The following is a 134,329-nucleotide window of genomic DNA, read 5'->3' as shown; positions in this document are numbered from 1 at the left end:
TGAAATTGAGACAAATTCTTTCTATTTTCTCGTCGTATTTCTTCTTTAAAGTTCTTTCATTGGAAAAAAAAGAAAAAAGAAAAAAGAAAAAGGTGATATCTTTTATTAAGAATTAATTATGTGGAGAGCCGCCTCTTACATTTCAAACGGATATGACACAAAACCGACATTGCACATTTACTCATGCTTTTGTTTTCTTACTATAGACATGACAAAATAAAGGCTTTCATTACTAATGGAGACGCACACAGACGTGGAATGAACAATTTTAACTCGCCGATATATATTATCAGGTTAAATTTCACCCAATTCTGAGCTGTTAGTATATAATTTAGACATACTTCACGTTACGTGGTGAGTACTACTTGATAATATATATTTTTCTCAAAAATACGTGATATATAGTATAATGAAAAGAGTGATTACCCCCGGATTGCACGCAATTGCATTTAATTTTACGGCATCAATTGAATTATTTTTGAAACATAAAAGTTCTTTTTTCGAGTATGTATCTTGATATTCAAGTTTAACGGCACCTGACTAATCCACTTCCAGCTACTTTAGTCAATTAAGGGTAATAAAACTCTCTCGATCAAAGATTTTGTCCATTCAGAAGGTTCGAATCTAAAATCGTATTAAAAAAATAATGTCAAACCGCTTGAATTAATTCTTGTTAGTAATAAATCATTTATAAGTTATTTCTATTGGTAAGATCCAGCTCAAACTCATATGCAATATGATTTCTTTGCATCATTAGCAGCAGGATATCTACATTGAGCAGCGAAACGACTTCCTTAAACCGCCATATGCAGATTTGGGGGCGGCCGAAGTATCGAATGGGCAGCTGCAAAATCCGAAAGATGGCGATATCATCTTATCACCAACTCGATGAAAACAGCTGGAACCCACCTCCGGGGCAATGAGAAAAAGTACTTGAAATCAATGCCGTCAAAAACTCGATTTTAACCCCTAAAAACTTACGATTTTATATTTTTAGTTTTCGTGGCTAGTCAACTTATCATGGAAACTTAAATTTAGTAGATGCGTAGAAATGCGAGTTTGTTCAGTAAAATTAGTAGAAACTCGATTCTACTGAATCGAGTATTGGACTAATTTATTATTATTTTCATCATCATTTTAGGGGATTGATTGACTTTTTAGCTCCGACGGCTTAGAAAAATGGAGAACTAATTTATAACTTTTTGTACATTCACTTTTTGTTCAAACTCGATGTTCAGGAATTATATCAAAAATAAAATATTTGATTTGTTTTGTAGGATATTAGTAGGAATATAAAATAATACTCATCTTTACCTCAAATAAGGTTATAATTCATGAAAATATGTATCGAATTATTTTTGAAACACTATATTCATTAACCATAAAAACTTTTCTAAGATTCGATTTTACATTTTGATGTTGTGGACCCTCCGTCGTTTCTACTTAGAAACTCGATTTTGACTGCCTTTCATGAAATCTTACCGTGCATGATTTTTTTTCTTTTTTCCTGCCTTTTCTGTTTAAAAGTATAATAAGGCATTTTTAAAATATGACTCACAATAATTCTCGTTTAATTAGACAATACTTTGATTATGATCACAATGTATTTTCGATGAGTTTTAAATCACTGCTGCACTATAGATAATGTCCGCCTATTGTGAGTGATAGTTTGTTGTTGGATCACATTCCTAAAATTTTTCTCTCGATTACAAGGAAGACCTAGCTATGGGGTTAATAAAGGGAACTGAAAAGCTATATAAAATACATGAATACTTCTGCTGGCAAAAATCTTATATGAAACTTCTTAAAGTTTAATGACGGATGTAACGCTGCACTATACTTTTTTTTTTTTTCCATCCACCATATCCCCTTTTTTTCTCGTGATTTATTTATTTGTTTAGATATTTTCGGTTTGACCAAGTGGAATAAACTTGTCGAAATAATAAATATGCAAAGTTGCGGTGGGGATGGGACATGGAGGCTTTCGCTTCAGTTGTCAATGTGTTCAAAGCCAGCTAATTAGTTAATGATGGAGAAATGGGCCTAAAAACCTCACCCCACATGTGAGATTACTATGGGCATACTATGGGCCTTATGCCCACAGTATATCCCTTTCACTCTCTCTATTTTGGCAAGTGGCAAACTCATTGCAGTATGTAATTTGACATATCAGTATCAGATCAGCTATGGAACCTATCAAAGTCTGCAAATCCCAGTTCCCAATCTCAATGCCTTCGTCTGGTCAATCAATATCAAGGAAGCGATGGGAATGAGAAATGTTTGAATCATTTTATCCGGTCATATAGTCTGGAAAAACGCCAATAAAATTGTGATTTCACTTGGTGAGTACATTCGCCTCATGGATCGTAGAATTTTTCGGTGGTCTGATGACCTTGAGCGAGAGGCACTTGTACCGCATGATTCGGCTATGATGATGATGCAATGATCCGTGCACCTGTGCTGACTTGAATTATTCCAGCTAATTACCGGAAGATAATAGTAATGCAAGGTTTGGAGAGCCCGTCTCATAAAGCCAAGTTTAGTCTTAGCGAGTCGAGTCAGATCAAATATCTAAATTAGTGTCGTGCATATATCAGCTGCAAAGAAATGAAGTTTAATAACCAACATTCGATAGTAGTAAAACGAAAAGGCCTCAAAACCGCCATGGAGTGACAAGATCATGTCATCCATATGTTCAAAGAATCTATATGCTTTTCTTTTTTGATTGGTGGGGCAATATTTATGCTGATTGGCTGACTCATTGTTCCCTTCGACTATCGGTGAGATCTTCATATTTTACATTCTTCGGCTAATAAGAGTATCGGACTCTTCATGACACGTTTTTGTCTAATTTAATTTCTGCGACCTCTATATCATTAGCAGAATGCGTGCACCACAATACTACACTATCTTTCGATACTTTGGAACATGTTTTAATCTACGGTCTGTGGCCAACTCTATCCAATAACACTGGGTCCAGCTAAGAAATTTTCAACCTTTTAGAGAAATAACAACGTTATTGGTTCCCTTAATTATAATTCCATAATTTCGGTTAGGCATATTCATCGAGAGCGTAATTTTTGTAAGTACGTAAGGGATAATGCGACAGATTTTACACCTTCCTCTTGGCTCACAGTTTTTATTGCCAATCTTGGCTGGTATTGGGCATATACTCCTTATGGGCGACTTGATTGGGACTTTCATACCCACCCTTGTATTCCTTAATTATTATTATTTTTGGTGAAATACGGGCCAAAGCCCTGATTATATCAAATAAAACTAAGCATTATAAAAACGAGGTAAGTATTACGAGATTACCGCCGGGTTTCTTTTTACGTAGAGAAGGGATGGTTTGTCGCCTTCGAAAGTCTCTTTATGGTCTTCGACATGCTTCACACAACTGGTATTCTAAATTTGCCGATGCTTTGCGAGGATACGGATATCGTCAATCTGGTGCTGATCACTCCTTATTCATCTATTCGAGAGGGGATGTCTTTCTGGGAGTTCTTGTTTATGTGGATGATCTTATAGTGGTCGGCAACAATCCTGCTCACTGTACTTCTTTTAAGAAGTACCTTCGTCAATGCTCTCGAATTAAGGATCTTGGTCCACTTAAGTATTTTTTGGGAATTGAAGTGACTCGTGCTAATTCAGGCCTCTTTCTAAGTAAGAGGAAATATGCACTCGATATTATCACTGAATGCGGTATGTTGGGGTCTCGGCCCTCTTATGTACCTATGGAACAAAACCATGGGCTCTCTGTTGATTCAAGTTCATGTCTTGAGGATGCAAGCAGATACAAACATCTAATTGGTCGGTTGATTTATCTGACCATCACCAGACCTGATTTGAGTTACTCAATACATGTATTAGCCCAGTTCATGCAGGATCCACATCAACCTCACTGGGGTGCAGCCATGAGAATTGTGCATTATCTAAAGCAATCTCCAAGATAAGGGATTTTTGTATAACCCAACTCTCTGGATCCGTTAGCCTATTGTGATTCGGATTGGGCAGGCTGCCCTATGACTAAAAGATCGGTTACGGGATATTTCATTATGTTTGGAGGATCATCGGTTTCCTGGAAGACCAAGAAACAAACCACAGTGTCTCGTTCATCTACAGAGGCTGAGTATAGAGCTATGGCTGCTACTGTGAGTGAGATACTTTGACTACAGAGTTTGTTGAGTTCTCTTGGGGTTAAGATTGACCGTTCTACACCTCTATTATATGACGATCAGGTTGCTTTACATATTGTAGCTAACCCTGTGTTTCACGAGAGGACCAAACATATAGAGATGGACTTCCATTTTATTCGTGAACACATCCAGTCTTGAATCATTGCCACTGCACATGTCTCAACTAAACTGCAACTCGCGGGTATATTCACGAAAGCGTTGGGTTGAGATTCATTTGCCTCTCTCCTTGGCAAGTTGGGCATTTGACAATCTGATACTCCAACTTGAGGGGGAGTCTTACGAGATATGTTTGAGATACACTAAATCTTCTATGACAATATCTCGGGATACATCTTGTAATATATTTTTATTGTAATCTCTGTAGATTAGGCATTTTTTGATATTTACTTAGAATTAGCTTATTATGGTTTCCTCTTCAGCAATGTATATATGTAACCTCTGGTCATCGAATAAACTCAAGCATTCAAGACAATTCTTGTCTTTATCAGTAAGAAAGTCCCAGACACATTTCAAAAATATGAAGACTTGACCCAAACGAGCATATATTTAACCTATGAACTCTTAAAGGAAATGACAAAGGATAAAGACAGCCAATCCGCGCATACATTCCCTTCGCGAAACGAATGCCAAATGGCCATCATACAATCTCATTGGGAAAGCTGCCTAACTTCTCAAAGAATGGCATTATACCAACCACCTCCTTGTTGCCTCGACGCTAGAAATATCACCACAACTTTGGAAGCAATTTTCCTAATTATTTTCACTATTTTGTATTTCCAGGCTGCAGCCTCCTTGTCTACCCAAAAGAAAAAGAAAAAGAAAAAGAAAAAATCTCGTAGGTATAAGAAATATATTCTGGGCTTAGATGGTGGGCAAACCAAACCAGGCTCGATGGTGGCCCACCATGCCCACGAACGACTTAAACTGGGCCTCGCAAGTCGCATGAGCTCACATATGAGGTCCGTACCTCATATGTGGCGAGTATTTATTTTTCACCCAGCGCGTGGTCTTTTTTTCTATTTTTTTACTTTTGTCTCTTTCCCACTACTTTTACTATTAAGTATTCTTTATTGTCAAATTTTTTTCGCTACGTCCTTTCACAAAATTCTAAGCAAACAAAAGATGCAGTCACGTTAGGATTGCTTGGTACTTAGTGCAACTTTGTTTTTTTTACCCGGGGGGGGAGGGGGAGAGAGAGACCTGGGTTCAATCCCTACATATTAGACTCATTTTTTCCTCTTTCTTTCTCTAATTTTTAAAATATTGAAATCACAAATACGACATGAAATACACGATGGTTGGAATGCTAAGACCACAAAACCCCATTATTTTCCTCAACGGTGTTCAAATCCCGCTATTTCCACTCTTTTTATTTTTTTTATTTTCTTTTGACGTCAAACCTATCTCTCTTTTTTTATTTGTTATATGACATAAAACGATATTTTGGAGAAGTGAAAGTGATGCCATATAAAACTTTTGGTTTTATATATTAGTATAGATTATATACTTAATTTGAGAAAATAAAATATAATATTTCTATCAAGTGATAGAGCAGAATGCGCATGAGTGTCCATTATGCTATTAATGGTTGAAAGATAAATATTTGTTTTTCATATGGGGAGTGTTATATATCATTCATGCTAAATAATGAGTATTAAACAGTTAGGTTAATAGTTTAGCACATAAGTCTTTCATAATCTATGAGAGGGAAAAAAAGTACGATGTTTTCAACAGTATTATAGAAATTAATTTGTAATTCCTAACCTATTTATTAAAATTATATATTTTTGAGATAACAAAAATAAAGCATGGCCCTCGCAACGAAGTGGGGGGCCTTTGATCACTAGCTATACAAAGATATGATTTGAGGTCCATCCATTAGAGGTGGCAAGTGGGTGGGATTTTCCAACCCGCACCGCTTTTTTTTTTTACTTTTTAATTAAAAATTATAATATCTAATATGTATTTTATAAAATTTTCCATTATATATTTTTTATGTGTTTTTTTAATGATGAAAGGTATCCAATTTTTGACTGATTATTTTTCACAACTTTCATGAACACCCTCCAAGTTCATATAATAATTATAATCCTACCACGTACTTCTTTCATTTTTTAATAACGAATAGTGTTTGAGCGTTGGCCGATTATTTATATTTTTATTTTTTTAATAACGAAAAATATTCGAATTTCAACTGACTGTTTTTTGCGACTCTCGTGAACACAATACAAATTCACAGAACAATTGTAATATGAAATTCACTTTTTATTTTTTTCACTTCAAGCTTACCTCTCTCTTTTTTTATTTTTTATATGACATAAGGCGGTATTTTGGAGAACTAAAAGTGAGACTATATGAAACTTTTGATTTTATATATTATTATAGATTATATACTTAATTTGAGAAAATAAAATATAATATTTATATCAAGTGATAGAGCAGAATGCGCATGAGTGTCCATTATGCCATTAATGGTTGAAAGATAAATATTTGTTTTTCATATGGGGAGTGTTATATATCATTCATGCTAAATAATGAGTATTAAACATTTAGGTTAATAGTTTAGCACATATATCTTTCATAATCTATGAGAGGGAAGAAAAAGTATGATGTTCTCAACAGTATTATAGAAATTAATTTTTAATTCCTAACCTATTTATTAAAATTTTATATTTTTGAGATAACAAAAATAAAGCATGGCCCTCGCAACGAAGTGGGAGGAATTTGATCACTAGCTATACAAAGATATGATTTGAGGTCCATCTATCAGAGGTGGCAAGTGGGTGGGATTTTCCAACCCGCACCACTTTTTTTTTTTTACCTTTTAATTAAAAATTATAATATCTAATATGTATTTTATAAAATTTTCCATTATATATTGTTATGTGTTTCTTTTAATGATGAAAGGTATCCAATTTTTGACTTATTATTTTTCACAACTTTCATGAACACCCTCCAAGTTCACATAATAATTATAATCCTACCACGTGCTTCTTTAATTTTTTAATATCAAATAGTGTTTGAGCGTCGGCCAATTATTTATATTTTCATTTTTTTAATAACGAAAAGTATTCGAATTTCAAAGGACTGTTTCTCGCAACTCTCGTGAACACAATACAAATTCACAGAACAATTATAATATGAAATTCACTTTTTATTTTTTTCACTTCAAGCTTACCTCTCTCTTTTTTATTTGTTATATGACATAAGACGGTATTTTGGAGAACTGAAAGTGAGACTATATGAAACTTTTGATTTTATATATTAATATAGATTATATATTTAATTTGAGAAAACAAAATAGAATACAAACATCAAGTGGTAGAGCAGAATGCGCATAAGTATCCATTATGTCATTAATGGTTGAAAGATAAATATTTCTTTTTCATATATAAAAAGTTATATATCATTCATGCTAAATAATGATTATTAAACATTTACGTTAATAGTTTAGCACTTTCATAATCTATGAGAGGGGAAAAAAAGTATGATGTTCTCACTAATATTATAAAAATTAATTTGTAATTAATTCCTAATCTATTTATTAAATTTTATATTTTAGAGATAACAAAAATAAAGCATGGACCCCACAAACGAAGTGCGGGGCCTTTGATCACTAGCTCTACAAAGATATGATTTGAGATCCATCCATTAGAGGTGGCAAGTGGGTGGGATTTCCAACCCGCACCAATTTTTTTTGTTTACTTTATAATTAAAAATTATAATGTCTAATATTTATTTTATAAAATTTTCTATTTTATATTTTTTATGTGTTTTTTTTCTAATGATGAAAGGTATCTAATTTTTTACTGATTTTTTTTCTACCACTCGCATGAACACCCTACAAGTTCACGAGATAATTATATTCCTGCCATATTTTCATTTTTTTAATAACGAAAGGTATTCGTACTTCAACAGACTATTTTTACATGATTCTCATGAACACAATACAAATTCACAAAACAATTGAAATTCAACTACGCACTGCCTTTTCTTTTAATAGTGAAGGGTCTGCATTTCGGTGGACTATTCTCCACTACTCTCATGAACACATTATAAATTCAGAAGACATATTATAATTCAGCCCCATATAAGTGCAAGGTGCCCGATAAGGAGTATTAATTTGACATAATTTATGAGTATCTAAACATTTTTTAATCATTATTTTTGCTAATTTTCTTATATTTATAATTGATTCTTGAAGTATTTTCTCTCATTTGCATAGGTATAGAGAAGAATACACATGTGCCATGCATGGTCATATAAAAAATTGTTAAAGATGAATATATCATAATAGTAATTTATAACAAAAAATAATGATTGATTGAACGTCATAAATAAAATTGCAATCATATATAATATATCAGTAGAATAAGGAAAATTAAGTTACATATTTATAGAAAGAAAAATTGCTCAATAAGGGGTCATTTCAAGTATTTTTTTTCCGTTTTTACTGAAATATGTGCTCCAGACTAATGTGAGTGTTAAGAAAGAGGGATTCTCATTTATTTGGAAATTAAGAAATTAAATTGATTTTATATGTGGTTTCTTGAGAGTAAGTTTTTTTTAAATATAATGGAGTTTTTTTGGTAAATTTTATATATAGTAATAGATGTAAGAAAGGAATTTTGAGTAGCATATACTTTTGGGGAATTTATCTAAAATAGCCCATGGTTTCCCCGTTTTGTCAAATCTATCCCATAGTTTACTTTTTGCATTAAATCTATCATGACGTTATCTTTTACGTCGACATCTAACGGCTGTGCTGACGTGGCACCCATGTGGCAAGTGTGGCCCACTATCTCTCCACATGCTACGTCAGCACAGCCATTAGATGTTGACGGAAAAGATAACACTGGAATAAATTTGATACAAAAAGTAAACTATGGTATAGATTTGACAAAAAAAGTATATGATAGATTTGACAAAACGGGTAAACCATGGACCATTTTAGGTAAAAATCCCTATACTTTTTGGTGCGTGCCTTCATGATATAATAAGTCCTGATATATCATAATGGTTTTCTTCTATTAAAAATATCATATAAATTTTTTTCATAATAGCCTAACAAATATCAACTAATAAAATGACTTAATAAAATAGAATGTAACTTTATAATTATTAAAATAAAATTCAGACAAAGTATAAAGAGGTATTAGCTTCTAAATCGTGTAACATATATTATTTAATATACCATATAAGAAATCTAAGATTTTCTTTAACAAAGCAGACTATTACTATATGTTGAGATTATGTGTTATATTAAGTATTATCTAAATTACAATAATACAATTATTGATTGAATAAGCTTTTGCCTCGTGGCAATGCGCAGGCACATGCCCTTAGTTGATATTGATTACAAGTCCCCATGGGACCCCTGCTGGCGAGTGAGGCTATTTTTCCCACTCGCCCAATTCTTTTTTTTTAATCATTTTTTTAAAAAAATTCTTATTTAAATATAAAAATTTAGGTGGTTTAAGTACTCTCTTCTTATTTGTCTCACACGCAATGCATCTGGTGAGCAACGTGAGTTTTCCCACATGCGGGAATCCTCTCCACTTTTATTTATTTATTTTATAATTCCAAATTCTTAAAACTTTTTTTCGATATTTACCACCTGGTTTTCCAATATGTACCACCTGATATCCCGAATTCCATGGGTCCCAATTAACCAAAGTTTGAGCTGAGTCAGTCTACTAATGAATAAAACTCCATAGTCGTGGATTTTCTCTATTTGCAATAATCAAACTCAATCATCCCATACAAATTCGATCATTCCATACTAAGTGCATGGCCGGATGGGGATTCGCCCAACTCTTTTAGTATTTCAATTTTTATCCTTTTTTTTTATGTGCATCACCTAATATCTCGAATTACAATGGATCCTGAGTGATCTAGGTTCGAGCCCAGATGCCTCGTTAAGGAGTAAAAATCCCCAAATGATTTTTTCCAAAAACAATTAAACCCAATACTTTACTTTTGACAAAGAATACACTTATAAAGTGAATGTGTTAAGCATGTATTGCCACATATAAGCTTCTTTAAAAAAAAAACTCAGGCTTGATTTTCAATTATCCTTAAAAAGTTTTCTCTCTTATCTTCAATTATATTAGTCGTTAATTTCTTTTCCTATTTTATGCATGTCATCCGAAACAATCAAAGGAACTATACATGTTATATATAGGATCCTAGAATATAATCATTGAATTTATATTCTAATAAAATTTTCCACATATTTGTAATGACACATATATAACCACTGGATATAGTTTCAGTATTATTTTAAATCCTAACATATAATTCTTTTTAGATATTTATAATTCATGTATCATTATAATGTTATTGTAATAAAAACATGTACTTCTTATATTGGAATATATTTTGATGATTTTAATTAGCATATAAGTTTATTAGACTATGAAATATGATGTGATTACAATCAATAAAAGTTGGTGAAAAATTTTACACTACATGCCGAAAATATAGCATATATATAAATTAAGAAATTAATAATTTCACTTATTCTATACAATAATAGTTAATTAAGACAATATACTTATATGCCATTTCAAGCTCTAATTGATGATGGGAATTTGCACTTAACATTATCGAAGAAATGGAACTTTGTAACCATCTGTAGGAATCACGGCCTATGATTTTTATAATATATTTGGAATATATTACCCAATGAACAAACTCGAGTTTTTATACAATATATTTTCATTTTTCTAAAACTAAAACTAAAGTAAGTTATTTTTGTAACAAAAATAATGAAATTTAAAATTGGTTATAAACTATTTTGAAAGATCTTGTTTAAATTTCTAACATATTACGATTATGACTATATTTAGTAAGAGAGTAAAATTAAGACCTCTTTTGAAATTAACTTTTAATAAAAATTAAAACTAGTAATTTCTTGATTTGTATTTTTCTATCAGATGATTAAATATAATTTTTTGAGTCCGTGGAATCGCACGGGATCAATTGCCTAACATATAATATAATAAATGACGAAGATAGATTAGATTCCACTTTTCCATAGGCATCCTATATAAGCTTATTATTATGAAATGGATAAGTGTCAAATAAGAAAAATAAAATTCATCATATATAATATTGTTTTCGGCTGAATTATATAATATGTTATCCATAATACTATGCCTTCATAATTTTTCTTGCACTCTCATTTACTCCTCGCATCGAAATCGTGACTCCGTTCTAAATATTAGTATTTTGTGGGCTCAAGTGATATACCAACCTCTCATTTTGGCATCACCATCGATGCTATTTCAAGTATATATGCTCGATGACATGAATGCTAGACGTGTATTTTAATCGGCCCCCTAATTATTATTATTATTATTATTACTATTATTATGATTATCACCATCATTATTAATGTGAGATTTCAAAGAGCCATCACTAAGGCGACAATGACAACGGCTTGTGGTCCCATGCTAAAATTCCTATAGGTAATGTTGTTGACAACTCATACATATACGGCCATATATATGCGTGTGTGTGTGTTTTCCATTATATTATGGTTGCTAAATATGATATATATTTATAAATGATATAGAATATATTGCTGATTTCTATCGCTATCATAGCTCACCTAATTAAACCAAATTATTAATACTAATAATTGCATCTTCACTTTCACTGCTGCTTTTCTTATACTCACACTTGTCTCCTTTGTTATCCTGATAAAGAAGAAAGTCATCATGTGGGGACAAACTCGGATGAAATTTGGGGTCTTCGATGTAACAGAATTTTTTTAAAAAATTTTATTATAAGAACATGAGTCTAATAAAATAATATAAGAAGGAAAATAAAATAGTATGAAATATCTTATAGGCAATAATCAAAATTTTAATCTCTCTATCTTGAATGAAAGCATGAATCACTATATCACATATTATTTCTAGGACAAAAAGCTACTTCAGAGTAACTAATAATTATTTTAAACCAAAAAAAAAAAAGAATTATAAGAAGCTGCTTTTTTTCTTATTCAAGGGTTGGAAAAAAGGGGGATACATAGAAATACGAATGAGTAATACTAATTATACAAGGAAACCTGAACATCTGACGTTGAATTGGTTATGAAAGTCATGGGTCATTCTTACAAGTTATAACGCCGGTCTTTCGGAATTGTCTTGGGTAACCGATATGATTTAAGAAATCATTTTCTTCGCATGTCACTTCGGATACATGTGGACTCTGAGATATACCCCATTCCTTTATTTTTGAGTGCTTGGCAGCCCTCGACAATATCCTTCAGCCCTAAAGGTGGATGGCATTCCACCTAATTTTGTTACAATTTATAATTTATTGGCTCGAACTTATATTCTAACGCATTAATCAGTGGACATCGCAAATTCCATACAAGTAAAAAACATTATAAAATGAAAACCAATAATTTCCCTCTTTTTTATCCATAAAAATAAAACCATCTGTCTCATCTTTATGAACAGAATCACGAATTTGCTTTTACTTTGCTATTTCGACCTCTAATGGCCTGCAAAGCAAAGCGGGATATAAGGGTAAAGTGGTCACTAGGAAAATTTGTGAACCAGGTGGCGCTCAGTTATTGGATGATCTCTGATCTGTACCCTGATACATGTGCAGAGAACCAAAGCTACGCTCGGCCAGTGGTCGGCAGGAGTGCGTGGGAGAGGATGCAAGATCCCTATCACGTGACTCGGATGTGGGGCCCAATCCAACCAGTTTGGTAACCTTTGGTTGAATCTCTCTCTCTAGTTACGATCTTATCCAATGGCGTGCTAATACAAATTCATCCAAGTAGGACCCACCTGTCCCTCGGACTCACCATCTTGACCAAGTCAACGCATTCCCACTTTTATGGCTTGATTGTTGATGATGATGATTGAGCTCAAAATGTCAATATACCTCTCGTGAATAATAAATTGATGACTTTGCAATAAATGAGTAGATGAGATCATATACATTGACCAATAGGGTCGTGGACTTTACCTCGAATACTGGCACATGTAACAGTTCTTCTTTACCTTCTCCCAGTTATCTCCTCGCAGCTTTCGCAACAGTGTAACTCTTTTTATCTTTTACTGCAATAATGAAAAATATGCCACTAACGATATGGTAATTACATGGATCATAATTTGAGAATTGCATGTTTAAATTTTTCTTATTTATGAGAAATCGCTTATTTCCAACCAAACTAATTATAGCTGACATTGTTTACGTATATGTTTAGATATTTTGTCAATATGTTATCATATATAAGAAACTAATTTATTTCCTGTTTAGTTGTCATATCAGACTTCACATCATTTACAATTTTTTAAAATTAAATAATAGCCCCCAATTTTTTTATTTTTAAAAACAATGCCCCATCCTTTTACTGTTCGTTGTCTTCCGTCATCCCCAGCTTCCTCTTCTCTTCTCATCTTTAGCCCTTATCGTCTTCACTTATTCCCTCTCATCATCAAGACCACTCTCCCTTCCGCCAAGGACGTTACCTCCATCGTCGACTTCATCATCTCTCAACTCGATTACCTAAACCGTAAAGTGGAGGACAACATCTCGATCCTCCTCAAATCCCTCAATTGCCCGGCTTCCTCACCATCCTCCACTGGCTCGTGTAGATCGAGATATACGACGAGGATTTAGCTTCGAATCAGTCGTGGAGAAGCAGAGGGGGAGGGCTCGACTCGGGCTTGTTTCTCTCTCACGAGAGGGCTCGATTCGTCGTGGTCATGGGAGAAAGATGGATGGATTGAGGAAGGAAGGAGACGGGGAAGGGAAGATGGGTGGATCGAGCTGGGCGGACAGACATAGGGAAGACGAACAGCAGGAGCGAGAGGGAGTTGATTGTGGAGAGAGAGAGAGAGAGGGATGAGACATTTTTTAAAAAATAAAAAATTATGGATCGTTTTGAAATTTTCAAAAAGTTTGTAATCATACTCGACTGTGTTTTACCAAACGCCACGTAGGATTCCTTCCGGTTTAATTGGTCTTGCCATGATTTTATCTCATTTGTCCACACTCAAGAGAGAGAGAGATGCACCTTCAACCTTATCCTCCCCGTGGACCCCTTTAAGTTTAATTATTGTTTAAGCAATTTAATTTCCTACTCTTATTCAAGTTCCTGTTATTAACGTTTAAGAATATGGTTTTAAAAATGCCAGCAAACTGTGTTTGAGAATCTAAGCTTGAAGTGAGAGTTTGACTATATAGAACAAGATTCGTAATTGTCACTGAGAAAAAAAATAGTATTATAGTAACTTGTAATATAAATAGATTTAAGTAATTAATACAAAAGAGCAAGGCAAATACTTTTCTTTTACAATCGGTGAGAATGTACGAGAATATACATTCTCGATATATCTTCACCAATTCTCAATATTTTTTGGTACAAACTATTTATACCGTGATATTCGAGTGTCCAATGAAAAATTTCTTTTTTGGGATAAATACACCAACTCTCAATATATGTACTTCAAATCAATGGCTTGGAAGTAATTATCTATATTAAGCATATAGTCTTAGATAAGCCACTGCTTAAATTACACTTCAGCCCTCAGCCATCAATTCTTCAACCACTCCCTTATCCTCTCCCTCCCTGTCTTCCCTATAAAAACACAACTTCTGCATTTCTTCTCAGACTTCTTCTATCTTTGAATCACCAAAAAAAAATAAAAAATAAAAAAAATTAACAGTCTTTTGTTCTTGTTTCGCCCCTGGCCATCTCCTCGTAACAGTCGTCTTAACGACCTGCCCGCCGTGTCCGTCAGCCTCCTTAATTCGGTTGTTACGTACGAGAAAAGAGAGAGCAGAAAACACTCACGCGACAATATATAATATAAGATCAATAAGTATGGGTTTTCTCCACAAGCTCTGGGACGAAACACTCGCCGGTCCCACCCCCGACTCGGGCCTCGGCAAGCTCCGCAAGTATGACTCCTTCTCAGCCACTCAGTCTGCACCTTTGGCCCATGCCCCGGCAAATATTACACGGAGCATCACCCTCATGAAGAATAACAACAGCAGCAGCAGTAGTCCGAGATTTGTTCGCAACCTCTCCGTCGAGACCACCGGGTCAGTCCTGGAGTCTCCGGTTGGACCGAGTACACCTGGAACACCCGTGTCGCGTGAGTTCTGATCTTCAATCTCCTCTTTTTTTATTGGTTTGCCGTGAGTATTTTGTATTTGAGCTGCTCGCTTAAATATATTCATATATATGTTATAAAGTGCATAGAATTGTCTAGGTACGTAGCTAATTTTCTCAACATGATCAACGTAGAGGCCTTAATTAGGTAGCCAAAGATATACAAACGATGACAACCAATCAGCGGCAGTGTATGTACTAAATATAAATCTCGAGGATAATTTTTGTCGATTATATTTTAACGAAGATTCTTCTTGAACTGAATATAACGATACCCAGTTAGATAATATGGACTCTTTAAGTTTGCCCTGAAGAGGACGTATATATATCTTCTGGGTGCAGCGATGACGCCACCGGGAGATTTCAAAAAGTTTACGAGGAGAAAAGCTTCCACTGAACCATCGGAGTGCGCTGATCCTCGAAGTCCAACTGTTTACGACTGGTTAGTTTTGATTTTTGCATGTATTCCCTTGTGCTTCCTTAAGACTTAATATATACCGGTTTACCATGAGAACACCAATATGATCAGTCGCCGCCCACGCCGACTAATCAAACCGATTTCCAAAACCAACAAATCGCTTTCTGGGCATAGTTGATCGGGATCCATACTACATATGAGTAACACACCTCCATGAGCTGAGATCTATGTTGATATCTATGTACTATATATTGATATGCGTCATGGTCAACGACTCTTAAATCTTTGCGGTGGTCCAGTTGAAAATTCCAATATAATCAATAGTTACCGAGCAATCAAACTTATCTCCAAAGCCGGTAATTCACTTACTAGGCAAAGTCGGAATACATACTACGCATGTCATGTGACACATCTTGATAAGCTGATATCAATATTAGATATTAATTTTCGATAATATCGATATGAGAGGGGATTACGACTTTTTAGCTATTCGCAGGATTGTGATCAGTGCTTTGGATCGCTGAGGAAGCTGTGGCGAAGGAGCTTGGCGAGGAATTTTGCATGAAAGAGAAGATCGGCCATGAGACAATTTCTCTGTAAATAACGGAATCTTTGATTGGATAATTAATAATAACATATAATAGTAATATATATATGTATATATGAGGTAGTAAATCAAATAAGATTTTGAAGATGAAGAAGAAGAGGAGGAAGGGGGATCAGTGGAGGTAAACTGGCCTCAACTTTTGTATATATATATATATATATATATCTATAAATATTTATTTTTTCTCGTAACTTTTGTGGGAATTTTGTATTTTTGGTTTGATATTTTATGTAAATAATGGATTTGATGGCACTTTGGTAGCTATGTCATTCGAATCATCACTTTATATAATGATACTTAAATTCTCCACAGGGGTAGAAACTTAATTTGTTGTCAACATATGTATGCTCGATTCTTTCGAAAGAGTTCGATTCCGCCGATCATTGATCAACCAGGATCGAAGCCTACCCCGTTGAAGGTGGGACTGATCGTGGCCTGTCCATCTCCAATTATTCTTTCGGTTATGCTCTCCCATAATGCATGCAGACCTCACCTTCCAGTGACAATATTGATATTGATGGAAGTACTGAAAGCTTTAATACAATACACTGAAGGCCCAAGGCCCAATTATGTGTTCATCCCCCATTTCCCTCTCTATGTTGGTCCCACGTATAGTCTCTTTTAGTAATATTAAAAATTCCATATGGGGAAACTCTTCGCGGATCCTATTACGACAATTCGTGGGAAAAATTACCCCTAGTTTATAGTTGTTTCCTATATTCTTAGATATAGACAGATGTAATTGCAGCTAGCCTGGACTTCTGAAAATTTCTGTAGCGCGTGCGTCTATATTAGACAAATAGGGGTGTTCATGGGTTTCGTTAAATGGATTTTGACCATTCCCAAACCATAATGGAGCATTAAAGGGATTTGTCTGTTGGGTCACGGGAAGAATTTATGAATTTTTTTTATCAAAACCTTGTAGGGTTGAAAAGGATTTGGTATTTTGTCTCAAACTCGTTCCAAGTCCGATAATGTATAAAATTATTTAAATATCTCTAATTAGTTATTATATTTAGAGAATACCCTATTCTAATTTAATTAGGGCCAGACCTCTTCTCTTCTCGTTCTTAAGTTTAGTTCTAAAGAGTTGAGTTCGAGATTCATTTTCTGTTTTTCTTTTGTTGGGGTAGGAGTATCTGCTTCATTTCTTATATTATTGGTGAAACTCAATGTGATAAAACTCTTTTAAAGGGGATGTTAATTTAGTTAGTACTTTTATTCATGAAACTCATAAAATGAAAATATCTACTGCTAGTTCATCTCATTTTAAAATGGTTAAGAGTCCATTAAGGGTAAATGACGGATGCCTGATGGAAATCCGTTAACTTAATGGGAAGGGTTAAGAAATTTCTCTCTAAATTCTTAGAAGGTTTGGAGAACGATAATTTTTAAAGGGTATGGGAAGGATTCGACCGTCCCAGATCCTGCCCATGAATATCCCTAATGACGAAGATGATAGAAGGAAATTTGAAAATATTTTCACTAAGATGTTTATGTTTCTTTCCCTCCCTTTCCCTCCAATTCAAACAAAAATTAGTGTCCCATCTAATCACATGATAATCTAGTTAAAATTTTCTTTTAATAATAAACACGTGATGATACAATCAAAATTTTCTCACCAAGGCGCAGTCCGGTCCGGCACGTAACTATAAACTTCATAGATTGTTGGGTTTATAGATCTAATGGATTTCGGCTAAAGTAGACAACCGACGGAGGGGAGGTCGATAACTTCCGACCGAAACACGGTGCGGTTCGGTTCCCTTTTCCCTTCCGTCAACGAGACAGACGAAAGCAGCCGATTCCCCACCTAACATTACCAAAAGCTGACGCCGGTGACGCAGCCCCACTCCATCGGCACCGTTCATCTTACCCCTCCAGTTTCCCAGTTGCCACCACGTGTCCTCCCGCTGATTCCCGTCGCCGTCAGCCCAGCAAACCTTTCCTGTCCGCTTCTCCGTCAGGCCTTAACCCCAACGACGCTATTTTCCGTTACCTCTGAAATCATTTTCTGATATTTTCTCTCTCTTCGCTCTCTCTCACACACTTTCTCTCACTAACAGAGTCGTTTTCTGATCTCTCGATGGAAGAAGACGACGAGATCCACTCCCACCAGTCCGGATCTCCGTCCCCGCCGAGCGGTACCGCCGGGAACGGCCGGATCGCCGACGATTTCGCCGGCGCGACCTCCCCAAGCTCTCAACAACAGCCTCCGCCGCCGCAGCAGCAGCAGAGCAGCTTGACCCTCGCCCTGCCGATCCAGCAGCTACGGGCGCCTACCGCAGCTCCAGCCGGCGGGGGTGGCGGTCGGGAGGACTGCTGGAGCGAGGGATCGACGGGGGTACTGATTGGCGCGTGGGGGGAACGCTACCTGGAGCTGAACCGGGGGAACCTCAAGGAGAAGCACTGGAAGGAGGTGGCGGAGATCGTCAGCTGCGCCGGCGGAGGCGCCCGCACGAGGCCGCCGAGGACGCACGTACAGTGCAAGTACCGGATCGACACCGTCAAGAGGAAGTACAAGCAGGAGAAGGCGAAGGTCGCGGCGGGCCACGGGCCCAGCAAGTGGGCCTTCTTCGAGACCATGGACCGGATTATCGGGCCGGCCCAGGCCCACAACGCCCCCAGGACCGGTCCAAATAAAGCACGGCGGCAGCAGCCACCGGCACTGCTCGATGTGGCGCCGACGATCTCACGGCCCCCGCAGCAGCCGCTACGGGCTGGGCCCGGCTCGGACTCCGATACGGAGAGCGACAAATCGGCGGAATTTTTGAGGAAGACCACTCACCCCCAGCATCATCCGCCGCGGCTTCCGGTGGTGGCACGGACGGATCGGAAGAGGGGGTGGGAGGAAGGGGAGGGGAAGGGGGAGGGGGTGGGGGTGGGGGAGCTGACGCGGGCGATGCGGAGGTTCGTGGAGGTGTACGAGAGGGCGGAGATGGGGAAGATGAGGCAGGCGGTGGAGATGGAGAAGCAGAGGCTGAGGTTTGCCAAGGAGGCAGAGCTGGAGAGGATGCAGCTGCTGATGGCGGCGCAGGTGGAGATAACAAAGATGGGGCGGCGGCGGCGGCGTCGGCGGAGGGACGTGCATGAGAAGCGGGGCGGAGGGAGCGGGGGCGGCTGTAACCGTAATTAACTGTAGCGGTGAGGGCCAATTTTTAGTTTAGATTAAGAATTAGATAAGAGTTTGATTGGAGCGTCTGGTATGGTATGGGGTTGGGATACAAAGGATCGTATTTTGTATCGTAGACTTGTAGGCCCCACAAAAAGTGTGGGATTTGTGCGGTAATTGATTTTCAATTTTCCTTTTTATTTTTTACTATTTTCTTTGGATTACATTAAATTGTTGAAATTGTTAGTGGTTTGACTGTTTGACTGTTGGTCTATTCCGATTCCCTGTCAGAAAATTCTAATCAGACATTATCAGCTTTAGTATGCACTGCACTAAACTGAAACTCTATCCTATATTCTACATATATATATATATATATATATAACCTTTGCTTACAAGATTAATAACAAATTCCTATTTCCAATTTGAATTTGCATATTGCATGTCGGTTTTTCTTTGAATAATTAGATTTCGTCACTTGATTTAGTTTGGTTTTTGATTTTTTTTCCCGTTATGAGTGACTGAAATTTTAAAAGTGGGAGGAGTTGTTCTTCCCTGCTAAATAATTGAGGGGTATAGTTCAAAAATTAGTTTGTGGCAAAGTTCCTTAGGCCAATAGTTTAAGGATTGAATAGTTATTTTTGCTATATTTTTCTTTGTAAGTATGTATATATATATATATATTAGTCATGTAGCCCGTACAATTCACGGAATAGGATATGTGATCTATTTTTATCAATTTTATTATATACTGTTTACATTTCAAACTGCTATAATTGTAATTTACAATCAATAAAAGATCTAGTATATTATTTATATATATATATATATACACACGCCTGTTATTGAATTAGGAAAACATTCTATATTATTTTCAAAATATCTTTTAAAAATTAAAAGATATCATTCTCATATAACTTATTATAAGAATTAGGAAAATTAATAAAATTTCAATATGTTAATTTTAATATGCAATATTAAAATTTAGAAAAACTCAAAATTGTTTTTAAATTTTTAAAAATTAAAAAAAGGATGATTTATTAAATATTATATAACTAACAATATCTCATTAAAAATATTTCATTTTATCTGGATTTGATCATAAAATTCTTTCGAAATCATAAAAATAATCTTTTTATTCAAAAAAATTATAAAATTCAAAAAAAATTCAAAAAATTGAGAAGTTCCATTCAACAATCGAGCATTCTAAGACTATCTGGTCAAACTCAACATATCGTTTGTTTCATAAATATAAATATATAGATAGATATGGAGTTGGATATTAAGTATTACATAGCTAACAATATGTCATCATAATCATATTTCAATTTATTCATATCTAAATCATAAAATATCTTTTCATAATTTTAGAAAAAACTTTTCTTATTAAAATTTATTTTAAAAATTAATAAAAATAAAAAAAATCGAGAAAATTTGATTCAACAACCGAGTGTTTTGAAGCCATCATATCGGCTGACCATGTTCTTACTTTCATATCTACATATATATGCACACGCTCACACAAAAGACATAGACCCGCACTACATGGGAGTTGTAAAATTATTTTTTATTTATTTTATAACCTTAATTTTCTATAGATTAAGTCATTAAAAAATGTATAACCAGTTTTTTTTTATTTGAGAAGTTTTAGTTATTCAAATATTTTTAGTTAAAAATATGAAGCAATAAAATGAAGCAAATTAATAAAAAATTTAAGAAAAAGAAAGATATATAAAGAATGGATGTGCTGAGATCGAAGAGAGAGGAGAGAGTGAGAGTTCATTGGGAAGTACGGTGAGGGGTTTCATAATCACTTTTCCATCTAATTTTAAGTAGATTTGGTATTTGGTAAAAGTTTTTAAACCATGGTTTGGATTGAAATTGTCGTTGCAAACGTGATTTCCTTAGGCATGTTATTAGGTGTTTATCAAATTTGCTTATATTTATTCAGTTTCAAATATTAATAATTGCCATTTTTTTTACTTTCAGCAGTTTTAAATTAGTTGCCTCCAAATGCATTAATTAATTATGAAATCAACGCTTACTTTTTAGTAATTTTATATTAGTACTTCTCCATCAGCTACAACACTCCCAAACCAAGCTAGAGCAAGAAGTAGGAGAGAATTGTGACATAATAGTTGTGACAGGTAGTTAAAATTAGTGTGCAATTTTTTTTATCTATATCTATACCCATATATTTAAGTAAACTTGACTTTCGTAACAATGAATGACCTATCATTACTTAAATAAAATTATTAAAATAATTTAGTAAAAAGATTAAGAGAGCTGATTTAATCACGTTAATATCGTTTTATGAAAGATTTAATACATTCTCGACTAATTAGAAAGGCCCAATTTCAAAAAAATAAGTGACAAATAAGTACACTAACAATAGGTACTTATTTGCATGTTAAACCAATTTCTATTATAAAATTGTTATTATAAAGAATGAACTTATAATAATTACAAAAAACAAAACTCGTATACTATTTGAAATCACAATGTAACAAAACTTTCTATTAAGAAAATGTATCATCAAGTTTGTGTGAGTATTGACAAAAATTAGTCTAATATAGCAATTAAATAAATATATATAATGCATATTGATTGAGAGCATTGCGAAGTATTATTGAATTATTCAGAATTAGTCTAATTTTATTAATTAATATTGTATAAAAACTTAAAATTAATCATTGAAAATATTTTATTGTGTTAAAAAGCAAATATGTGCTCATAAAATTAAAATAATTGCTATAAGAAATTATATCTAAACGTGTTAAAATGAACTTGTACAGTGCAAAGGATAAACTACCAAACATTTAATTGATCATATAAAGAAATTATAGAAAAAATATGATCTTATAAAAGAAAATATTTATGATATAGCATTACAAATGTAAGCTCATAGATAAAATAAAAGATAAACTTAAATATATGATATCATATTAATTGAAAAAGGCAAAAACAAAATTTTTGTTATTACTAAATTTAATATATGTGACAGATCGAATTAATAATTAACTCAAATATATGATGCGTATGAATTAAAATAATTAGTTTCAAATTATTATTGTAATAATTAACTTACTATAATTTACAAAAGATAATAATTGAATATTGTTATTTTAAAATTTTAAAATTAATTTTTTTACTAAAATTAAAAGTAATAATTGAAAATATTATTATTTTTATATAAGAAAATTACTTTTTCATAATGTAAATAATTACAATAAAAATGATATGGGAATTTATAAAAATGAACCCATGTAATGCACGGGACAAAAAGCCTAGTCTATATCTATACATTATGTAAACCTAACTTGAGATCTATAAATGTTGTAATTAATGATCAAAAGTCATATGTATTTTTATCATGCATTATATACAACTAACTTGAGATTTATAAATGTTGTAATTAATGATCAAAAGTGATATCTGTTTTTATTATACATTATGTTAAACTAACTTGAGATCAATAAATGTTGTAATTAATGATTTAAAGTCCTATCTATTTTTATAGTTGAAATGTATGTTCTTGAGCCAGAGATAATAGGACTATTTAGGATAGTTGAACAAATTGAGTTCAAAAGTGAGTGTTCTGAAATTGGCCCATGAGTCCATCAATATTCCTTATGCGGGCTTACATATCTTATCATTAGTTTAGTACTTAACCTGCATAATCCTATAGATGGAGGACTGTAATTATATTTTATATAATCTTCTATATTTATATAAGTAAAATTTACTTGGGTGCATAATAAATGTTTTAAAGAAAATTTAAAAAAAATGAAAAAATAAACATAATAATAAATAATTTTTAATAAATGCAATTAATGTATATAAATCTCCTACTCAAATATATAATAACTAAAAGAAAATTTAAAGAATATAGAAAATATTAAAAACAAAAAATAATGATTAAAAATATTCAATAATTACAATTAAATGTACCTAAATCTCTTACTAAATACAATTAAGAGAAAATCTTTGTTGTAATTTATTAATTATATATAAGTGATAAATGTATATAAACAATTAACTTAACGTGACATATAAAAATTGAGCCTATCTTATAAAAATTGATATAAAAATCTTGATATTCTTACAAAAATTAATTAAGCATATGTATAATTTATCATAAAAACTAAACACATATGTGTATGAGCTTATTGAAATGTAATATTTAATGTGTTAAAAATAAGAATCACGAATCATAAAAATGATTACCTTTTAATAGATTCTAAAACAATATTTTAAACTGAATACATAAAAAATCGAGTTAATATGCATATATATATATATATATAAAATATCTCATCGTATAGAACAATAACAATCCTTACCCACGAAAAAGATTATATAAATTGAAAAAAATGATATTATATGGAGTAATGACAATCTCTATTCATAAGGAAGATTCCATAAATTTGAAAATAATATAAAAGAATAAAAATATATAAAATACTATAATTATATATAATAAAACTAAAATTGTTAAAGAAATTAAATAAATTTACAAGACATAATACAAACGTTGATTATAAAATTATAAGTGAACTATTCAAAAGCGTTCATACAACTCTATTGAAAATTATTTTTGAAAGGGAAAACTATACCTTTGTCCTCTAGGTTTGGATGCTTTTTTATTTTTGTTCTTTTTCTAATTTTTTTATTGTTTAAATTATATACCTTTGAATATTTTTCTGTTTTAGTCATTTTCCTTTTTCTTAGTTCATTTCCATCCAGTAACTTTGATTACTTTTCTATTTCTGTCCTTTGTTTTTTAGATTTTTTACTAGAAAAGATTTTAACTTTGGTCTCAACTTTTTAAAATTATTCTTTTATCATAATTCATTTTTGTTTAATTTTTTCTTAATATTAAACATTTTGTTTCTTATACTTCTACTCCTCAAATTCCCATAAAAATGCCCACATGACATTTTAAAATTTATAAAAAAATTATTATTTTAAATCCAAAAATTTTAAAAAAATCAATGGAAATATACTTTGAGATGGTGGACGGTAAAATGGGAGGGAGAGAAGTGCGGTAGCCGGTAGGGAATGAAGTCGGGCATCACCGCCATGGGAAAGGTCACCTTAGGCCTATATCTTCATTCACGATTACACTTTGCAACATCATCCGTTGCATTAATATTTATCATGTCCTTGCATAGTGTGTCATTAGCGATTTTATAGGTGTGGTTCGTGACTATCGCATATTTTTAAAGACTCTATATAATAAAATAAAAAATTTATGCTACGAATAATACTTTCGCACAATATGTAGGTGAAATGGCTAGTTCCTTAATTATCAGCAAACTGGAGATTTATTCTAGAAAAGGAAGAGGAGAGATCATGGAAACTCAAGCAAGTCTTTGTCATCGGTTTGGTCAGTACAATAGTCGGTGCCCTCCTCCACCGACTAATAGTAATTCTATCTCTTCTTTCTTTTCTTTTTTATCCTCAATATAATAAAATTACATAATAATTTCCAAGAATTAGCTAATCGATAATAGCGATTCACCAACGATGACCCAAGTTCATGTTACCATGAAATTTTTCGGGAAATACTCTGATTGAGGCACTTGATGGTTTGTGTGGTAGGATTTATTTGTCACACGAACTTCATGTAGGTCGTAGAAATTAGTCGTGTCAAGTCCATATGAAAAAAAGGGACTAATTTGCTAATTTTAGGAATTTTTTTTTTTTGGTGAAATTAGGATAGTTTGTTGATGTGGGAAATTGCTTGGTCATCGTGGCAATTGATGCCCCCCTGGGGCCACATACTTAACAACAACAGGCGTCTGATCAACGTGGGCCCACTCCATGTGACTTTTTTTTTTTGAGCTTTGTCCATCTAAACTATTTGACGGTATACGGTGCAGGTAGTCGAACCAAAAACGTCCAAGTAGCTTGGAGAATTTCAAATTCGAGATCGGATGAAAATACGAGTTCCTCCTTAATCATTAAATCAAATCTGTTGGAGTTTCTAGCTCCATGTAAATCATGACACCCCTTTCATTTCTTACTAGATGATCATGATATTTGCAAAGATTATCATACGATTTAATGGCTAGTAATCCATAAGCAATAAGAACATTAGAATCGATAATATTCATATCTGTCTTCTCAACATGGATTCAGAACAAATATCCACCTACATGTAATGCTAATCGCGCTCACCCAGGAGACAAACAGCGAAGATCAATCCTATAAGAGTCGCAGAACTTAATTCTGTTTAGCAGTATAATTGATCCAAGTGAGACTGTATCTTAAATTGATATGACATATTAAAGTGTGACCCATCAAATTAAATCGCGGCACCTAGATTAGTAGGAATTGATTGTAGCACGTCAATTTTGAATTTGACAATGACATTCAATTTTCCAAAAGTACGGGTATTATTGATACTTGAATCTTATGGCATGCAATTACATTTATCAAAGAATTAGTTACAGCAAAAAAAAAAAGATTTAATAATTAAAAAACATAAACTTTTTACATTTTAATAATTTTAGCACGATTTTTTTCCTTAACTTAAAAATGCACAAACTTTCGATTTGATAATAATTATAGCATGGCATCAAATTTTTCGTTAATTTGGATGGAATTGAGGCCATAAAGGACGCCGACGATCCCAATCGGAAGGGAGGGAGCTGGCTACTCTAATCGGGAGGGTGGTGGCCGAAATCGAGGCCCATATCCCCCAGAATCGGGAGAACCCTCAAATTGGGAATTCTCCCGATTTCGGTAGGTGGAACTACGACGCTGGCCATCACCCTCTCGATTAGAGTTGCCAGTGCCCTCTGTGACTTCAATTCTGTCCAAATTAATAAAAAATTTGACGCCGTATTAGAATTGTTATCAAATTGAAAATTTACATATTTTAGAAAAAAAATTCGTATTAAAATTATTAAAATGTAAAAGGTTTGTGTTTTTTTATTAATAAAAAGGAGAGAGATTAGTATTTAGCACACTCATGGTTGATGGATTAGAAAATGCTCCAACTTTTAAGGCTAGACGGAATGAGACGCATTTATGATGTGGAAGAGGAGTGGGATTTGATTTTGATATTTCCTTTTTGACATGAGTGGTTTTTCGGGGACATGTGTCAGTTTCCTATTGCATGAGATTAAATTTGTCAAAATTCGAAATCCGGACTACTAATCATTTCGGCCACTTCACGGTAGACCCGATCGGGTCCATCCATACATATATGGTCCTCTACCGATTGAAAATGAGACTTCATAAATTTTCTATAATTTCTATCCTTTATTTATTTGTTTGTTTTATCTATCTATCTAAAGAAAGCATCCCATATACCGAAATACTAATCTTTTCCCCACAAATCGAAATTATTTCGTCACTTCCTTTATGCAATAATGAAAAATTTATTGATAAATTTGTAAAATACAACCAATTATTGACATCCTACGAAATACAAGGGAAAAGTATGCGTGAGGCAAGAAAGTGTAATTTGAACGATATCACTCATACTAATGGGATAATAATGGAATAAAAGATGAGTGTTGTTATAGTACGGAGTATCTTTAAAAGTATAATTTTGAAGATACGCTAAAAAATAGCAAGACGATTGTTATTTTACAAGATAATTTATTATTTAGTAGGAGTTTTGTTAAATTTAATTAAAAAATTTCTTATAAAAGAATGCATTCTCTTATTGAAAAGTAAAATTCTTATCATATAATAGGTGTTTTATTATATTAAAAATAACAAGACAATTAATCGTTAATTATCAAATACACTACGATGCAGTGCTCTCCAATTGGTTTCAATAAAATCCTCCTTTTAGGGAGACGCCGAATGGAAGATTAATCATAAAAAAGATTTGTAAATAGTGAATCCGCGAAAAAAAAAAAGCTCGACTGTCACGGAATTTGATGTAATTAATATGTTAGCGTTTAAGTAAATATGTTTCTTTCAACATAGAAAACCTTTTCTACCCCTGAAAAATGCTTTTTCCTTGGAAAAATCAAATCAAGGTTTGATGTATTTTAAAAGAACCATTATGATAACAAGGTCTTCAATTGGAAGGAAAAGATTGCGAAAATTTGACAAGACGTTCATTATCCCATTGAAATTCCGACTTTGCCCCCCACATTGGCAACAGTGGTCCACTCCACGATTCCCCCCAACAATTGCTCTGCTTCGGATTCAGCTGACAAAATTGGCTACCCAATACATTACTTGGCTTTTCCTTTTTATTTATTTTAAATATTAATTCCCGTGAGAATACGGAGGAAAAATAAAAATTATGAATAAATAAAAAGAACATAATTGAATTGTAACAATATGGTTCTGAATCCACTAGATGGTGTTGTTCTCGTTCATACATTATATATCTATTCAAAAGTACTAATATTATGAGGTGACACGATATATTTGAGAAAAGTTACATAAAATTAGCGTATTGTTATATTCTTATTGATGTGACTAAATAAATGATGAATAGTAACACTAATAAGGTAATTATAAAAAAAAACACTAATAATGTACATGTAAAGGCTGTTACAAATTTTCGTGAATTATAAAGTATCTTATAATAGTCTTTTCTTTTTGTAAGTAAATCTTACAATAGTCTTAATGCTTTGATAAATGCTTGAATAATGCAGTTGTATAACTTTTCGCTATTATTAGAAAGAAATATTTAGGAAGAAGCATTTTCCATTGCTGTTAAAAGGGAAGAGACTATTTTTTATTTTTTATTTTTTTAATAGTAAATGGTTATACGGAAGAGGCTAACTACTAATTGTAGTTTCAATCCGAAAACGGAATTTAACGTTTTCTGAATATTCAAGAAACATTTTCCATTATTGTCCTTTTTTTTCTCTGCACATTTTTCCATTATTGTCAATTTTCACTGCCATTTCCATTGTTTATTCTCGAGATTCTTGAAATCTGAAACCTTATACTCACTAAGGGGCAGAAACCAGAAAAAGTAAATTTTATGGTTCAAGTTAATACCACTATAGAGAAGCTTTCCTTTTCTGCAAAATCGGAAGAATATATTTGGTGAAATTAAAACATGTTTGCAACTTCCTAATCAAAATTTGGCAATTGTCATGTGAGGCCACAGCATTTTTTTTTCTTTTTTTCTTTTTGCATGTTTCTTGATATATATTAAAATTTACGCATAGCATTGTGATGCGTTAATCTCGCCTAATATTTACTTCGAAATCGGAAACAATTAATTTTCTCTTCATTCATCACCATGTCTTTAAAAATCTTCAGAAAGCGAGGAAACTAGATCAGCTACTTCATGTACAATGTTAGAAGTATTGATCTACTTTATGAACATGGAATTCAATGGTATCGAGCGATTCGTGTTTGACAAAAACTAGCATGATTGCTTCGTTCTATCATATGGGTTCTTCTCGAGTTCTAATTGTTGTCTATAAAACAAAACCGTAATGAATTGATACTTTCACACTGTGCAGACATCGATATGTGAAATGACTTGCAACTCCACATGAACCTATATAAGAGGGATTGGATTAGAAAGCCCGCTCTCTCTCTCTCTCCCTCTCCTATGTTTCTCGTAACTTCCATCTAACTCCATAGTGAATAGCTCTCTCAAGTTTGAAACAATTCCTTAAATATCTTTCATTCTCCCTCTTGGTGTGCGTTGGGACATTTCCACTACTCTCGTCATCCATCTATATATTTGTCAACACTTCTAATAATTATTTTCTATCTTTTCTTATTTCAAAAAGTTAAGTAGAATAGAATTACGGAAACTGGCTTGTTTGATATTAGAGTTGAGTTAAACTCAACTCAACTCTAACTTTATATATATTTAATTGAATTGTAAAGATTGTGTTATTGAATTATGAGAAAAATTGTGAAAAAGTAATGAATAGTTGAGAAAAAGTAATGATTGTGTTGTTGAATTGTGGAAAAAAATAATGAATAATTGAGAGAATTTAGTATTAAAAATTGAATTGAATAATTAAAAAATTGGAGAAAAAAGGGAAAAGTAATAATTGTGTTGTGAATTGAAGATAAGTGGAGTTAAATGGAGTAGAGTGGAAAAACAACTCTAAAACCAAACATGGCAGCATCCCACTGGCGGTGGGGCATAACTAGTCGATTGGTTAATTCAGTCAATAGTGGATTTTTTTTAAAAAATCTTGTATTTGTTGTGGTTTTAGGGTAAACAATTATAAAAAATAGAACATTTATTTTTAAAAAGTCAGTAAAATATTAAAAATTGATATGATTAATAAAAAGTATTAGTAATTAATTATTTTTAACATTGGAAAATTAATTTCGCTGGAGATATAGTAAAATGGAAAAAAGAGTTTATCATAAATTAAAAATTTTAAGATAATAACTGCACAATGAGTGATAGGTTCGGCCAATTTGTCCTAATTATCATTTCACGGTTTGCGCTTATCACGTTAAAGGGAAATTGAGATAAGTATAGCGCAATATGTAATAACTTAGTTTAATTTACAGGGTTATCACTTGTATAACCGGGCTTATCTTAGAAAGGGATTTTTCAGATAATCACAGTATCGATCGGATAAGTTAGTTGAAATGGTGCTAATTATCACTTTCTCAACCGGACTCATCACAATTTGAAAATTATGTGACAACTCGGGTACAATATATGATTAGTTAGTAAAAATTGGGCTTATTATAATTTCTTGAACCCAACTTATCACGAATTCGACTTATTGCATAATTGTTGCTAAAGATGTGATAAATTAAGTCAATTTTTCATAATTATCACTTCAAGGTATGAGGTTATCATATTATAGGGAAAATGAGATAAGAACTGGTTGCAATTTGTGATAACTTTGTTCAATTTGTATGGTTATTACTTATTCAACGGGGATTATCTTACAAAGGGAATTCTCAAATAATCTCTATGCATGATCTGATAAGTTAGATGAAATGGGGTTAGTTATCACTTCCTAAATCAACTTATTAAAGTATGAAATATATGTGATAATTCATATGCAATGCATGATAAGTCAGTATGAATTGGCCTATTGATCATTTCTTGAGCAGAACTTATGACCCCATTTGATTTGTGGGATAACTGCTGCTGAAGATGTGATAAGTTAACTAAATTTGTCCATGTTATCACTTCACGGTATGAGGTTATCACTTTTTTGTGAAATCGATATAAGTGCAGTGCAATATGTGATAACTTAGTTCAATTTGAGGGGTTATCGCTTATTCAAGCGGGCTTATCATAGAAAGGGAGTTTTTCGGCAATCTCAGTACATGATTTGATAAGTTAGTTGAACGAGGCTAGTTATCATTTCCTAACTCAAGCTTATTAAAGTATGAAAAATATATAATAATTCATGTACAATATCTGATAAGCTAGTACAAATTGACCTCATATCACTTCTTGAGCAGAATTTATCACTGAATTTGATTCCTGCAATAACCGATGCTGAAAATGTGATAAGCTAGCTAAATTTGTCCTAGTTATCACTTCACGGTTCAAGGTGATCACTTTTTTGGGAAATAGATATAAGTGAAGTGCAATATGTGATAATTTAGTTCAATTTGAGGGGTTATTGCTTATTCAATCGGGCTTCTCTTAGAGAGGAAGTTCTTCGATAATCTGAGTAAATGATCTGATAAGTTAGTTAAACGGGCTATAGTTATCACTTCCTAAATCAAGCTTATCACAGTATGAAAAAATATGTGATAATTCATGTAGAATATATGATAAGCTAGTACAAATTGACATCCTTATCATTTCTTAAGCAGAACTTACCACAGAATTCGATTTTTGTGATAATTGCTGCTGAATATGTGATAAGTTAGCTACATTTGTCATAATTATCTCTTCACGGTATGAGATTATCACTTTTTTGTGAAATCGAGATAAGTGAAGTTCCATATGTGATCACTTAGTTCAATTTGAGGTGTTATCGCTTATTCAAGCAGGCTTATCTTAGAAACAGAGTTTTTTGATAATTTGAGTAGATGATCTGATAAGTTAGTTGAACTGGTGATGCGGCAGAAGACCTGACAAGTTTGTACTTGGAGAAAAATAGATTCAAACGACCCTATTTCAAAGGAAACGGCCTCAGGAGCAAAACTCATGGCCTTTGGCCTTGAAATTTCGATAGTTTAGGCGAATTCCATCGTTTAGGGTCTCAAACGGGCATTTTATCGTTATTTGGGTGTTTTGGCAATTTTAGGAAAGTTTATTTCTTTTTGTGCAATTTAGGTTTTCTTAATCTCTATTTAAGCTTTGTAAGCCCTAGGCTGAAATGGTTGTTGTTTTGATTATCAATAAAAATTGGAGCTTGCATGCTCTTTGCCCAATTCTCGAATTTGTTCGAGTTGGATGCAAATTTCCTAGGAATTCGAAGAATCAATAGGGATTGAAGGTCATAGTTCCGGTATTCGTGCGCGAATCAACGGGTCTGTGACAGGTTACTCGCGTGTACGCTGCGTCAACTGGTCTAGTTATCACTTTATAAATCAAGCTTGTTATAGTATATGAAAAGCTACTAAAAATTGACCTTCTTATCACTTATTGAGCAGAACTTATCACCGCATTCGATTCTTGCGATAACTGTTGCCGAAGATGTGATAAGTCAGCTAAATTTGTCCTAGTTAACACTTCACGGTCTAAGATTATCACTTTTTTGTAAAATCGAGATAAGTGATGTCCAATATGTGATAACTTCGTTCAATTTAAGGGGTTATCGCTTATTAGACCGGGCTTATCTTATAGAAGGAGTTTTTCGCTAATCTCAGCACATGATTTGATAAGTTAGTTGAACGGTGCTAGTTATCACTTCCTAAATCAAGCTTATTACTGTATGAAAAATATGTGATAATTCATGTACAATATATGATAAGCTAGTACAAATTGACCTTCTTATCACTTCTTGAGTAGAACTTATCATCGCATTCGATTCCTGAGATAACCGCTGCCGAAGATGTGATAAGTTAGCTAAATTTGTCATTGTTATCACTTCACGGTTTGAGGTTATCATTGTTTTGCGAAATCGAGATAAGGGAAGTGCAATATGTGATAACTTAGTTCACCACATTCGATTCTTGCGATAATTGATGCTGAAGTTGTGATACATTAGACTGAGCTAGTTATCACTTCTTAAACTGAGCTTATTACTTTTTTAAAAGTATGTGATAATTTATGTAGCTGCATGATAAGTCAGTGCAAATTAGGCTTTTTATCACTTCTTGAGCAAAACTTATCACCACATTCCTTTCTGGATTAAATGTTGTTGTATGTGTGATAAGTTAGCTCAATTTGTCATACTTATCACTTCATGGTATAAGGTTAGGACCTTTTGGAAAATTGAGATAAGTACAGTGCAATATGTGAAATATAAGAAAAGTCACACGTCATTCCACTACGCGAAGATAGCGGTTGTTCAATAGAATTAGGAAATTTTTGTCATCAAAGATGACAATAAACAAGTTAAATTGATGTGCACTAAATTAAGTATTTTACCAACGTATAATGGTTATGTTCATTAGGCGTTTCTTCTCCTTAAGTGGGTATCATGTTTGAGTCTTGTGAATGGAGAAAATCGATGATTGAGAGAGTTGAATCCCTTAGCGGGCAGACCTTACTTGAACTTATATTAGCCGTCCTCGTTGGACTCTAGATACCAAGTGATGCATACCCTAAACAATAAGAGAACGTCTATATTAGACAGCTAACAAATAAAATGTGTACAAGTAAACTTAAATTTCTCAAAGTTATTTTTAAAAAAGGGCGAGGTTTGAAAATCAAGCTTACACGAACACATATTGCAGTATTAGACCTAAAAATAATAGTTACTTATTATTATCTCTTGTTGGAGTAAGATTATCACGTAATCCAATTTTCACTATAACCTCAGTAGAATATGGCATGTAATAAATGCTCCCAACCTTCCCAATTGAATAACATATCTGCTACCATAAGTTGTTGGAGGTGGTAGATTTTAGTCTAATCAATGTAAAAGAAATAATAAACAAATATTACTATTAGCGTATTACTTTATCAGACATTTCATTAATCTCCATGTAGAGTAGAAATTGGAAGATCAACGGAGGAAGATATTACTCTAGAAAGAAGAGGAATCCTTTGTGCTTGTCCTAGATTTTAAAGAACGTAGAGATATGTTACCCAGTAAAGAAGACGAGGTATACGGACTATAGCAAGGTAAGGTTACATTGAAATAAGACGGATATAGACCAAGAATAGGATGCACATCCATTTGTTTAAAATTTTCATCTACCATAACATTAGAGTCCACCAACTTCTGCTCCATGTCAAAAAACGTTTATATTCACAATGCCTCCATTTTCTCAACTATCGATGATATTTCATCTTCACTACCCCCACATGGGACATCTAGTCCTGTTCCATTAAGGCCCATCATATTTGCAACATCTTCCTCTCGCACAACTTTGACAAAGCCATGCATAACTAATTTTTTATTCATATAATCGTAACACTTGAGCAAAAATATACACAATGCTCAATTCAACTGCACGCACGAAAGATGCAATAACCCCCAAAACCTAATTCCACAACAGCTCTCTTTTTCTCTTCATTGAATTTATTCAAATTAGTCATTACTCGTTCAGAGGAGCAACGCATTTTCAATTTTCACCTACGAGCATAAAAGCATAATAACATATTAATTCATGCAACCATCTATTTCATTCAACATGATCTAATCAAGCATCACGCAATTATCATAAAACTCCACGTCATCACTCATAGCTCTCTTGGAGCCCCAGATCCATCCGTATTGTCGTAACTTTCTTCATGCTGATCCGATACTTGTTTTGCATTCTATTTCCTCTTCTTCCCTGTCAACTTTCCTAGGAATATAAACATGTATTATAATCTACATAAACTAGCCTCATCTATTCATAAACATATATATTGTAAAAATTTTAATAAAACGAGTTTCACATCCCCAGAAAGTTTACTTAATGTTAACAATATCCATTTCAAGTTCTATTAGTCATTTTTTCCATATTCTCTTGTTCCATATATAATTATATTGTGTTCCAATAAAAGGGAAAATTCCAGGACATATCACAGTTTGAAAACAAGTATCACAGTGCATTATATTTCAAAAAATTAACATGGTACATCACGAAAATTTTGAAAATTTTCACCGTGCATCATTTCCGTCAACTGATGAACGGAAAGCTGACGTGGCACGTTATTTGGACAAACGGTGACAATGTGGCCGTGCTTACTCAGCATCTAGGTCCCACCTAGCCATGATAATATGATGCATTGTGAAAATTATTTTTAGACTGTGATGTGCGGTGTCTTTTTCCCATTATAATATTTGTTTGTTAACTTATTTCCTAAAACTTATTTCCTAATATTTTTTTTCCTTTTTCTATCTTAGGATCTTTTATGCAAATCTAGTAGGTAGTGAAACCTAAAATATGTGGGACTTCGAATTGCAGGTCCTTGTGGCGTGCTTCATCCTCTGCACCATCAATTACGCCTCAATGGTCGTCATGGGGTACCTAATGTTCGAGGATGCTGTTGAATCTTAGATAACTCTCAACCTTCCAATTGTAAAACTGAGCTCAAAGGTAGTGATTTACACGACCCTCGTGAATCCCATTTGAAGAATGCTTTAATGGTGGCCCCAATCATCAATGCCGCCAAACAACACATCCATGGCCCCACAAATAAGATGCCGCTTTGGATTTTCATAAGTACAGCATTGGTGATAAGCACCGTTCTTGTGGCCCTCTGCGTACCCTTTTTAGGGTACCTTATGTCCCTCGCTGGAGCTTTTCTCAACGTATCCGTATCAATAATTCTCCCGTGCCTATGCTAATCTCCCGTGCCTATGTTATTTGGACAAACGGTGCCAATGTGGCCGTGCTTACTCAGCATCTGGGTCCCACCTGGCCATGATAATATGATGCATCGTGAAAATTATTTTTAGACTGTGATGGACGGTGTCTTTTTTCCATTTTAATATTTGTTTGTTAACTTATTTCCTAAAACTTATTTCCTAATATTTTTTTCCCTTTTCTATCTTAGGATCTTCTATGCAAATCTAGTAGGTAGTGAAACCTAAAACATGTGGGACTTCGAATTGCAGGTCCTTGTGGCGTGCTTCATCCTCTGCACCATCAATTACGCCTCAATGGTCGTCATGGGGTACCTAATGTTCGAGGATGCTGTTGAATCTTAAATTACTCTCAACCTTCCAGTTGTAAAACTGAGCTCAAAGGTAGTGATTTACATGACCCTCGTGAATCCCATTTGAAGAATGCTTTAATGGTGGCCCCAATCATCAATGCCGCCAAACAACACATCCGTGGCCCCATAAATAAGATGTCGCTTCGAATTTTCATAAGTACAACATTGGTGATAAGCACCGTTCTCGTGGCCCTCTGTGTACCCTTCTTAGGGTACCTTATGTCCCTCATGGGAGCTTTTCTCAACGTATCCGTATCAATAATCCTCCCGTGCCTATGCTAATCTCAGGCAGTTACAGGAGGTTCAGGTTTGAAAATGTCATGATAGGGGCCATCATTCTATTGGGAGTAGTGATTGCACTCTCCGGAACTTATATTGCACTCGAGGAGATAGTAGTGCACCTGTAGACTGTTCGTTTCTTGCTCTCATTTTTGGTGATAGGTTCCAGCTCTAGACTTCTTTCAAGCATTTATAGATGGTTTTCCGAAACAGTCGTAGACTTGGATTGTATAGCCTGTTGGAAATGGTTTTCGAGCTTCTGGGCACTTCATCAATGTACTTCAAGCTGAAAGAAATTAAGCAGAACCTCTCGAAGATCCACAAGAAAGATGCTGAATATTACAATATAAGGAAATATCAATTTGAGATACGTACTATTCATACAGACGAGATCGTCAAAATACAGCAATTGAGCTCTTGCACCTTTAGGGCAAAACAAACAATGATATTGCTATTTAAAAAATTCTCGTATTGCTAATGTTTTGGAACCACTTCCTGTGGATAGACATGTCCATGACCAGTAGAAGTTAGTGAATCCACCAACTCTTGATAAAGATCCTAATCTAGAGGTACGTGTGGTTGAACAAGTGCCAAGAAATCTTTATGGGAAAGGAGATATGTTTGTCCTAATGACTGTTTTTTTTTTAAAATGGTAGAAGATCCTAATCGATATGTAGTGATCATATAGTGTACCCAATTAACTTTTAAGGAAGTTGTTTCTAGTCCTCAATTTGATTAAGTTAGAAGCAATGAGGCACATGATACACCTATGGTAACATATACATGAAATATGTGAAGGCTTCAAAGCATTGATTATATAGACTTAGAGGATTACAAAGGAAGGAGAGTGATTTAGGGTCTGTTTGGATTGCGAGTTAAACTTTTTTAATTTTAACTTTAACTTTAACTCAACACACTACACAACAAAAACACACATTTCCCAAGTCAAAAATTTTAACTTTAACTTTAACTTAACACATTACACAACAAAAACACACATTTTCCAAGTTAAATTTATAATCTCATCTCATTTGTCCTTTTCCACAATCAAAATCAAAGTTAAAGTTTTGTAACTTTAACCCTGAATCCAAACGGCCCATTATATTTCTATTAGAAGGCAAACGATTTATTTGGAGATAGACATCACAATATAAGTACAAATTCTTTCTAATGTCAATTAAAGCTATTTTACAATTTTCATCGTTTACTAAATTCATGATGGTTGAAAATGTCAATAAAGCTATTTTTTTAGGAAATAAGTTTTAGGAAAAAGTTAACAAACAAATATTAAAATGGGAAAAAAATACCGCGCATCACAGTTTAAAAATAATTTTCACAGTGCATCATATTATCATAGCCAGGTGGGACCCAGATGCTGAGTAAGCACGGCCACATTGGCACCGTTTGTCCAAATAACGTGTTACGTTAGTTTTCCGTCCATCAATTGACGGAAATGATGCACGATGAAAATTTTCAAAATTTTCGTGATGCACCATGTTAATTTTTCGAAATATGATGCACTATGATAATTGTTTTCAAACTGTGATATATGGTGTCATTTTCCCTTATAAATGCAATTTCAACTTATAGTTGACAACTTTTACAATATTCATGAATATGGACATATTTAAATTTCTTTATTAACATGAAAATATTATTAAGCAACTTTCACATCCCCTAATTTAACTTTCCTTTAAATAAATCTATTTCAAGTTACACTTCTTAACTTCTCCAGTTTCACCGAGTATGCCAACAATTAACATATTTTCAAAAAAATTCATATTTCCACGCACCAACAAATACCATATCGCCCAAAACAAAATTTTTATTTTATTATCTTCTAAGTATAGCAACAATCTAATTAACAACAGTAAAAACGCTTCACAATTATCATGAAATCAAAGACTACAATTATTGAATACAAAATGAATTCTTTACTAACTCATTTTTAACTTATAGTTCAGAACTTTTCGACTAGGTTATCCTATTGAACTCATTAAAATCAATTTCCCAATAGACAAAATATAGATATCATTTAACCTCTCCATTTACCTTACTTAATCATCTCTTCAAAAATTAACATTCGGAGACCAACATTAACTATTATGTACATAAAGAGCATATACTAGTTAACACATAAAAATAATATTTGCCTTCTGGTAAATATACTCGGAGTTCAACAGAGCATGTTGTACAATTATTTATCCCTGTAGCTTCATGTGTTCAACTAAGTACCATTTGCAAGGTAGAATCACCCAACATACCACTATACAAAGCGCTAGGTTCTCAACTAAAATCCACTACAGACTCTCATTGCAAATTGCAAAATACAATACTAACATTCACATTCATATGCAATGCCACATATATACTTACCCTCAAAGTGCTCCAACTGATTCACTTGTTCCTACCACTTTCTCTAGCGTTGGACTTTTGCAGAATGGACCAACACCCACCTGATTAATATCTCATGGAACACATCAATGACGTATCACATCCAATTATATCCCTTCTCAACTTTACCTTACAATATGCAACTACTACACCTCATTATATACAACTAATTAATCTAACCATTCAAATGACGAGTTTTACAAAAGGAACATTAAACTATATATTACACTAAATTAATTAATAATTAATCATGCCTTAATCATTCATTTAGATTATGAATTCACCACTTTCCCTTAAAAAATTTCTCATTTATGCAGACACTTGATTTTTTTTTCATATTCGTCATATTGTTACAAGCATCTTCAAATCTATATTTAACAAATATGCATAATAGCTTCACTTCAATCCAATTTAATTTTATATTTGATAATCAATTTCATAATACGCCAGACAACTTTTGCAACTTGTTTTAACTATGAAAAATATTTAAATCAAATTTTCAAATCACATTATAGAAAAACACAACAACAAACTCTATGTTAATATAAATTATCTATTAAATTTTATTTTGAGACTTACACACATACAACAAAATACTAATTCTCCCCTAAATCAATGTTCTACTTAGTCAAACGAATTACTAAACCTTCCTAATCTAAGTCTCGGAATAAAATTTCATTACACCCTAACTACTACATAACTAAATCCATATGCATCATTAAACCCTAATTTAACAATAAAATGGAAATCAAAATCAAAACTTTCATGCCTACGATACATACCGTTAGATACTTCCAAATTGTCAACTTTCACCAAACAATCCACGCACCACCTTAAAAATACACAGTCCAGACTTTCTCCATGGAAGATGAAAGTGATGAGTACTACACTATGGACTATGAAAGCTGATACATAGGACTGAAAAGTCGAGAGCATCCACTGATATAGTGAGATGACGAAGAGAGAGCCAGAGGAGGAATCATCCAAGCACCAGTGATAGCCAGAGACCATTGTCGAACTAACCATTACCTTCTTTCCTTTCCAATGTTACTTTTTTTGAATTTTTATTATTAATCAAGGGGCTTCTTCAATGTTAATCAAATTATAAATAATAAATATCAATTACCTACAACCTACTCATCTAGTAGAAAGCATTAACAATTAGGATTTAGAGGCCAGATCTAACGGTTTAGCAAATAGATGGTAATTAATACAATGACCAAGATTTAAAGGCCAGATATAACGGTTTAGCGTCATGGCCATTAATACACTTGTAGCTCACCCCAAATAATGCAATCCATATGAAAATCAATACTTTCGTCACGAATATACATACTATTATTCTTCTACAACTCTAATTACGCATATAATTAATATTATTTTTCATCTTGCAAAATTCATAAAAATAGCTAATCAAAATCAACTTTACTTACACTTCTCCACTTTTCTACTACTATGAAACTAATTAAAACCAGTTTCTCAATTCACAAAATATATAAAACAATTAAGCCCTTCGTTCACTTTAATTAAGTATTCAAAAAATTACATTCGCAAGCCAAGATTAGTTATTACATACATATAGAGCAAATACTAGTTAACCCCTAACACAGTCTTCTACTTCAAACAAATAGTCTTATCACAACACAACCGGTTGTGCAATATATTTTCTGTAAATCTACACTTGTTTAACAAAATAACATATGCAGCGAGGTTTTAACATAGTGGGATCACCCAAAAGCCCAATGTACATAGCTCCAAATCTTCAAATCAAAATCCACTAAAACAATAACTATTCATAAACCTAATCCATGATTATCGCAAACCCCAACACAACCATTCAAATGCAAATAAACATAATTTTACTTTCTTAATCAAGATACTTACCGTTAAAGTGCTTCGAATGCTTCACTCGGACTCACTAGCCCGATTCAATCACCAAGCTTCACGACAATGAAGGCCAACCCAAATATCGCTGCAAGACAAAGGTCCTCTTGTGGACGATGACCCGTTATGAGAAATGAAGAGAGTTGATTGTTCCTACTAAGAAATCGAATGACGAGGTTTTCAGGGAGAGTGTTCAAGAAGAAATTGGCTCCGTCAAGACTCCAAATCGACAAACACTGCTCTTCTTTCTTCTTTTTCTTACTTTATTATGTTAGGAGTTTCCATTGAGAAGCTATAAACTATAAAAGTTATAAACATATATATTACTATTAGAAACCTGCAATCCATTGAAGTGGTAAAATGCATGGATGGCAAGGATTCTCTCCACCGAGACCTAATGGTTTAAAGTAGTGGCGGTATGAAACTGCGAACGGTCTGTTGAAGGCTCCCATAGAATTACTATTTTACTCTAAATTTAAATACAAGCTAAGCCTCACCTCACCCAACAATTAGTATCTTTCCTTCTCCCTCTTGGCGTGCATTAGGACATCTCTCCACTCCTCTCTTCGTGGTAATTGACGACTTGACTTTCCAGAAAAAACTGTGCTAGGAGATGCATTAATATGTGCGAGCGAGACCCAATTACTTCAAATCTTTTAAATTTAGTATTCCTCCTACCAAATTTATCTCAATCTTACACAGATATAAAGTAGTGTGATAGAGATAATGTTCGATTCCACTTGAGAGTTGAAGAAAAGCAAAATCCAACATTGACCATTACGAAGAAAATTTGGATCTACATTAGGCTTGAATTTCAACACTTAATATGAATTCAAACTCATATAAGACCATTAGAAATTTAAGATGGAAATCTAACAGGTTTTGACATATGTGCAAACTCACATTGCACCATGTCGAAAACGATCAAGTGTCGCCTCATATTAGAGTTAGCCAAAAATCAAAGTACTCTAATTTGATTTTTCTTTGATTCTGACCTCTCCCTTCTTCGATAAACAATTTTTCTTAAGCCTATAATTTTTTTTTCCTTTTTCCCCTTGTAACAAAAACATAAAAAAGCCTCTACTCACCGAACAAATTCTTTTTTCTCGTTCCATTGCCAACATTTAAAAAAAGAAAAGAAAAAGAGAGATCTCTTCCTACATATGAAAAATTAAATACGGAGACTTTCCACATATAATCAAGGAAAGACTTTGGGACAAGGAAAACCAACAAAGGGACAAAACGGTAATTCCACCTCACGCAATCTTTCTATTTTAATTCCTAAAAACACCTCACACAATTTTTTTTGATATGATTCTAGTATTCGAAAGTTCAACTAAATCCCGACTAATCTAATCGAGCTTGATCGGCCACTACCAAATGTGAATTTTCTACATTTATAAAGATTTGAACTCGATATTTTATTTAAGCGTAACAAATCTCGAATCGCTTGAATCCACTCACGTTTTTAAACACCTCACGCAATCAAAAAAGCGGAAGAGAGAGAAAATAGTAAAACACACTCTTCTCTCTCTAATCTCAGCTTTTAAAGCTCACAAATTACAAAACAGAAAAAATCCACCAACGAGTCTCTCTCTCTCTCACTCTCTCTCTGCAGCTCACAACAGACAGACACCCTGATCCCCTCTCTCTCCTGTCTGCTTCTTCTTCGTCCATCTTTCTCTCTCTACTGCTCAGCTCAGCACCGTAGAGAGAGAGAGAGGGACGGAGAGAAAGAGTGTGGGTTCGTTCGGGAAAGCTACATTTCATTCGAGGGGGACGAGTAAAGCACAAAACATCCACTGCTGTTTTTTTTTGGTTACTGTTTAGGTTTTTTTTCCACACACACACACATATATATATGGAAAGAGAGAGAGAGAGAGGGAGAAGCTGAGAGGTGAGAGAGCAGAGGTTTCCGTTTCGTTTCCGCATAGGGGCTGAAGCGTCGGGGGATCCGATTGGCGGAGCCGGAGACCGATCTTGCCGTTTCGCAGCTCAGCTCCGGGGATCTGCTCCTCCGCCACGATTACTGTAATCGGTGAGGGTTTCTGTGTCTCTCGCGGCAGTCGCATTTGGTCCAGAATTTCTTTCCCTCTGCTTCCTGCGGGTGAATGCGTGACTGATTTGATTTGAGCATTGAAAGTTTGGCGTTACTTAATGATATGATTAATCTGCGGGGGAATTGGGGTTTGCCCTTTTGAGTTTGGACTTTTGTGGAGGAATCAGATCTGAGCTATCTTCCGTTTCCAATTTCACGAGCTGTGGTGTGGGTTTCAGGCTCAGCTGCATTTCGCTTTGTTAGCTGGAAATCTTCAGGTTAAGATCTGCCATTTCCAGTTCTTTGGCTCAAACACTACTGGACATGGAATCATTGGGTTTTCTAGTCACTGATGTCGGTGATTTTAGCTATGGCGATTCCCTAGGATGCTGTAGTTTAGTAGAAGTTCATCTGGGTCTGTTCTCAATTTTGCACTTTTGGGTGCTCTGCGCTGATCTTTTCTTTCTTTCTTGTTCAATGTAACTTCTCCATTGGATGCTGCGGCTGCGTTGCCATTAAAGCTTTTTTTTTGCCCCCTTTATAAAAATAGCATAAGAGGGATTTGGGGCAGCTTCCTCGGAAATGAACTTCTGAGTACATGAAGAGGTCCGAAGATTAGCAGGCTCGGTAAACATCTGGGAAAATGAAATCGGACGTTCCTCTCGACCATGCGGTGTTCCAACTCTCACCAAAGCGTTCTCGGTGAGATTGAGTTGTGATTGATCTGGTTGGAATTAATTTCTCCTTATATATGCACCTATTGTTCTGATGGTTTGCTGCTTTCCCTTGGTGCAGATGCGAATTAATTGCATCCTGCAATGGACGGAGTGAGAAGCTCGCATCAGGTCTCATAAAGCCTTTTGTGACGCACTTAAAAGTTGCCGAAGAACAGTTCCTACAAAATGTCCAATCGATTAAGCTTGAAGCTGGGAAATTTAATGATGGTGAGAAATGCCTCACGAAGGGAACTCTTGAGAGGTGACAATACCCTTCCTTGAATGATCATTGTAGTTGTTTTTGGAAGATTAAGCTTAGCTACTTGAGATTGCATTGCACCTTCATATTTGGCAAGTACCATTTTTTTGGATCTGAATGCCTCCTTTTGCTTTCAGGTTTGTCCGATTTGTTAGTACCCCCGAGGTTTTGGAGCTGGTTAATACAATTGATGCGGAGATGTCTCAGTTGGAGGCTGCCCGAAAAATTTATTCACAGGTAATAATTGCTGTTATCGAATTTGAAAACTTTTAACATAAAGTTAGATTGCCACTCTTTCATGATTTTACTGATCTTGGGAAATTCACATCAGGGTACAGGGGACCAACATTCCTGTGATTCAGGTATGATGGATATAAGCATGTATTTTGTTTTCCTTTCCTGGAACTGGTTAATTGTGTAAGCAAGTGAGTAGAGCTTGATTATGAAGTAGGGGGTTTGATATCACGATGTATTCTGTGTTATTGCTCTTAGCATGAATTCACGATGATAAAATCCATTAATTTTATAATGAGTTTTGAGGATTATTCTCATTGGTTTTGGCATTTTAAGTCAGTGTAGTTTTTGATATCCTTCCTGTGTGTTTTTTCATTTTTTGTATAAGTGATACCTACCAATTGTTTCTGTTATATGGGCAATTACTGCAATCTATTTTTGTCTATGCTCTGAGAATGCTGGGCTGCGCACTCTTTCTATTAATTGACTATGATATTTCTATTTGCTATGCCCCTATTTAATGTCATCTATCTTAGGTTTAAGAGCAAGTAACTCACTTCTATTTATACGTACTTCTCAGAAACCATGAGCTTTTCAGGACTTCCTTAGTTCTATTGGACTAACTGTTCAATTAAGTGACTCTGTCCAACTTTGATTTAAGTAGAAGCCTGCTGTTTTGCTAATAAGCTTACAATTTTACATTTTGATCGCTTGCTTCAGGTGCCAACGAAGCGGGAATTGCTGCTGCGGCTGATGCTACAAAGTACTATTCTTCTGCTTTATTTTTCGAATCCTTACTGCTATATGCAAATTTACATTCTGCGGTATCTTGCTGTACCTGTAGCAGCACGAGTGGATTTATGTCTCCCAGTTTAGTCATGATTTTTTGCGGCGAAACTTGATTTAAATTGATCATTGAGTTTATGATATGCGACATTATGTGGTCAGGCTGGTGCAGTTCGCGAAAAGTGAGTGTTTCACTATCAATGGGATAGGCATATATTAGCTTTCTTTAGTTGCGCTCATTGCATGATGTGGCACTATCTGATGATGACAATAACATTTGATCAAAATGGGAGCAGTATTTTGATCCTGTTTTTGTGTATATGGAAAGTATTATCATCTTCTTGTTAAATATTGAGCGGCAATCTCTCAATTGTATAAGCATTCGTTTTGCTCACCCAGGAAGGAACTTCTGAGGGCCATTGATGTGCGGCTTACTGCAGTGAGGCAGGACTTGATAACTGCATGTGCTCGAGCATCAGCAGCTGGCTTTAACCCTGACAGTGTCTCGGAACTCCGTCTCTTTGCAGATTGCTTTGGAGCCTACCGCCTGAAGTAATAACCTGATTCTATGGTCTCTTATATTTCAGCTTTTTTTAATTGTTACTTGCCCTTTTCTTTTATATATATCTAGAGAAGAAAACAATCAAATGAATAAATCAATAGTTCCTTTTCTCTTCTCATCGTTGTTGAATCTTCTTTCTCCACTTGTAGTGTCTTATGTTTACGTAGGCAAGTTAGATCTTTCTAGCCAGATGGCCCATCACATTTTTGGCTCTAAATGATCTTCTATTCTCGTTTTTTTACAGTGAGGCTTGCACAAAGTTCCTCTTGTTATACCAAAGAAGACCAGAACTGATCCCCTCATGGAAGCCTAGTGTAGATGATTGTGGGGTCCGATCATCATGCGAGTCTGACATGTCTCTGGATGATCCTACTGAAGATGCCTATGATCGTCAACTGAAGTCAAGCTCAGCACCATCACTTCAAAATAGACAGTTGACAGGCCAAACAGCAAAATTGAATGCAGAGCAGTCTGATGTTGTCGTCACTCAGCAATCTAAGTTTGCTTCGCCTGCAATAGGTCACAGCATAAACCAGAAAGACTCAGGTGAGAAAAGTGGAAAGGATGATGGCTCACCAGATCCATTGATGATTCAGACAAGTCAGCCAGCAAGGAGGCTCAGTGTCCAGGACCGAATAAATCTCTTTGAAAGCAAACAGAAAGAGAATACTGGTGGTGGTAGCAGCAGTAGCGGCAGCAAGCTTGTTGCAGCAAAGCCAGGTGAACTGAGAAGGCTCTCCTCTGATGTTTCATCAGCACCGGCAGCAGTTGAGAGGGCCGTGTTGAGGAGGTGGAGTGGTGCAAGTGACATGAGCCTTGACCTGAGTGCTGAAAAGAAGGATAACAATAAGGAGAGCCCTTCTTGCACCCCTTCTTCTGTGTCCTCAGTCTCTCAAGCCAAAAGTACCATGCTCACTGGTGCATTTGTAGATAAGAGTCCAAAGGAGTTAAATGTTACTGCTGTTTCTGATAAAACTGATGTCAAGAATGTGGCGGATAAAGTTTCTGATGTTGGGATCAAAGATGAGGGTGCATTGCAACATATGGCGACTGGTGTATCGAGTAAAGAGGAGGAGAGGAGCACAAGAGGAAGCATCAACAGGACCGATCAATTGGCTGCTCATATGCTGAAAATGCCGTTCAGTGGTAGGACAGGGCAAGTTGGGAGCAGTCAAGATGGTCTGCAGAACAATGCCAGGGCCTTACTTGGAAGTGAGGAAGAAGAGGAGAGCAAAACTCACAAAGGTGGTTCTGAGGTGCGCGTGAGAGGCTGTTATCAAAAAGAACCAAAAGATCAGGCAACGATTGAAATTCAAACAGGTGGTCTCAGCAGGCCTATAGGAGTCGCATCCAATAATGAAACTGGAATTAGAACAGAGAATCCTGGGATGAAAAACGAGCCTGTGGTTCAATCACGTTTCAGGGGTCTCAGGGGCCATTCTCGATCCTTTTCAGAGCAGCTTGATGGTGGTATTAGACTTAAGGCCGTGGATACTCAAGAAAAAGGTATCAATGGCAGTCAGTTGGTTCCACCTCTACAACTGAAATCCCATGCAGGAGTATATGAAGAAACAGGTAAAACGGAGTTGGTGGGGCTTGGTAAGTTGCAGATCTCAGAGGAAGAATCTGCTTTTCAGAAAATTAAGTCCCAGAAATCAGTTTCATCTGTTCCTGAGCAGGTTGAGAGATCACAGGCCAGAAGGGATGAAATTGGAGTGTATGGGAATGGGAAATTTTCCCTCTCTGGTAGAAAGGCCTCAGAAAGTCAAGAAACTTCTCTGACACCTCCAACAGCGGTAGTGGAACCAATTCAGAGAGTAAGGCAATCAAAGGGCAACCAGGAACTCAATGATGACCTCAAAATGATGGCTAATGAACTTGAAAAGCTTTTTGCGGAGCACAAGCTCCGAGTCCCTGGAGATCAGTCTTCTTCTCGGCGGAGTAAACCTGTTGATTACCAGAAAGAGCAGGCAGGAAATTCAGAGAATCGAAACTCTGCAGCACCGGGGTTATTAGCATCTAGTCAATTGCCTGAGAAAAGAGTAGCAAGTGATATTCGTAGGGTTCCTAGCGGCACGTCAAACTTTAGCACTCCGCCATCCACGAAGATGATAGACAACAATCTGGATTTAAGTGATAGTTTGAGAAAAAACTTTTCTGAGCTCAATGATTCTAGAGGGAAGTTCTATGAGAAGTATATGCAGAAAAGAGATGCAAAGTTGAAAGAAGAATGCGGATCTAAGAGGGCAGAAAAGGAAGCCAAATTGAAATACATGCATGATAGCCTTGAGCGAAGTAGAGCTGAGATGAATGCAAGGTTTTCAGGGTCTGCAGAAAGACAAGATTCAATATCTGCTGCTTCTCGTCGTGTGGAGAAACTTAGATCGTTCAATTCGCAATCAAGTATGAAGAGGGAGCAGGTATCCTTATTTAAATAAATCAAGAAATTAATGATGGCAGTTTGATTGACTTTGATATTTTGAAGATGACAATAAATTATGGTACTGATATCTTGCTTGGAACTAACTATACCAAAGTTTTCCTTTTAACATCAGCCAATTGATTTTTTTCAAAGTGAGGAGGAAGAGGAATTTTCTGGATCTCTAGAGGAGAAATCGTATGGACCAGATAAATCATTTGGTGAAGAAGCTTTAGGTGATGGTGCTCCCAGAAGCACCCAGACTAAGAGGTCTCTTCCTAATCGTAACTTGTGTTCATCCACTGCTCGCACTTCAGCTGCAGCAGCGTCACGGTCATCAGTCAAAGCTTCCAATTTTTCTTCTGCTAGGCGAAGGGCACCATCAGAAAACCCACTAGCACAATCTGTCCCAAATTTCTCAGATCTCAGGAAAGAAAATACAAAGCCCTCAGGAGTTAGCAAAGTAGTGAACCGCCCCCAGGTGAGAAGCTATGCCCGAAGCAAGAGTACCAGTGATGATGTACCTGCTGCTAAAGAAGAAAGGACACAACGATCTCAGTTGCTGAGGAGAAGCTCTGCTGGTCCAGGAGAGTTTAAGGAGTCTTCTGTTCTGAGTGACGATATTTCTGTTTTGGCACCATTGGAGCTTGATAAAGAACAGAGCGACTCAAGGCCTTTCCTTAGAAAGGGTAATGGCATAGGTCCTAGTGTTGGAGCTGCTAAGCTGAAGGCCTCAATTGCATCTCAGCATCTGATGAATGATGAAGATTTCAATGACTCAAGCGTTGAGGTTGATGATAGAGCAGGCATGGTAGTAGAGAATGAAGAGGAAGAATATCAAGCTAAAGATAGTGAACATCCAAGATTGAGCCATGAATCTGGAAACTCTGGGAAATCGGGAACTGATAATGGAGATACCTTGCAGCCTATTTCTCAAGTCAACCCTGCTCTAGTTCCCGAATTGCCTGCTTCTGTGCCTTCAAAATTCTTCTCTGAAAGTTTAGTGCTGGACTCCCCAGGGGAGAGTCCAATCTCTTGGAACTCACATGTGCATCACCCATTTTCTTTCCCACACGAGGCTTCAGACATTGACGCATCTGTGGACTCCCCAGTGGGAAGCCCCGCATCATGGAACTCGCACTCTCTGGTACAGACGGAGGCTGATGCTGCTCGAATGAGGAAGAAATGGGGCAGTGCCCAGAAGCCAATTCTAGTCTCTAACTCCTCTCATAATCAGTCCCGCAAAGATGTCACCAAGGGATTCAAACGGCTATTGAAGTTTGGGAGGAAAAGTCGGGGGGCAGAGAGTTTGGTTGATTGGATATCTGCCACCACCTCTGAAGGAGATGATGATGCTGAAGATGGCAGAGATCCTGCCAATCGGTCATCAGAAGACTTGAGGAAGTCGAGAATGGGATTCCCCCAGAGTCATTCTTCTGATGATGTCTTCATCGAGAGTGACTTGTCCAACGATCAGGGTAAGCTTTTTCTATCTGAGCTCTGGTTAAAGTGAAACCATTCTGTTGGATGACTTTGGGATTTTAAATTTAATCATGTTTAGCATGAGGGAGAAAATGAATAACCTTTGCAGTATTTCTTAGTTCTGTTCTCTCTGTGCTATGATTTTTGTACCTTTTTATTTGTGTTAGTAATTTGCTTTGAGCGAGTGGGACTCGTATCTAAAGATCAATACTTGATGTTGATGGCTGTTTTGTTCTCTTTCAGCAAATAGCTCCATCCCAGCTCCTCCGGCAAACTTCAAACTGCGGGACGACCATATCTCAGGGAGCTCTTTAAAAGGTGACTCATTTTCTTCTTTTTTTAAGAAAAACCAAATAAAGAGTTGGTATTGATCTTAAGATGAGTTGCTTCGTAGTATATTCTTCCTTGTATGTTAGTAGCACAAAGCTTCTTTGCTTCATAGAGTGCAACTAATTGTGACCTGTGAACCGAGAGTTTATTTACACTTTCATGTGCGAAAAGTCCTTTGGATTTCATCTTTAGGATATAGATCTTTTCTACCATAGAAACTCGTAAACTGAAAAATAATTTTAGGACCGGACTATTTCTCCTGTTTTTCTTGGATGCTGTCCAAGAGGATAAGTAGGATATATCTCGTTATGTTTTGTTATTCTAGATAGGATACTTACAAATGGATTTCCAATATACAGCTCCTAGATCGTTTTTCTCTCTCTCGAATTTCCGGAGCAAGGGTAGCGACACGAAGCTCAGATAGTTCTTTCCACTCATAAGGCAAAGCGAGAACTCTTTCTAATCATCTCTGTATGACGATGGGATGTGAAGAGGCTGATGTGTAGAAGGTACGAATTGCTTCGAGATATATATATATATATATATATATATATGCCATAGTCTTCTATGCAAGAACTATGCCGGGAGTTTTTGTATATCTTTGTGAATTCAGGAGTGGACTTATATCCTCGTAAGATTTTAGTAGTCATAGGTACGTAGTCATGTGGAGATATTGTTGTAAATCCTGTACCGGGTGACGAGATTTGCCCATTAGGCTTTGGTGCTGCGCACCTTGATTTTGTTAGTCTATCTAGGTGCTATTTCACCCCTTCTGTCTCCCCTATCCTTCCCTCGTGTACATCAGGAATGGAACACTACTTTTAAGAGTAAAAATTGTGATGGCTTTGACACGAATTATGCACTCTGCTTCTTTTTCTTGGAGTTTCGGATCGAATATCTTCTTCATCGAGAGCAAGGCATGAGGGAAGTCTCATGGTCACATCGAAGTTGTTAGAATGTCACTGCTGTTCTGCCTCAAGAGTGGCCATTTGTTTGTTCCCTGCGAAGACAAAATGTCTACTGCTTGCAGTGAGCTCATGACGGTTCCAACTCCCAACAGTTCCATGACTTAACGTTGATAAATTAAACCCGAAAAAGGGGAGATGACGTACAATCTTCTAATTCGGGAATTTGCATTTTTTTTTTAGCATTTCTATTCAATCTGTTATCCATTCCATGGAACGGAGCACGACTTAACATTTTAGTGTTATGTCAAGTTTCTAGTAAAGATCAGAAACCGACGACCTTCCGTTCCATAAGAAAGTGGTACAATTGCACATATGGTCGGTTACCCTACTGGTGATACACCCGATCCGAGCTAATTCGAGGCAAACTAATGGGGGATAATTAGGTGCCGCAGGAGGTTATGGACAGGCCAACTCCCTCACCTTTCTCAATGGGTCCTCGTCAACCACCTGACTCTATTGCCCTTCGCAAATGTATAATCTCTCATTAGAGGCTAATCTTCCGCAGGGGCAAATTCGTCATCTCTTGATCCGCATAGAGGAAGCTGGGTAATGAAGATGGCATGGATGCCCCATAATCTGTCAGCTTCGACTTTAAGATTAGCCGTGGTTCGATCTTAGATTCTGATTTTGGTGAAACTGTACAGAAGCCGAACCTAGACGTGTTTTGTTTCGTTTTAGAATTTTTAGATCGGGTTATTGTTTTCTTGGTTGCATTGATTACCGTTGCCACATGAATTGATTTCACTTGGCTTCGAAGCTAACAAAAGGAGAGGATGAGGAGAAAGGCTACCTTTACCTTGTGGTTGATTGCTGTGGAATTGGTTAAAACTTTACTTTCATGCAAAGCTACTAATACAATACACACAATATAGGATCTGAAGCATCAGATTCAGATATAGGATGGATCTTCCTTTTGCAGAAGTCATGGTCGACGGCATCTCCTCGGAATCCTCCTCCCCAGCCATTTCAGCTTCGGAGAGCTGCTTAGTTTAATTGTCACTCTCCCCTTTCAGGTGATCGTCTCCCCATCTCAATGACTCCTATCTTCCGATTTGTTTAGTTAAGTAAAATCATCTTAGTTCTTCATTTTTGCTCTGTTTTTGTCGCACTTTCAAAGTCTGAAGGGAGGCGCAGGTTGGAAAACCGTGCGAGGGACTTGCTTTCGGGATTATACTGATAGTGACAACACCAAGGCTGTATAGAATAGAAGACAACTAACTAATATATGTGCATGCTTGGTATGAGGGATATGAAAACCGATCGAGCGGCTGAAAGTTACAATACCAAATAGGTCATTCGTTAACCGAAATGCAGCAAATCAACAGAGTGTCTTCATTGAGGCTAGTAGTATGTCATTCTTTATTTTTGTTTGCTGAGTGAGTTTTCTCTTTTTTGGGGATCAGAGGAGCGGTAGTTGCAGAATTAAATTCATAATGCTCAGTGCTGCCATTCATGTAAAATGGACTGCTGATGCCGAACAAAACCAACTACGATACGATTGCTCGACATACATCATCATACAGAGTCACCTAATCCAATGCTTCTCTGGACAATATGTCAGGTCACAAACCTCTCCGCTACCAACCAAACCAAAACACAGAAAGAATATAAAGGAGGAGGAGGAGGAGGAGGAGGAGCTGGAAAAATGGCTTCACTCATTCCCGGAGTCCTTCTAAAGCTGCTGCAGAGCATAAACTCGAACATGAGAGTGCGAGGAGAGTATCGCTCGGTCCTCCTGCAAGTCATCAGCATTGTCCCGGCTCTTAGCGGGCCTGACGACCTGTGGCCGAACCAAGGATTCTTCATCAAGGTCTCCGACTCGTCCCACTCAACTTACGTCTCCCTCTCAAGGGAAGACAACGAACTCATCTTGGGCAACAAGTTACAGCTTGGTCAGTTCTTCTACGTTGACAGAGCGGAGCCGGGCAGCCCTGTGCCAGTCCTTGTTGGTGTCAGGCCCATCCCGGGAAGGCACCCCTTCATCGGGACCCCCAAGGACCTTATGCAGATCCTGTCGCCCTCTGAGGGCCCTGCAGAGAACTATAGCAGTAAGCTGAGGGATCAGTGTGGGGAGGTTAAGGATAAGGATGCGTCCGACGGGTCGAGGCATCAGAACAGCAAGGTTGTTATCAAGAAGGAGAAGGTGGTGGTTGCTTCTAGGTATATGCAGGGACTTGTTGGGCCCACTAATAGTAACAAGATCAGTGATCAGGGTGACAGGAATGACAGAGAGGTTAACTATGAGAATGAGAATGACAATGGTGGAGGCGGAGTCGGAGGTGGACGAGGAGTTGTTCATAAGAAGTCTGGGTCCTCCACAAAAGGGAGGCAACAGGAACTTAAAAATCAGGTACGTGTTTTTCAGTTAACGATCGAGACTGTGTTGTTTTCATTTCACTTGAGAATTTTTTCAAGTCAAGTCTTTGTTCGGGAATGTTTTAGCATGTTGGTTCCGATTATACAATGGCGAGTATGAATTCCTCATCCGTAGCCCGTGACTTCTCCGGAAGGACAGAATTCATTTTCTTGGTAAAACTGGTCCGTCTGGTTACGGAAAATTTAAGAACAAGCATTAAGAATCATTTTCTACAGTGAGGAATGAACTCGCATAATTTTACCTAGAACTGCAGACATGCTCGTCCACTCTGACCCAGAGCCGTCCCGATGCAGCGGCACCAAAGCCAGAGACTGCCATACCCAATGGCACTCGGGAGGTCCTGGTGCCTCTCAAGAAAATGGGCTCAAAGCGTGCCATGAACAAGCAAGAGAACATGAACTCTAATTCTTCTTCGGGGAATAGAGATATCGTCCACTCTGCTGAGGGAGTGTCCTGGACCTCTCTTCCACCGAGCCTTCTGAAACCCGGGAAGGTACTTTATTCTCATTTCATATGGTTGAAGTACTTACCCGGCTTACTAAATATATTGTAACCTCTTGCCATTGTGAGGAAGGTACATATCTATCATCGATCATACATTCCGACGACTATTAACGGGTATCACTCCATTTCCATTAAAAATTACTGAGAAACTTTTGCATTGTAATATACAAGGCTATGCTGAAGAGGAGGAACTTAGCTTCTTTGGTTGCAGCAGACGCCCAGAAGGAGGCCTCAATGGCCGGGACTCTGATCAAGTGCCTCGGGTAAATACCTAAGGTTCGGTAATTCTGTTCATTTCATGATCACGAAGTTAGAATCGTTGTAATTTCCTTGAAACCTCCTCCTTCACAGGATGTTTGCAGATTTGTGCTCGACTACTTTGACACAGAGCCCTCAATCGAGCCTCAACAATTTCTTTATGCTCTACCACCTCCTCAACCAATTAAATGTCTTGGGGACGCCGGTATCAACAAGGTCGTCAGTGTCATCTAATGGATGTCTTGGAAATGGCACTGCTGAAGACACCGAGAAGCCGAGCAAATCTAGTAATGCAACAAATGCTGGGAAATTTGCATCAAAGTCACTCAAGCCTGGGCCGACAGGACCTAGCTCGATGGAGAAGCTCGATTGGGCAAGAGGGGATGGAACTAAGGACTTGAAAGACATGAGAGACAGTCTCCTTAGTGAGGCTGAGCGTTGGTTCCTAAATTTTCTCGAGGAAGCATTAGATGTCGGTTTCCGGGCGAACGCTCCTGACAAGAGGAACGGGAGGCGAGCGGGACCGAGCAACCACATTGCTGTCACACTGTCTCAGCTGAAGAATGCAAGTGAATGGTTGGACAGATTCAGAACCAAACTGGACCCCGATAACTCAGTACGGATAGAGGTTGTGGATCGGTTAAAGGGCAAGGTGTACAAGTGCTTGCTCTTACATGTGGAGTCGGCCACTTCAGCTCTTGAGAATCATTCCGCTCGAAGTTGATTAACTGGTCCCGATTGGTGTTTTCTGAATAATTTATGATCATATTTTAGCTCAGTGGTCATGTATGTAACTTATATGAATGTTGATTGCACAAACATGTTCAGAAACTGTATCTGATGCTTAGATAGTTCGGCTCTGCCCTCGAGCTTATGTCGGAACTCGAAGCCTACATCCTAAATAGATGCTCTTCGAATTCGGTATAGATGTAGAACCAATCCTTTTATCCTATATCACCAAAAAAATTGGCGAAGGCATGAAAATAGAACGTGTGTAATAGCAATTATAGTTAATAGATAAATCGGATAGAATTTACAGTTTTGAATTTTGTCGCACTTGCATACATAGATATATATATATATATATATTGAATATGTAGAGATATTATCGTATCATTAGACAACTACATTTTGTAAAAATACATATCGATGAAATATAAAATATCTACTCTGCCAAAAAAAAGAAAAATCAAATTATCTGTTAGTGAATTATTATGAGAAAAATATATTAAGCAATCGACCCGGCTCGACTGAATTAATCGGGGCCCAATTAGGCTTCTGGATACCAGGATTCAGACCGAAAAAAAAATATATATTAAGCAACAGAAAACATATATAACAATAAATCTAAATATATAAAAGTCCAAAAATGCAACCAGAAAGTATAATGATAAAATCATAAAACGCCACAATAACTTTTTAGATAAATCCAGTGCCTTCTTCAAAGACTTTTCACAAAAATAATTACGTCTCATTTAATTCTAAGCACATAGTACAAAGATAATCCATAAATAATTAATTTTAAAGAATATAGAGAATTGATACAAAAACTCATACACGTAACTGTGTGGAGATTGTTCTTATTTATAAATCATGATTACAATCAATATAAAAATAATAATACTACATAATAATTAACATCCCATAAATATAAAAGATTCCTCATAATCTTCTAGATCACATCAATCCCTATCTTTGATTCTCCAATAAGTTTTATCTATATTAGATCACTTATATGGTATAAATAATCTTGACTAAGCAATTTTCTAAAAATTCAAAATCTAACTCGATCCAGGAATACGGATTTAAAGTTCTTTTTAAAAGATGTAAAGTATTCTTGAGCCATCATCAACCAATCAATACATAAATTACAATTGATTAATTATAAAATATAAAAAATAAAAATGCACAATATGCGAATTTATTTCGATGATTCCAAACTTCTCAAATTCTCCCTATCTTTTGAATATTTTTATCTTAAATATCGAACATTATGTTTAATTAATTTTTTGATATACTCATGCAATGGGCGAATCTATACTTAATATTATCTTATCTTTAGGCAACTACAAGCTTAGACAGAATAATTGGCCGTGAAAATTGTAGTATCCATTCATTTACAAATAAAATGAATAATCAAATATATTATATTACGCCATTATATATATATATATATATGAGAAAATATGAAAGTTCCAGAGTTTAAAACCTTGTCGGCGGCGTGGGAAGAAGCTGTCCAATTTTAATGATGTGGCGACTGTATGACTTTGGAAAGAAAACTAGCTCTACAACCAAATTTTTGTTATCGAAAGAAAACTATGAGAAAACTATTAGCCTGTACTTATCTTTAAGAAATTATAAGCTTGGAAAGAATAATTTTCTGTGGAATTTTTAACCTAAAACAGCAAGCATTATTTAAAAATTTCCTTAATCTAGCATAACTTTTAAAATTTTCTAAAAAAAATATAAAATTTCAAAATCTTCCCTTATCTAGCATGCCATCTCCTTTAGTCCAAACTCTCCCGTCAAATACTTATGTGGCCGTTATATTTGCTACAATTGATCGTTATCCTCCACGTAATATTTACAAATTTCATAATCTAGCACATACTTTAAAAAAAAAAAATTTAAATGCATATCATTTCAAATCTTTCCTAAATTTAGCACTTCGTCACCTTCCATTCTCTGCCATAAATTGCTTACATGATTGTTAAATTTGACTAGTTGGCTGTTAATTGCCGCGTGTAACCATCCCATTGGTGGCTCATTTTTTTTCCCTTCAACTCTTCCCCTCTTCTTCCTCATCCCATGTTCTTCCTCTTCTGCCACTTTCATCATCACCGTCTCCATCACCGGCACCGTCAGACTTTCATCTCTTCCTCGGCCTTCATCCCTATTCCTCCTCCTTCCTTCGCAATCACCATCAGCTTCATCTCCTCCTTCAACTCCTTGTTCTTTGCTTCTGCTGTCCCTTGGTTCCCCTGAAGCCACTATGCTGCTGTCATACTCCCTTGAGCTCCATAAGTCGCTAGTGTTGCCCTATACTCCCTACCATACTGTGACTGTGCTTCTCCTCAAGCTTCTCAGCTCCCTAATGCTTGTCAACGCTACACTGCCCTCCCTCGAGCCCCATGATTGTTGGGCTATTGTCCAAGCCCCTCCCAAGCTCAGTCTACTGCTGTCGCTGCTCTTTTACACCTCCCTTTTTGGCTCCATGGCTATCACCATCTTCATCATCTGCCCTCTCTCGACTCCCATCACTCTTCCGACCTCCATCACCTGCCTTTTTCCTCTATTTCCTACCCCGAAGCCATCAGCTTCATCATCGATATCACCATCTCTTTTCTTTTGCTACTTCTTCTTTCTCTTCTCCCCATAGCATTCTACATATCCTATGTAGCCTTCTACATTACATCTCCTTTATGGCCTCCTATATTTCTTTCATTGCCATCTACATCACCATCATCTTCATTCTATCTCATCCCCCGAAGCCATCATTTTCATCATCGACATCACCATCTTTGTGTTGCTACTGGTGCTCCAGGCCCTTCCCTTACTTCTTGTTGCTGCTAAGGGTGGTCCAAGCCTCTTTTCTTGCTGCTAAGCTACTGTGCTGCTGCTGTCTAGTCCCTTTCGGGCCTCCCTGAGCTACTGCAGTTGCTACTTCTAGGGATGAGAAAGAACGGGTGAGGGGAAGAGGAAGAACAGGGAATGAGGAAGAAGGGAAAAAGAAAATGGGACGTCAATGGGATAGTTACACGTGAAAATTAACAGCCAACTAGTCAATTTCACGGCCACATAAGCAATTCACAGTGGAGAATGGGCGGAAGGTGACGAAGTGCTAGATTTGGGAAAGATTTGAAACGATATGCATTTTGATAATTTTTTTTAAAGTACGTGCCAAATTAGAGAATTTGTGAATATTACGTGAAGGATAACGGGCAGCTGTAACAAATGTAACGGCCACGTAGGCATTTGACGGGAGAGTTTGGATGAAAGGAGATGACGTGTTAGATAAGGGAAGATTTTGAAACTGTGTATTTTTTTAGAAAATTTTAAAAGTTCGTGCGAGATTAGGGAATTTTTGAATAATACGTGTTTTTTTAGGTTAAAAGCCCTTTGTTGTGAAAATTGTAGTAGATATTCACTCATACAATAATACGAATAGTCAAATATATTATATTACGCCATTATATAAATAAGAAATTTTCAGAGTTTAGATCCTTGATGGCAACGTGAGAAAATACTGTCCAATTTTAATGACGTGACAACGTGAGATACCCGAAAAAAAAAGAAAATAGTTCTATAAGCAAATTATAATTTTAGTTACCGAAATGAAAAAGGGAATCATAATTTTCCCAAGAAAACCATGTTAAATTATAGGGGTGTGCACGGATATTAGATATACTCGGAAGCGGTCGGAACCTATCCATTATGGTATAGTACGGGTAGTTCGTATTGAAAATAAGGTATTGTCCGGATATTAAAATAATGAACCAGTGAAAATCGATCGCTCCAGTAAAAATTGGTCTATCCATCTTCTCCCTCTCCCGCTCTTTGTTTTCGGCCTTATGTTTTTCTATTTGCTTCGTGTCTTGGCGTTCCCTACTCCAAACCAATGTCTCCCCTCCGTCTCCGCCAAGATAAACTTTCTTTTTTTTGTTGGTTTTCATTTTCCGGCGTCTTGGTGCAACGGCCGATGGGGAACCCAACAAAGGAATCGGGTCTTGGTTAGACTTATCACGTATCAATTGTTAGATCCGTTGATATTATTCTAATATTTTGGATTTCCAGTTTTGATAATGGTAGTGTCAAGTCTCCTATAAATTATGCACAAGAACTACTTGATGAAATGTTTCTTTTTAATATGGCTAAACACGTTTTCAGTTTTTATTAACTTTGAATGTAAGGATTGCTCTAAATATTATCATGTATTTGCATCGAGAACCGCTACGTACTTCGATATAGGGGCGGCTTTGCCGGCTTGAATTGGAAGGAAGGACTTCCTTTCTGATTGCTTTTTGAGAGGTGTGTCATTGGGTCGGTAGGGAAACTCGTAAGAAGGGGGATGACCTGTCGAATTCACATCAGATTCTTTCGTGCTCTTTCTTGGCTCTGTCTTGGCTCAGTAGGCTCTATAGAGATTCCCAGATTGGTGCAACAACATAATTTGACTTGGGGTGGTTTGCTGCTTAGTTTGCTATATCCACTACTTAATTTGACATTTTATTTTGCGTTATTATTGATTGTGGATGAAACATTTTTGATTTTATGTAGCGAGATAAAAAAATTTACAGATTCTAACAGGGCACCCATAACTTATAGAATAATACATGTTTCAGATAGATTTCGATTTCAGGATTCAACATGGAAAGGTCCGATTTCAAAATCTTAAAACTTGTCCTTTACATGGTAGGATCCGAGTATGATAAAAAAAAATATCCAGAAACCCCTATTAAATTTAACTTTCTATTGTATATACATCTTACAACATTTTCAGAACAGAGTCCATTAATGAAATTCTCAAAGAGAACTTTCTTAGCCGAGAAAGAAAACAATAATAATATTCAACATAGAGAAGGAAAACAATAATAATATTAATTATCAAAATTAGTATCCTCTTCTTCCTCAATAATAATTTCCATTTCCTCCATACAAAAACCCTATTTTAGCCCCTCTCTCTCTCTCTCCTGTTCGTCGCAGAGGGAGACTCGGCGATCATCGAGATCCTCAATGCAATAACTGGTACTTCCTCCACCTCTGTTAGATGTAATACGGCCTTTCAACTCCAATTCCTTCGTGTTTTTCGGCGAAATCGATCGGCAATCATGCATTTTGAATTTGGATGCCGAGATGCAATTCGATGAATTCCAGGATCTCTCTGATAGATCATGTGTGATTGTTGGTAATCGGCTAAATCCTGTGTCTGTAGGGGACGAATGCGAATCCGCAATCTGCAGAATTTGTAGAATTGCTTTCCGTAGTGATGGTGACTGGTTTTGCCTCTGATCTCCAAGCTTCGAGGTCGATTTTGTCTTGCAAAACCCTGAATTGAACTGATCGGGTGTGGAGGTTTAGTGTTCTTGCAATTTGACATGAAAAGGAAGGCGATATCTTATTCAGTGATGTATGCAAGGTGATGTGATATTCCATTCTTGTTTATGGAAGCTGACTTGAGTTGTGTTTCTGGATCTGTTATGTTGATGCAGTTTTGTTGGACACTGAGGAGGAAAGATGGTCAAGATTACTATGATTGCTCGTGTTACTGATGGTCTCCCACTGGCAGAAGGACTGGACGATGGCCGAGATGTGAATGATGCCGAGTTTTACAAGCAGCAAGTCAAAGCTTTGTTTAAGAATCTGTCCAAGGGACAAAATGAGCCTTCGAGAATGTCAATTGAAACCGGTCCTTACATTTTCCAGTATTCTCCTTGACCTTATCTTTCCATTCTGATGCGCCCGTGTTCAAAAATATATTATCAGTCGATTGGCGTCCAGGGGCTTTTTTTCCCAGTTGCTAAACTTGTTTGGTGTTGCCACAATTTGTTCATGTGGGATGTTAGATTTGACATTGGTAATTGGGCTGCTTTAGTTTCACAATGTGAAAGGATTTTGAGAGTCACCCATAGATATTTCTCCACCCTGAGGAATTGGGTTTTTAATTCTATGAAGATCTAGCCGTCAGTTTCGTTTATGCATCTGCCTGTACCGTGTATTTCTGTTTCTTAATGTTGCCTTAATTGGAACTGTCAGTTACATCATCGAAGGACGGGTCTGTTACTTGACTATGTGTGATCGTGCTTATCCTAAGAAACTCGCATTCCAATACCTCGAGGATCTCAAGAATGAGTTCGAGCGTGTTAATGGAGCTCAAATTGAAACTGCAGCCAGACCTTATGCCTTTATTAAGTTTGGTATGCCTCGCCTTTGTTTGTTGGCTTTAGTGATAACACATGAAAATGTCTGTGTGTGCATTGCTTCTGTTGCTGTTTTGGCTCCTTTTGACTTATCTTCTTTTGTTCTCTCTTTTTTTCTTTGTTTAAGATACCTTTATACAAAAGACCAAGAAACTATATCAGGATACACGCACTCAGAGGAATATAGCAAAGCTGAATGATGAACTCTATGAGGTCCACCAGATCATGACCAGGAATGTGCAGGAGGTTCTTGGTGTTGGAGAGAAGTTGGATCGTAAGATATATCCTCTTTCATTCCATTCATCTCAGTGATGTGATTTTTTCTTTTTGTTTTTTTTTGGGGATAAGTCAGTAATGTGATGTTGATTACAGTGTCTAAGCAATACTTATGGGTGAAATATCATATTAGGAATAGCATATCTTATCTATTGTGTGGAATTCTACAAACTTATGAGTCCTGTCTTTCATTGGTATCGAATGGAATTTTCTGTAAAATTGATGGGTGATTTGTTCCTTCAATGTTATTTTGAGTTGAGGTTGCATCTCTAGTGAGCCTCCTGACAATCTTGTCAAGGTTGTAATGTTGAAAGTATCTTCTGATTTGCAGAGGTTAGTGAAATGTCCAGTCGTTTAACGTCGGAATCGCGCATATATGCAGACAAAGCTAGGGATTTAAATCGGCAGGTCAGCTCCTTGTGCTACTCTGCTTTGTGTTTTTAGCATGATTGGTCACTTTTAATTGAAAGGATACCACACTATGTAGCTGCTTGTTGCTTTTGTAATGTCGAATTTGGATATCTTTCTTGCGGGTTAGATTTATTAGCAGGTTTAAGCATCATCTCGGTCCTTTTCCTTTTCCTGGGTTAGATTGGTTATTAATCTTAAAATTGAAGTTATTCTGGTAATCTCAAGAGGAATGACTACATTCAACTATGCTTTTGTAAAACTTCTCTTAGTTATCAGCAAATTGGTGTATATATTATTAATTTCTTTGTATGCATCTGCCAGTCTCTTGGGTATAATCTGATATTTGAACTCACATTGCATCCCCAAGGCAAGGGAATCATGATAAACTTGAACATTCTTTGGGTCCATGGCTTACAAATTTTATGGGGTCTTCTATGATGTCAGACAAAGTAAATTTAATAGTTGTTTTTTATGCTGTTTTTGCCTCATTTCCAGTTCATGTATTCCTTGTTTACATGCCAAATACGGAAGTAGAATAAAAATTCTACCCTACCTCCCAAGTGCAGCCTTGGTTCTTTCTCTGATGCAATTAACTTTGAGATTATCCCCGGTTGTCCAGATATAATCCTATATCGAGCGATTGGCATATACTGATTCACACCCAAAATTTACAATACCGTGCAGGCACTGATTCGAAAATGGGCCCCGGTTGCTGTTGTGCTCGGAGTTGTGTTCCTCCTCTTTTGGGTCAAGTCAAAGTTATGGTGAGAAGGCCGCCTTCCCACAATCCCTCGCCCAGTTCTTTTTGTCCATCGTTGCTATTGCGGGGTTCAGGGACTCTGAAATCGGGTGGAGGATCTACATAGAACAAGTCACATTTTGAATTCTCTTCTAGTTAAATCTCTCTCCCATTTGTATCAGACCTGGATTAATTGAGTCAGTAGTGGATATGTACGTGAAAGTAGCGAGGAGAGATTCTTTCTTTTATGACAGACTGAGGAACTAACGATCATTTTCGATGAGATGAGATTGTCTTCTATACAAGTGAACCTAGAAAACTTTTAAGACGTGTATGGTGATTCTTGTACCGGCAACAATATCCTCTGTAGTGGCAGTTGGTGGATTCCGTTTATGCTTTTTCCTTTTGAAGCCCTAATGTTGGGGAGGTTGTTGGCACTGGAATTATCGGAAATGACACTTTTGAGGTTCGATTGTAGGCATAGCCAGTGATATTGATCGGCCAATCGGTGCGCGCGCGCGTGTAGGTGGCTATGGCGTCTCACATGATATTTCAGCAGATACGATAGGTATTAGGTTGGGACTAAAGGACTACATGTTGGTCAATGGAGAAGTTCAAGGTTTAAATTCAACCTTTAATGCTATTGGAGGATCGATTTGCATATATACAGCAAAAGTTAAAGGGCTAATCATTCATTTGGTTGTAAATGGTATGCTAGAACAACATTTGATGTCAATTGTCTACGCACTTATCAAAAGAAGGAAAAAAAGAGAGAGAAGAAGATGTCAATTGTCTAAGCTCAAGCACAATTCACAAACAATACTTCCAAGTTGTATGGTCCGAACGAGACGGGAAATGAACTTGGTCGAAAGAGTGTTATCTAGTTGGATCCTCATTCTCTAAGATTGACATCTTCCCGCCACAGCTCAGGATACCTCTATTATGGACCATTTCCACAACAATGCAGTCTGTATTGCCAGAAACCTGCATTGCCATGATTTAAACATTCAAGCAAACAAAAGTGGAATCTGGTCTTGTCCCGGGTCTGAACCGACCGAGGTTTCTGGCAACGAGAGAAAATCTAGCTTTTAGAAGGAAAATCCTGCCAAAACTGTATATACAGGCATAAGAAATTTTATGGCTTCATAGATCGATGCTTAATGGTGATTGATATAAGTATTATATTTTCTTCGGTGAATTGATATAAACATTATACTGATTCAACAATACCAAGGAACTAAGGCCAGGACTCCACCAAAGAGATCATATATCGGAAAATTGGGTTCCGACAAAGTGCCGTATGATCAGCACTACGTGGATAAATCATTATTATTTTTTTAAATTGAGTTTACGCATGGCGAGAGTAACAGAGCATGAACTTTACTTCTTTTTATTTGTCAACTTTTTAATATTTAAAAAGTAACAATTAAGTTTTTTTAAATTTTATTTATGTATATAGATATTTATAAGCAATGTATACTGAATTAACAAATAATTAAGTACTTATTACTGTTTAAAAATTAATATGTGATATATTATTTTAGAATTTGCAAGTACTGATTTAATAAATAAATAAATATATTTTTACATATTATAATCATAAATACAGTTAAGATTACTAGATGAGAACTCTTGCTATGCACAGAGTTAAACCGAAATTTTATTTAAAAGTTATATATCCGTGCTAATTTATTTTTACGAATTATTATAATTTCGAAATAATTTTAACCCCTTTTTTCTGCATCCTAATAGATTGTTTTGCCACTTTTTTAATTGAAAAACTAAAATTAACAAAAGACATAAAAAAGAAATTTGATACCAACTATCTTCCTTCTCCCTTATCTATATTTATACTACTACAAAAGCCGAAGCCAACTATTCGTCTAACTTTCGATTTCCAAAATTGCCCAAAATAAATAATTAAGAACCATTGGATGAGCAAAATAGTATGGTTAAATCAGTAAATTCAGACAATAAGTACTCTCCCAAATCTCTCTTTCCACTTTTCTCTCACATGTCACCTCCCTCTCTCTTCTCACTCTTCTACAAGTCACGGCTCTATTTCTTGGCTTGCTTATGCAGATGATGTGATAATATAGGTGATTGTCAATATTATTTCAATTTTCTAATTATCCTTTTTTTTATTTGTGCATAGTACGGGTGCCGTCTAGTGTAATATAGATGGAAAAAAGTGTTATTTGCATATTTTAATTTTAATTTGTTCACTCAAATATATATTTTCTTTAATTACAAGGGAGGCTCATGAGTCTAATATAATAACTGTTCACTCAAATATATATCATTAGTAATAGCGATATTATCATTAAATTACATATCTTTCCTGTTAATTTATATTTCAATCCAAATACCGTAATATTGTATTACCATATATTTTCTTGGTAATATAACGTATTTAACAAATATAGTAATATTATATTTCATAAAATCTAACATTCCTACACTTATTTTTCAGTGATACTTCCCCTATAATTTAACAATCAACAAACCAAACGCCCCTTAATGGATTTACCTAAATTACATTGTTCGAAAGAATGCGATAAAATTGGAGGAAAAGAGAAGAAAGAATTACGATAAAAAGATTTGCCAAAAAAAAAAAGAGGGAAAAAAAAAAGAGAGAACAAGATAATATTAATTTTTGGACAAAAATGGAAATTTGAAATATATGACCGTTGATTTTCTCTCCCTTTCGCTTCCTCTTTGAACTAATCCAGCGCTCTGTCAGATATCACGTCTCTTGAATCGTCGCCGTTCGGTCACAAAAATCAGCCGATCGATCAATGGAAACCGACGAACCTTACAGCGGAGATGACATATCCGGTTCAGATTACGATTCCGACGACAGCGATCCGAGCTACGACATCCTCGAAGATGCTCACTCCAGGTTCTCCAACCTCTCAGTCAAGAAGAAAGGCAAACTCCGGTCAGTCGTCGTCTCTCTGAAGCTATCTCTTCTTAACATCAATTCAAGCATTCGTTTTGCCAATGCAGGACTGATTTTTAGGTTTTCTTCTTTCGATTAAATTTGAAGAGTTTGTGAGGATTCAGATTCTAGCGATGAGGGGGACGCTATTGAGGTTATTGTTCCGGAGCTTGACGAGAAAGACCAGAAAAGTCTCGAGATTGTTCAGATACTCATTGAAGGTTCGTTGATATTTGGATTTTAGGGTTCAATTTCGTACAAGGTTTTGTATTTTTTTTATATTAATTTTACTATTGGGGATGATCATTGTATGGAAAAGGACGTGTTGACCAGTAGGGAGCTTCGGAATTTTGAGTAGGAAGCATTGCCGTGTTTAAATGCGTGTTTATGACATTGCAGGAGCTTAGAGGAAAAATCATCTGTTCATCAGTTTAGAATTAGATCAAGACGTGTAATATTAGCAGGCATAGCTGAAGAGATTGAAAGGTTTAGGTTTGGGGCAAAATGACTGGCGTTTAGATCACCTTGAAATGTTCCAAGAAACTTCAGAGTTCTCTTGGCATGAGCTTGTAGCCTTTTTATCTTGCTGCATTACAGCATTAGTGCAGGTTTTTTCTACTATAAATTTTGGGAAACGGCGATGTCAGTCCTAGCTTTTTATTGGCTTATTTGTTTTTACATCTTCCTGCAGATGGGGATGTAGATAAACTCAAAGTAGACCAATGTAAAGTTTACTTGAGGAAGAATGGGCTAAGATTGACCGGCACTAAGGAGACTCTAATTAAGAGGATAAAGGAGCACTTACAGTAATATGACCCCTTCATAGTGATTGTTTGATACTGTTTAAAAGTTTATGGTGGTTCATTGCGGTATCTGTCTTTTGCAGAATTACAAATGGTGGAGGTGAGAAGAAATATCCACCCTCTAGCTTTGTGATAAACTGTAAAGGTGAATACTCTTTCTTTAGGTGCTGCATGTATTAATTAGGTCACTTTTTAAGTGTGGAACTGGCATTGAAGTATTGTAAATATTATAAATGTGCTCTATAATCTGATTATGCAGGTTAAGTTTTGTAAGAATTTTCGACATTACTGCTTGTCATGCTAAGTTGTATATAAGAAAAAGATGGATGAAGTTCTTTCAGTGTAGTTATTGTCTGATCTAGAGATTGAACAGCACTTTCCATCATTATAATCATTAAAATGAAGAGGTTTTCTTATGCAGGGGATGCATGCATTGGTGATGTGGTGATGTTTCAACAGAATGTTTATTATGATCAGTAAGTTTTTCTCGATGTCTTAGAGTTGATGGTGTGAGAAGTTGGGTTTTGGAAATAGAGAGAATGCCACCGTAATTCTATTCTTTGGATGATAATCATGTTTACCTCTTTACTAGGTTCAACCTTGCATCACGGAGTGCTAGCGGTCCACCAATTGGCAAGAGAATTGTCACGGGTCGCATTATCAAGGAAAGCTATGGTTCTGCTAAGCAACAACACACATTCACAGTAAGTTCAAGTTTGTCCATCTCAACTATAAACTTGACCAGTAAAGAGTGAGGGGTTAAGATTTTTGATTAGCTTTCATGGCTTTTGTCGCTGATCAGATATTTGTGCATTTTTTGAAGTATGACCACTTCCTTATTTTTCATACCTATTGTGATAATTTGGTCAGATAGAAGTTCTTTGGAGCAAAGGAGAAAAGCCGCTGCCTCCTCTTCATCCTTTGCTCATTAAAGGTCGAAATCTTTATCGGTTCGACACTATGAGACAGGTATGCATTTCTAGAGATTCAGCACTGGTGCATATTGCCTATCACTTGGTTGCTTACAGTGATGTCACTATTGATCTCAGAGATGGGAGGATGAAGCAGAAAGACAAAAAAATTTGATGGAAAAGCACTCTAGAGGTTCTTTAGCAAGATCTGATAGGGAAGCACGACTACGGGAGAAAGAACGGAGGAAAGCATTGAAAGCAGAAAGGTACAAAGATATTAATGCTTGGTTTGGAATTGATCTTCTTTTCCTTTTTCTTTTTCTTTTCTGGGTTGAACTTTTGATTTTGTTTTATAATTTTAATGTGTTAGGACTGTTCTCTAAAATTGATCTTATATAAAGGGATTAATGAAGGTAGAAATGATTCGGAAAATAGTATTCTTTCCTTCTCGTGTGGCAGTGAGGGTGTCCTCGACTTTTGCATTACGCTAATCTCACCAAGTCTATGGCATTCGTATGACAAACTTACAATGCACACCCTTTAAACTTTTTTCAATGAGTAACCTTTGTGACCTGTTGCTGTCAAAATTACAGGTTAGCAATGAAAAAGAAGGAAAAGGTTAATTGTGCTCGGTCAGGTTCCACCTTCACAATGAAAAATAACACTATTCGAGCTCCAAAAGCAGGTCCTTTTGTTACTAATTCAGACCCAAGGATTCCACCTAGAGCATTAGGACTTGTCAGGAACCGAGCGGTACATGCTCATGGTCCTCAAGATCTGGTTATTCTGCAGCATCCACAAGGAGGACAAGATCAAAATCATCATGCTGCCTGGAAGAATCCTGGGATCTCACAGAGCTTTCCTGGAAGAAAGGAAGTTTTGTGCCATAACTATTTGGGAAGCTCCACGCTCTGTCCCAGCAATTCTACTCATATCCAGAACAGGGACAGGCACCCATTGGCGAACGTGAACCAATATCCGAGGATTGGAACACAGGGACGAGTAGAAGCACATAAGAGGCAGTTGTGCCGACACTTCAACAAAGGAAGGTGCCACTTTGGAGATAACTGCAAGTTCTTGCACGAGTAGTGAGGAGAGAATGTGTGGAAAAGGCAAGAGATGGTCGCCGAATGGTCAAAGAAGTCTGCAAAGTGGCTCTACAAGAGACAGGAAGTTAGCTGATCGCAGTCCATAGTTGTGCCCAGAAGCAGTTTTTCGTTCCTCAGGGGTTCGGTCGGTGAAATCTTCATGTAGGTAAAAGATCTGTTCATAATGTGATGAACATGAACATCGACTGCTGGGAGTGGTATTTTTCTACTCCACAGCTTCGCTGTGAAAACACTTGTAGTCGGTCTTTTTGCAGATATTAGATACTCGAAATTTGGGATACATGAAATCCCTGACATGTTTGTGAGTTTGATTTTCTGCTTAGATTCTCATTCCTAATCAACTCCATGGCGTTTCACATGTGTTTCACATTGATCTTGGCTGACCGAGCCAGTCCAAAAGGATAGGCACGAATCGAGTTGAGATGCAAACTTCAATTCCAATCCTACTTCTAATCCTAATCCTCTCTAGAGAATCATCAATCTTAATCCTAATCATTATCCTGCCGGTTTAGATTGGAAAAGCTTTTGCTGTTATTGTATTTTATTGGCCGGGGGGTCAAATTATTGAAGGCCGTAGCTGCCCCAATCATTTTGCTTTCAAAATAGTGATAGTGACTGATGCAATGAATCTCGGAAAGTTGTTTTGTCTTGTTTGATTGGCGGCTAGCTGGGAAAACATTGGCTAGTCCAAGTTCCACATCAAATCTCGTGGACACCTCCCCCAGCAATCGACTTGGCCAGTTTCCGGTCCACAAGGCAGATCAGGACAGGAGGTCCAGCCGGAACTCGGTGGACCCACTTCCACACAATGTTCCACCGCCGTCCGGACATTTTGTCTTTGTACATGCGAGACCGAGTTGTTCACGGTGTAGCAGCAGATAATGACATCCAGTGAGTTCTGAACACCTTAAAGTCCATTAGTACGAGCTCAATTTGCCAGACAACTAGATATTTTATTTCCCTTACTCAGCTGTCAAACGCATCAGAGCCACGAGTAACATCGTGCCCGTACTCGCTCCACTGAGCTGCACCTTGCTCATCTTCGTAATTCTCCTCTTCTCTAAGCAATCAATCTTCTCGCAGGTTTACAGTAGCTCCTTTGGTCAAGTCTGCCGGTTTTCTTGATCCAGGCTAGCTCTCATTTAACGATATGTTCTAGGTGTTGTGTCTTCATGAACTTTGTTAGATTATTGTTCCGGGAAGAGCACGATGATCAGCTTGCTCTTTGTAGTATGTTCCAGCATAATTGTCTGCAGGGGATATGGATAGATAGATAAACAAACGGATTCTCTGCAGGCACTTACTCTGAATTCGAACTGTGGCGAAAGGGAGTCGAATATGTAAAGTTAGGATATAAACCTTAAAAAGCAGAATGTTTCAGTTTGGACTCTTTAACTATTGAGGTTCTTGTTATGTTTCAGGCAGGACATGTTCATGCTTGATGCTTCCACATCTTTTCCAGTTTCACGATTGACTAGTCTTGTCGATTTTTAAAGGGAACATGGCTGTGGAACCGGTGAATGTGAATGAGTTCCAAGAATTGGCTAGGCAAGTCCTTCCGAAGATGTACTATGACTTCTACAGTGGAGGAGCCGAGGACCAGTATACACTTGATGAAAATATCCAAGCATATCACAGGATAACGTACTGTATTGACTTAATTACAAGTCATTCTTTCTTTTGACAAGAGTTTGCTTAATCTTTTCCATTGGTTTGTAATTTTCTTCTTCGTGTTGAATCTCAGGTTTCGTCCGAGAGTTCTTATTGATGTAAGCAGAATCAGTTTATCAACTACCATACTCGGCCACCATGTCTCCGCCCCCATTTTAATTGCTCCGACTGCTATGCATAAGTTGGCCCATCCAGAAGGTAGAAGATGAAACCTTAATTTCCTGAAAGAGTTGCTGCATTTGATTATGGCAGCTTTCCTCATTACCGTTGCTGCACTGGTTTTGCAGGAGAGGTTGCTACTGCTAGAGCTGCTGCTACTTGTAACACGATCATGGTAATAAGTCATTTCAGGTTCGATTCTCATTAATGTCCTCAAGCTAGTGAGATACTAAAAGTTCTATTTAATATAGGTTTTGTCTTTTACGTCTACTAGCACCATTGAGGAGGTTGCTTCAAGTTGTGATGCTGTTCGGTTTTGCCAGTTATATGTACGCAAATTTTCTTTTGGTTGCTTTGTTCCTGTCTTCAAAAGCAACACCCGATGTTTCTGCATTCAAACTGACATTCTACTGGGTGTTTCGTCCATTAGATTTATAAGAGACGGGATTTATCAGCTCTAGTAGTGCAGCGAGCTGAAAGAAACGGGTTCAAGGCTATCGTGCTCACTGTCGATACGCCCCGACTAGGCAGAAGAGAGGCGGACATTAGGAATAAGTAATTATACATGTTCTTTTCCTTCTTCTAGGAATGTTGATAGAACCGGACACGGTTTCTTACAACATAGTATACTATCTCTCTCGGTGTATGTTTTACAGAATGGTAGCACCTCAGGTGAAGAATTTTGAAGGTCTATTGCCGACAGATGTCGTCTCAGTGAGTGAATTGAAGACTATTATTTATTTAGCTCGTGATTACTTCAAACGTCACTTTGATGTTTTTAACATCAGAATGTAATCTTTCGGTCCAATTTATGCAGGATAAGGGTTCAGATTTACAAGCTTATGCTGAGGCTACCTTCGACCCCTCCTTCTCTTGGAAGGTGATTTACATAACTAACCATCTTCAATCATATCGAGTAATTTGCTCCTTCTTTCCTTTGTATTGGGTGGAAGTGATTCATCTACATTAAATCATTTCTTGGAAAGTTCTCTTGTTGGTCTCTATATATCATATTGGTGGTTTGAGTAGTCAGTGCTTTATCACACTGCAGGACATTGGATGGCTAAGATCAATCACAAACTTGCCAATTCTGATCAAGGGAATACTTACTCGTGAAGATGGTAAGATCTTGGTCCATTTTTTTCCTTTATTACTATTAGGAAAAGAATACGCTTCCCCTTTCAGTTCTCGGCAATTACAGTCAGTTTAGATGAGTAGCCTTACTCAGATATTATCACTATCATTTGGCAGCAATTAAGGCAATGGAAGTAGGCGTTGCAGGGATAATCGTATCTAACCATGGAGCTCGACAGCTGGATTACTCTCCGGCTACCATTTCTGTCCTCGAAGAGGTTCGTTTCAGTGTAAAAGTGCAATTTAATTAACTGCGTCTCCTATGTATATATCATTCCACAGATGCAAGCATTTCCGTCTTTGTTGATGAATCATTCAGTAAAACGGAATGGAAAAAAATCTTCATGTACGGTCAAGGAACAAGATTAATGATGATCTGTTTCCTTTCATTCCCTTCAATAAAACCCGACATTATCTATTGTTACAACTCTTGTGAGCCACAGACTAACTGATACTTCTTTCCATATCATAGGTTGTTCATGCAGTTCAAGGGAAAGTTCCCGTTCTCGTTGATGGAGGAATAAGGCGAGGAACTGATGTTTTCAAGGCGTTAGCTCTCGGTGCACAAGCTGTACTCGTAAGTTCGACTAATACCATTTTAAACAGAGGTTAGGTACGACTCACAAGATATTTGAGCTTCCTTGACATACAATCCCTTTTGTTCTTTGATGTTGCTATGGTCAGATTGGAAGGCCTATTATCTATGGACTAGCAGTGAAAGGGGAGTATGGGGTGAGACGGGTCATCGAGATGCTTAGGGACGAGCTCGAGCTCACAATGGCCCTCTCAGGCTGCGCGAGCGTGAATGATATTACAAGGAGCCACGTGATAACAGAACGTGATAGAGCCCGCTCCATGCTTTGATTCATTAGGCATTAGGCAACGCATTTCCCGTTCAATCATTTTTGGGGGTCACCAACCAAACTATGGACTTCAGAAAGTGAAACCAGTGGATCTTTACAACTAATAATATTGTTGTGATCGCTACTCAAAAGATGCTTTAATTTCGGGAATTATTATGGTGCAATCACTTTGAATTATTCATCATACAATTAAATAAATTATGTAAATTTGCAAATTGCCGCATTAAGTAATTATTAATATTTTGGATGACTTACATGTACTTTAAGAAAAAATTACTTGAAAGTTTAGATTCCAAGTAATTTACTCATAAATCATATACGTTACTTGCATTTCAATGTAAATTCACACTTTAGAGAGAGTTTCACTAAAATTTATAGTAAACTAAATGGAAGGCTGCGCATATGTATAGGCTAGAATCGTAAGATAATGAACGGATCAATAACCATGATGATTAAGTTAATTCGAGGAACACATGTAACATGTCAATTGGACGAAAACAATGTATTATCTATATTTACATATTATTTACATTAGAGAAGGTTTTGTGGTTTAACATTCGCTTTCCAGAATTGTCATAACGAAATAAAACAAAAAAAATAAGAGCCGCTAGATGAAAGAATGAATCAGTAATTTACTTATTTTTTATTTTTTTTTCCATCTTAAGCTCTTTTTTTCTGCCTCTCTTCCTCTTCCCTCTCTCTTTTCTTTCGTTCTTTTTGGCTGGAACTCTTTTTTCTCTCTGAGTGACCCTTTTCTCTTTCATGTCTACGCATTTTTCTTTACTAATAATTATTTTATTTATTAAAAAATTTACAAATATAAAAAATTTATGAATAATAGTTATATTTTTTAGAAAGTTTAAAAAGATAAAAAATATTACCATAGACCATGTATAGCAAGAAAATCTTAAAGTCAAACACATAGGTCATGTCGTCACTTAGCTCGACGGAAATCTGACATGGACGTTGTTTTGGCGATTTTTTTAGTAAAACTAATTTATCGTTTTATGCTTTGAGAGGAAGGAGATTGGCGGGGGGCTCCCCCGGCTGCCCACCTCCCCCTCGAGCGAGGTTGGCGGGGGCATCTCTTACCTTTGGCCAGTTAGTTTCCTCCCCTTCCTCTCCCTTTGTCGGAAAATAGAGAGTGAAAGGAGACATGTTGGGGGCTCCCCTAGCCGGCCACCACCCACTTGGGCGAGGTCGTCGATGATAGGTGATGCCCCCCACCAACCTCACCCGAGGGGGACGTGGCCAGTCGGGGAAGCCCCCAGCCGATCTTCTTCCTCTCGATGTAAAAAAAGTGTTATTTGCATATTTTAATTTTAATTTGTCCACTGAAATATATATTTTCTTTGATTATAAGGAAGGCTCATGAGTCAAATACAATGACTGTTCACTCAAATATATATCATTAGTAATAGTGATATTATTATAAAATTACATATCTTTCCTGTTAATTTATATTTCAATCCAAATACTGTAATATTGTATTACCATATATTTTCTTGGTAATATAACGTATTTAACAAATATAGTAATATTATATTTCATAAAATCTAACATTCCTAGACTTATTTTTCAGTGATACTTCCCCTATAATTTAACAATCAACAAACCAAACGCCCCTTAATGGATTTATCTAATTACATTGTTCGAAAGAATGCGATAAAATTGAAGGAAAAGAGAAGAAAGAATTACGATAAAAAGACTTGCCAAAAAAAAAAAGAGGGAAAAAAAAAGAGAACAAGATAATATTAATTTTTGGACAAAAATGGAAAATTTGAAATATATGACCGTTGATTTTCTCTCCCTTTTGCTACCTCTCTGAACTAATCTAGCGCTCTGTCAGATATCACGTCTCTTAAATCGGCGCCGTTCGGTCCGAGCTACGACATCCTCGAAGATGCTCACTCCAGGTTCTCCAACCTCTCAGTCAAGAAGAAAGGCAAACTCCGGTCAGCCGTTGTCTCTCTGAAGCTGTCTCTTCTTAACATCAATTCAAGCATTCGTTTTGCCAATGCAGGACTGATTTTTAGGTTTTCTTATTTCGATTAAATTTGAAGAGTTTGTGAGGATTCGGATTCTAGCGATGAGGGGGACGCTATTGAGGTTATTGTTCCGGAGCTTGACGAGAAAAACCAGAAAACTCTCGAGATTGTTCAGATACCCATTGAAGGTTCGTTGATATTTGGATTTTAGGGTTCAATTTCGGACTTGGTTTTGTATTTATTAATTTTACTATTGGGGATGATCATTGTATGGAAAAGGACGTGTTGACCAGTAGGGTTTTTACTATGCTTCCGCATTTCGAGCAGGAAGCATCAACCCTGTTTAAATGAGGGTTGACGACATTGCAGGGGCTTAGAGGCAAAATCATCTGTTTATTAGTTTAGAATTTCATCAAAATGTGTAATTTTTAGCAGGCATAGCTGAAGAAACTAAAAGGAGCTTTGGGATGTTGAATAGGAAGCATTGCCGTGTTTAAATGCACGTTTTTATGACATTGCAGAAGCTTAGAGAAAAAATCATCTGCTTTTATCAGTTTAGAGTTAACGTGTAACTTTTGGCAGCCATATCTGAAGAAACTCAAAGGAGCTTCGGAATTTTGAGTAGGAAGCATTGCCGTGTTTAAATGCGTGTTTATGACATTGCAGGAGCTTAGAGGAAAAATCATCTGTTTATCAGTTTAGAATTAGATCAAAACGTGTAATATTTAGCATTCATAGCTGAAGAGACTGAGGTTTAGTTTTAGGGCAAAATGACTGGCATTTAGATCACCTTGAAATGTTCCAAGGAACCTCATAGTTCTTTTGGCGAGAGCTTGTAGCATTTTTATCTTGCTGCATTACAGCATTAGTGCAGGTTTTTTCTACTATAAATTTTGGGAAACGCCGATGTCATTCCTAGTTTTTTATTGGCTTATTTGTTTTTACATCTTCCTGCAGATGGGAATGTAGATAAACTCAAAGTAGACCGATGTAAAGTTTACTTGAGGAAGACCGGGCTAAGATTGACCGGCACTAAGGAGACTCTAATTAAGAGGATGAAGGAGCACTTAGAGTAATATGACCCCTTCATAGTGATTGTTTGATACTGTTTAAAAGTTTATGGTGGTTCATTGCGGTATCTGTCTTTTGCAGAATTACAAATGGTGGAGGTGAGAAGAAATATCCACCCTCTAGCTTTGTGATAAACTGTAAAGGTGAATACTCTTTCTTTAGGTGCTGCATGTATTAATTAGGTCACTTTTTAAGTGTGGAACTGGCATTGAAGTATTGTAAATATTATAAATGTGCTCTATAATCTGATTATGCAGGTTAAGTTTTGTAAGAATTTTCGACATTACTGCTCGTTATGCTAAGTTGTATATAAGAAAAAGATGGATGAAGTTCTTTCAGTGTAGTTATTGTCTGATCTAGAGATTGAACAGCACTTTCCATCATTATAATCATTAAAATGAAGAGGTTTTCTTATGCAAGGGATGCATGCATTGGTGATGTGGTGATGTTTCAACAGAATGTTTATCATGATCAGTAAGTTTTTCTCGATGTCTTAGAGTTGATGGTGTGAGGAGCTGGTGTTTGGAAATAGAGAGAATGCCACCGTAATTCTAGTCTTTGGATGATAATCATGTTTATCTCTTTACTAGGTTCAACCTTGCGTCACGGAGTGCTAATGGTCCACCAATTGGCAAGAGAATTGTCGCAGGTCGCATTATCAAGGAAAGCTATGGTTCTGCTAAGCAACAACAAACATTCACAGTAAGTTCAAGTTTGTCCATCTCCACTTTAAACTTGACCAGTAAAGAGTGAGGGGTTAAGATTTTCGATTAGCTTTCATGACTTTTGTCGCTGATCAGATGTTTGTGCATTTTCTGAAGTATGACCACTTCCTTATTTTTCTTACATTTTATGATAATTTGGTCAGATAGAAGTTCTTTGGAGCAAAGGAGAAAAGCCGCTGCCTCCTCTTCATCCTTTGTTCATTAAAGGTCGAAATCTTTATCGGTTCAACACTATGAGACAGGTACACATTTCTAAAGATTCAGCACTGGTGCGTATTGCCTATCACTTGGTTGCTTACAGTGATGTCACTATTGATCTCAGAGATGGGAGGATGAAGCAGAAAGAGAAAAACTTTTGATGGAAAAGCACTCTAGAGGTTCTTTAGCAAGGTCTGATAGGGAAGCACGACTACGGGAGAAGGAACGGAGGAAAGCATTGAAAGCAGAAAGATACAAAGATATTAATGCCTGGTTTGGAATTGATTCTATTTTTCTTTTTCTTTTCTGGATTGAACTTTTTATTTTGTTTTTTAATTTTGATGTGTTAGGACTGTTCTCGAAAATTGATCTTATATAAAGGGATTGATGAAGGTAGAAATGATTCGGAAAATAGTATTCTTTCCTTCTCGTGTGGCAGTGAGGGTGTCCTCGACTTTTGTGTTACGCTAATCTCACCAAGTCTATGGCATTCGTATGACAAACTTACCAAGCACACCCTTTAAACTTTTTTCAATGAGTAACCTTTGTGACCTGTTGCTGTCAAAATTACAGGTTAGCAATGAAAAAGAAGGAAAAGGTCAATTGCGCTCGGTCAGGTTCCACCTTCACAATGAAAAATAATACTGTTCGAGCTCCAAAAGCAGGTCCTTTTGTTACTAATTCCGACCTAAGGATTCCACCTATAGCATTAGGACTTGTCAGGAACCGAGCGGTACATGCTCATGGTCCTCAAGTTCCGATTATTCTGCAGCATCCACAAGGAGGACAAGATCAACATCATCATGCTGCTTGGAAGAATCCTGGGATCTCACAGAGCTTTCCTGGAAGAAAGCAAGTTTTGCGCCATAACTATTTGGGAAGCCCCACACTCTGTCCCAGCAATTCTGCTCATATCCAGAACAGGGACGGGCACCCATTGGCGAACGTGAACCAATATCCGAGGATTGGAACACAGGGGCGAGCAGAATCACATAAGAGGCAGTTGTGCCGACACTTCAACAAGGGAATGTGCCACTTTGGAGATAACTGCAAGTTCTTGTACGAGTAGTGAGGAGAGAATGTGTGGAAAAGGCAAGAGATGGTCCCCGAATGGTCAAATGAAGCGCGCGAAGTGGCTCTACTAGAGATAGGAAGTTAGCTGATCGCAGTCCATGGAAATTTTGACAAAGTCATCTGCAATGTTTGCTCCATAGTTGTGCCCAGAAGCAGTTTTTCGTTCCTCAGGGGTTTGGTCGGTGAAATCTTCATGTAGATAAAAGATCTGTTCATAATGTGATGAACATCGACTGCTGGGAGTGGTATTTTTCTACTCCACAGCTTCGCTGTGAAAACACTTGTAGTCGGTCTTTTTGCAGATATTAGATACTCGAAATTTGGGATACATGAAATCCCTGACATGTTTGTGAGTTTGATTTTCTGCTTAGATTCTCATTCCTAATCAACTCCATGGCGTTTCACATGTGTTTCACATTGATCTTGGCTGACCGAGCCAGTCCAAAAGGATAGGCACGAATCGAGTTGAGATGCAAACTTCAATTCCAATCCTACTTCTAATCCTAATCCTCTCTAGAGAATCATCAATCTTAATCCTAATCATTATCCTGCCGGTTTAGATTGGAAAAGCTTTTGCTGTTATTGTATTTTATTGGCCGGGGGGTCAAATTATTGAAGGCCGTAGCTGCCCCAATCATTTTGCTTTCAAAATAGTGATAGTGACTGATGCAATGAATCTCGGAAAGTTGTTTTGTCTTGTTTGATTGGCGGCTAGCTGGGAAAACATTGGCTAGTCCAAGTTCCACATCAAATCTCGTGGACACCTCCCCCAGCAATCGACTTGGCCAGTTTCCGGTCCACAAGGCAGATCAGGACAGGAGGTCCAGCCGGAACTCGGTGGACCCACTTCCACACAATGTTCCACCGCCGTCCGGACATTTTGTCTTTGTACATGCGAGACCGAGTTGTTCACGGTGTAGCAGCAGATAATGACATCCAGTGAGTTCTGAACACCTTAAAGTCCATTAGTACGAGCTCAATTTGCCAGACAACTAGATATTTTATTTCCCTTACTCAGCTGTCAAACGCATCAGAGCCACGAGTAACATCGTGCCCGTACTCACTCCACTGAGCTGCACCTTGCTCATCTTCGTAATTCTCCTCTTCTCTAAGCAATCAATCTTCTCGCAGGTTTACAGTAGCTCCTTTGGTCAAGTCTGCCGGTTTTCTTGATCCAGGCTAGCTCTCATTTAACGATATGTTCTAGGTGTTGTGTCTTCATGAACTTTGTTAGATTATTGTTCCGGGAAGAGCACGATGATCAGCTTGCTCTTTGTAGTATGTTCCAGCATAATTGTCTGCAGGGGATATGGATAGATAGATAAACAAACGGATTCTCTGCAGGCACTTACTCTGAATTCGAACTGTGGCGAAAGGGAGTCGAATATGTAAAGTTAGGATATAAACCTTAAAAAGCAGAATGTTTCAGTTTGGACTCTTTAACTATTGAGGTTCTTGTTATGTTTCAGGCAGGACATGTTCATGCTTGATGCTTCCACATCTTTTCCAGTTTCACGATTGACTAGTCTTGTCGATTTTTAAAGGGAACATGGCCGTGGAACCGGTGAATGTGAATGAGTTCCAAGAATTGGCTAGGCAAGTCCTTCCGAAGATGTACTATGACTTCTACAGTGGAGGAGCCGAGGACCAGTATACACTTGATGAAAATATCCAAGCATATCACAGGATAACGTACTGTATTGACTTAATTACAAGTCATTCTTTCTTTTGACAAGAGTTTGCTTAATCTTTTCCATTGGTTTGTAATTTTCTTCTTCGTGTTGTTGAATCTCAGGTTTCGTCCGAGAGTTCTTATTGATGTAAGCAGAATCAGTTTATCAACTACCATACTCGGTCACCATGTCTCCGCCCCCATTTTAATTGCTCCGACTGCTATGCATAAGTTGGCCCATCCCGAAGGTAGAAGATGAAACCTTAATTTCCTGAAAGAGTTGCTGCATTTGATTATGGCAGCTTTCCTCATTACCGTTGCTGCACTGGTTTTGCAGGAGAGGTTGCTACTGCTAGAGCTGCTGCTAGTTGTAACACGATCATGGTAATAAGTCACTGCAGATTCGATTCTCATTAATGTCCTCAAGCTAGTGAGATACTAAAAGTTGTATTTGATATAGGTTTTGTCTTTTGGGTCTACTTGCACCATTGAGGAGGTTGCTTCAAGTTGCGATGCTGTTCGGTTTTGCCAGCTATATGTACGCAATTTTTCTTTTGGTCGCTTTGCTCCTGTCTCCAAAAGCAACAAGCGATGTTTCTGCATTGAAACTGACATTCTACTGGGTGTTTCATCCATTAGATTTATAAGAGACGGGATTTATCAGCTCTAGTAGTGCAGCGAGCTGAAAGAAACGGGTTCAAGGCTATCGTGCTCACTGTCGATGCGCCCCGACTAGGCAGAAGAGAGGCGGACATTAGGAATAAGTAATTATACATGTTCTTTTCCTTCTTCTAGGAATGTTGATAGAACCGGACACGGTTTCTTACAACATAGTATACTATCTCTCTCGGTGTATGTTTTACAGAATGGTAGCACCTCAGGTGAAGAATTTTGAAGGTCTATTGCCGACAGATGTCGTCTCAGTGAGTGAATTGAAGATTATTGTTTGCTTAGCTTGTGATTACTTCAAACGTCACTTCGATGTTTTTAACATCAGAATGTGATCTTTCGGTCCAATTTATGCAGGATAAGGGTTCAGATTTTCAAGCTTATGCTGAGGCTACCTTGGATCCCTCCTTCTCTTGGAAGGTGATTTACATAACTAACCATCTTCAATCATATCGAGTAATTTGCTCCTTCTTTCCTTTGTATTGGGTGGAAGTGACTCATCTACATTTAATCATTTCTTGGAAAGTTCACTTATTGGTCTCTATATATCATATTGGTGGTTTGAGTAGTCAGTGCTTTATCACACTGCAGGACATTGGATGGTTAAGATCAATCACAAACTTGCCAATTCTGATAAAGGGAATACTTACTCGTGAAGATGGTTAGATCTTGGTCCATTTTTTTCCTTTACTACTATTAGGAAAAGAATACGCTTCCCCTTTCAATTCTCGTCAGTTTAGATGAGTAGCCTTACTCAGATATTATTACTATCATTTGGCAGCAATTAAGGCAATGGAAGTAGGCATTGCTGGGATAATCGTTTCTAACCATGGAGCTCGACAGCTGGATTATTCTCCAGCTACCATTTCTGTCCTCGAAGAGGTTCGTTTCAGTGTACAAGTGCAATTTAATTACCTGCGTCTCTTATGTATATATTATTCCACAGATGCAAGCATTTCTGTCTTTGTTGATGAATCATTCAGTAAAATGGAATGGAAAAAAAATATTCATATACAATCAAGGAACAAGATTAATGATGATCCGTTTGCTTCCCTCTCTTGGAATGAAACGCGACATGATCTTTTTATTACAGCTTTCTTCACCTAAGATGCGTGTTGCTTGAAACTCTTGCGAGCCATAGACTAACTGATTCAAGGCTTCTTTCCATTTCATAGGTTGTTCATGCAGTTCAAGGGAAAGTCCCCGTTCTCATTGATGGAGGAATAAGGCGGGGAACCGATGTTTTCAAGGCATTAGCTCTTGGTGCACAAGCTGTACTCGTAAGTTCGACTAATACCATTTTAAAAAGAGGTTAGGTACGGCTCAGAAGATATTTGAGCTTCCTTGACATGCAGTCCCTTTTGTTCTTTGATGTTGCTATGGTCAGATTGGAAGGCCAATTATCTATGGATTAGCAGTGAAAGGGGAATATGGCGTGAGACGGGTCACCGAGATGCTGAGGGACGAGCTCGAGCTCACAATGGCCCTCTCGGGCTGCCCGAGCGTGAATGATATTACAAGGAGCCACGTGATGACAGAACGTGATAGAGCCCGTTCCATGTTTTGATTCATTTGGCATTAGGCAGCGCATCTCCCGTTTGGATTATTTTCAAGGAACGCATGTAACATGTCAGTTGGACGAAAGAGTGATCTTATCTATGTCTATATCTATATACTCTCTCTCTCTCTCTCTCTCTCTCTATATATATATATAAAACGAAGCATGAATTTAATTCTCACCCTGCTACATCATAAAAATAAGAAATGGAAGTCTCTCGTTTTGTCATGTCATCACTTATTATGTATGAAGGATTTTTTTTGTCATTAATCATGTAGTAGAATATATAATTATTTGTATATGGCTTAACAGAATATAACAAAATATGCAGTAAACTATATACATTAATTATTATTTAGGAAAAATTTCATATTGTAGCAATTTATATATATATCTTGCACTAGTTGAACAAAGAGAGGCAATGCTATATTAGTCAATGCAATGCTATATATTATGTCGATCGCATTATATCAATATATATAGATCACATATTCTATATAAGAAATATATTGCAATGCTATATTAGTCAGTTAGTCTAAGTGTATTTCTAGAATTATATTATAAGGTAAACTATGTTAATTGGAAAATGTGCATATATTTAACTATAAAATCTCTACTCTAACCAGCCCCAAATTCACCAAAATAATAATTGCGAATACATAATGCTAAAATTTTATAGACTCTATGATTATTAATCTTTCTTTCATTAACTAAAGCTAAAAGTTTTGCATTTTCTAGATTTATAATTATTTTCTTATAAACTAGATTGATAATTGAGATAATGTCAATAAAAATTTTTACATGAATTATTTGCTTATGAGCTCTAAAATGAATATTATCTAACATGGGTATGAAATTTGTCTTATTAAAGTTTACAAAGTATAAAATCATATAAATCAATATTAATAATTGTCTTAATATCTAACATTTCATAATAATTTTTTTTTTTACAAAATCCGTGCAACTCAAGGGTTCAATAGCCTAGTTTATACAATATCAAAAAGCTATTTAATACATCTGAATGTTAGGGGAATTAATAGACACAATCTTTGGGAGAATTTAAAATTTCAAAAATTATATATATATAGACCCACTATATGACATTAATTATATTAGAGCAGGCTTCTACTAAAACAAAATTAAAGCAGGCTAATCAATACAAACAAGAAAAATGAGATTTATTAGAAACTAGTTTAGCAACTTAATTTATTATATATTAAGTTACGTAAGTTAATGTTAGGGGACCTTAATTACTGTGAGAACTGTTGGGAATTATAATTCCACATGAAAAAAAAAAAACCATGAGTTTATATGAGACTTGGGTATCAACACTTATCAGCTTGAATTTTTAAGTGGATATGGACCCGAGCTTGTATAAGCCCAATGAATTATTAATATGATATCAGAACACAGGTTACGCGTATGCGCGCCCACGCACGTGTACGCACTTACACCACGTTAAGCTCAATATATTCGAGTACAACCAAGAGAGAGTCTCATGTTAGTGTCCCCCTTGCCCGAGCACGAAAGATGAGCTCGGGTCGAGGTTAGTTGTTGAGGGCGGATATTTAAGGGCACGTGACAACGTGTAGGTAGAAATAGACCACACGTTGCACGTGAGGACAAGTGTTGGGAATTATAATCCCACATGGAAAAAAAATGAAAGAATAACCATGAGTTTATATAAGGCTTGGTTACCAACACTTATTAAGAAAATCAAATATAATATGAGAAAAGAGAAATGAGATATTGAAACGTGGTGGCCAGAGGCCAAAGCCACGGGAGTAGAATTACTAGCCTATTTATAGGCTCAGGAGGCAATCGAATTAGGAAAGAAATGATATCAAAATACTATCATAAAATCTAAATGCAATACTAGTAAATCGTAACGATACCAATTAACCAAATTGATTGATATAATCTTATTCAAATGTTATATTTCCTAATATGATAAACTAATATTTCCAATACTCCCTTTCAAGGTGAACATGGAGTGCAACAGAATGTTCATCTTGCACATGATTTTAATCTCCATAATTTCATGATCTGCAATTAAACAATAACTTTCATCTACAACCAAATTTTACGGCGATGATAAAATGGAGTTTCTTTGACTCCAACAAAAGCTCTCCGTTCTTTCTTTATACCTAGGCGATATGCGTGATCGATGCACGCTCTTCAAATGTTGACTTCAATTGGTGGTTGCAGCGGGCTTGTCCTGACCGACTTGCTCTGATACCATGAGGAAAATCAAATATAATATGAGAAGAGAGAAAGGAGATATTGAAATATTGTGGCCACAGGTCAAAGCACGAGAGTTTATTATTTAGACCGACTCACTAACTCATCGAATACATAGAATTGCTAGCCTATTTATAGGCTCAGGAGACAATCGGACCAGGAAAGAAATAATATCAAAATAATATCATAAAATCTAAATGCGATACTAGTAAATTCTAATGATACCAATTAACCTAATTGATTGATACAATCTTATTCAAATATTATATTTCCTAATATGATAAACTAATATCTCCAATAAGAACAAGTAAATCTATTATAAATTAAACAAGACAAATTAATTTTAGGGGCCTTAATCTATGATGGATATATTGCCTAAAATTGGGGCCTAAAGCACTTGCCACCCCAGCCCTTGCCCCTCCGATTTTCTTTTTCCTTTTATTTTTATTTTTTAACTTTCAAGAATATTTGTTTATTAGAGATAATCTGTTGGGTCTCACTTGACCTATCATAATGAGCCATGTGGCGTCAATAGTATTCGTTAGCGATTTTAGTTCAAATTAACGTCACGTTACAATTGATATCAAATCGATAATTTATATATTCTTAGGTCCAAAACAGTTCATATTAAAATTGATAAAATGTAAAAAATTCATATTTTTTTGGGTAATTAACCCTACTCTCTCTTTTATTTTTTGCCTTTTGTAGTATTAACCCTACTTTTTTGTAACTGCCAACCCTATGCTTTTGTCTCCCTCTCCCCTTTTCTTTAATCCATTGGCTGGAAATTATGATTTATTTATATACGTTGAAATCTTTTCTTTAATCTTTTGGATGTAACTTTTTTACTACTATAGGGAGAATCCACCGGAAACTCAGTGGACCCACTTCCACCCAATGTTCCGCTCTGTCCGGACATTTTGTCTTTGTATATATGAGACCAAGCTGTTCACGGCGTATTCACTGATACTGACATTCAGCGAGTTTCCTACACCTTAAATTCCGCCTGTCAGTCCAAGCTCAATTTGCCTCAGACAACCAGATACATATTTTTTCTTTTACCCCTTCTCTTTCCTTGGTGAGAATGGACTCAGCTTACAAAAGAGCCTAAGAGCTAAGTCCTCCCACTGTACTCGCTCCACTGAGCCACCTTGATCATTTTCGTAATCCTTTTTTTCTTCTCCAAGCAATCGATCATCTTGCAGGTTTATTCTAGCTCCTCAGGTCGGCTCTTCCACCAGTTTCTCTGTTTCGCCGGTTATCACTTAATAATATGTTCTCAGTTTCCAGTCTTCGTGGACTTTGTTCAATTAATGTTTCGGGAAGAGCACGGCGATCAGCTTGCTCTCTTTAGTATGGTCCAATATAATTGTCTGCGGGGGATGGCTCCTCAGAAGATAGATATACCGATAGATAAACAGATGGATTCCCTGCAGGGATGGACTCCGAATTCGAACTGTGGCAATATAGGGAGTTGAATTTGTGAAGTTAGGATGTATTAATCTGAAAAAGCTGAATGTTTCAGATTCGACTTTTATACTTTTGAGGTTCCTGTTGTGTTTGGGGTCAGACATGTTCATACTTGATGCTTCTCCATCTGTTTCAGTTTCACCATATTGACTTTTTGTGCTTCTTTTTTTTTTTTTTAAAGGGAACATGGCCGTGGAACCAGTGAATGTGAAAGAGTTCCAAGAATTGGCTAGGCAAGTCCTTCCGAAGATGTACTATGACTTTTACAATGGAGGAGCAGAGGACCAGTATACACTTGGCGAAAATATCGAAGCGTATCACAGGATAACGTATTGTATTGACTTAATCACAAGTTGTTCTTTCTTTTGACAGGAGTTTACTTAATCTTTTCCATTGGTTTGTGGTTTTCTTCTTCATGTTGTCTCTCAGGTTTCGTCCGAGAGTTCTTATTGATGTAAGCAGAATCAGTTTATCAACTACCATACTCGGTCACCATGTCTCCGTCCCAATTTTAATTGCTCCGACTGCTATGCATAAGTTGGCCCATCCGGAAGGTGGAAGACGAAAACTTAATTTATTGAAAGAGTTGTTGCATTTGATTGTGGCTGGTTTCCTCATTACCGTTGTTGCACTGGTTTTGCAGGAGAGGTTGCTACTGCTAGAGCCGCTGCTACTTGTAACACGATCATGGTAACAAGTTGCTGCAGGTTCGGTTTTCGTTAATGGAATGAAGCTAGTGATATCCTAAAGTTTGGTTTGATATAGGTTATGTCTTTTGGGTCTACTTGCACCATTGAGGAGGTTGCTTCAAGCTGCAATGCTGCCCGGTTTTTCCAGCTAAATGTACACAATTTTTCTTTTGTTCGCTTTGTTCCTGTCTCCAAAAATAACACCCGATCTTTCTGCATTCAAACTGACATTCTACAGGGTGTTTCATCCATCAGATTTTTAAGAGACGGGATTTATCAGCTCTAGTAGTGCGGCGAGCTGAAAGAAACAGGTTCAAGGCTATCGTGCTCACTGTCGATACACCCCGACTAGGCAGAAGAGAGGCGGACATTAGGAATAAGTAAATATACATTTTCTTTTCCCTCTTCTAGGAATGTTGATAGAACCGGACACGGTTGCTTACAACATAGTATACTTTCTCTCTCGATGCATGTTTTACAGAATGGTAGCACCTCAGGTGAAGAATTTTGAAGGTCTATTGCCGACAGATGTCGTCTCAGTGAGTGAATCGAAGACTATTGTTTATTTAGCTCGTGATTACTTCAAATGTCACTTTGATGTTTTTAACATCAGAATGTAATCTTTCGGTCCAATTTATGCAGGATAAGGGTTCAGATTTACAAGCTTATGCTGAGGCTACCTTCGACCCCTCCTTCTCTTGGAAGGTGATTTACATAACTAACCATCTTCAATCATATCGAGTAATTTGCTCCTTCTTTCCTTTGTATTGGGTGGAAGTGATTCATCTACATTTAATCAATTTCTTGAAAAGTTCACTTGTTACTCTCTATATATCATATTGGTGGTTTGAGTAGTCAGTGCTTTATCACACTGCAGGACATTGAATGGCTAAGATCAATCACAAACTTGCCAATTCTGATCAAGGGAATACTTACTCGTGAAGACGGTAAGATCTTGGTCCATTTTTAACTTTATTACTATTAGGAAAAGAATACGCTTCCCCTTTCAGTTCTCGGCAATTACAGTCAGTTTAGATGAGTAGCCTTACTCAGATATTATCACTATCATTCGGCAGCAATTAAGGCAATGGAAGTAGGCGTTGCAGGGATAATCGTATCTAACCATGGAGCTCGACAGCTGGATTACTCTCCGGCTACCATTTCCGTCCTCGAAGAGGTTCGTTTCAGTGTAAAAGTGCATTTTAATTAACTGCGTCTATATATCATTCCACAGATGCAAGCATTTCCGTCTTTGTTGATGAATCATTCAGTAAAACGGAATGGAAAAAAATCTTCATGTACAGTCAAGGAACAAGATTAATGATGATCTGTTTCCTTTCATTCCCTTCAATAAAACACGACATTATCTATTGTTACAGCTTTCTTCACCTAAGACGCGCGTTGCTCGAAACTCTTGTGAGCCACAGACTAACTGATACTTCTTTCCATATCATAGGTTGTCCATGCAGTTGAAGGGAAAGTTCCCGTTCTCGTTGATGGAGGAATAAGGCGAGGAACCGATGTTTTCAAGGCGTTAGCTCTCGGTGCACAAGCTGTACTCGTAAGTTCGACTAATACCATTTTAAACAGAGGTTAGGTACGACTCACAAGATATTTGAGCTTCCTTGACATACAATCCCTTTTGTTCTTTGATGTTGCTATGGTCAGATTGGAAGGCCTATTATCTATGGACTAGCAGTGAAAGGGGAGTATGGGGTGAGACGGGTCATCGAGATGCTTAGGGACGAGCTCGAGCTCACAATGGCCCTCTCAGGCTGCGCGAGCGTGAATGATATTACAAGGAGCCACGTGATAACAGAACGTGATAGAGCCCGCTCCATGCTTTGATTCATTAGGCATTAGGCAACGCATTTCCCGTTCAATCATTTTGGGGGTCACCAACCAAACTATGGACTTCAGAAAGTGAAACCAGTGGATCTTTACAACTAATAATATTGTTGTGATCGCTACTCAAAAGATGCTTTAATTTCGGGAATTATTATGGTGCAATCACTTTGAATTATTCATCATACAATTAAATAAATTATGTAAATTTGCAAATTGCCGCATTAAGTAATTATTAATATTTTGGATGACTTACATGTACTTTAAGAAAAAATTACTTGAAAGTTTAGATTCCAAGTAATTTACTCATAAATCATATACGTTACTTGCATTTCAATGTAAATTCACACTTTAGAGAGAGTTTCACTAAAATTTATAGTAAACTAAATGGAAGGCTGCGCATATGTATAGGCTAGAATCGTAAGATAATGAACGGATCAATAACCATGATGATTAAGTTAATTCGAGGAACACATGTAACATGTCAATTGGACGAAAACAATGTATTATCTATATTTACATATTATTTACATTAGAGAAGGTTTTGTGGTTTAACATTCGCTTTCCAGAATTGTCATAACGAAATAAAACAAAAAAAATAAGAGCCGCTAGATGAAAGAATGAATCAGTAATTTACTTATTTTTTATTTTTTTTTCCATCTTAAGCTCTTTTTTTCTGCCTCTCTTCCTCTTCCCTCTCTCTTTTCTTTCGTTCTTTTTGGCTGGAACTCTTTTTTCTCTCTGAGTGACCCTTTTCTCTTTCATGTCTACGCATTTTTCTTTACTAATAATTATTTTATTTATTAAAAAATTTACAAATATAAAAAATTTATGAATAATAGTTATATTTTTTAGAAAGTTTAAAAAGATAAAAAATATTACCATAGACCATGTATAGCAAGAAAATCTTAAAGTCAAACACATAGGTCATGTCGTCACTTAGCTCGACGGAAATCTGACATGGACGTTGTTTTGGCGATTTTTTTAGTAAAACTAATTTATCGTTTTATGCTTTGAGAGGAAGGAGATTGGCGGGGGGCTCCCCCGGCTGCCCACCTCCCCCTCGAGCGAGGTTGGCGGGGGCATCTCTTACCTTTGGCCAGTTAGTTTCCTCCCCTTCCTCTCCCTTTGTCGGAAAATAGAGAGTGAAAGGAGACATGTTGGGGGCTCCCCTAGCCGGCCACCACCCACTTGGGCGAGGTCGTCGATGATAGGTGATGCCCCCCACCAACCTCACCCGAGGGGGACGTGGCCAGTCGGGGAAGCCCCCAGCCGATCTTCTTCCTCTCGATGTAAAAAAAGTGTTATTTGCATATTTTAATTTTAATTTGTCCACTGAAATATATATTTTCTTTGATTATAAGGAAGGCTCATGAGTCAAATACAATGACTGTTCACTCAAATATATATCATTAGTAATAGTGATATTATTATAAAATTACATATCTTTCCTGTTAATTTATATTTCAATCCAAATACTGTAATATTGTATTACCATATATTTTCTTGGTAATATAACGTATTTAACAAATATAGTAATATTATATTTCATAAAATCTAACATTCCTAGACTTATTTTTCAGTGATACTTCCCCTATAATTTAACAATCAACAAACCAAACGCCCCTTAATGGATTTATCTAATTACATTGTTCGAAAGAATGCGATAAAATTGAAGGAAAAGAGAAGAAAGAATTACGATAAAAAGACTTGCCAAAAAAAAAAAGAGGGAAAAAAAAAGAGAACAAGATAATATTAATTTTTGGACAAAAATGGAAAATTTGAAATATATGACCGTTGATTTTCTCTCCCTTTTGCTACCTCTCTGAACTAATCTAGCGCTCTGTCAGATATCACGTCTCTTAAATCGGCGCCGTTCGGTCCGAGCTACGACATCCTCGAAGATGCTCACTCCAGGTTCTCCAACCTCTCAGTCAAGAAGAAAGGCAAACTCCGGTCAGCCGTTGTCTCTCTGAAGCTGTCTCTTCTTAACATCAATTCAAGCATTCGTTTTGCCAATGCAGGACTGATTTTTAGGTTTTCTTATTTCGATTAAATTTGAAGAGTTTGTGAGGATTCGGATTCTAGCGATGAGGGGGACGCTATTGAGGTTATTGTTCCGGAGCTTGACGAGAAAAACCAGAAAACTCTCGAGATTGTTCAGATACCCATTGAAGGTTCGTTGATATTTGGATTTTAGGGTTCAATTTCGGACTTGGTTTTGTATTTATTAATTTTACTATTGGGGATGATCATTGTATGGAAAAGGACGTGTTGACCAGTAGGGTTTTTACTATGCTTCCGCATTTCGAGCAGGAAGCATCAACCCTGTTTAAATGAGGGTTGACGACATTGCAGGGGCTTAGAGGCAAAATCATCTGTTTATTAGTTTAGAATTTCATCAAAATGTGTAATTTTTAGCAGGCATAGCTGAAGAAACTAAAAGGAGCTTTGGGATGTTGAATAGGAAGCATTGCCGTGTTTAAATGCACGTTTTTATGACATTGCAGAAGCTTAGAGAAAAAATCATCTGCTTTTATCAGTTTAGAGTTAACGTGTAACTTTTGGCAGCCATATCTGAAGAAACTCAAAGGAGCTTCGGAATTTTGAGTAGGAAGCATTGCCGTGTTTAAATGCGTGTTTATGACATTGCAGGAGCTTAGAGGAAAAATCATCTGTTTATCAGTTTAGAATTAGATCAAAACGTGTAATATTTAGCATTCATAGCTGAAGAGACTGAGGTTTAGTTTTAGGGCAAAATGACTGGCATTTAGATCACCTTGAAATGTTCCAAGGAACCTCATAGTTCTTTTGGCGAGAGCTTGTAGCATTTTTATCTTGCTGCATTACAGCATTAGTGCAGGTTTTTTCTACTATAAATTTTGGGAAACGCCGATGTCATTCCTAGTTTTTTATTGGCTTATTTGTTTTTACATCTTCCTGCAGATGGGAATGTAGATAAACTCAAAGTAGACCGATGTAAAGTTTACTTGAGGAAGACCGGGCTAAGATTGACCGGCACTAAGGAGACTCTAATTAAGAGGATGAAGGAGCACTTAGAGTAATATGACCCCTTCATAGTGATTGTTTGATACTGTTTAAAAGTTTATGGTGGTTCATTGCGGTATCTGTCTTTTGCAGAATTACAAATGGTGGAGGTGAGAAGAAATATCCACCCTCTAGCTTTGTGATAAACTGTAAAGGTGAATACTCTTTCTTTAGGTGCTGCATGTATTAATTAGGTCACTTTTTAAGTGTGGAACTGGCATTGAAGTATTGTAAATATTATAAATGTGCTCTATAATCTGATTATGCAGGTTAAGTTTTGTAAGAATTTTCGACATTACTGCTCGTTATGCTAAGTTGTATATAAGAAAAAGATGGATGAAGTTCTTTCAGTGTAGTTATTGTCTGATCTAGAGATTGAACAGCACTTTCCATCATTATAATCATTAAAATGAAGAGGTTTTCTTATGCAAGGGATGCATGCATTGGTGATGTGGTGATGTTTCAACAGAATGTTTATCATGATCAGTAAGTTTTTCTCGATGTCTTAGAGTTGATGGTGTGAGGAGCTGGTGTTTGGAAATAGAGAGAATGCCACCGTAATTCTAGTCTTTGGATGATAATCATGTTTATCTCTTTACTAGGTTCAACCTTGCGTCACGGAGTGCTAATGGTCCACCAATTGGCAAGAGAATTGTCGCAGGTCGCATTATCAAGGAAAGCTATGGTTCTGCTAAGCAACAACAAACATTCACAGTAAGTTCAAGTTTGTCCATCTCCACTTTAAACTTGACCAGTAAAGAGTGAGGGGTTAAGATTTTCGATTAGCTTTCATGACTTTTGTCGCTGATCAGATGTTTGTGCATTTTCTGAAGTATGACCACTTCCTTATTTTTCTTACATTTTATGATAATTTGGTCAGATAGAAGTTCTTTGGAGCAAAGGAGAAAAGCCGCTGCCTCCTCTTCATCCTTTGTTCATTAAAGGTCGAAATCTTTATCGGTTCAACACTATGAGACAGGTACACATTTCTAAAGATTCAGCACTGGTGCGTATTGCCTATCACTTGGTTGCTTACAGTGATGTCACTATTGATCTCAGAGATGGGAGGATGAAGCAGAAAGAGAAAAACTTTTGATGGAAAAGCACTCTAGAGGTTCTTTAGCAAGGTCTGATAGGGAAGCACGACTACGGGAGAAGGAACGGAGGAAAGCATTGAAAGCAGAAAGATACAAAGATATTAATGCCTGGTTTGGAATTGATTCTATTTTTCTTTTTCTTTTCTGGATTGAACTTTTTATTTTGTTTTTTAATTTTGATGTGTTAGGACTGTTCTCGAAAATTGATCTTATATAAAGGGATTGATGAAGGTAGAAATGATTCGGAAAATAGTATTCTTTCCTTCTCGTGTGGCAGTGAGGGTGTCCTCGACTTTTGTGTTACGCTAATCTCACCAAGTCTATGGCATTCGTATGACAAACTTACCAAGCACACCCTTTAAACTTTTTTCAATGAGTAACCTTTGTGACCTGTTGCTGTCAAAATTACAGGTTAGCAATGAAAAAGAAGGAAAAGGTCAATTGCGCTCGGTCAGGTTCCACCTTCACAATGAAAAATAATACTGTTCGAGCTCCAAAAGCAGGTCCTTTTGTTACTAATTCCGACCTAAGGATTCCACCTATAGCATTAGGACTTGTCAGGAACCGAGCGGTACATGCTCATGGTCCTCAAGTTCCGATTATTCTGCAGCATCCACAAGGAGGACAAGATCAACATCATCATGCTGCTTGGAAGAATCCTGGGATCTCACAGAGCTTTCCTGGAAGAAAGCAAGTTTTGCGCCATAACTATTTGGGAAGCCCCACACTCTGTCCCAGCAATTCTGCTCATATCCAGAACAGGGACGGGCACCCATTGGCGAACGTGAACCAATATCCGAGGATTGGAACACAGGGGCGAGCAGAATCACATAAGAGGCAGTTGTGCCGACACTTCAACAAGGGAATGTGCCACTTTGGAGATAACTGCAAGTTCTTGTACGAGTAGTGAGGAGAGAATGTGTGGAAAAGGCAAGAGATGGTCCCCGAATGGTCAAATGAAGCGCGCGAAGTGGCTCTACTAGAGATAGGAAGTTAGCTGATCGCAGTCCATGGAAATTTTGACAAAGTCATCTGCAATGTTTGCTCCATAGTTGTGCCCAGAAGCAGTTTTTCGTTCCTCAGGGGTTTGGTCGGTGAAATCTTCATGTAGATAAAAGATCTGTTCATAATGTGATGAACATCGACTGCTGGGAGTGGTATTTTTCTACTCCACAGCTTCGCTGTGAAAACACTTGTAGTCGGTCTTTTTGCAGATATTAGATACTCGAAATTTGGGATACATGAAATCCCTGACATGTTTGTGAGTTTGATTTTCTGCTTAGATTCTCATTCCTAATCAACTCCATGGCGTTTCACATGTGTTTCACATTGATCTTGGCTGACCGAGCCAGTCCAAAAGGATAGGCACGAATCGAGTTGAGATGCAAACTTCAATTCCAATCCTACTTCTAATCCTAATCCTCTCTAGAGAATCATCAATCTTAATCCTAATCATTATCCTGCCGGTTTAGATTGGAAAAGCTTTTGCTGTTATTGTATTTTATTGGCCGGGGGGTCAAATTATTGAAGGCCGTAGCTGCCCCAATCATTTTGCTTTCAAAATAGTGATAGTGACTGATGCAATGAATCTCGGAAAGTTGTTTTGTCTTGTTTGATTGGCGGCTAGCTGGGAAAACATTGGCTAGTCCAAGTTCCACATCAAATCTCGTGGACACCTCCCCCAGCAATCGACTTGGCCAGTTTCCGGTCCACAAGGCAGATCAGGACAGGAGGTCCAGCCGGAACTCGGTGGACCCACTTCCACACAATGTTCCACCGCCGTCCGGACATTTTGTCTTTGTACATGCGAGACCGAGTTGTTCACGGTGTAGCAGCAGATAATGACATCCAGTGAGTTCTGAACACCTTAAAGTCCATTAGTACGAGCTCAATTTGCCAGACAACTAGATATTTTATTTCCCTTACTCAGCTGTCAAACGCATCAGAGCCACGAGTAACATCGTGCCCGTACTCGCTCCACTGAGCTGCACCTTGCTCATCTTCGTAATTCTCCTCTTCTCTAAGCAATCAATCTTCTCGCAGGTTTACAGTAGCTCCTTTGGTCAAGTCTGCCGGTTTTCTTGATCCAGGCTAGCTCTCATTTAACGATATGTTCTAGGTGTTGTGTCTTCATGAACTTTGTTAGATTATTGTTCCGGGAAGAGCACGATGATCAGCTTGCTCTTTGTAGTATGTTCCAGCATAATTGTCTGCAGGGGATATGGATAGATAGATAAACAAACGGATTCTCTGCAGGCACTTACTCTGAATTCGAACTGTGGCGAAAGGGAGTCGAATATGTAAAGTTAGGATATAAACCTTAAAAAGCAGAATGTTTCAGTTTGGACTCTTTAACTATTGAGGTTCTTGTTATGTTTCAGGCAGGACATGTTCATGCTTGATGCTTCCACATCTTTTCCAGTTTCACGATTGACTAGTCTTGTCGATTTTTAAAGGGAACATGGCCGTGGAACCGGTGAATGTGAATGAGTTCCAAGAATTGGCTAGGCAAGTCCTTCCGAAGATGTACTATGACTTCTACAGTGGAGGAGCCGAGGACCAGTATACACTTGATGAAAATATCCAAGCATATCACAGGATAACGTACTGTATTGACTTAATTACAAGTCATTCTTTCTTTTGACAAGAGTTTGCTTAATCTTTTCCATTGGTTTGTAATTTTCTTCTTCGTGTTGTTGAATCTCAGGTTTCGTCCGAGAGTTCTTATTGATGTAAGCAGAATCAGTTTATCAACTACCATACTCGGTCACCATGTCTCCGCCCCCATTTTAATTGCTCCGACTGCTATGCATAAGTTGGCCCATCCCGAAGGTAGAAGATGAAACCTTAATTTCCTGAAAGAGTTGCTGCATTTGATTATGGCAGCTTTCCTCATTACCGTTGCTGCACTGGTTTTGCAGGAGAGGTTGCTACTGCTAGAGCTGCTGCTAGTTGTAACACGATCATGGTAATAAGTCACTGCAGATTCGATTCTCATTAATGTCCTCAAGCTAGTGAGATACTAAAAGTTGTATTTGATATAGGTTTTGTCTTTTGGGTCTACTTGCACCATTGAGGAGGTTGCTTCAAGTTGCGATGCTGTTCGGTTTTGCCAGCTATATGTACGCAATTTTTCTTTTGGTCGCTTTGCTCCTGTCTCCAAAAGCAACAAGCGATGTTTCTGCATTGAAACTGACATTCTACTGGGTGTTTCATCCATTAGATTTATAAGAGACGGGATTTATCAGCTCTAGTAGTGCAGCGAGCTGAAAGAAACGGGTTCAAGGCTATCGTGCTCACTGTCGATGCGCCCCGACTAGGCAGAAGAGAGGCGGACATTAGGAATAAGTAATTATACATGTTCTTTTCCTTCTTCTAGGAATGTTGATAGAACCGGACACGGTTTCTTACAACATAGTATACTATCTCTCTCGGTGTATGTTTTACAGAATGGTAGCACCTCAGGTGAAGAATTTTGAAGGTCTATTGCCGACAGATGTCGTCTCAGTGAGTGAATTGAAGATTATTGTTTGCTTAGCTTGTGATTACTTCAAACGTCACTTCGATGTTTTTAACATCAGAATGTGATCTTTCGGTCCAATTTATGCAGGATAAGGGTTCAGATTTTCAAGCTTATGCTGAGGCTACCTTGGATCCCTCCTTCTCTTGGAAGGTGATTTACATAACTAACCATCTTCAATCATATCGAGTAATTTGCTCCTTCTTTCCTTTGTATTGGGTGGAAGTGACTCATCTACATTTAATCATTTCTTGGAAAGTTCACTTATTGGTCTCTATATATCATATTGGTGGTTTGAGTAGTCAGTGCTTTATCACACTGCAGGACATTGGATGGTTAAGATCAATCACAAACTTGCCAATTCTGATAAAGGGAATACTTACTCGTGAAGATGGTTAGATCTTGGTCCATTTTTTTCCTTTACTACTATTAGGAAAAGAATACGCTTCCCCTTTCAATTCTCGTCAGTTTAGATGAGTAGCCTTACTCAGATATTATTACTATCATTTGGCAGCAATTAAGGCAATGGAAGTAGGCATTGCTGGGATAATCGTTTCTAACCATGGAGCTCGACAGCTGGATTATTCTCCAGCTACCATTTCTGTCCTCGAAGAGGTTCGTTTCAGTGTACAAGTGCAATTTAATTACCTGCGTCTCTTATGTATATATTATTCCACAGATGCAAGCATTTCTGTCTTTGTTGATGAATCATTCAGTAAAATGGAATGGAAAAAAAATATTCATATACAATCAAGGAACAAGATTAATGATGATCCGTTTGCTTCCCTCTCTTGGAATGAAACGCGACATGATCTTTTTATTACAGCTTTCTTCACCTAAGATGCGTGTTGCTTGAAACTCTTGCGAGCCATAGACCAACTGATTCAAGGCTTCTTTCCATTTCATAGGTTGTTCATGCAGTTCAAGGGAAAGTCCCCGTTCTCATTGATGGAGGAATAAGGCGGGGAACCGATGTTTTCAAGGCATTAGCTCTTGGTGCACAAGCTGTACTCGTAAGTTCGACTAATACCATTTTAAAAAGAGGTTAGGTACGGCTCAGAAGATATTTGAGCTTCCTTGACATGCAGTCCCTTTTGTTCTTTGATGTTGCTATGGTCAGATTGGAAGGCCAATTATCTATGGATTAGCAGTGAAAGGGGAGTATGGCGTGAGACGGGTCACCGAGATGCTGAGGGACGAGCTCGAGCTCACAATGGCCCTCTCGGGCTGCCCGAGCGTGAATGATATTACAAGGAGCCACGTGATGACAGAACGTGATAGAGCCCGTTCCATGTTTTGATTCATTTGGCATTAGGCAGCGCATCTCCCGTTTGGATTATTTTCAAGGAACGCATGTAACATGTCAGTTGGACGAAAGAGTGATCTTATCTATGTCTATATCTATATACTCTCTCTCTCTCTCTCTCTCTCTCTATATATATATATATAAAACGAAGCATGAATTTAATTCTCACCCTGATACATCATAAAAATAAGAAATGGAGGTCTCTCGTTTTGTCATGTCATCACTTATTATGTATGAAGGATTTTTTTGTCATTAATCATGTAGTAGAATATATAATTATTTGTATATGGCTTAACAGAATATAACAAAATATGCAGTAAACTATATACATTAATTATTATTTAGGAAAAATTTCATATTGTAGCAATTTATATATATATCTTGCACTAGTTGAACAAAGAGAGGCAATGCTATATTAGTCAATGCAATGCTATATATTATGTCGATCGCATTATATCAATATATATAGATCACATATTCTATATAAGAAATATATTGCAATGCTATATTAGTCAGTTAGTCTAAGTGTATTTCTAGAATTATATTATAAGGTAAACTATGTTAATTGGAAAATGTGCATATATTTAACTATAAAATCTCTACTCTAAGCAGCCCCAAATTCACCAAAATAATAATTGCGAATACATAATGCTAAAATTTTATAGACTCTATGATTATTAATCTTTCTTTCATTAACTAAAGCTAAAAGTTTTGCATTTTCTAGATTTATAATTATTTTCTTATAAACTAGATTGATAATTGAGATAATGTCAATAAAAATTTTTACATGAATTATTTGCTTATGAGCTCTAAAATGAATATTATCTAACATGGGTATGAAATTTGTCTTATTAAAGTTTACAAAGTATAAAATCATATAAATCAATATTAATAATTGTCTTAATATCTAACATTTCATAATAATTTTTTTTTTTACAAAATCCGTGCAACTCAAGGGTTCAATAGCCTAGTTTATACAATATCAAAAAGCTATTTAATACATCTGAATGTTAGGGGAATTAATAGACACAATCTTTGGGAGAATTTAAAATTTCAAAAATTATATATATATAGACCCACTATATGACATTAATTATATTAGAGCAGGCTTCTACTAAAACAAAATTAAAGCAGGCTAATCAATACAAACAAGAAAAATGAGATTTATTAGAAACTAGTTTAGCAACTTAATTTATTATATATTAAGTTACGTAAGTTAATGTTAGGGGACCTTAATTACTGTGAGAACTGTTGGGAATTATAATTCCACATGAAAAAAAAAAAACCATGAGTTTATATGAGACTTGGGTATCAACACTTATCAGCTTGAATTTTTAAGTGGATATGGACCCGAGCTTGTATAAGCCCAATGAATTATTAATATGATATCAGAACACAGGTTACGCGTATGCGCGCCCACGCACGTGTACGCACTTACACCACGTTAAGCTCAATATATTCGAGTACAACCAAGAGAGAGTCTCATGTTAGTGTCCCCCTTGCCCGAGCACGAAAGATGAGCTCGGGTCGAGGTCAGTTGTTGAGGGCGGATATTTAAGGGCACGTGACAACGTGTAGGTAGAAATAGACCACACGTTGCACGTGAGAGCAAGTGTTGGGAATTATAATCCCACATGGAAAAAAAATAAAAGAATAACCATGAGTTTATATAAGGCTTGGTTACCAACACTTATTAAGAAAATCAAATATAATATGAGAAAAGAGAAATGAGATATTGAAACGTGGTGGCCAGAGGCCAAAGCCACGGGAGTAGAATTACTAGCCTATTTATAGGCTCAGGAGGCAATCGAATTAGGAAAGAAATGATATCAAAATACTATCATAAAATCTAAATGCAATACTAGTAAATCGTAACGATACCAATTAACCAAATTGATTGATATAATCTTATTCAAATGTTATATTTCCTAATATGATAAACTAATATTTCCAATACTCCCTTTCAAGGTGAACATGGAGTGCAACAGAATGTTCATCTTGCACATGATTTTAATCTCCATAATTTCATGATCTGCAATTAAACAATAACTTTCATCTACAACCAAATTTTACGGCGATGATAAAATGGAGTTTCTTTGACTCCAACAAAAGCTCTCCGTTCTTTCTTTATACCTAGGCGATATGCGTGATCGATGCACGCTCTTCAAATGTTGACTTCAATTGGTGGTTGCAGCGGGCTTGTCCTGACCGACTTGCTCTGATACCATGAGGAAAATCAAATATAATATGAGAAGAGAGAAAGGAGATATTGAAATATGGTGGCCAGAGGTCAAAGCACGAGAGTTTATTATTTAGACCGACTCACTAACTCATCGAATACATAGAATTGCTAGCCTATTTATAGGCTCAGGAGACAATCGGATCAGGAAAGAAATAATATCAAAATAATATCATAAAATCTAAATGCGATACTAGTAAATTCTAATGATACCAATTAACCTAATTGATTGATACAATCTTATTCAAATATTATATTTCCTAATATGATAAACTAATATCTCCAATAAGAACAAGTAAATCTATTATAAATTAAACAAGACAAATTAATTTTAGGTGCCTTAATCTATGATGGATATATTGCCTAAAATTGGGGCCTAAAGCACTTGCCACCCCAGCCCTTGCCCCCTCCGATTTTCTTTTTCCTTTTATTTTTATTTTTTAACTTTCAAGAATATTTGTTTATTAGAGATAATCTGTTGGGTCTCACTTGACCTATCATAATGAGCCATGTGGCGTCAATAGTATTCGTTAGCGATTTTAGTTCAAATTAACGTCATGTTACAATTGATATCAAATCGATAATTTATATATTCTTAGGTCCAAAACAGTTCATATTAAAATTGATAAAATGTAAAAAATTCATATTTTTTTTGGGTAATTAACCCTACTCTCTCTTTTATTTTTTGCCTTTTGTAGTATTAACCCTACTTTTTTGTAACTGCCAACCCTATGCTTTTGTCTCCCTCTCCCCTTTTCTTTAATCCATTGGCTGGAAATTATGATTTATTTATATACGTTGAAATCTTTTCTTTAATCTTTTGGATGTAACTTTTTTACTACTATAGGGAGAATCCACCGGAAACTCAGTGGACCCACTTCCACCCAATGTTCCGCTCTGTCCGGACATTTTGTCTTTGTATATATGAGACCAAGCTGTTCACGGCGTATTCACTGATACTGACATTCAGCGAGTTTCCTACACCTTAAATTCCGCCTGTCAGTCCAAGCTCAATTTGCCTCAGACAACCAGATACATATTTTTTCTTTTACCCCTTCTCTTTCCTTGGTGAGAATGGACTCAGCTTACAAAAGAGCCTAAGAGCTAAGTCCTCCCACTGTACTCGCTCCACTGAGCCACCTTGATCATTTTCGTAATCCTTTTTTTCTTCTCCAAGCAATCGATCATCTTGCAGGTTTATTCTAGCTCCTCAGGTCGGCTCTTCCACCAGTTTCTCTGTTTCGCCGGTTATCACTTAATAATATGTTCTCAGTTTCCAGTCTTCGTGGACTTTGTTCAATTAATGTTTCGGGAAGAGCACGGCGATCAGCTTGCTCTCTTTAGTATGGTCCAATATAATTGTCTGCGGGGGATGGCTCCTCAGAAGATAGATATACCGATAGATAAACAGATGGATTCCCTGCAGGGATGGACTCCGAATTCGAACTGTGGCAATATAGGGAGTTGAATTTGTGAAGTTAGGATGTATTAATCTGAAAAAGCTGAATGTTTCAGATTCGACTTTTATACTTTTGAGGTTCCTGTTGTGTTTGGGGTCAGACATGTTCATACTTGATGCTTCTCCATCTGTTTCAGTTTCACCATATTGACTTTTTGTGCTTCTTTTTTTTTTTTTTAAAGGGAACATGGCCGTGGAACCAGTGAATGTGAAAGAGTTCCAAGAATTGGCTAGGCAAGTCCTTCCGAAGATGTACTATGACTTTTACAATGGAGGAGCAGAGGACCAGTATACACTTGGCGAAAATATCGAAGCGTATCACAGGATAACGTATTGTATTGACTTAATCACAAGTTGTTCTTTCTTTTGACAGGAGTTTACTTAATCTTTTCCATTGGTTTGTGGTTTTCTTCTTCATGTTGTCTCTCAGGTTTCATCCGAGAGTTCTTATTGATGTAAGCAGAATCAGTTTATCAACTACCATACTCGGTCACCATGTCTCCGCCCCAATTTTAATTGCTCCGACTGCTATGCATAAGTTGGCCCATCCGGAAGGTGGAAGACGAAAACTTAATTTATTGAAAGAGTTGTTGCATTTGATTATGGCCGGTTTCCTCATTACCGTTGTTGCACTGGTTTTGCAGGAGAGGTTGCTACTGCTAGAGCCGCTGCTACTTGTAACACGATCATGGTAACAAGTTGCTGCAGGTTCGGTTTTCGTTAATGGAATGAAGCTAGTGATATCCTAAAGTTTGGTTTGATATAGGTTATGTCTTTTGGGTCTACTTGCACCATTGAGGAGGTTGCTTCAAGCTGCAATGCTGCCCGGTTTTTCCAGCTAAATGTACACAATTTTTCTTTTGTTCGCTTTGTTCCTGTCTCCAAAAATAACACCCGATCTTTCTGCATTCAAACTGACATTCTACAGGGTGTTTCATCCATCAGATTTTTAAGAGACGGGATTTATCAGCTCTAGTAGTGCGGCGAGCTGAAAGAAACAGGTTCAAGGCTATCGTGCTCACTGTCGATACACCCCGACTAGGCAGAAGAGAGGCGGACATTAGGAATAAGTAAATATACATTTTCTTTTCCCTCTTCTAGGAATGTTGATAGAACCGGACACGGTTGCTTACAACATAGTATACTTTCTCTCTCGATGCATGTTTTACAGAATGGTAGCACCTCAGGTGAAGAATTTTGAAGGTCTATTGCCGACAGATGTCGTCTCAGTGAGTGAATCGAAGACTATTGTTTATTTAGCTCGTGATTACTTCAAATGTCACTTTGATGTTTTTAACATCAGAATGTAATCTTTCGGTCCAATTTATGCAGGATAAGGGTTCAGATTTACAAGCTTATGCTGAGGCTACCTTCGACCCCTCCTTCTCTTGGAAGGTGATTTACATAACTAACCATCTTCAATCATATCGAGTAATTTGCTCCTTCTTTCCTTTGTATTGGGTGGAAGTGACTCATCTACATTTAATCAATTCTTGAAAAGTTCACTTGTTACTCTCTATATATCATATTGGTGGTTTGAGTAGTCAGTGCTTTATCACACTGCAGGACATTGAATGGCTAAGATCAATCACAAACTTGCCAATTCTGATCAAGGGAATACTTACTCGTGAAGACGGTAAGATCTTGGTCCATTTTTAACTTTATTACTATTAGGAAAAGAATACGCTTCCCCTTTCAGTTCTCGGCAATTACAGTCAGTTTAGATGAGTAGCCTTACTCAGATATTATCACTATCATTCGGCAGCAATTAAGGCAATGGAAGTAGGCGTTGCAGGGATAATCGTATCTAACCATGGAGCTCGACAGCTGGATTACTCTCCGGCTACCATTTCCGTCCTCGAAGAGGTTCGTTTCAGTGTAAAAGTGCATTTTAATTAACTGCGTCTATATATCATTCCACAGATGCAAGCATTTCCGTCTTTGTTGATGAATCATTCAGTAAAACGGAATGGAAAAAAATCTTCATGTACAGTCAAGGAACAAGATTAATGATGATCTGTTTCCTTTCATTCCCTTCAATAAAACACGACATTATCTATTGTTACAGCTTTCTTCACCTAAGACGCGCGTTGCTCGAAACTCTTGTGAGCCACAGACTAACTGATACTTCTTTCCATATCATAGGTTGTCCATGCAGTTGAAGGGAAAGTTCCCGTTCTCGTTGATGGAGGAATAAGGCGAGGAACCGATGTTTTCAAGGCGTTAGCTCTCGGTGCACAAGCTGTACTCGTAAGTTCGACTAATACCATTTTAAACAGAGGTTAGGTACGACTCAGAAGATATTTGAGCTTCCTTGACATACAATCCCTTTTGTTCTTTGATGTTGCTATGGTCAGATTGGAAGGCCTATTATCTATGGACTAGCAGTGAAAGGGGAGTGTGGGGTGAGACGGGTCATCGAGATGCTTAGGGACGAGCTCGAGCTCACAATGGCCCTCTCGGGTTGCCCGAGCGTGAATGATATTACAAGGGGCCACGTGATAACAGAACGTGATAGAACCCGTTCCATGCTTTGATTCAGAAAAGTGAAACCAGTGGATCTTTACAACTAATAATATTGTTGTGATTGCTACTCAAAAGATGCTTTAATTTCGGGAATTATTATGGTGCAATCACTTTGAATTATTAATCATACAATTAAATAAATTATGTAAATTGCCGCATTAAGTGACTATTAATATTTTGGATAACTTACATGTACTTTAAGAAAAAATTACTTGAAAGTAAATTACTTAGATTCCAAGTAATTTACTCATGAATCATATAAGTTACTTGCATTTCAATGTAAATTCACACTTTAGAGAGAGTTTCACTTAAATTTATAGTAAACTAAATGGAAGGCAACGCATATGTATAGGCTAGAATCATAGGATAATGAACGGATCAATAACCATGATGATTAAGTTAAGTCGAGGAACACATGTAACATGTCAATTGGACGAAAACAATGTATTATCTATATATTATCTATATTTATATATTATTTACATTAGAGAAGGTTTTATGGTTTAACATTCACTTTCCAGAATTGTCGTAACGAAATAAAACAAAAAATGAGAGCCACTAGATGAAAGAATGAATCAGTAATTCACTTATTATTATTATTTTTTTCCATCTTAAGCTCTTTTTTTCTCCCTATCTTCCTCTCCCCCCTCTTTTCTTTCATTCTTTTTGGCTGGAACTATTTTTTCTCTCTGAGTGACCCTTTTTTCTTTCATGTCTACGCATTTTTCTTTACTAATAATTATTTTATTTATTAAAAAATTTACATATATAAAAAAATTATGAATAATAGTTATATTTTTAGAAAATTTAAAAAGATAAAAAAAAATTATGGTAGACCATGTATAGCAAGAAAATCTTAAAGTCAAACACATAGGTCATGTCGTCACTTGGCTCGACAAAAATCTAACATGGACGTCGTTTTGTTATTTAAAAAAAACTAATTTATCTTTTTATACTTTGAGAGGAAGGAGACTGGCAGGGTGCTCCCCCGGTCAGCCACCTCCCCCTCGGGCGAGGTCGTCGATGATAGGTGATGCCCCCACCGGCCTCGCCCAAGGGGGAGGTTGCCAGTCGGCGAAGCCCCCTTCTGGTCTCCTTCCTATCGATGTAAAAAAAACTGTTTTTTTTAAATAATTTCTTGGCTAAAACAACATTGTTATGGCCAATAACGTTAAAAAATAATACATTTGACGCCCTGAGTGCCTAGTCAGTGTCCATGTCAGATATCTGTCGAAGCAAGTAACGGTCAGACCTGAATATTAGACGGAATTGGAATTGGAATTGGAGGGTGAAATCATTGGCTAATTTAATTGAGATACTTAAGTGGTGGCAATATAATAATTGGAGGACGAAATTGTTAGCGGACTCAAAAAATTTTATTATACAAGTACAATTTTTATTTTAAAAAAATATAATTTCAAAATTTATTTAGAAAAAGTATAATTTCTTAAAATAATATATCTATAAAATAATTTTGACATAATTAGTAACTAAAAGAAAAATCTATTAATATGCAATAAATATATTTAAATATTGAACACTTTAAAAATAGTAAAATATAAATGTATTTATAAATTTTAAAAGGTAAGAATTTGCAAGAACAATTTATGATGATAGATGATTTGTACTTCTTTTTTTTTTTTTTTTTACAAAATACAAGGAAGTCATCTATTACAATTTTTTATAATTTGATATTTAAGAAAATGTAATATGTTTTCTAAGTAATATCATTTTCTTCATCCATATTTGGTACTATAATTCATCCATATTTGTCATTATATGCACTAATATTTGAAAGGTTTCAATATAAGAATATATATAACTAAAAGAAAAATTCAATTATGGTGAAGAGCGATTCCCATTCCTGAAGCGGTTTGAACCATTCTAGGAATTGGATAAAGTGAGTGTCCGAATTCCTAGCTTCAGTAGGATAACTGATCATGTCTCGTACTGCAGCATGGTGTCTAAAAAACTCGAGCATTTCTTCCAATTAATTTTTAAAAATCCATAAAAAATAACTATTTTAACTAATAATCCGTGTAGAGAGCCTATTAGAATTAGAGTAGGCCATGAGATTAGAGGCGTTAACGGCTGAGATTTCCTCCGGACTACATGTTTGGCCCTTTGAATGAATAATCGTATAGACCACTGAGGCCCGACTGCCCGGTGGTAAGACAAGGGGTTGAGTTCGAATCTCACCCCTTGCAACTGCTCTTCCAGTAAGGGTTCTATATGTCCCCCTTCCGGAGTCCGGGGACGAGGGAGGCGTAACTGTCCGTTCGAGAAACTCCCAAATAAATAAAATAATAATAATAATAATAATAATAATAATAATAATAATAATGAAATTAGCGGGAGCGGACAGCGAATCGGACATGAAGCGCCAAATTTATATTATAGAATAAAAAAAAAAAACTCTCAAACTGCAACCTTTCACGTGCGCCGCTGAGAAAGTCTCCACAGTGTTCCACTCGCGGTTGCGGCGATCATCTTCCTCTTCCGCCCGCCGGAGCAATCGTTCTATTCCACTCGAAGCAGTTACTCTCTGCTTCAGCTGCGCTCGATACTGCTCGATCGCGTCGGCTCTCACAAGGTATGCACGCTCTGGGGTCGTTCCTCAGCTCCGGTGATTCCGTTTCCGAGGTTCACATTGCTCTGCTTCTTCGGATTGAGCGTTTTCGATTGATCTTTGTACGCACCGATCGTTCTTTTCTTGTGATTGATTGGTTCTCTTTGGTCGCCCCTAGTCTGCGTCTGTGTGGTGAGAGGCTTCCGAGTGTGTTGGCTCCGTGAAGATTAGCTGCTGACTTACTAGTATAGTACTACGCCGTGTACATGATCTGCTCGAATGTTTGTCTCCGCTCTCGGAGAATTATATATGCGGCTGTTTAAATTCGAAGAGCGGAAGAAATAGCATCTTAGTGTGCGTATTGAGTAGATTATAGCACTGGATTTTGATATATGGAGTGGAATTACAAGACTAGAAGCGAAATAATTTATTTGATTGGACTAATTCTCTGCATAAACGAAAGCAGCCTAATAGTCTTATCTCATCATTATATATCTTGAGATTCTAATGGGATCGTGTATATACGATAATGGGTTGTTGATGTTCTATTAGTGGCTGTATGCGTGTATATATACACGTATGTTGCATTTCCATGTCAAACATGAACCCGTGTTTTGTTGTGTGCAGGACACAACATGTCGAAGGAACCAGTGAATGTGAATGAGTTCCAAGATTTGGCTAGGCAGGCCCTTCCGAAGATGTACTATGATTACTACTCCGGAGGAGCTGAGGACCAGCACACACTTAAAGAGAACGTTGAAGCATTTCAGAGGATATTGTGCGTGTTGAATGTGCTCTTGTTCCTAATCAATTCTCTTAACTAATTCCCTAATAGTATATGCTTGTAATCTCAGGTTTCGGCCGAGAGTTCTTGTAGATGTTAGCAGAACTAATCTCTCAACTAATATACTGGGGTATAGTGTACCATCACCTGTCATGATCGCTCCAACCGCAATGCACAAGCTCGCTCATTATGAAGGTGTAAAACCTGAATATATTTACTAGCAAAACTTTTTGTCCCCATTCCTGAATCTAGTTGACCTCACATTTTTCTAGGCGAAGTCGCTACTGCCAGAGCAGCCGCTGCCTGTAATACCATCATGGTAATTAGATTATCCGATGCTTCTATTTTTTTTCCTTTTATTCTTACTATTACTATTATTATAGCTCATAACAAGAAGATACTAAACTCCCATTGTTATAGGTATTATCTTATATGTCCACATGCACCGTGGAGGAGGTTGCTTCCAGCTGCAATGGCATTCGATTCTTTCAAGTATATGTATGTGGTTTTGGTGCATCTCGTGGCTACATTTTGTCCTTGTGATTCCTATTTTTCTCCATAATAATCTGCTGTAGTGTGTGATGTCATTAGTATCCACATTGCTTATAATAGGTATACAAGAGACGTGATATAACAGCTCAGTTAGTACTAAGAGCTGAAAGAAGTGGATACAAGGCTATTGTCCTCACTGTTGATGCTCCCAGACTTGGCAGAAGAGAGCATGACATTAAGAATAAGTATGCGCTAAACAGTCATCTTTGGTTCTCCATGTGCTATATCTTTAGTTTCAACTGCTCATAAAAAACACCATCCTAATAGAATAGGACAGACACTTCCACGACATTCGGGGATACTTACTGCCTCTGTTGTATGCCCATGTTTGACAGAATGATAGCACCACAGTTGAAGAATTTTGAAGGTCTGATATCCACTAAAGTCACCTCTGTGAGTCTACTGACCATTCTGAATTTTGTCATTTGATCATGTTGGTTCGCTTTGTTCATTTACCTGACTATCATTCCCTTATTTATCTTCACCCTTCAAGTGTCATATGTCTAATTGCAATGGCTTTTCAATCGAAGCTTTAGTCTTGAGCAAAAAGCATATCCATAGGCATAATGCAGTACAAGAAAACAGAGCTATGTTTGGGTTCCTTCCAGTTTACCTTTTCTATACTTCTATCTGAGAGCACCTCCAAACTCCAATCAGTGTCATTTTTGTTTTCCAATAAAGCCCATGCCATATTATGACTAATTATTTGCAAACACTACCATTAGGACAAGTAATTAAAAAGAAAAAAACTTATTTTGCCAGTTTTTCTCTTATATTTCTCCTCTCATTTGTCTCCAATTTAATCTGTATGTTCATATTGTTCCCCATATTAAAGATGCAGATGTATATAAACACATAATGTAGTTAACAGATTCCTTGGGTAGCACGGCTGTGTCAATATTTCCTTTGACAAAGGCAATAGTTAACCCAAAGATTTAACTGTAGAGACATATCATAATCAGCATGGTTCCAAAGTCAATATTAAGTATGCCATGTTCTGTACATTTCTTATCATGTGTAGGACCGGTATGCTACTGTTTACATGTGGTAAAGATCCTACGATCCAAGAGCTCTGCTCGTAGATTTTCACCATCAGTTAGATATTATTGCAGATTTGCCCAACGAGAAATCTCCTAACAATGAAGTTAATTTTGGACTCTGAGTTTTGCAGGATGAGGGTTCAAATTTACAGGCTTTTGCTGATGGTACATTCGATGCTTCCCTTTCATGGAAGGTGAAATTGTAACCATCTATAGCGATCTCAAATAATTGATTCTTGACGACTTGTCTTCAAAAGCACTTTTCATGTGTGAGAGCCTATCTTATATGAGTACACGATCAGCATATTTTTTTATCTATTGCATGAGAACTGCGCTGGCATTTTGCAGGATATTGACTGGGTAAAATCCATCACCACCTTGCCAATTATTATCAAGGGGGTTCTTACTCGTGAAGATGGTAAGATCAGGAAACACATTCCAGTATCACACTGTCTTTTTTGTTTCTTGGTAAACTCGTTACTGTTTCTTGATTCTCAAACTTTTCTGCTGAACATTGTGACAGTCCTGCAATTGAGAAGTTATATTGGAAAATCCAGATGGCAACAGTTTATTCTTGGAGTTTTCCAGTTAATCTTCCGTGTTTATGAGTAGACAAGTTATTTGTTGGTTACAATGAGAAAATGTTGGATTGGTGCTACTCAGTTACAGTTACATGTGATTAGTTCCATTAGCCCACTAAAATTTGAGTTGGTACTTTATTACTGAGTGTTACCCATCAGTTGTGCCTAGTGATAATCAGTGTAATCCTCGTCGTCTCATCAAATTTGATAAAAACATGTGAGACTCTAAAAGAAATATTACCTTTTCTTCGACGACTTTTTATTCTTCCATGTAATTTTAGTAGCTTCAATCTGACATAATACTACCTTTGTTTGGCAGCAATTAAAGCCATGGAAGTAGGCGTGGCTGGGATAGTCGTGTCTAACCATGGAGCTCGCCAGCTCGATTATACTCCAGCAACGATATCTGTTCTGGAAGAGGTGATTATTCATTCCATCAGCTCATTTCTTCTCTACTGAATATTTCATATCATTCTGGAGATGGAAATATTTTTGCTGCTTTTTGAATCCCGTGTCGTGTCACAGATAATAGTTAAAACCAGTCTTTTTGATCTCCATTGTTTCGCTTTAAGCAATATGTAGTTCATGCTGGCATGCATGGGATACATGTTATGTATATACAATTATTCTGGATTGTATCTTTCAATTTATAGGTTGTTCAAGCGGTTAAAGGAAGAGTCCCGGTGTTTGTTGATGGTGGAATACGGCGAGGGACCGATATTTTCAAGGCATTAGCCCTTGGTGCACAAGCTGTCCTCGTAAGCTCTGTGATACTTTATCTAAACATTCTGGCGAGAAATGTTTGTTCTTGAGTTTATGATATACTTTTATTATGATTAAGCAGATTGGGCGGCCTGTCGTGTATGGCTTAGCGGCGAAAGGCGAGTATGGGGTGAGACGGGTTATTGAGCTGCTCAAGGATGAGCTTGAGCTGACCATGGCACTCTCGGGCTGCCCACGTCTAAAGGACATTACAAGGAATCATATAATGACAGAGCGCGACCGACCTCGATGTATGCTATGATAAGTTATTCGGCCAAGCTTGAGAGTAGACCCTAGTTCGCTATTGATGTGTTAATAAATGTATTCATGTCTGTAATTTAACGCTGTGTAACTCATCGAAGTTGTTTAGCTTCATTACCGTGGGAGGATTAGCCCAGTGGATTGATAGGAAGATAAGTCGGCAATTCATTTGTTGGCATCATGAACCTCAGTGGGGTGTCTTCATTTAGTAAATCGTGCAGGTGTACACAGGCCTATTTCTGGTACTTTTGGTAGTAGCCGGACTCATGTTGTAATCCGGTGGGAAGCATTTCGTGGCCAAAACGAGCCAAATGCCTCAATAAGGAGGGACTACCTTGTGCTCTCACCGGAAGAGAATGAAATAATGTTCTACTCGATTGAACAATATTTTGTCGGATTTCCTGAATTCGACAACTGCATGCTCCATTCAACTTGCAGTAACTTTACAGTCAATCGCATCTGCCCGCTTCAAATTGTTACCGAGCCACTGAACAAAATGCTGAAAACCAATAAACTAGTATAAATGGTACATTTATCCGAAGGTAAGAAATCATCCTTTCATCCCTGGAACAAGAACTTGTCTTCATCCATGACAGATGAGAGAATCAGGTCATATATAGGCCCAACTTGCTGCAGACATCCGATTATCCGCTCTCCTGCAGCTTAGCATATTTCCTCTCAAACAGCAAAGAATTCCTGCTGATAAACAATCCGAAGATCATCACGACAAAAAGAAAATAGCTGAAAATTTTTGTTCAGTTAATGGAACTACACACTACTATATGTACCGTACAATCTCTGTTCTTTCCCCCATATGGTATTGAAAAGAGTGAGCTCACAAATTTTGAAAATGAAAGTTTGTCTCCCAGAATGTAATTAGACCCGAAACACACAAAATACTATAAAGAGATCAACTGATTCTGAGTCATTTGATAAATTTGAGAGGCAGTCTGTCACAGGAAGAGGTTGTCGTCATTGGGCTCACTCTTTATGACATTTTCACACTACACTGGGCCTATGCTTGCTTACATTATTTTAGGAGTAAATCTTGTTTTTAGTGCAGGTACACTAGCATATCGCGAAAATGATGAGCACAACGTATATATATATTTTCCAATCAAGAATGAACAAGGCAGCAAAATAGGAACCGAATCGTAGTGCTCGATATTCTTTTTTGGATAAATGTGATTTCATTATTTACTGCAAGTCCAAACTATATGTACATGGTTAGGCAGAAAACCCAAAATTACGCAAGTTCTTTTAGCCTAAAACTATCAGAAAAGGGACAGCTAGAAACTATATGTACAAGGTTAGGCAGAACACCCAAAATGACACAAGTTCTTTAAGCCTAAAACTCTAAGAGCAAAATTTGGGAGAGAAAACAATCTTGAACCGAACCATTTCCACAACTTCTCTCCCTTGAAATATACATAAATTTCTCTATTTCCAAATCAAATACAAGTAAACAGTCCAGCAAAGCTTCTTTATGATGATTTCAAGCCTCTTGCCCTTCCATAACAAAGCCTCCGAAAACTCCCCATCCCAATCTTCCACTGGCCTTTGAATTTGCAACAACACTTGAATTCATCTCCACACCTCCTTAGAGAACGGACAGAAAAGGACAAGCGATTACGTGACTCTTCTTCAGCAGCACAAAGAACGCAGATTCTGTCAACATCACAACCCCAATGCTGCAATCTATCTTCAGTGGGCAATCTGTATAAAATGCAGAGCCAGCTTATGAAAGAAACACGAGGGATATGGCCTGAAAACCAAACAAGATTATGCCATACCACCTTCTGTCCAACAGGCCTGAATAATAATGTATAATAATCGTTGCATGAACTGGTTTATTTTATAGGTAGAGCAGACATCAATCGATAGAAAGCACAGCAGAGTTTGTTAGAATAGCAAGCATGAATAATTCTTTGCAGCAGGAACCATAGTCTCGGGAAATTGAGTTACTTCTCAGCAGGCAGTAGCAGATTGCAATCAAACATGACATTACAGAAGACATGAGATTTCGCGTCACATACTTCGTTGCCTTGTTCTATTCTATTTTATTCTATTATATTCTTTTCTGCTGTATTCTTCCCTCTGCGTAAATGCAGAATACGTAGCACGCATTGTCTCCGTTTTCTCCATTTCTGCTACAATTTCTTCCAATCTCCCCATGTGATAGTTCTCTTCGTGGAGGAGTCGATCGATCTTGTTGTTTAGTTCCGTGCGGACTGGGTCTAAGCAGAGAGGAACAGGAACCATTGATGGATTAGCCTCCCTCTCGGCAATCAGTGCTGGCAGAACCTGAGGGTCAAGTTTAAATTACCCATATCAGTACATGTTGAGATTGAGAAGGAATCTAATTTATTTAGAGGAAATGGAAATTGCAATGGCATGTAAAGAAGACAACTAAAGCTCTTTGCAGCAGGAATCATACACGAAGGAAGATCATATATAATGCGACCGTGGGTGAGGATAGGATGTGCAGGAATTGAGTAACTTTACTTTGGATATCGCGCAAGCAGTATGAGCACTAAAGTCGCATTCTTCACAGCAATACACTGGAGCCTCTGGATCTCTCTCTTCTTCGCACGCGTCGCAGTAATGTACAACCCCACCATCTTCAGCGTAAGACTCGGTGAAGGAAAGAGGATGATAGTGATACTCGTGCTTGATGGACTTGGGCACGTCAAATGGAATGCAGTGGAAATGGCAAAAGCTGGAACAGCCAGGAGACATGCACTTGAAGAACTTGGTATCACCACTTTTGCTGCAGATGGGGCAGGCACGACCACGAAAAAACTTAGCGACAAGAGAGTCTTCATTTACTCCTACCTCAATGGATGCAAAAGGGTGTCCATCGAGTTCGAATCTCCAGGCAGGGGCTAAAGACATGCAATAAACGCATAGTTGGAAGCCGCAAGGGTCACAGTGGAAGGTGAGGTACACTCCCAATTCACAGATCTGGCAATGATGCATACCATCCCCATCTGTGTATCTGAGGATAAGAGGGTGTTTCGGATGGAGTTGAGTATGTACCTTCGGGAGGCACCACAAGTGCAGATAATAATCGCAATCCTCACATCCATACGCACGTCCTCCGACAGTTTGACTGCATTCCTGGCAAACCGTTCCATCTAGATCTAGATAACATATGGCCAGAGCATGGTTGTGGTTGGGATGCCTAACTTTTGCTTCGTCAGTGTCTTCTCTGGCCGTTGTCCGGGGCACCACCCACACGCCTGGCACTGTAGATGCCATCTCTGACTCCTTCTGGTCGGTACGTGTATGGTCGTCGTCGCTGGATTGGTCAGCTCCTTCCAGATCTCTCCCAGGTCCGGAAAGGGTTGAGTGTCTTGTTTCTCTTCCGCTATTTTCTATGATGAGTTGAGGATTGCTTGCAATCTAAGGAAGAAAGAACACAAAGGCTACATACGATACGATCCGTGGTGAAACCTCAAAGGGTGATTCCCAGTGCTGTAAAGCTGAGTCTTGATACATTTCGCTCGTCAACACGCACTCATTTGGCTACCCAGCACGCAGTCTCTGCTGAGATTGTTCCTGTTATCCACCTATTGTTTAGTGAAGAATATCCGGACTATCCAAGAATTATTTTCTTTCTTATATGATTATTGGCGTTGTATCATCTGATTATATCGAAGAAGAAACTGTTAAGTTTCCACGTAAAAAATGTTGTTTGTCTTTTGGAGTAAATTTTCTTACTTGATTATTATACTACATTCCTAGAACATGAATATGGTGCCATTGCACACAGTCTACGCTAATAATGCTCGCAGAAATATTAAATTAATTTGATTCCACCCAAAGGAAACATTAATATAAGCTCTCTGGGAGAATGGATTTATAATTATTACTATAAAGAATGACCAAGACTGAAAGGATATTGAAGTCTTTGTTCTGGAACCCATTATCCTATACTAAGTAATCGTTGAATACGCGCATTGCACGGAAACCAGAAAAAGCTTTACCAGCAGACCGATGGATATTCAACATTTCTCTCATGAGCACCCACTGGTATTGATCCAACCTGCTAATAATACATCTACATCATACAAATGCCATGTGTGCATCCGGGGGTCCGGCCCTGAAGCAGGTCCGCTGTACGGATGTGAGGATTGCCATTTCTACCTCCACAAGCCCTGTGCGGAGCGGCAGTTGGCTCCCCAGATTGAACACCCTCTCCACCCGTCACATCCGCTTATTCTTAATCCCGGGTTAGACGGGGATGGCAGCTGCAGGACATACTGGTGTTCTTGCTGTCGAAAGAATTACACAAACTTCTCGTACCATTGCAGCGAGTGCGACTACAACCTGGATCTAGAATGCGCAGCCCTTGTTCCAACCTTGAAGCTTCGGGATCCCATCCACCTCCTTTTCCTCTTTGAGAAGGTAGGTTTCTCTGTAGATGCCTGGTGCAGCGTCTGCGGTGAAGACTTTGGTGTCGGCGCTGACTCTGAGATACTTTCACATACTTTTGTTTGTGCGATTCCTCAGTGTGGTCATGCTCTTCATTTGCACTGCGCCCCGATTACTCTTCCGGAGACAGTCAGGCACGAGAATCACAATTTCCACGATCTTGTCTATACAAAAGCAGTGGCTGAAGGAGGGTACTGGGATGGTCACTACTGTGATGCCTGTGAGCAGAAAAGAGCTCCCTATCTTCCGGTCTATTACTGCAAGGAATGCAATTTTGCTTGTCACGTCTTTTGTGGCATTTCCAAGGTCAAAATATTAATCCATATTCATTGCTCTCTTTCTTTTCAAGTTCAAGTTCATTCTCATCTACATATGCAGACGGGCACCCAGCGTTAAGGACATTTTCCATTTCCTAGCTCGTTTCATGACTTTGGCATGCCTGGAAATTGACTCACTCATCATGAATTGATGTTTCTTTTTAATGGTTTTCAGGAGCTACCTTCTCTAATTGAAGCATATGAGAACGACTGTTTACAGAGAGGTGCCTCCTTAGAGGCATGGCTTCGCTATTATGAAGACAAGTTGCCTAGGTTGCGCTCAAAGAAAGAGAGAACAGAAACCAAATTGAAGGAGATACGGCAGGAAATCGAGGCACTTGAAGAAGAACGAGTTCTCTATGAAATATCCAAGTTGTTACGCTGATTGATTGATGATGGCAGCTTTTCCATAAAGGTTGTGTGTGTGTGTGTTTTGCTGGATATATAAATCGATGCATGAACTGCTTACAGGTAGAAACCACAGAAGAGTTTAGACTGGTCACTAATAGTAAGCATGGATAACTCCAGGCAGCAGGCAGGAACAATCACCGACTTAATTAAAATGATAAATTACACTGGTGGTCCAAAAATTTTTAATAATGTATCAGATCGGTCCAATAAGTTTTTTTTGCTACTTGATGGTACAAAATGTTTCAAAGTTGTAACATGATAGTACAAACCGTTATCTCTCCATTGACGTCGTCATCTCGCCATTGACATGGTGGACCTTTAAGTTAATTAAAGAAATATTTTGTACCATTATGTTATATCTATAAAATATTTTGGACCATTAAGTGACAATTTCAAAAGAGTTTGAACCATCATGTAACGTTCCATCAACTCCTAAAAACATATCAGAGCCACGTGTCAGCCACGTTTCGGCCATGTCAACTTCGCTTGACGGCGTCAAGGTGAGATAACGGTTTGTACTATCATGTTACAACTTTGAAACATTTTGTACCATCAAATAGCAAAAAAAACTTTTTGGATCAACCTGATACATTATTAAAACTTTTTGGACCACCAGTGTAATTTACCCTAATTAAAATGAATAAGGAAGGATGAAGGCAAGTCGCGTCGAGTTTTTGAGTCCCTCTCCAGGCAGTTGCAAATTCAGTCCCAAGCAGTTGCGAATTGCAATCAACCATGACATAACAAAAGACATGATATTTCACAAAAACAAATATGTATGTAAACAAGCAAGCAGCAGAAATCCCCACTCCAGGGCATGAAGTTCATATAAGTAACAGATTTCATTTCCCTATTCTATTCTTTTCTGCACTGTTCTTCCCTCTGTGTAATTGCAGAATACCTAGCACGCATTCTCTCTGTTTTCTCCACTTTTGCTAAAATTCTTTTCAAATCCTTCATTAGATTATTCTCTTTGTCGAGGAGTCGATCGATCTTGTTCGTTTAGCTTCATGCGGACTGGGTCTATGCAGGAAGGAACAGAAACTGTTACTGGATTAGCCTCCCTCTCTGCAATCAGTGTTGGCGGAACCGAAGGGCCAAATTTAAATTAATTCATATCAGTACATTATGTTCAGATTTCATAGAAAAGGAAATTATAATGACATCTAAGAACTAAAACTCATTGGAGGAATTATGAAGGAAGATCGCAATGTGATGCAACCGTGAGTGAGGAGGTGGCAGGAATTAAGTAAATTTACTTAGGATATAGCCCAAGCAGTATGAGCAGTAAAGTCGCATTCTTCACAGCGATACTCAGCAGCCCTCGGGTCTCTCTCTTCTTCACAGGCGTTGCAGTAATGTTCGTCCCTGCCATCTTCAGCGTAGGACTCGGTGAAGGTAAGAGGATGATAGTGATACTTGTGCTTGATGGACTTGGGCACGTCAAATGGAATGCAGTGGAAATGGCAAAAGCAGGGACAGCCAGGAGACAGGCACCTGAAGAACTTGGTATCGCCACTTCTGCCACAGATGGTGCAGGCATGTTCACTAATAGAGCAAGCGAGACGAGAGTGCTCCTTTACATGCAATACCACACATAGGTCGAAGTTGTAAGGGTTGCAGTGGAAGATCAGTTCCCCTTCTATAAACAGATCTGGCAACTATAGCTATCTCCGCAATCATCTGTATCTCTGAGGATAAGAGGGTGTTGCGGATGGAGGGGAGTATGTACCTCGGGGAGGCACGGCAAGTGCCGATAATAACCGCAATCCTCACATCCACATGCATATCCTGCAGGAATAGGTTGACCGCATTCCTGGCAAACCACTCCATCTGGGCATTGATGAAATGCGGCCAGAGGATGACTGTGGCTGGGATGTCAAAATTTTCCTCCTTTTATGTTTGATTCAGGCGGCTGGCCCTCCCCCCATAAGCCTAAGCATGTCGATGCCATCTCCATTCAGGTTCGTAAATGTAAAATACCCACTTAGGCCTACACTGACTTTATATCTCAATACCCGCCCTCACGTGGCAACGTGTGGTCCAACACGTGCCACGTGCCTTAAACACCCGCCCTTAACAACTGACCCGAGCCGGGCATCCTCTTCCGTGCTCGGGCAAGGGGGGACAAATACCAAACTAGCCTCGAGCTCCACACTCGGGCCTAACTAGAGGTGCACCTTTTAGCTACCTCGGAACTGGACCGGACCACTCTTGGGCCTGATTAACATGAGGCGCACTCTTGGCTACCTCGAAATCGAATCCGGCATGGTGTGAGCCCACATGAGCAGGCGGAAGCATAACCCGCTCTGATACCATGTAAAATTTCCACTGGGCCTATAAGCGATTGAGTCCATGTCCAACCCAAAAACTCGAGCTGATAGGTTGTGGTACACAATCTCTTATAAACTTGTGGAATTCCTTTTATATTTTCGATGTGGGACTTAACTCTTAACACCCGCCCTCACGTGGCAACGTGTGTCTTTAACGCTTCACCTACACGTGCCACGTGGACTTGAACACCCGCCCTCAAGAACTGACTACGAGCCGAGACTGGACTTCCGTGCTCGGGACTTAACCACGAGGTGGACTTTTTCTTACACCTCGGGCGAAAGGAGGGGGGTAATTGATAATAAGGCCACACTTGAGGCGAACTAAGATAAGGCGTACTTTGGCTCTGATACCATATTAAATTTCCATTGGGCTTATACGGGCTCGGGCCCATATCCACTTAAAAGCTCAAACTAATAAGTGGTGGTACCCAAGCCATATATTAATCCATGGATATTCCTTTTCTTTTCCGATGTGGGATCTATCCCATTTTACTCCTCAACAGTAAACGTACAATCCTTCTTACTGGTATTGGACGTCGCTGGAATGGTATCGCTAGCTAGCTCGGCTCCCAGGTCCGGAGAAAGGGTTGAGTGTCTATAACCTTCCCGTCCTTCCAGTAGTACTACTTTCAGTTTCCGCTGATGAGTGATGAGTGAGTAGGGGGATTGATGGATTGCAATCTCAATGAAACAAAGAAATAACCGGTTACATACACAATACAATCCCATGATGTACGATCTTTCCCTCTATATATATATACACACTAGTCGTTGAGCCCGTACGTTGCACATAATAGAACTTGATCTTCTCTTTTGCAATTTTATTATATGAAATATGTGTTATAACTTGTTGAAAATAGTAATCTAGAATCAATAACAATATACTGTTGCATATAGAAGACTAGTGGTAATTTAATTTCACAAAGACAAAAAAAAAATTAAAAAATAGAAATCAATGTAAGTTTTGAAAAAACATAGTTAAGACTATGCATAAAAAGTTAAAAGGATCGTATAAATTCCAACCATTGCAAGATGAATTTTTGTCTTCAACATTATCAAAGTTCATATGATGTTACATAGTGTATTATGTTAATCACATTCATAAAATAAACAATTAAAAAATTCTACAAAAAATTATGTGTGGGAAAAAGTAAAATCTTAAAGAATACACCTTCAAAAATCGAATGGTAGGCGTACTAAAATAAGCTCGTGTGAAAAATTAAAAAACTATAGTGGCAGCAATATTTTTTTACAGCTGAATCAATCACGATTTATGTATGGCATATATGATACTAATAACGTATTAGATAATATTTTAAAAAATATGTGGTATGATTTACTTTTGTTAAGGTAGGAAAACGGGGCAAACGCCCGGAAAAGTTAAAGCAAACAAAGCGGATGCCACAACCCCAGCAAGATCGCCTAATAGTAAAGAAAACCATTAAGTATTTGATTTACTTTTTGAAAAGTAAATATATAACACATCATATGTATGAAAGTATAATTTGTTTTTTTTTAAATATGATTTGTTTTAGCTATCTTTTCATAAAATATTTATAATTTTTATAAATTAAAAAAATAAAATAATGACCACTCCCATAAATTATATCTATATTTAAAAAATTTTTAAAGTTCTACATTACCATAAGTAATATGCCTATGTGCCTTTCTTATTACTGAAAAAAATTAAAATATTCGTTTTCTAAAAAAATTCAAAAGTCCGAAAACATAATTACCAGTCCCACAAATCTACACCTATATGTTTTAAAATTTTAATTTAAATATTAAAAGTTCATTTTCTAAAAAAAGTCAAAAAAATCGAGAAAACAACGATTAGTCCTCCAAATCTATATTTATATGTTTTAAAATTTTCAAAAAAGTAAAAAATATATAAAAAACATTTGAGAGAAACCTCAAAGAATCTAGAAGATATTGAACAATCCAACAAATCTACATCTATGTAATTTAAAACATCGAAAAAAATTTCTTATAAAAAAAACTCAAAAATCAAAAAAATTCCATTCAGTAATCGAGCGTTATGATTATCTAGCCGGACCCACCACAACTCCGTTTTGTATTATACTAGTCGTGAAACCCGTGTGTTGCACATAATAGAATTTGACAATTGTTTTAAAGAATTTTCTAATACAATGTTTTAAACATTTGTGTGTATTAATATATATCATTATAATTATAATTATAATTTTCTTAAATAATATTATTTATGAGATTAAATAATAACTTTGATCATAAAGATTATGAAATAATTCTTATTAAAAAAATGACAACTTGAAATTAGTATGCTATTGTATAAGTTATAAAATTGAAATTTTTTTTAAAAACTGACATTTTTAAAATTGAAGAGCTCGCTTCTACCTTAGCAAAATAATAGACATGTTTGGTCTTTAACATTGTCAATATTTGTATGTTGTTATGTTGTATTAAAAAAGCTTTTGAAAAAAAATATTTTTATAAATTTGTTCTTAGATAAAATTAATTCATATTTTATTATTCTTTTCAATTAATACACAAAAGTATATAACTACTATATCTATATATATGTATCCCATGATGATTAAACTTCCAAGTAGAACTATCAAGCATAATTAAAATAGAAAGACATGATTAATAGAGCATAAACATCTCTCGATTCGATTGCCTTCCTCAATTATATATAGCTAAATTTATTATATATATGCAATTGGAGTTGGAAAGATAAATAATAATGAACTTCAACTAATTAATGTTGAGTCAGGAATAAAGGAATTTAATTATGAAATTCGGACAGGGAAAATTATAAACCAATCATCAATATATAAATATGTAAGAATTAATATATATATATATATATGTGATTACACCCAAAAAATATATATATTTATATATATGTATATGTAGTCACCATGCAAGTCAATGAGATGCAAATTGATTAAATGGTAATTTTAGAACATGTGATGCTAAGCTATGCTATGCTAAAATCAGATCAGATTACATTGGAATGAAAATAATTTTAAAAGAATTTCACCGAATATGAACTATGGTTCTCTTGCATAAGAGACGAACCTATAATTTTGCAGGTCGATGGAAGCAGAACGGAAGCACGGGAGACTCTGTCATGCAAACCTCCGATCATGAACCTTTAGCACACCTCGATTTAAAAGGTGTATAATTGATTTATATGTAGAGAATTATGGATATCTATTAGCTAACTTTGGATTTCCGATATATTTAGTTGATTTATAGACTCGACACTTTAGGAAGTAAATCTGATACTGTGAAATTGATGACGGTTTGGTAAAGAATTTCAAAATATTTTATTGATAATTTTATAACCAAATATAATTAATTTTTGAAGATTTTATTCTGAAAAATTTATTGATAATTTTGTAATAGAAAATATTAAAATTAGAAATTTTAACTCAAAAATCCAAGAGAATTTCATTTAGAAACGGAACGTTTTGAAACTATCTGGTTGGACTGACCTCGTATCTTGCTTTCATATATATATATATATATATATATATATATATATTGTGGAAAAAAAAGGGAGTTAGTTTAGTAGACAGTCACACTCCCCGGACCTGTATTTTATATATAATTATATGTAGTATGGATTAGTCAGCTAAACTTTTTCCTGGGGGTTTCCTTTCCTCATTCATCTTGAGAAATGAGCAATCAGGGAGTCCCTCATTGTTATATTATATGTATGGTGTCGAGTGCAATGCACTGTTTATGTATTAAAATTTTAAATTAATTATCCCCGCCTACCTACCGAAAAAAGAAGTTGAATTTCACCCAAAAGTAATATTAATGAAAGCTCATGGGTTCCGTATCGGCTTGCACCGTGTTGCTTTTACACCGAGTAGAGATTTGTCCTGTCGAGGAGAAGAATGGATTATTATTATAAAGAAAGACCAAGACTATCATCGTCTTTGGCTAATTTTATTATATGAAATACCGTTATAAATTGTTGAAAATAGTAATTCAAAATCAATATATAATAGTGTACCATAGATATAAGAGAGTAATGGTAATTTAATTCTATGAATAAAATAAGAAAAGAAAATGAAAAACCTATGCCCACCCATTTGGAAAGATATTACGTACAAAAAAATGGGTTTAATTATATAAAAAAGCACGAGTTTTGTACTTTTTTTTTAATATAGCACGACTTTTGAAATATAGCATAGAAATGCTCGATCTTTGCATGTTTTCCTAAATATAGCACGATCTTTTGAAAGTTGTACAAAAATACACAACCTTTGTCTTTTCTCTTAAATATAACATGATCTTTAAAAATAGAACAAAAATGCACGACTTTTAGGTTTAGCTGCGATTCTAGTACGACGTCAATTATTCATTAAATGTAACGGTAATAGCTAACGGCGCCTCATTACACAACATGCTTGGACGAGTGGGTCCCACATATTTTACTTAATTAAAAATAATTCTCAAAATTGAAAAAATAAAAAATTAATTTTTTTTTGAAAAAAAAAGAAATGAGCAGATTGTAGATTGTGAGGGATGCAAATGGGGCCCCCACCGCCAAAATGAAAAAGCCCTCAATTTTGGGGCTTTTTAGATTTGAACGGCGGGTGCCCCGATTACGGCTACCACCCATATAATTGGGGTCCTGTTGCAGCCGGCGACCCCAGTTGGGAGATGTTAGCCACCACCTCGGCCCCTTCCCCTTTTTCTCTTATTAAGTTGAATCTCTCTTTCTTTTCTTTTAATTATTTTTTAATTAAATAAAAATCTGTGGGGTTTACTCGTCTAATCATGTTGTTACATCTTTAGCTTCACATTAGCCATTATTGTTACAATCTGACAAAATAATTGAGGTCATGCTAGATGTGCAACTAAACCTGAAGGTTGTACCTTTCTCTATTATTTTTTAAAGTTTGCATTATGCTATTCTTCAAAGGTAGTACTATATTTTAAAAAAAATGGAAATATCGTTCATATGGTATTTTACAAAGGTCGTGCCAAATTTAGAAGAAAGTACAAATGTCGTGCTTTTCTAGGTAATTAACCCATAAAAAAATCCCAACAACGTTATATGTTGTGCCTTTCTTAACCGCATACATAAATTGAAGAATCCAAATTGTACAAAAAGTTTATGTGTGAAAACCTCACGTGCAATGCACATGATCTTTTTGGTCAGAATGTGACCGGACAAGGGCAAAGTGCTTATTTTTCATAAGATGAAGGGCACCGTCCAATCTTTTAAAGGTCAGTGGACAAATGCTTCTTAGCCCCAATGTTAATGAGGCAAAGTGCTTCTTGGTTCTCACTTACTTCTCCTCTTCCTCTTTTTTATCTCCTCTCTCTTCATCCCCCCATCAACCACCCACTCGTGTATTACCTTTTTCCAAAAAAAAAACATTCTATTTTTATTCATCACAATTTTTATATAGAAAAAATTACATTTTTGGTCCTATTGATTTGGCATTAAATCAATTTTGTTCTATAAGTTTGAAAGAAGTCAAATCATTCCTATTTGTTTAGTCTGTTAGATAGTTTTGGTCATTTCGTGAATGGCCGTTATGGAGATGCTAATGTGAACTTGACGCTATTAATTTTGTCCACGTATTGGCTGCAAGTTAAAAATATATAAAAATTTTAAAAATAAATTAAATTAATTGAGTTTTAAAATAAAAACCTAGCTTCGAGCGGCTAGGTGGTTGCCGGGCGAAAGGACCATATTCGGGGGACTACCCTTCTGTCTACCCCTCCCGGCGGCCAACTGGGGTTATTTTAAAGATAATTAATTTACTTTACTTTTTTTTTTTTAAGTTATCTTTTTAATCTACAGCTAATGATAAATTACCACATTGACAAAATTAACGGCGTCAATTCCATATGAGTAGCTCCGCGATGGCTATCCACAGAATAGACAAAAACTGTCTAACAAACCAAACATTTAAGACTGATAAGTCCAAGTTCATAGGATAAAAAAATATAATTTTCCATTTATATATATCTAACATTACTTTATTATTATAGAATATTCAAATTAGTTGAGAATAGGAGAAAGAAAGTAAAGAAAAGAGGTCTGAATTTTCTCGAAAGCGTTTTAATTACAAGTAAAGAAGGAGTTTTCTATCAATTTAATAATCCCGTGTTTGGCGCGCGGGCGCATGTGTCCAGTAGTAATTATACATAAAACTAACGATTGTATGCTTTTGTTTCTTTCTTTCTTTTTTGGGGTGAAATATACTTTCCCTGTTTCCTTCCGCCTGAAACCGGAAAAAAGCTTTACTGTACTGGAAGATCGATCCCTGATGGAGATTTCAACATTTCTCTCACGAGCACCCGCTAGTATTGATCGAACATGATGATAAATCTAATATCAGACAAATGCCATTTGTGCGTCCAGGGTCCCGGGCCTGAAGCAGGTCCACTTATCATAATTACCATGACCTGGTCTATACAAGGTCAGTGGCTGAAGGAGGGAAAAAATTTTATTTATGAACCATGACTCCCAGCTTTTGCTGCGATGCAGATTGGTAGAGATGTTTACTAATATAATTAGCTGACCTCTCTTAATTAGTCATTTTCTAGAGTTTTTTCTATCCATCAATAATGGCATCTAATTAATTATAAAATTAGATTTCTGACTTTTCAACGATTAGTGGGTAATTGAAAAAAAAAAAAAAAAGGTTTCTGACTTCACGTAAAATAATTTTGTCGTTTGTAGGATAAACTAATCGCAAGTGTGTGACACGGACGGAGCAACATTACGAGAAGACAACGGGTGAATTATCTATAGTTGGACCAATTCAGAGAAGATACAAAAGAATGTATTGTTGGACCGAAATGAAATAATTTGATATTTATTGATACAGGGGAAACGATGGTCTCTGGGCACATGATCATATATCATGCGTATTCGGCGCGATGGAACACGGGGGTGCGTGTGTTTGTTCTCATTCGCTCGAGGAATGATTTGATCCAATCTGATCTAGCAATTCTGAATTGGTTTCTACAAGGGCACATCATCATATATCATGCGTATTGTATTCTGAATCCTGGGTCCATCCTGTGGGTTATGTAGAAGCCATTAATGTAGCAAAGAAAGCATCTCCTCCCCGTAACTCTGTAAACACCCTATCCAGGCACTGTATAAGCATACTCTATGTCGTGCATTGACCCCAACCCAACAAGGCACACTCCCGCCTTAACTTTTCGTATCTCTAGATTTTGCAGCAGTTTCATTTCGATGAATGAATTTATTGAGAAGAAAGCACGGTAATGTATGCATAATCGATGCATGAATTGGTTCATAGGTACAGCAGATATCAATCGATCTATAGAAAGCACATCAGAGTTTAGAGTGTTCACTAACAGTAAAAGCATGGATAATTCCTAGCAGAAGAAAGGAACCATTATTACCTGCTTAATTAACATGAACTAAGGAAGGACGAAGATGAATCCCGTCTAGTCTCAAGAATTGAGTTCCCTCCCAGTCCTAGGCAGTTGCGAATTGCAGTCATCCATGACATAACAAAAGACATGAGATTTCACAAAAACAAATATGTATGTATGCGAATAAGAAAGCAGCAGAAATCTCCACACTCCAGGGCAAGGGCTTGAAGAAGTAGTTCACAAGTCACATATCATGCTCTGTTCTTCCCTCTGCATAAATTCGATAGTCTTTCTCCATTTCCTCTATTTCTGCTTCAATTCGTTCCAAATCCTTCATTAAAGATTTCTCTTGGGCGAGGAGTCCTTCAATCTTGACATTTAGCTCGTCGGGGACTGGCCCGACTGGGTCTATGCAGAAAGGAACAGAAACCGTCCATGGATTAGCCTCCCTCTCTGCAATCAGTGTTGGCAGAACCTAAGGGCCAAATTTAAATTTATCCATATCAGTACATTAGGTTGAGATTTAGCAGGAATTTAATCTATTCAGAGGAAAATGAAACAGTAATGGTAAGTAAGAGAACTAAAACTATTGCAGGAATTATGACGGAAGATCATAACGCGATGCGACCGTGATTGAGGACGTGGCAGAATTAAGTAAGTTTACTTGGGATATCGCGCAAGAAGTATGAGCAGTAAAGTTGCAGTCTTCACAGCGATACACTGGAACCTTTGGGTCTCTCTCTTCTTCGCAGGCGTCGCAGTAATGTTCGTCCCTGCCATCTTCAGCGTAAGGCTCGGTGAAGCTAAGAGGATGATAATGATACAAGTGCTTGATGGACTTGGGCACGTCAAATGGAATGCATTGGAAATGGCAAAAGTTGAGACAACCAGGAGACAGGCACTTGAAGAACTTGTTATCGATACGTTTGCCGCAGACTGGGCAGTCACGAATCCCACGACCACGATAAAATCTAGAGATAGTAGAGTCTTCCCTTACTCCTATCTCGATCGATACAAAATGGTGTCCCTCGTGTTCAAATCTCCAGGTGGGGGCTAAAGAGACGCAATCCATGCATAGGCGCAAGTTGCAAGGTTCGCAATGGAAGGTGATCAGGCCCACTAGCGTTCCATTTACACAGATCTGGCATCCATCACTATGTCCCCACTGTCCAATTCTGACGATAAGAGGGTGTTGCGGATGGAGGGGACTATGTACCTCCCGGAGGCACGGGAAGTGCAGATAATAACCACAATCTTCACATCCATATGCACGCCCTCCTGGGGGTAAAGGTTGACCGCATTCCTGGCAACTCACTCCATCTGGATATTTATAACAAAAGGCCAGAGGATGGCTGTGGCTAGGATGCCCAAGTTTTGCTAATCCTCCTTGTGTGTTTTCTCCAGCGGTCCGGGCCACCACCCACACGCCTGTCCCTGTTGATGCCATCTCCAATCAGGTCAATCGATATACGTAGGTAAGGCACGGTCCTTCTTACTTTGTATGGACGTCATCACTGGAATGGAATGGAATTGCGAGCTAGCTGCTTCCAGATCCCATTGCAGCAGTTCCGGAAAGGGTTGAGTGTCTTCTCTGACGAGTGAGATAGGGGATGATTGATTGCAATCGGAAAGAAAGAAAGAAAGAACCCTACGGCTCCGGGTTACATACAATACAATCCCATGGTGTACGATCTATATAATCCAGTTTCCATTCCTCAATTCATCTTGAGCAACTAGGTATCACTGATTACTAACGATATTATATTATTTAGTAATCATACTAAACCATGTAGCTTTCACATGCACCAACTAAATATTCGACCGGTCGAGGAGAGAAGAGTGGATTGTTATTATAAAGAAAGACCAAGACTTGGAACGGCATCAAAGTCTCTTTTTTTCTTTTTCTTTTTTGACAATCTATTGTATTACATTACATAAAACTAACGATGGTATACTTTCCATGCTTGCTTCAACCTGAAATCGGGAAAAGCTTTACTGGCAGATGATGGAGATTCAACATTTCTCTGACGAGCACCCATTAGAATTATTCGAAAATGGTGTTGCGTCTTTTGCCGGTGAAGACGTCCAATGCCACTTGTGCACCGGGTATCTCTTCATTCATGAAGCGGTTCCGGTGTACGGATGTAGGGATTGCGGGATCTACCTCCACAAGCACTGCGCTAAGCTGGTTGCCCAGGTCGAACACCCTCTCCACCCTCTCCACCCGCTCATTCTCGATATCGGGAAACGCGAGAATGGCTGGAGGGGATACCGATGTTCTTGCTGTCAAAAGACCCCAGGAGACGTCTCGTTGTCCTCGTACCATTGCAGCCGATGCAACTATGATCTGGATCCAGAATGCGCTGCCCTTGTTCCAACCATGAAGCTTCGGGACCCCAGCCACCTCTTTTTCCTCTTTGAAGAGGTAGGCATCTCCGAAGGTTCCAGGTGCAGTGTCTGCGGTGATGACTTCAGCGGCACCGACTCCAAGATCAATTCACCTATTTTTGTTTGTGCAATTCCTGAGTGTGTTCATGCTCTTCATTTGCACTGCGCCCCTATCACTCTACCGGAGACAGTCAGGCACGAGTTTCACAATTACCACGACCTCGTCTATACAAAATCAGTGGCTGAAGGAGGGCATTGGGATGGTCACTACTGTGATGCCTGCGAGGAGAAAAGAGATCCCAAGTTTCCGGTCTATTACTGCATGGAATGCAATTTTGCTTGTCATGTCTTCTGTGCCATTTCCAAGGTCAGCCCCTGTGACTGTGATTCCTCCTAGCTCGATCTCTGGCTCTGTGTTTATATGTTAGAAACAAATCCGCATATATATGTTCATTGCTCCCTTTCTTTTCAAGTTCAAGTTCACTCACAAAATAAATAAATAAATAAATAAAGTTCACTCACCTACATATGCAGATGTAGAAGGTGAACGCAGCCGTTAGGACTTTTTCAGTTTCCAAGCTCGTCTCATGACTTTGCCATGCCTGGAAATTGACTCACTCGTCAATCATCATGTATTGATTTTTTTTCCCCCTTATGGTTTTCAGGAGTTACCTTCTCTAATAGAAGCGTATGAGAATGACTGTTTACAGAGAGGTGCCTCCTTAGACGCATTTCTTCGCTATTATGAAGACAAGTTGCCAAGGATGCGCTCGGAAAAAGAGAAAATAGAAACCAACTTGAAGGAGATACGGCTGGAAATCGAGGCACTTAGAGGTTCTCTCGGAGTATCTGAGTTGTCTGCTGATTGATGATGGCACGGCAGCTATGCTTGTGTTTTGCAGGATATATCAATCATAGACAGCCACGGTTGCCCATGAATGAAATGTCCCCGTTTAAGTTGGCATGCGCGCAAGCTTCTTTCTTTCCTTGAGGTACTAATTTCAGCTCTTGTTGAGAATATAAAAGTCAATTGGGAAAAGTTAATTCCACATCGGAAGTAGAAAAGAAAATATAATGGTTTATATGGGATTGAGTCTTACAATTTATCCGTTCGAATTTTTGAGTTGAAAGTTAAGTCCAAGTCCATGTAGTGCGCCTTATGTTAATTAGGCCCGAGAGTGGCTTGGTCTGGTTCCGAAGTGCACCTCTAGTTAGGCCTGGTAGCTAAAGCTCCTAGAGGTTAGTTTGATTTGTCCCCCCTCGCCCGAGCACCGAAGAAAATGCCTGGCTTGTGGTCAGTTGTTGAGGGCGGGTGTTTAAGGGCACGTAACACGTGATGTGTGTGCCACGTGAGCCCAGTGGGTATTTTACAGCTCTCCTGGAAACTGGTTCCGAACATCTAGTCAATTTGCTTGACGTTAAAACTCATGCTTCCCTATTCTAGTCATATGGATCTTGAAGGTCATCTTTTCTCACCAGGCTAAGTGAAACTGTTTGATCACGGTTCACATCACCGCACTTACCTAAGAAATAAACTATGTTGTTGTTGATGATCAAGATTTTCATTGCTCGTCTTGTAATAATCTAATTTCTTGCTCTGCATTATTGGGCTGAACCTCAACTGGAATGGCCAGATGATTATCGACTGGGATCCGATAGTTGTAATGGATAATGAAGCAGGGACACAATTTCAATTAATTACTGGCTTTTGTGGACATGGATGGATGGTTTGTTTGGTTAAGGAAAAAAGACAGGTTTAATGCGATTCATATATTACCCTGTATGAATGTTGGTGCCAAGAGAAGGTAAGCAACGAACCATCCAAGGGAATGGAACAAATGGAGTGAGTAATTCCCATGAATAAATTGAATTTCAAGAATTGCCAGCGTTGTATGGACGACTTTCTACGCTCTCTGGCTGAGTGACTGATGGCTCTCTCTCTCTCTCTCTGTGTGTTTTTTTTTTTTTCCCTCTGTGTAAATGAGTGACTGATGGCTATGGCTATCATATTCATATGTTTTGGACACCATAATAGTTAATTGAAATAGGTCCAACCTCTAGCCCTTCCCCCTCCTAGACTAGAAGTAATCACAACCTGATGGCCTCGTAATCACACACATACGTAAAACAATGCAATTAGCTGCAAACAAACAGAAGTATTAGCTTCTTACGAAAGAAAGTATCTCTGTGTTACATTACTTGCCCAACATTCATAAAATAAAATAAAAATCACAGTACTTGCTCAACAAAACGATTCAAAGCTGCGCAGTGGGTAATATTGTGGGCTATACTATAAAATTGTTCGCCCGGGAATAAAGTTCACAGACCAAGAGGAGAACAAAAGAAGAAGGCCTCGAACCTTTGGAATGAAGAATTTGATGGCACCAATCAGATATTCTCCTGTTGAAAGAAGTTCCTCAACTATATGCTGGGCATCTGATCCTTGGAGAAAGAGTCGTTTGATGTCCATGGAGGCAGCACATTGGATGGCTTTCAAAGCGGCACGGGCTTCCTCAACCATATCATGTGTATTCTGAATCTTGGGTCAATCCTGTGTGTGTTTTTCGGCGTATATGCCATCAATGGAGCAAGCATCTCCTCCCAGTAACCCGTACGTACACCCCACTCCAGGCACGGGATAATAAGCATATACTACACGACGTGTATTGACCCCAACCAGACAAGACGCACCCCCTCTTAAACTTTTCATATCTCTAGCCAGATTTTGTAACAGTTCCGTTTCGAACAATGAATCTATGAGGGGAAAAAAAGCACGCTAATGTATATATAATAGTGGATGCATGAACTGGTTTTCAGGTACAGCAGACATCAATCGACAGAAAGCACAACATAGTTTAGAGTGGTCATTAATAGTAATCAAGCATGTATAATTCCTGGCAGCTGGAAGGAAACATCACCTATTTTTAGTAAAATGAGTAAGGAAGGATGAAGGCAAGTCGTCCTATTCAGATTTAAGAGAGAGAAAGTGTCATGTTGGAGAGCAAAATTACCATTGAGGATTCATGAGAGAGAAATTGTCATGTAACAAAGAGAAAATGGAATAGAGAGCGCAATTACCATTTAAAGTTTAGGACAGTGTGCAACTACAATTTATGGTTTAAGAGAGAAAAAATATCATGCAAAAGAGAGAAATGAAATAGAGAGCGCAATTATCATTTAAGATTTAGAAGAAAGAAAATGTCACATTAAAGAGAGAAATTGGACTAGAGAGCGCAATTATCATTTAAGATTTGAGAGATAGAAAGTGTCATGCGAGAGAGAGAGAGCAGAATGAGCAATACAATTTAGAGTTTATGAGAGAGAAAGTGTCATGTAAGAGAGCGAGCGGAACTACCATTTAGGGAGAGAAAGTGAAGTAGAGAGTACAACTATCATCCATATATATATATATATATATATATATATTTAAAGTAGACTCTGATTGATAAGAGAGCTCCATTCGATGAACGAGAGCTCACCGTCGGCCTTCCCCTTAGCTCGTGGTGTAACGTCCTTTCATGTCCATTTTCATTTATCATATTCTGGATATCGAGAACAATTAAATAAAGCAATAAAAGAAACGAGGAAAAACAAATTATTCTTAGAATTAAAAAATATCTATTATATATGATCACATATTTCCAATGCTTATAAACTCAAAAAATCGAGAGGAGAGTTGCTGAGGTGTACATATACATATGTATATATATATATATGTAATAATCGCAGATAAAAAAATTCGCGTAGTAATCTATAATGGTATTCCAACATAAATAATTCATATAATAATTCATAGAAAAATTCCACCGAAAAGTTCACATAAATGTTCGAATGCCGCACGACTAGTTTAGGAATTAGGAGAAAGAGTCAAGTAAGAGAGAGAATGGAGCTACCATTTAAAGTTGAGGAGAGAGAAGTGTCATGTTAGTGAGAGAATGTGGAATAGACAGCACAACTAACTTAACACTTTCTCTCTCATAAACAGTAAATGTTATTTATCCTCTCTATTCCACTTTCTATCTTTAACATCACATTTTCTATCTTATAAATCCCAAATGGTAGCTTTGCTCTCTATTCTACATTCTCTCTCCTAAATTATATATTGTAGTTTCGCTCTCTTTCTTACATAACACTCTCTCTTAAACCCTAAATGGTAGTCTATTCCACTTTCTCTCTCTAATATGATATTTTCTCTCTTAAATCCTAAATAATAAATAGGAAATTTCGTCTTTGACTTTCGCACGTTGCATCAATTTTGTCCCTGACTTATTTTTTACATCAATTTCACCCCCGACTTTGCACATTTGCATCAATTTAGTCCCTAATTTGAAGGTTACATCAAATTGGTCCTCCACTTTGCACGGTTACATCAATTTAGTCCATGACTTTACGCAATTATATCAGTTAGTGGTACAGTTGCATCAATTTGGTCTTTTTTGGGGTGGATGCATCGATATGATCCCAATGCGATATCAATTTGGTCGTCTGCCACATCAATTTGGTCCTGCAGTTAAGTTTTAATGGTTACGGTGTTAAACGGTGGAAAATGTTACATCAATTTGGTCCTCGTGCTACATCAAATTAATCCCTGGACTATTTTTTAACAGATCTAACTAAACTCCTGCCCATTTGCTACATCAATTTAGTCCCTAACCTTTTTTTAACCCATCTCTCTATTTACTCTTCTTCTTTTTCCTCCTCTCCTTCTCATTCTTCTTCTTCGGCACAAATCTCACCTGTTATGGCCCGACCATTCTCAAGGCTGAGGGCGACTGCCTTCAATTTGACTGATTTTGGGGCGGTGGGCGACATGTTGACCCTCAACTCCGGAAGCTGAGGTGTAGCTCGTTAGGTTCTAGAGAGAGAAAGCTTAAAGACTCGTTAATGGCATATCATTGTAGCTATGTTATTAGATCGGAATTGCTATATAATTTCATTGCTTAGATCAGTAGGATGCTCTAGGAAATAACATAACCGAATTTGATTGAGTCATTTGAAAAATATCTCACTTTAAAGTCGGCTGCGGACATGATGAATAGAGGATTCGAGCTAGTTTTTTCGACCTATTTTCTCCATATTTTTCACTTCCGTTTGATTCTAAACTATAGCCTGTTGTTTGAGGTTTCCACATACACCTAAAATACATAAATCCGAGTCCTATGGAGATAGAAACGCTCTCCCAAAGTTGGCCCAATAGTTTGTCCAATGCTGTTTGTGCTTGTGACGCCTAGTAATTTCGAGAGGCTCGATTGACACGCTTTAATATCTGTCAATGTCTTCCATTGCGATTTTGACCCTCAATCCATCCAATTCTGATTGCTCTGTCCTCTAATTCTTTGATCCCTAGTAAAAATCCATGAATTCTTGTTTTGGGTCCTTTTAACATCCCCCCGAACATCCCTGAGAAGTCCCATCTATTGGGAGGCCTCCTTCTACGGCATCCTTGTTTGGGACGAGGGTGGCCTCGGTGGGGGTTAAGGGTGGTCGAAGGAGAGGGCGAGGTCGGGGCGGATCTCGTCAGGTCAAAGGAGAGGACATGTCTGGGGACGATGAACAGTGGAAAGGGAGGAGGAAGATGATGAATAGTGAATATAGAGGAAAGAGAGGGACTGAATTAATGTAACGAATATCATTTAATTTTGGGTTACATCAATTTGCCAAATCGTCACATCAATTCACCAAATCGTCACATCAATTCAGTCCTTGAACAAATTAACGGAGCAGTAACGCCGTATGTTCCTTAATCACTGGGACTAGATTGATGTAATCGAGAATTGATCTGATGTAACGCCAAAACTCAGGGACTAGTGTTGCGAAAGTCAAGGACTAAATTGATGTAACTATGCAGAGTCAGGGACTAAATTGATGTAACCGTGCAAAGTCGGGGACGAAATTGATGCAACTTGCGAAAGTCAGGGACGAAATTGCCTATTTACTCAATCCTAAATGGTAGTTAAGCTCTAACATGACGATTTCTCTTTCCTAAACCATGAATGATAGTTTCGTTCTCTCTCTTGCGTGACACTTTCTCCCTTCTAAACTCTAAATGATTCTACTACACTTTCTCTGTCTACCATAATATTTTCTATCGCCTAAACCCTAAATGATAGTTCTATCTATTCCACTTTCTCTCTCTAACATGACATTTTCTCTTCTAAACTCAAAATGATAGTTGCCCTCTCTATTCCATTTTTTCTCTGTATATGACACGACATCATAATATTGTTATAATATATTATACTAGTCGTAGAGTCGGTGCGTTGCACGGAATAGAATTTGATTCTTTTATATTTTTATTATAAAGTTTATTATTGTAAGTTGTTAAAAATAATAATTTAAAATAAATAATGGTATATTGTATTACTATTATATATATATAATATAATAAATAATATTAATATTATTCTGCATATAAGATAACGAAAAAAAGTAGTCCATTAGTACAAATGAAAGAGGAAAAAGCTGAAAAACTCATGTCCACCAATTTGGCAAGAGATTATGCCTAAAAACAATTTTTACATCATGGTAATACATAGTGTTTTACATCAACTACATATATAAACTACAGAATCCAAAAATTTTGCAAAGTTTAAGTGTTAGAAAAGTAAAAAGTTAAAAAACTCATCTTCATGTCTAATAGTAGACATACCAAAATAATATCCATGCGTACGAAAAATTAAAAAGCTCACATCAGTGATGACAATATTTTCCAGAGCTAAATCAATATTTCTACTATCTATATATAGATAATACATCATATCTATAAAGAATATATGAGCAGGTCTGCTTTTTAAAATGTAAATATGATTTTACATGACTTGTGCTGTCGAGATCTTTTCATAAAATATTGTTAATTTAAAAGATTAAAAATTGAGAAATAATGATGGTTCCCGTAAATCTAAATCTAAATTTGTATATCTATATATCTGTATCTATAGGTTTTAAAAAAATTTAAAAATTCTTCTAAAAAAAGTTCAAAACAACGAGAATACTTACATGATTTAAAAGCTTTTAAAACATAAAATTTGAATATTTTTTTAATAAAAGGAGCTAAAATATAGTGAATAATGACTGATTTCACAAATCTATATTTATATATTTTTAAAAAAATTAAATTTAAAAGTTGAAAAATCATTTGCAAAGTTAGCTAAAAAAATAAATAAAATAATGACTAGTTTCAAAAGTCTACATCTATATATATTATAAAAAATTTAAAATTTGTTTTTAAAAGAAAAACTCAAAAGTATGAGAATTTATATTCAACAATCCGAGTGTTTTGAGACCACCTCATCTGGACCACCACAGCTCATTATATATAGATATACATATATAGCTTTTACTGATGTGATACTTTGGTAGAAAAACTAAAAGATTGTATAAATCAAGGACATTTTTTTTTGAACACGTTAGAATGCTATACAAACCGTTAATTTCTTACTAAAGGCGTCAATGGTTGCCAATGTGGACCTTTTGTGGTTGCTTACATGTTAGGAATTGTCTACATGGCACCAATGAGGCGTTGACATGTCATCCTTAAAAATAAAATAATATAAAATGAAACAAATTTAATACTTATAATAGAAAACCAAGAAAAATTAAAAATGAAAATATTTTACAAATTAAATAATTATGAACAAACTAATTGTGTTTTTCTTTAAAAAAAGAGAGAAAAAACGGGCAATTGTCAGAGAAGGGCCCACCAGTGACCTCCGTCGGGAGTGGTGGCAGGCGGTTACCCCCACGGGCCACTCCCCCAATCGAGATCCCTCAATTGAGATCTTGACTAAGATCAGATCCTTCAGGCGAAAGTCGATTCAGCTCTGGAGGAGGTGACAGTCGTAAGCTCAATGATACTTTATCTGGACGTTCTTAATGAAATATTTGTTCTTTCGTTTATTATAAACTTTCAAGATCAAGCAGATTTGGAGGCATGTCACGTACAAGTTAGCTAGCAAAGGGTGAGCACAGAGTGAGACGAGTTACTGAGATGCTCAAGGATGAGCACGAGCTAACCATGGCGCTCTTGAGCTGCCCAACTCTAAAGGATATCACCAGGAATCATATGATGACAGAACGCGACCGACTTCGATGTATGCTATCAGTTATTATTGGGCAAAGCTTGAGAATAGACCCTGGTCCGCCATTAATCATGTACTAATAAATATTCATGCCTGTGATTTAACATCAGGTAACTCATTGAAGTTGATTAGCGACATTCCTCTTAGGACGCTGGCCAACTTCTAGTGTTTTCAGTGGGTCCAACTCATATATCTTAAACCAATGGGAAGCATTTCATGATCAAGACAAGCTGTTTCCGTGTGGGACTACCTTGTGTTCTCACCGGAAGAGATCAAAATGATATTCTACTCGAAAGGACAACTTTTCTGAGGGCCTCCGGAGGGTCACAAAATGGTCCTAAATATCCATACGTAATTACATTACTGACCCACCCAAGATGGAGGCAATAGCAGTATACAAGATGGAACTCGAGTCTACTCCGATTTCCTGAATTCTACAACGCTCTTCCTTGCTATAAATACACCAATTAGCTTTAACATGGGATTGCTCGATTCCGCTAACAGTAACTTAACAACCAACCGAATCTGCCCGCTTCAAATTGTAACCGAGTCACTGAAGTAGATGCAGAAAACTGAACGCAACTATAAACAGAACGTAAATTTATCCAGAGTGTGAAAAATCATCCTTCTCTGGAACAAGAACTTGCTTCCATCCATTACTTGAGATGGAAGAATCAAGTCATAGGCCCGACTTCTGCAGGGATACTCGACTGTCCACTCTCCTGCAGCTCCATGCTGCATATGGCATATTCCCTCTCAAAGAGCAAGAATTCCTGGAGATAAATTCGGATCAAAAGATTATCACATAAAGGAATACACCAGTAGCTGAAAACTTCATTCAATTATTCGAACTGCTAGTGGAGTTAGCTTGGGTAAAAATAACAAAAAACGAAATATGATTCAACGCAGGATCATGACTATATTTGTGTACAATCTCCTT

At 37.1% G+C, this 134,329-nt stretch overlaps 19 protein-coding genes across 44 annotated transcripts in view; 16 read left to right on the top strand and 3 right to left on the bottom strand.

Annotated features, from left to right (window-relative positions):
* Window positions 1-14,833: 14,833 nt before the first annotated feature.
* LOC116211058 (dormancy-associated protein homolog 4) lies at window positions 14,834-16,699 on the top strand. Its single transcript, XM_031545252.1, has 3 exons — window positions 14,834-15,331; window positions 15,691-15,790; window positions 16,263-16,699. Exons 1-3 carry the CDS (start codon window positions 15,058-15,060, stop codon window positions 16,288-16,290), a joined length of 402 nt encoding a protein of 133 aa, XP_031401112.1. The 5' UTR covers window positions 14,834-15,057; the 3' UTR covers window positions 16,291-16,699.
* A 1,230-nt stretch (window positions 16,700-17,929) lies between these two features.
* Window positions 17,930-19,805, top strand: LOC116211057 (trihelix transcription factor ASIL1). Its single transcript, XM_031545250.1, has 2 exons — window positions 17,930-18,332; window positions 18,437-19,805. The coding sequence occupies exon 2, from the start codon at window positions 18,457-18,459 to the stop codon at window positions 19,504-19,506; it is 1,050 nt and encodes a 349-aa protein (XP_031401110.1). The 5' UTR covers window positions 17,930-18,332; window positions 18,437-18,456; the 3' UTR covers window positions 19,507-19,805.
* A 22,018-nt stretch (window positions 19,806-41,823) lies between these two features.
* On the top strand, window positions 41,824-49,927 carry LOC116211911. 3 transcript variants are annotated; one of them, XM_031546450.1, is made up of 11 exons: window positions 41,824-42,284; window positions 42,835-42,986; window positions 43,080-43,262; window positions 43,397-43,496; window positions 43,591-43,621; window positions 44,214-44,256; window positions 44,679-44,831; window positions 45,086-47,261; window positions 47,397-48,738; window positions 48,986-49,060; window positions 49,432-49,927. In XM_031546450.1, the coding sequence occupies exons 2-11, from the start codon at window positions 42,928-42,930 to the stop codon at window positions 49,494-49,496; spliced, it is 4,227 nt and encodes a 1,408-aa protein (XP_031402310.1). In that variant the 5' UTR covers window positions 41,824-42,284; window positions 42,835-42,927; the 3' UTR covers window positions 49,497-49,927. The 3 variants fall into 3 exon arrangements, with proteins under 3 accessions (XP_031402310.1, XP_031402311.1, XP_031402312.1); XM_031546451.1 differs by having other exon boundaries at window positions 42,806-42,986; XM_031546452.1 differs by lacking the exon at window positions 41,824-42,284 and adding an exon at window positions 42,518-42,562.
* A 593-nt stretch (window positions 49,928-50,520) lies between these two features.
* LOC116211913 lies at window positions 50,521-54,105 on the top strand. The gene is made up of 5 exons (XM_031546453.1): window positions 50,521-51,053; window positions 51,602-52,390; window positions 52,671-52,910; window positions 53,093-53,184; window positions 53,273-54,105. Exons 2-5 carry the CDS (start codon window positions 51,686-51,688, stop codon window positions 53,901-53,903), a joined length of 1,668 nt encoding a protein of 555 aa, XP_031402313.1. The 5' UTR covers window positions 50,521-51,053; window positions 51,602-51,685; the 3' UTR covers window positions 53,904-54,105.
* A 4,662-nt stretch (window positions 54,106-58,767) lies between these two features.
* On the top strand, window positions 58,768-61,915 carry LOC116212015 (25.3 kDa vesicle transport protein). 4 transcript variants are annotated; one of them, XM_031546586.1, is made up of 7 exons: window positions 58,768-58,924; window positions 59,112-59,203; window positions 59,389-59,601; window positions 59,933-60,093; window positions 60,224-60,370; window positions 60,704-60,780; window positions 61,468-61,915. In XM_031546586.1, the coding sequence occupies exons 3-7, from the start codon at window positions 59,414-59,416 to the stop codon at window positions 61,549-61,551; spliced, it is 657 nt and encodes a 218-aa protein (XP_031402446.1). In that variant the 5' UTR covers window positions 58,768-58,924; window positions 59,112-59,203; window positions 59,389-59,413; the 3' UTR covers window positions 61,552-61,915. The 4 variants fall into 4 exon arrangements, with proteins under 4 accessions (XP_031402446.1, XP_031402448.1, XP_031402447.1 ...); XM_031546588.1 differs by having other exon boundaries at window positions 59,112-59,282; XM_031546587.1 differs by lacking the exon at window positions 59,112-59,203.
* Window positions 61,916-64,213: 2,298 nt separating this feature from the next.
* Window positions 64,214-67,646, top strand: LOC116210608 (zinc finger CCCH domain-containing protein 62-like). 2 transcript variants are annotated; one of them, XM_031544530.1, is made up of 9 exons: window positions 64,214-64,463; window positions 64,572-64,684; window positions 65,155-65,269; window positions 65,350-65,411; window positions 65,688-65,742; window positions 65,859-65,970; window positions 66,137-66,235; window positions 66,316-66,443; window positions 66,771-67,646. In XM_031544530.1, exons 1-9 carry the CDS (start codon window positions 64,321-64,323, stop codon window positions 67,264-67,266), a joined length of 1,323 nt encoding a protein of 440 aa, XP_031400390.1. In that variant the 5' UTR covers window positions 64,214-64,320; the 3' UTR covers window positions 67,267-67,646. The 2 variants fall into 2 exon arrangements, with proteins under 2 accessions (XP_031400390.1, XP_031400391.1); XM_031544531.1 differs by having other exon boundaries at window positions 64,220-64,463; window positions 64,589-64,684.
* A 506-nt stretch (window positions 67,647-68,152) lies between these two features.
* Window positions 68,153-71,328, top strand: LOC116210612 (peroxisomal (S)-2-hydroxy-acid oxidase GLO4-like). Of its 8 annotated transcripts, none has more exons than XM_031544544.1 (12): window positions 68,153-68,177; window positions 68,783-68,930; window positions 69,031-69,155; window positions 69,245-69,291; window positions 69,368-69,445; window positions 69,547-69,671; window positions 69,773-69,830; window positions 69,934-69,996; window positions 70,168-70,237; window positions 70,368-70,468; window positions 70,723-70,827; window positions 70,935-71,328. In XM_031544544.1, the coding sequence occupies exons 1-12, from the start codon at window positions 68,168-68,170 to the stop codon at window positions 71,112-71,114; spliced, it is 1,110 nt and encodes a 369-aa protein (XP_031400404.1). In that variant the 5' UTR covers window positions 68,153-68,167; the 3' UTR covers window positions 71,115-71,328. The 8 variants fall into 8 exon arrangements, with proteins under 8 accessions (XP_031400404.1, XP_031400410.1, XP_031400406.1 ...); XM_031544546.1 differs by lacking the exon at window positions 68,153-68,177 and adding an exon at window positions 68,184-68,330; XM_031544545.1 differs by lacking the exon at window positions 68,153-68,177 and adding an exon at window positions 68,184-68,330 and having other exon boundaries at window positions 68,708-68,930.
* Window positions 71,329-74,093: 2,765 nt separating this feature from the next.
* LOC116210617 (zinc finger CCCH domain-containing protein 62-like) lies at window positions 74,094-76,577 on the top strand. Its single transcript, XM_031544558.1, has 7 exons — window positions 74,094-74,173; window positions 74,254-74,315; window positions 74,593-74,646; window positions 74,763-74,874; window positions 75,041-75,139; window positions 75,220-75,368; window positions 75,669-76,577. The coding sequence occupies exons 3-7, from the start codon at window positions 74,618-74,620 to the stop codon at window positions 76,162-76,164; spliced, it is 885 nt and encodes a 294-aa protein (XP_031400418.1). The 5' UTR covers window positions 74,094-74,173; window positions 74,254-74,315; window positions 74,593-74,617; the 3' UTR covers window positions 76,165-76,577.
* Window positions 76,578-77,083: 506 nt separating this feature from the next.
* On the top strand, window positions 77,084-80,194 carry LOC116210611 (peroxisomal (S)-2-hydroxy-acid oxidase GLO4-like). 5 transcript variants are annotated; one of them, XM_031544538.1, is made up of 12 exons: window positions 77,084-77,108; window positions 77,714-77,861; window positions 77,965-78,089; window positions 78,179-78,225; window positions 78,302-78,379; window positions 78,481-78,605; window positions 78,707-78,764; window positions 78,868-78,930; window positions 79,102-79,171; window positions 79,292-79,392; window positions 79,686-79,790; window positions 79,898-80,194. In XM_031544538.1, exons 1-12 carry the CDS (start codon window positions 77,099-77,101, stop codon window positions 80,075-80,077), a joined length of 1,110 nt encoding a protein of 369 aa, XP_031400398.1. In that variant the 5' UTR covers window positions 77,084-77,098; the 3' UTR covers window positions 80,078-80,194. The 5 variants fall into 5 exon arrangements, with proteins under 5 accessions (XP_031400398.1, XP_031400400.1, XP_031400399.1 ...); XM_031544540.1 differs by lacking the exon at window positions 77,084-77,108 and adding an exon at window positions 77,115-77,261; XM_031544539.1 differs by lacking the exon at window positions 77,084-77,108 and adding an exon at window positions 77,115-77,261 and having other exon boundaries at window positions 77,639-77,861.
* Window positions 80,195-83,331: 3,137 nt separating this feature from the next.
* Window positions 83,332-86,529, top strand: LOC116210614 (peroxisomal (S)-2-hydroxy-acid oxidase GLO4-like). 2 transcript variants are annotated; one of them, XM_031544553.1, is made up of 12 exons: window positions 83,332-83,514; window positions 83,961-84,108; window positions 84,209-84,333; window positions 84,423-84,469; window positions 84,545-84,622; window positions 84,724-84,848; window positions 84,950-85,007; window positions 85,111-85,173; window positions 85,346-85,415; window positions 85,545-85,645; window positions 85,925-86,029; window positions 86,137-86,529. In XM_031544553.1, the coding sequence occupies exons 2-12, from the start codon at window positions 83,966-83,968 to the stop codon at window positions 86,314-86,316; spliced, it is 1,095 nt and encodes a 364-aa protein (XP_031400413.1). In that variant the 5' UTR covers window positions 83,332-83,514; window positions 83,961-83,965; the 3' UTR covers window positions 86,317-86,529. The 2 variants fall into 2 exon arrangements, with proteins under 2 accessions (XP_031400413.1, XP_031400412.1); XM_031544552.1 differs by having other exon boundaries at window positions 83,332-83,533.
* A 177-nt stretch (window positions 86,530-86,706) lies between these two features.
* Window positions 86,707-91,759, top strand: LOC116210616 (zinc finger CCCH domain-containing protein 62-like). The gene is made up of 9 exons (XM_031544557.1): window positions 86,707-88,269; window positions 88,378-88,490; window positions 89,260-89,374; window positions 89,455-89,516; window positions 89,794-89,847; window positions 89,964-90,075; window positions 90,242-90,340; window positions 90,421-90,569; window positions 90,870-91,759. Exons 5-9 carry the CDS (start codon window positions 89,819-89,821, stop codon window positions 91,363-91,365), a joined length of 885 nt encoding a protein of 294 aa, XP_031400417.1. The 5' UTR covers window positions 86,707-88,269; window positions 88,378-88,490; window positions 89,260-89,374; window positions 89,455-89,516; window positions 89,794-89,818; the 3' UTR covers window positions 91,366-91,759.
* Window positions 91,760-92,284: 525 nt separating this feature from the next.
* Window positions 92,285-95,393, top strand: LOC116210609 (peroxisomal (S)-2-hydroxy-acid oxidase GLO4-like). 6 transcript variants are annotated; one of them, XM_031544532.1, is made up of 12 exons: window positions 92,285-92,309; window positions 92,915-93,062; window positions 93,166-93,290; window positions 93,380-93,426; window positions 93,503-93,580; window positions 93,682-93,806; window positions 93,908-93,965; window positions 94,069-94,131; window positions 94,303-94,372; window positions 94,493-94,593; window positions 94,887-94,991; window positions 95,099-95,393. In XM_031544532.1, the coding sequence occupies exons 1-12, from the start codon at window positions 92,300-92,302 to the stop codon at window positions 95,276-95,278; spliced, it is 1,110 nt and encodes a 369-aa protein (XP_031400392.1). In that variant the 5' UTR covers window positions 92,285-92,299; the 3' UTR covers window positions 95,279-95,393. The 6 variants fall into 6 exon arrangements, with proteins under 6 accessions (XP_031400392.1, XP_031400394.1, XP_031400393.1 ...); XM_031544534.1 differs by lacking the exon at window positions 92,285-92,309 and adding an exon at window positions 92,316-92,462; XM_031544533.1 differs by lacking the exon at window positions 92,285-92,309 and adding an exon at window positions 92,316-92,462 and having other exon boundaries at window positions 92,840-93,062.
* Window positions 95,394-98,526: 3,133 nt separating this feature from the next.
* LOC116210615 (peroxisomal (S)-2-hydroxy-acid oxidase GLO4-like) lies at window positions 98,527-101,666 on the top strand. 2 transcript variants are annotated; one of them, XM_031544555.1, is made up of 12 exons: window positions 98,527-98,718; window positions 99,165-99,312; window positions 99,413-99,537; window positions 99,627-99,673; window positions 99,749-99,826; window positions 99,928-100,052; window positions 100,154-100,211; window positions 100,315-100,377; window positions 100,549-100,618; window positions 100,748-100,848; window positions 101,128-101,232; window positions 101,340-101,666. In XM_031544555.1, the coding sequence occupies exons 2-12, from the start codon at window positions 99,170-99,172 to the stop codon at window positions 101,517-101,519; spliced, it is 1,095 nt and encodes a 364-aa protein (XP_031400415.1). In that variant the 5' UTR covers window positions 98,527-98,718; window positions 99,165-99,169; the 3' UTR covers window positions 101,520-101,666. The 2 variants fall into 2 exon arrangements, with proteins under 2 accessions (XP_031400415.1, XP_031400414.1); XM_031544554.1 differs by having other exon boundaries at window positions 98,528-98,737.
* A 2,248-nt stretch (window positions 101,667-103,914) lies between these two features.
* Window positions 103,915-108,434, top strand: LOC116212384 (peroxisomal (S)-2-hydroxy-acid oxidase GLO4-like). Its single transcript, XM_031546970.1, has 12 exons — window positions 103,915-104,101; window positions 104,705-104,855; window positions 104,932-105,056; window positions 105,134-105,180; window positions 105,282-105,359; window positions 105,474-105,598; window positions 105,749-105,806; window positions 106,585-106,647; window positions 106,802-106,871; window positions 107,354-107,454; window positions 107,688-107,792; window positions 107,879-108,434. The coding sequence occupies exons 2-12, from the start codon at window positions 104,713-104,715 to the stop codon at window positions 108,056-108,058; spliced, it is 1,095 nt and encodes a 364-aa protein (XP_031402830.1). The 5' UTR covers window positions 103,915-104,101; window positions 104,705-104,712; the 3' UTR covers window positions 108,059-108,434.
* Window positions 108,435-109,893: 1,459 nt separating this feature from the next.
* Window positions 109,894-111,752, bottom strand: LOC116210166. The gene is made up of 2 exons (XM_031543988.1): window positions 110,563-111,752; window positions 109,894-110,361 (listed from the first exon to the last, which is right to left on the bottom strand). The coding sequence occupies exons 1-2, from the start codon at window positions 111,316-111,318 to the stop codon at window positions 110,113-110,115; spliced, it is 1,005 nt and encodes a 334-aa protein (XP_031399848.1). The 5' UTR covers window positions 111,319-111,752; the 3' UTR covers window positions 109,894-110,112.
* A 240-nt stretch (window positions 111,753-111,992) lies between these two features.
* On the top strand, window positions 111,993-113,489 carry LOC116210167. Of its 2 annotated transcripts, XM_031543990.1 has the most exons (3): window positions 111,994-112,467; window positions 112,573-112,800; window positions 112,987-113,489. In XM_031543990.1, the coding sequence occupies exons 1-3, from the start codon at window positions 112,057-112,059 to the stop codon at window positions 113,194-113,196; spliced, it is 849 nt and encodes a 282-aa protein (XP_031399850.1). In that variant the 5' UTR covers window positions 111,994-112,056; the 3' UTR covers window positions 113,197-113,489. The 2 variants fall into 2 exon arrangements, with proteins under 2 accessions (XP_031399849.1, XP_031399850.1); XM_031543989.1 differs by having other exon boundaries at window positions 111,993-112,800.
* Window positions 113,490-122,812: 9,323 nt separating this feature from the next.
* On the bottom strand, window positions 122,813-124,646 carry LOC116210163. The gene is made up of 2 exons (XM_031543984.1): window positions 123,588-124,646; window positions 122,813-123,398 (listed from the first exon to the last, which is right to left on the bottom strand). Exons 1-2 carry the CDS (start codon window positions 124,368-124,370, stop codon window positions 123,168-123,170), a joined length of 1,014 nt encoding a protein of 337 aa, XP_031399844.1. The 5' UTR covers window positions 124,371-124,646; the 3' UTR covers window positions 122,813-123,167.
* A 140-nt stretch (window positions 124,647-124,786) lies between these two features.
* On the top strand, window positions 124,787-127,026 carry LOC116210164. Its single transcript, XM_031543985.1, has 2 exons — window positions 124,787-125,678; window positions 125,977-127,026. The coding sequence occupies exons 1-2, from the start codon at window positions 124,926-124,928 to the stop codon at window positions 126,178-126,180; spliced, it is 957 nt and encodes a 318-aa protein (XP_031399845.1). The 5' UTR covers window positions 124,787-124,925; the 3' UTR covers window positions 126,181-127,026.
* Window positions 127,027-133,659: 6,633 nt separating this feature from the next.
* Window positions 133,660-134,329, bottom strand: part of LOC116211409 (nuclear pore complex protein NUP107) — a 13,379-nt gene continuing 12,709 nt past the window's right edge. Inside the window, exon 24 of the mRNA XM_031545777.1 lies at window positions 133,660-134,162. Coding sequence (XP_031401637.1) covers window positions 134,064-134,162 — 99 coding nt within the window. The 3' untranslated portion in view covers window positions 133,660-134,063. The remainder of the gene's footprint in view (window positions 134,163-134,329) is intronic.

The sequence above is a fragment of the Punica granatum genome, chromosome 6 (assembly GCF_007655135.1).
Source record: "Punica granatum isolate Tunisia-2019 chromosome 6, ASM765513v2, whole genome shotgun sequence".
NCBI classification, from domain to species: domain Eukaryota; kingdom Viridiplantae; phylum Streptophyta; class Magnoliopsida; order Myrtales; family Lythraceae; genus Punica; species Punica granatum.
This window is presented reverse-complemented; position numbering and strand designations above follow the sequence as displayed.

Excerpts from the sequence above, each read along its gene's own strand:
- LOC116210614 (XM_031544553.1), top strand. The coding sequence starts at position 83,966 with ATGGCCGTGGAACCAGTGAATGTGAAAGAGTTCCAAGAATTGGCTAGG. Across the intron at positions 84,334-84,422 it reads TAAGTTGGCCCATCCGGAAG|GAGAGGTTGCTACTGCTAGA; the intron begins GTGGAAGACGAA and ends CTGGTTTTGCAG. Across the intron at positions 84,470-84,544 it reads CTACTTGTAACACGATCATG|GTTATGTCTTTTGGGTCTAC; the intron begins GTAACAAGTTGC and ends GGTTTGATATAG.
- LOC116211058 (XM_031545252.1), top strand. The coding sequence starts at position 15,058 with ATGGGTTTTCTCCACAAGCTCTGGGACGAAACACTCGCCGGTCCCACC. Across the intron at positions 15,332-15,690 it reads ACCTGGAACACCCGTGTCGC|CGATGACGCCACCGGGAGAT; the intron begins GTGAGTTCTGAT and ends TTCTGGGTGCAG. Across the intron at positions 15,791-16,262 it reads AGTCCAACTGTTTACGACTG|GATTGTGATCAGTGCTTTGG; the intron begins GTTAGTTTTGAT and ends AGCTATTCGCAG.
- LOC116210609 (XM_031544532.1), top strand. Across the intron at positions 93,966-94,068 it reads TGCCGACAGATGTCGTCTCA|GATAAGGGTTCAGATTTTCA; the intron begins GTGAGTGAATTG and ends CAATTTATGCAG. Across the intron at positions 94,992-95,098 it reads TTGGTGCACAAGCTGTACTC|ATTGGAAGGCCAATTATCTA; the intron begins GTAAGTTCGACT and ends TGCTATGGTCAG.
- LOC116210611 (XM_031544538.1), top strand. Across the intron at positions 77,862-77,964 it reads CAAGCATATCACAGGATAAC|GTTTCGTCCGAGAGTTCTTA; the intron begins GTACTGTATTGA and ends GTTGAATCTCAG. Across the intron at positions 79,172-79,291 it reads AATACTTACTCGTGAAGATG|CAATTAAGGCAATGGAAGTA; the intron begins GTTAGATCTTGG and ends ATCATTTGGCAG.
- LOC116212384 (XM_031546970.1), top strand. The coding sequence starts at position 104,713 with ATGTCGAAGGAACCAGTGAATGTGAATGAGTTCCAAGATTTGGCTAGG. Across the intron at positions 105,807-106,584 it reads TATCCACTAAAGTCACCTCT|GATGAGGGTTCAAATTTACA; the intron begins GTGAGTCTACTG and ends TGAGTTTTGCAG. Across the intron at positions 107,455-107,687 it reads CGATATCTGTTCTGGAAGAG|GTTGTTCAAGCGGTTAAAGG; the intron begins GTGATTATTCAT and ends TTCAATTTATAG.
- LOC116210167 (XM_031543989.1), top strand. The coding sequence starts at position 112,057 with ATGGATATTCAACATTTCTCTCATGAGCACCCACTGGTATTGATCCAA. Across the intron at positions 112,801-112,986 it reads TCTTTTGTGGCATTTCCAAG|GAGCTACCTTCTCTAATTGA; the intron begins GTCAAAATATTA and ends AATGGTTTTCAG.
- LOC116211911 (XM_031546450.1), top strand. The coding sequence starts at position 42,928 with ATGAAATCGGACGTTCCTCTCGACCATGCGGTGTTCCAACTCTCACCA. Across the intron at positions 42,987-43,079 it reads CTCTCACCAAAGCGTTCTCG|ATGCGAATTAATTGCATCCT; the intron begins GTGAGATTGAGT and ends CCCTTGGTGCAG. Across the intron at positions 43,497-43,590 it reads CCCGAAAAATTTATTCACAG|GGTACAGGGGACCAACATTC; the intron begins GTAATAATTGCT and ends AATTCACATCAG.
- LOC116210608 (XM_031544530.1), top strand. The coding sequence starts at position 64,321 with ATGGAAACCGACGAACCTTACAGCGGAGATGACATATCCGGTTCAGAT. Across the intron at positions 65,743-65,858 it reads CAGAATGTTTATTATGATCA|GTTCAACCTTGCATCACGGA; the intron begins GTAAGTTTTTCT and ends CCTCTTTACTAG. Across the intron at positions 65,971-66,136 it reads AGCAACAACACACATTCACA|ATAGAAGTTCTTTGGAGCAA; the intron begins GTAAGTTCAAGT and ends TAATTTGGTCAG.
- LOC116210615 (XM_031544555.1), top strand. The coding sequence starts at position 99,170 with ATGGCCGTGGAACCAGTGAATGTGAAAGAGTTCCAAGAATTGGCTAGG. Across the intron at positions 100,053-100,153 it reads GAGGCGGACATTAGGAATAA|AATGGTAGCACCTCAGGTGA; the intron begins GTAAATATACAT and ends CATGTTTTACAG. Across the intron at positions 100,212-100,314 it reads TGCCGACAGATGTCGTCTCA|GATAAGGGTTCAGATTTACA; the intron begins GTGAGTGAATCG and ends CAATTTATGCAG.
- LOC116210617 (XM_031544558.1), top strand. The coding sequence starts at position 74,618 with ATGTTTCAACAGAATGTTTATCATGATCA. Across the intron at positions 74,875-75,040 it reads AGCAACAACAAACATTCACA|ATAGAAGTTCTTTGGAGCAA; the intron begins GTAAGTTCAAGT and ends TAATTTGGTCAG. Across the intron at positions 75,140-75,219 it reads GGTTCAACACTATGAGACAG|AGATGGGAGGATGAAGCAGA; the intron begins GTACACATTTCT and ends TATTGATCTCAG.
- LOC116210612 (XM_031544544.1), top strand. Across the intron at positions 68,931-69,030 it reads CAAGCATATCACAGGATAAC|GTTTCGTCCGAGAGTTCTTA; the intron begins GTACTGTATTGA and ends GTTGAATCTCAG. Across the intron at positions 70,828-70,934 it reads TCGGTGCACAAGCTGTACTC|ATTGGAAGGCCTATTATCTA; the intron begins GTAAGTTCGACT and ends TGCTATGGTCAG.
- LOC116211057 (XM_031545250.1), top strand. The coding sequence starts at position 18,457 with ATGGAAGAAGACGACGAGATCCACTCCCACCAGTCCGGATCTCCGTCC.
- LOC116212015 (XM_031546587.1), top strand. The coding sequence starts at position 59,414 with ATGGTCAAGATTACTATGATTGCTCGTGTTACTGATGGTCTCCCACTG. Across the intron at positions 59,602-59,932 it reads ACCGGTCCTTACATTTTCCA|TTACATCATCGAAGGACGGG; the intron begins GTATTCTCCTTG and ends TGGAACTGTCAG. Across the intron at positions 60,781-61,467 it reads CTAGGGATTTAAATCGGCAG|GCACTGATTCGAAAATGGGC; the intron begins GTCAGCTCCTTG and ends AATACCGTGCAG.
- LOC116211913 (XM_031546453.1), top strand. The coding sequence starts at position 51,686 with ATGGCTTCACTCATTCCCGGAGTCCTTCTAAAGCTGCTGCAGAGCATA. Across the intron at positions 52,391-52,670 it reads AACAGGAACTTAAAAATCAG|ACATGCTCGTCCACTCTGAC; the intron begins GTACGTGTTTTT and ends CTAGAACTGCAG. Across the intron at positions 53,185-53,272 it reads ACTCTGATCAAGTGCCTCGG|GATGTTTGCAGATTTGTGCT; the intron begins GTAAATACCTAA and ends CCTCCTTCACAG.
- LOC116210163 (XM_031543984.1), bottom strand. The coding sequence starts at position 124,370 with ATGGCATCAACAGGGACAGGCGTGTGGGTGGTGGCCCGGACCGCTGGA. Across the intron at positions 123,399-123,587 it reads CTTCTTGCGCGATATCCCAA|GTTCTGCCAACACTGATTGC; the intron begins GTAAACTTACTT and ends TTTGGCCCTTAG.
- LOC116210616 (XM_031544557.1), top strand. The coding sequence starts at position 89,819 with ATGTTTCAACAGAATGTTTATCATGATCA. Across the intron at positions 90,076-90,241 it reads AGCAACAACAAACATTCACA|ATAGAAGTTCTTTGGAGCAA; the intron begins GTAAGTTCAAGT and ends TAATTTGGTCAG. Across the intron at positions 90,570-90,869 it reads TACAAAGATATTAATGCCTG|GTTAGCAATGAAAAAGAAGG; the intron begins GTTTGGAATTGA and ends TCAAAATTACAG.
- LOC116210166 (XM_031543988.1), bottom strand. The coding sequence starts at position 111,318 with ATGGCATCTACAGTGCCAGGCGTGTGGGTGGTGCCCCGGACAACGGCC. Across the intron at positions 110,362-110,562 it reads CTGCTTGCGCGATATCCAAA|GTTCTGCCAGCACTGATTGC; the intron begins GTAAAGTTACTC and ends CTTGACCCTCAG.
- LOC116210164 (XM_031543985.1), top strand. The coding sequence starts at position 124,926 with ATGATGGAGATTCAACATTTCTCTGACGAGCACCCATTAGAATTATTC. Across the intron at positions 125,679-125,976 it reads TCTTCTGTGCCATTTCCAAG|GAGTTACCTTCTCTAATAGA; the intron begins GTCAGCCCCTGT and ends TATGGTTTTCAG.